The sequence below is a fragment of the Pristis pectinata genome, chromosome 7 (genome assembly GCF_009764475.1).
Source record: "Pristis pectinata isolate sPriPec2 chromosome 7, sPriPec2.1.pri, whole genome shotgun sequence".
Taxonomy (NCBI): Eukaryota; Metazoa; Chordata; class Chondrichthyes; order Rhinopristiformes; family Pristidae; genus Pristis; species Pristis pectinata.
The window spans coordinates 21965918-22110096 of NC_067411.1; the positions used below are offsets into that span (position 1 = coordinate 21965918).

General features: G+C 39.0%; 1 protein-coding gene across 3 annotated transcripts; it reads left to right on the forward strand.

The window, feature by feature from the left end:
* Positions 1–42588: 42588 nt before the first annotated feature.
* pik3r1 (phosphoinositide-3-kinase, regulatory subunit 1 (alpha)) lies at positions 42589–108648 on the forward strand. 3 transcript variants are annotated; one of them, XM_052019268.1, is made up of 16 exons: positions 42589–42890; positions 44875–45561; positions 81023–81115; positions 81671–81745; positions 83054–83185; positions 84334–84535; positions 84730–84824; positions 97456–97558; positions 98120–98218; positions 98317–98497; positions 99405–99530; positions 99766–99908; positions 102161–102337; positions 102846–102920; positions 103025–103195; positions 104370–108648. In XM_052019268.1, exons 2-16 carry the CDS (start codon positions 45231–45233, stop codon positions 104557–104559), a joined length of 2193 nt encoding a protein of 730 aa, XP_051875228.1. In that variant the 5' UTR covers positions 42589–42890; positions 44875–45230; the 3' UTR covers positions 104560–108648. The 3 variants fall into 3 exon arrangements, with proteins under 3 accessions (XP_051875228.1, XP_051875229.1, XP_051875230.1); XM_052019269.1 differs by having other exon boundaries at positions 42595–42890; positions 44875–45059; positions 104370–108647; XM_052019270.1 differs by lacking the exons at positions 42589–42890; positions 44875–45561; positions 81023–81115; ... (2 more) ...; positions 84334–84535; positions 84730–84824 and adding an exon at positions 94924–95088.
* The last annotated feature ends 35531 nt before the right edge of the window (positions 108649–144179 follow it).

Here is a 144179-nt window from a genome sequence, read left to right on the forward strand (position 1 = left end):
TGGGATATAAGAAATCAGCAGAACCAAATATACTTAACAAATAATCAATGACCCTAATAATACATTATGTTTCATTGCCTCTAACCCCCATTTGTGATTCACCAGTCATGTTCTAATCACGCTCAAACATGAGAAAGGTTAGTGCCATCACCTACCCATCTGCCTGAATAGAACCCAATGAAAACCGTACTGGACTGTCAAAAGATTTTATACAAAGTAATCCCTCACCACAGCCACATGTTGTGAGTCCTTCTTTAACTGTGTATCAGTTTGTTTCTTTATCTTGGTCCAGTTGTCTTTGCTAATACAGCGGTCCTTGAACAGCAATATTAGTCTGTGGGAAATTACAACTGGAGGGGGAAAAGAAAACCCAGTTAGCTAACTCGCTGGCAGATTCTTTATAGGGCAGTGAGTGAAACAGAATTACCATCCACATGCCACTGAAGCTTTCAGGGAGCAAAATCCTCCCATAATCATAAGATAACCACGAATGGGAAAAGCTATTCAGACTATCTTATCATCTATTCAGAGAAAAGAAAGTCCTATTATACTATACAGTCTCTGAAATATTTCTGTTTCCCTTCACTACTTTGCTCTAAATTTCACTCACCCTATTTGATAATGAATGTTATGAAATAAATGTTTGTACTGGTGGGATTTTAATGTCTCTCATGGCCTTAAAATATGATTATCAAGCTATTACTAACTTTACCTCTTATTGCAGTGTGGCTTTATATAAGCAACATTATCTGTGTTTGCAGTATGCTTTAGTCTGTTGTCTGCCTGACAAGCCAGGTGATAGGCAAGTGAGGGCATCATCTGCCCGCTGGCACTAACCACAGTAGAAAAAAAATCAGTTCCTTCTTTTGCACAAATATCTACCAAAGGGGACGGGATGAGGTAAACAAAGGACATATCTGTGACAGGGTGGTCTCCTGCTGCCTTCCCTGCAACATTAAACATGTTTAACTTCTGTTTTTTCTTGGTTCTGATGAAATGTCATTGACCTGAAATGTTAACTGTTTCTCTCCACGGGTGCTGCCTGTCTTGCTGAATATTTCTGATATTTTCTGCTTTTACATACGGCAGTATGTACAGACAAAACTTCAAGATACTACCCAAAGGAGATAGGTCTGTCTGTCAGTCTATCTTTTCTTTCTCCTTACCCACTTTCTCACCACTCCTTAAGTAGAGAAATCACTCTTCTATGCATTATTTAATTTTCTAGAGATAACTTATATCCTTGGTCCCCTAACTCTGAACTTACATACAAGTGAAAGCAGGTTCTCCACATCCACCACTTTTAAACATGTTCAAATTCTGAAATCAGTTTTTATTCATAATGTTCCTGTGCAACATCTGCTTTGTTTTCCCAGTGTTTGGAGTTGCAAATGACTGAGATCACAGTGTCAATTCTAATTAGCAAGGTTATCTTTCCTTCTGTTCACTTTGCTGCAAATCCTGTATCTGCCACTGTTCCTGGGTACAGTAATGCCTGTCCACCGATGGAAGACTTGCTGAAAATGGTAAACTGGTAAAATGGTAAATTGGGTTATTATTGTCACATGTACCGAGGTACAGTGAAAAACTTTGTTTTGCATACCATCCATACGGATCATTTCATTACAGCAGTACATTGAGATAGTATAAGAGAAAGCAGTAACGGAATACAGAATAAAATGTTACAGTTACAGAGAACGTGCACTGCAGGCAAACAATAAGGTGCAAGGCTATAACAAGGAATATTGTGAGGTGAAAAGTCCATCTTATCGTACTAGGGGACCGTTCAATAGTCTTATAGAAATTGGTGAGGGACAAAGGGGACATGCCAAATTTCTTTAACCTCCTGAGGAAGCAGTAGTGTTGGTGAGCTTTCTTGGCCATGGTGTCTACATGGTTGGACCAGCACAAGCTATTGGTGATGTTCACTCCTAGGAACTTGAAGCTTTCAACCCTCTTAACCTCAGCACTATTGATGTAAATATCCAAAACTTTCAGCATCAAAAAATAACTTTAAAATATATTTAAGGCTTTGAGAATTGAGTTGTTCATATTTCTCCTTTTATTCAAGCATTTGGTAGTTTTTAGTTTTCAGAAGTATATCTCGAATTGGAGGCTCCAAAGTCCTTAGAGTGAATTAGTTGTACAGTAGCATAGCCATGTTTTTTTAGAAAGACTTACATTTATAGAGCCTTTCAGCTTACACACAGCAGGCTCCCACAAACAGCAGAATGGTAATGACTCTGGCAATCTGTTTTAGTATGTTAATTGAGCATTAAAAATGGTCAGGTCAAAATTTATATCTAAATGATGTTAAATTTCAATCACTTGAATTGTCACATATTCAAAAGAAGTAAATATGATTCCTTACTTGGAATGTAAACACAGTCAGTGATTTGTTAGCTTAATTGGCCTGCTTCCACGTTATACTTTCTATGTTGCATCCTTAATTCAGCCAATACACATCTGAATTAATGTGCACATTAAAAATCCCACAATAAACCTGCACCATTAATACATTACAAGTCTATTTTTCAGTCAAAGTTCCAAATAATCTCTGATTTCACGTTCCTAGCAGTATTTTCGTTTAAAAATATTAACAATGAGAAAGGCCATTAGAACCACATGACATTACCTGCCTCAACTACATAAGTACTTCTAAGTAATTCAAGGGTTTTCATCTCCAACATTCTGCCTGGAAATTCATTTCAAGATGTTGGTGACTTTCTCTATGGAGAAAGGCAACATGGCATCAGTCTTAAAATTGTTGTTTAGCAGTTTGAAGTGGTGTCCTCTTGGCCTACACTGTAATTCATACAATTGTTGTTCAGCATCCTGAATACTATTTTGTATACCTTCATAAGCTCACTTCTGAAGAATTTTCTTCAACAACACGTTTTGGGATTTAATGCCATTTGTTGGTGACCACTGGTTGGACTGCAGTGCTTTTTAATTCTGCAGTGAAGTAACCCATGCAGCTGCCCCACACACACACCCTGCAAAAAATACTTATTTATTTAGACATTTACAGGGGCCCATGCAACGGTGAGTGGGAGCCATTTAATAGGTTGCTTCTCCCATCCAGGCTACTTAAAATTGATATAAAATCATCCACTTCATAGCCACATCCAGCTCCAAGGCAGAATTATTGCATGTGATATGTTGCCTTACTGATCAGAATGCTGTGGTCATGTCATGATGTGAAAACCTGAGAACTGAGGAGACTTCCCTCCAGAATATTGTAAAGCTGCAATTCTCCCTGGCCAGGTAAGTGCTAAAGGCAGAAGTGGTGTTCATGTTCAGGATTAGTTGGGAGTGGTCCATCAAAGAAAAAGAATTGAAGGGGTAGGGAACAGGGTGGGTAAGAATGATCAAAGCTATTTTCTTACACTGAGGGTAAACACAAACGTAGGTTGGGGTCAATTAGCCTGTTTCCATATTATGATTTCTATGTCACATTAAAAGTAAACTATTCCAGCATTCAGCACCAAACACCCCAAACAATTACTACCTTAGGAAGGGATTTGTGATTTACTTAGTGGTATTGTTTATCAAGAAATATATAAGAGAAAAGTACAATTACCAGAGAGAACAATTTAAATCCAAAAGTTGCTGAACCACATTCTAATCCTCACTCTACTTCAGAATAATGCCACCATGTTATTGTTTTTCTAGGCCATGAACAATCCATTAATTTTTAAAAAGTAGTTACTAATTTTTTCCCGGAATGAAGGATTTGGAGCAAGTAAGAAGAAAAAGAGTGTGAAGGTACAAGTGACATAGCACACTCACTCTCAACCACCCACCAGCTCCAGCTTCCCACCCCTCACAGATATCCTGCAGAGGAAGGGCAGGTACAAATCCAACCAACCAATGGGACAATCCTTGAAGATCATTTCATAGATATACAATAATTTAGGTGTGGTTTGTGAAGATGTTTTCTTTTTACTCTCACTGTGCGTGGTAAGTATCAAACCAGCCTCCAGCTTACACTTCGAGTTTTGATTGAAACAGGATACGGGTCTGGCCTAGTGGAGGAACAGCAAGGTAGTGGGTGTGAGATGGGGGAGGTGGTGGTACCAGGATAATGGGAGGCTTCTTGTTGTCCTGCACTCAGGAAGTAAATCAGCCCTTGAATCCTTACATATAGACTGTGAACCCCCATTTTAACATGTTTTATTTTTAATGAATTTTAACTGTTTCCAGGGCTGGGAAAACCTGGCTGGTAATAGAAATTAAAAAGGGTTTGATCTGTGGAGTAAATGTTTTCACTTTATTCGTGCGGATTGATTTTTCCAGGGCCAGCAAGTTTACCGCTTCTCACAGCCTGTGTTCCTCAGTCTCCACAACCCTCAATGTCTCCCTGCACCCTCCACAATCTACCTCTGAGTCTCTGTCCTCCACAATCCTCCAAGTGACCTCTACAGTCATCCCTGATCCTCACAATCACCCTTAATCTCCGTAAACACGTCCCATCCTCCATGCTTGTTCCCTGTCTCTAGACTCGCCACTGATCTCCATGATCTATGTCCGACTTCACCAGCCTACTTCAAACCTCCATAGTCTATTTTGAACCAAGATATACCTCTGACCTCACTGATCAACCGCTGATACAGTCTATTTCTGACCTCCACAGTTTATTTCTAACCTCCATGACTCTACAATCCACCTCCAACCTCAGCAATTTACCTCCAACATCCATGACCCATCTCTGACCTCACTGATCTACCTCCAGTCTTCATAGTCTACCTCTGATCTGACCAATCATCCTCCATCACCCACAGTCGACCTCGGTACTCCACTGTCTCCCTCCAAACTCACCAATTTACCTCCAACATCTATGACCTGCTCTCACATTCATGATCATTTCCTGACCATCATGACCTCCATAGCCTCTACAATCTATCCTACACCTGCATGATTATCTGATCATAATCTTCACTGGTGATCTCCCTCAGTGACTCCCCCACTGTACCCCTCCTTCCCTGCACAATTAGCCTGACCTGCCCGGAACTCCACTACCATGCTGCAACCTTTTGCCACAAGCTTTTCAATATCTTAGGCTACCAGTCTATCAATTAGCCAGGTTGTTGGATGGGAAACCTGCAGGAACAAGCAGTTAGTTTCAGCAGAACATCTACAGGACTCTGTGCACACACCTTTTCCAACACTGTCCCCTCTCCCTCCCTCCCACAATGAAATTCTTCTTTGGAGTGCAGTCACTGTAGGAAATATGCAGCCATTTTGTGCATAGCATGGTGCCAGAAACACCAATGTGATAACGACCAGAAGATCTGTTTATAGGTTTTATTTGAGAACTATGTATTGGCACATCACAGAGAACACAAGCGCTCTTCAAAGAAGTGCTTTGCATTCTTTTACTTCTGTCTGAGAGCAGAAGTTTAGCTGGAAAATCTCTAGGTGTAGGAAACTGTGCCTGATTTCCATCTCCTCTGTTGTCCCCATTCAGGTAAAATTTAGCAGCATTGCAGCAAATGAAGTCAATGAAAGAAACTGAAATCAAAAACAAGAATCAAATCCAAAGACTGTGCCCAAAGGGAAATGTTATCATGTACGATTGAACAGCATTGAAGCTAAAAGGAAATTCATCAGGCCTTGAAATCTGATGCAACAGCAAAAAATGGTGGAGAATAAAGGAAAATAAAACAGCCAAAGTTCCCATTCCTGATCCCATAATTCCTACCAGATAGAGCATGTTGGGTAATGTCTCATTTCTCCTGCTGAAATTATCCTTTAACAGAGGGGCACTGTACTGACTGTACTTCAGTTTAAGGCACAGAAGGAAGGGAGACTATTAAAGGGGCAATTCAGATAAAGGATTACCCTGAAAGTGTTAGCTTCTCCTACTCTTTCAAATGTTTATCAACATGCTGTGTATATCCAGCATTTATTACTATATTTTTTGATTAAAATGACAAAACCCCATTAAGATCTATGGGCTTATCAGGCACTTAGCTGTTGTTTGAAGTCCAATGATTCGTTCTTAGATAAGTTGCCAGGCAACCACATCAGATAGCAGTGTGATGCACCACATGAGTTGCCTTGAAAGAATGCTGGCTTTCAGCGGAACACAGCTGCTAAGATATCAATGGATCTGACGGAAGTTCTGAGAGATCAGGCTGTTCGATTTATCACCTTGCTTGGTGCACTTGGCTGTGGGCGTACTCTGCAAAGGTCAAATAATTCAGACTGGAGGGGGTCAGCTGTAACTGGTTGAGATTTCAGTCCACGATCACACTCAGCCACCCCATCGGCTCCAGCCTCCTGCCCTCTCGGATTTCCTGATGGGACAGTCCTTGAAATTCAACTGATACATGTGATATTTTTGATGTGTTCTTGGAACTGTTCTCTTCTTTGGCCCGAGGAGAGTAATGCACTACCACCCCCCCACCCCCACCCTCCATGCTATCTGTGCACATATAGAACTAAGTCTATTTTGGTTGTGATAAGGAACCTAACTCTGTACAAGAGCCTCCACATGTTTGAAATTGATAGCATTCAGAACCCTGAGAAATCCAGCAATGTCATTTTCCAGGCACTGTTCCCTGTTTCTGCCACTGTTGCAAATGACTTGTTGAGAAATAGATCTGTCTGTTTGCTATCTTTACTAGCGCAGCCATAACTTGCTGCATATTGCTTCACAATAAACCAGACATTGAGAAATCATTAGATGGTGCATGAAAATGAGACACGAATGCAAAAAATACAGGTCTGTACAGAAATCTAACTCAGACTCTAAATCTTCCCTCAGCTTCTCCCTCTGTGCAAACTTCACTTTCCAATGCAATGCTGGTTTGATCTTGTGCTAGGTAATTATTACAGTAAATTACCCAATGAGAATAGACTCGACTTTATCCTGTATAAGACTCTGGGGTAGTGGAGGGGGTGGGGATGGGTAGGAATTTTGTTTGCAGTCCCCATAACGAGATCACTCACCATTGATTCCATCCATCTCCCTGGTAACTGTCTGAAAATGAAACTGACTGTTCGTATCCTTGATAGCCTATTTGATTTACACACCATTGGCAATTTCCACCTCTAAAACACTGGTTAATTCTGCCCTGCTTCATCTCATCTGATGTTCTCTTCTATGCCTTTGTTACTCAACTACTCCAGTGCACTCCTGTCTGTCTTCCTCATTCCCCTCTCCGTAAGTCCTGCTCCAGTATCCTAATTCATACCAAATACCATTTGTGTCTCACCTCCAAGTTAGCTGATCTATACTTGTTCCCAGTTAAGCAAGACCTACATTTTAAAATTTGCACTGGAGTTTTCAAATCCCTCCATGCCCTCATACTTATCCATCTTGTTATTCTTCTCCAGCACAACAACCCTCCATGATACCTACGCACCTCCACTCCAATCTTATGCTGCTTCCTGGATTTATCCTTCTACAGCTGGAAACCAGGCCAACAACTATGCAAACATTGCAGAATTCCTTCCCTGAACATTTTTCCTTCTTTCCTACTCCTCCCTCCTCTTAGATGCTTTTTGAAATCTACCATTTTGACTAAGCTTTTGGAAATCTGTTCTCATATCTTCTTAGTCCCAATTACTACTTGATAACCCTCCTGCAAAATGCCTTCAGACATTTTGTAGTATTAAAAGTACTGTATAAATAGAAGTTGCTATGATTGATGTTTTTGTCTAAAGTGATTGCTGACATAATTCCCAGACATAGACTGTTTTATCTCTAGTGGTTTATTTAAAAATAGCTAGTGCCCTTGCTGTTCTGAAAGGTATGAAGTCAATACAGATCGGCTGCCTGCACGGGGAGACTCAGAAACCTCCCATCACTCTCCAGGTAGTGACTAAGTATAGGTTTCATCTGGACACCTCAGGAGGAAAATTATAATCTGCAGGTGGGCAGAGTGGGGAGTTTGGTAGTCCCTGTCTGCAAAGATTGTACAGTACAGCCTTTGTTAAGGGGTCTGCAAAACATTCCTGCTCTTCCTGACCAAAGAAAGGAAATTGTGAAGTCACCGAAGAGCCTCCTCATCATCTATTCAGCTATTTCACTCTGGCAGGAAAGCCAAACCAACTATTTCTCTCAAGTCCTGATTAAAATGTTATTGGGAAATGTCAAAGATCACCCCTCTGCATATGTTCACTGGACACCTGTAAGATGATGTTAACAACGAGCTGGTTGACTAGCAAATGAGGTTCAGGGTATCTTGTGCCTTCTGGTGAACATGAATGGTGGCAGTGAGCTACAAGGGTTCTTCTGCAAACTTAAAAGAGCTAAAGGCATTGAGGACTTAGCATGTGAAAAATCACTTGTAATTCATCAGTATCTGTCAGCTTACAGTGGCATGCAAAAGTTTGGGCACTCCTGGTCAAAATTTCTATTACTGTGAATAGCTAAGCGAGTAGAAGATGACCTGATTTCCAAAAGGCATAAAGTTAAAGATGACACATTTCTTTAATATTTTAAGCAAGATTACTTTTTTATTTCCATCTTTTACAGTTTCAAAATAACAAGACAGGAAAAGGGCCCGAAGCAAGAGTTTGGGCACCCTGCATGGTCAGTACTTAGTAACACCCCCTTTGACAGGTATCACAGCTTGTAAATGCTTACTGTAGCCAGCTAAGAGTCTTCCAATTCTTGTTTGGAGGATTTTCACCCATTCTTCCTTGCAAGAGGCTTCTAGTCTTGTATGCACTGCTCTTTTGAGGTCTACCCACAGATTTTCGATGATGTTTAGGTCGGGAGACTGTGAGGGCCATGGCAAAACCTTCAGCTTGTGCCTCTTGAGGTAGTCCATTGTGGATTTTGAGGTGTGTTTAGGATAGTTATCCTGTTGTAGAAGCCATCCTCTTTTCACCTTCAGCTTTTTTACAGACGGTGTGATATTTACTTCCAGAATTTGCTGGTATTTCATTGAATTCATTCTTCCCTCTACCAGTGAAATTTTTCCCATGCCACTGGCTGCAACATAAGCCCAAAGCATGATCGATCCATCCCCGTGCTTAACAGTTGGAGAGGTGTTCTTTTCATGAAATTCTGCACCCTTTTTTCTCCAAACTTTCCTGCGTCCTCACCACAAAATTCAGCGTCAGAAGTTTTCAGAAGAACATCTAAACAAGCCTGATGCATTTTGGAAACAAGTCCTGCGGACTGATTAAGTTAAAATAGAACTTTTTAGCTGCAATGAGCAAAGGTATGTTTGAAGAAAAAAGGGTGCAGAACTTCATGAAAAGAACACCTCTCCAACTGTTAAGCACGGGGATGGATTCTAAACTTTGGGAAACTCAGCAGATGAAATCAGGGAAGACGGGTTGACGTAGCTGCATGTACACTTTGTTTGTGAAGTATGATGATGTTTACTCTGGGCTCAACAACGTACTCAGTAAACCCACATCCTGCTCCCAGCAATTGATCTGTTCTTTGCCCTCCAACTAGCACTGGAACCCTTAAGTAAAACAGAGCACCTCTCCACTGACCACCACTGGATTACTGTCTACTATTGGATCCCTCCTGACCTCAATCTACTCCCTCTCTGAACACCAACAAGTTCTAATCACACCCTTCTAGCCACCTTCATCCCTATAAATGGGCTCATCCTGCAATTTGGATCCTTCTTACAAGCTGGATATCCACCGTCCTGACACCACCCCTCCCACTCCTCTGCCAATCCAAAACCTCCTATCCCTATCAAAAATCCCCTGTAATCTCTTTCAATCCATCCCCTTGCTCTCAGAAACTTTGGGCTGCCTGAACCAGAATTGCAGCAGAGAATTTCCCTTCCTGGGTTAAAATCTAAGCCAATGTAGTCTTATTCCTGAGATCCCTGTTAAAAGACCAGGCCATAGATGTTATGAAGAACCATTAATATATTTGTATCATATTGTTTTGAGCACGATTTAAATGGTAACCTCTTCAAAATAGTTTTACACCCTCTAATTTCTAGGCACATTTATAGCTAATAAAATCTCATCACTAACCTTGCCAATCCTCTTACCTCCTTCATATCAGCCAAACTCTTGAACTATTTTGTAGGGATTTGCAGAGATAACAGAGACAACAAAATTGGCCATCTGGATGTAAGATGCATGCTATCCTTCTCCTTTAGTCTTAACTGGTCCATGAAGCACCTATGTATTGTCACTGATGTGAGATTACTGAACTGGCTGAGTTAAAGTTCAGAAGAAACAATCCCACTCAAAGCAAAATATTCTTAACCAAGAAAATATAAGGCTATTTGTCAGTGAATTCAGTTTTCTATACCAATGAAAAAGAAATATATATAAGGATCACAAAATTTTAATAAAATTACTGAAATAAAGCATAATGTTCAATTTATCAAAGAAGTCCATATTTTGCATATCTGACTATGTAATTAATTCTATTAAAAACTCTGGAAGAAAGTTATGCTGAATAATTGTAATTTATGGCAATGTTGTATCCTTGAAATATTATTGAAATAAAAATTAAATTAGACCAGCTAGAATCTTGCAATGGTTGGACATCAATGTTCCATGACCTCTGATGTTCTCTCTAAATAATTAAAAATAACTGGGATCCTAGCAACTAAGGGGGATGATGAATTGCAATGAAAGGAAATTGGCATTATGAGAATCATCTATGATACTAATAAGAAAGAAAGTCTTGCATTTATATAGCACCTTTCATGACCTAAGAATCCTCACCAAAGCATTGTATAGCCAAATAAATTCCTTCTGTAAGTGCCATTCCTATATCAGAACAGTGGTTACCATTTTGCACTAACAAAGTCCCATAAATGGCATTGTGACTATAGGAAGACAATGTGTTTTGGTGATGTCAGTTAGGGATAAATATCGGCCAGGACACCAGAGAGAACTCTGCCTTTGTTCTGGCACTTCCATAGAATTGTATTGGTCAGCAACACCAACATTGTGCTCAATTCCCTGAAGCAGGACTTGAATCCTCGTGGGTCTCTTTCCTCACATGGTTATTTCCTGCCCTTCTTTCTTCTGAAAGGTTCATCAGTCTTATGACGCCAGAATTCTGGAAATCATTGAGCCACTCCACAGCAGCAAAGATTGTTGGTGCCAAGGTGCATCACCATCGGACTTCGCTGTGACTTCCACAGCAATTAAGTTGATAATCAGCATATTGATTGTAAACTTTGCACCTTCATGGAATGGCCAAGACATAGCAATTTTTTCATTTGCTAATCTTGGGATATTCATTAGCTTCTCTCGTGGCAACATCTTTGTGAAACACTCCACTCACACAGGCTATTCATTAGCTTCTCTTGTGGCAAAATCTTTGTGAAACACTCCACTCACACGTTCTCCAATCAATACTGCCTTATCAAGAACCCATCTTTCTATGTTAACCTCACTGTTCCCCTTTAAAGTAGTAGCATGAAGCCTTTTATGTCCACTTGAGAGAGGTAACAAGGACTTAGTTTAAGATTCTGCCTAAAAGTTTACACCTTGGGATAGTGCAGCTCTCCTTCTGTACCGCAATGGATTTTTATGCTGAAGTGCATGGATTGGAACTTACATCTACAACTCTTTGAATCCGGAACAAGAGTGCTAACAATGGCCACTTTTTCTAATGCTTGCCTTCTGCTGGATAGAATGGAACAAATATTTTTAAAATATAATATTAATACTTTAAAAATTTCCTGGAACAACCTATAAGCTGAAGGAATGAGATGTCACATTTATAGTTAATCATTTTCTGGGCAAGTAAGGTTGACTGACAATCATTAACAATTACACCTTGTTAAAAAGGCACTTACACAAATAATTATTTGACACTCTCAGTGGAGATTTTAATGGGCAATTAATATGCAAGCAAAGTTCATAAGTCTCTCAGCAAATTTATTGTTCCATACACTTAATGCAAAGGAACACATCAATTGAGACAATTCACCATTCAGTTCTGTGCTGCAGGTCAGTGGCTGAGACATGCATTAAAAGTAGTGATTCAGTGGAAGGCTGAGTTGCTACCAAAATGATCCAGGAATTTAGTGTGGGCCCATTCTTCCCCAATGATTAGGACAAAAATCATCATGGGAACCTCCACAAATCTGTGGGTAATGCAATGAAATAGATGAGTGATGGAACTTTAGAAACTGAAGATCAAGGTAAGATGAATGAATGGCTCTTGATCTGAAAAATTCATTTCAGCGTAAATATATGTGTGATATTATGCATGTGAATAAGGGTAATACTAAGCATATGTACACCATCAGGGTTGAGTTCTCATTGTACAAGATGTGCATGAGATAGAGCTCAATTTCCATTGCATGTGCCTACTACAGTCTATTATGAGCTCATTGAGGCTTTTGCAAATGTAAACAATGTTAGGGAAATTTGATATGGTGATTAACTGTAAACAAAAATATACTATACTGTCACTTTACAGGGTCTTGGTCGGGCCACTTTTAGTTTCCTTATACGTCAAGTGAATAGACACCTTAGAACAGGCTCTGGTGGGGAGCACTAATAGATTGATACATGGTTTACTAACTTGCAATAAATTAAAAGTGCTAGAGCTGATTAGTCCAGAGGAGCATAACTTTGGGGAAACTGGATATTGTCTTTGAAATATTCAAGTAAGGATTGGATTTGGGTAATGTATTGGTTGAAATTGTTAGACAGGACCGAGGAACAACAATATGAATTTCATAGGCTTAGAAGTCAGCTACATGTTAATGGACATTCCCTTTCATAAATTCCTTTCATAGTCCTGTAACAAAAACAAGTTATAGCGAGTACCAATCTGCAGCATTCAAAAGAAGCTGGACAAGTTCCTCAATGTACACAAACAACTATGTGCTGAAGGTAGGTGTTGTTTGTGGGAGAGTGACTCCAAGCCATCACATACTCCTGGAACTTGTTTGTCATGGCCCTACAAAAAACAAAGGCTTCCATTCCAAAACCCCCTGCAAATCATCCCAAAGTATTTTAGGGAATATCTTTTGAAGTCTGTCCCCATTGAAAAGTAGGAAATCCTGCAGCCAACACTCACAAAGCAGGCTCTCATTGATATCAATGTGAAAGTAATTGAATAATGCATTCTGGTGATGTTGGTTTGGTGATAAGTGTTGGCCCAGGCATCCATGTCCTTCTTCGAAATAGTGTCATCCAAACTTTCATAATCACCTGAAGAAGGTGACAGGGCCTCTGCTTACTGCCTCATCCAAAGCACAAAAATCTTCAACAGTACAGCTCTCTCTCAGTACTGAACCAAAGATTAGAACTAGATTTTAGTGTTCAGATCACTGGAATGGGAATTGAATTTAGAAATCTCTGACCAAAAATCAAGAGGGTATGGTCCCTTAGTGATTAAGTTATTGGATCAGCACATAAGGATCTGGACCATTGATCCAGAGATATGAGTTTCACCACAGTGGCTAAGAGTTTAAATTCAAGTTATTATATAAATCAGCAACTTAACAAAAATAAATTCCTAACTATGGTGAGCATGAAACTACTGCTTTGTAAAAATGCATCCGGTTAGCAAATATTCTTCAGGGATGAAAATCTGTCATCATTACCTAGTATGGCTTATGCGTAACTCCAGAGCCTCAATGTGGTTAACTCTTAATCACCTCCCCAATTCAGGGGAAATTAGGAATAGATGATAAACGTTATCATTGGCAATGATATCCACACACTGTAAACAAATAAATATTAAAAGTGCCACAAATGAGGTGGAGAGGAATTCCTGAGAGTTCTTCTTGTTTATTTCTGACATTGTTTCTGTGTTTACTTGTCACCCAGGAGATTGTGTAACTATTGTCTGGATGAACTGGGGCACAGAGAGAAATGATGTGGAGGTTCAGTGAACTAACTGGTGTTTTCCTGTGCTATCTTTTTGTATGTTTATAATTAAAATCTATGCATAGTCATGCTGCATTTTCTTGTGTTGGTTTAATTACTATATCAAATCAATTGAATGAATGATTACAAGAATCCAAGATAGTAACCGTAAAATGATGAACAACAAAGCACCATTGTACATTATACAGTTTAATTTTTTTTTAATTTTATTTACAACGTGGTAACAGGCCCTTCCGGCCCAACAAGTCCGTGCCACCCATTTTAAACCCAATTAACCTACCTGTACGTCTTTGTAATGTGGGAGGAAACCGGAGCACCCGGAGGAAACCCACGCAGACACAGGAGAACGTACAAGCTCCTTACAGACAGCGACGGGAATCGAACCCCGATCGCTGGTGCTGTAATAGCGTCATGCTAACCACTACGCTACCATATCAATATTTGATACGATCATGAAAACAAAAGTCAAAACCAATGTGCTTACAGTATGCAATTCATTAGTCAAGCAATTATCAGTGAGATGAATGGCCCAGAGAGAATCAAGAAAGAAGAAAAACTTGAAAATAAATCAATTGAGCTTTAAAAAAACATTTAAAAAAACATAGAAAAAAATGACAAATAGGAATCTTGTAAGAACACAGGCCAGGATGAGAATCAGGTTTATTATCACTGACATATGTTGTGAAATTTGTTGTTTTGCGGCAGCAGTACAGTGCAAGACATAAAGACATAAAAAAATTACTGTAAGTTCCAAAAATAAATAAATATTGCAAAAGAGGGACAACGAGGTAGTGTTCATGGGTTCATGGACTGTTCAGAAATCTGATGGCGGAGGGGAAGAAGCTGTTCCTGAAGCATTGAGTATGAGTCTTCAGGCTTCTGTACCTCCTCCCTGATGGGAGTAACGTGAAGAGGGCATGTCCCGAGTGGTGAGGATTCTTAATGATGGATGCTGCCTTCTTGAGGCACCACCTCTTGAAGATGTCCTCAATGGCGGGGAAGGTTGTGTCTGTGATGGAGCTGGCTGAGTCTACAACCCTCTGCAGCCTCTTTTGATCCTGCACATTGGAGCCTCCATACCAGGCCGTGATGCAACCTGTCAGAATGCTCTCTACTGTACATCTGTAGAAATTTTCAAGAGTCTTTGGTGACATGCCAAATCTCCTCAAACTCCTAATGAAGTAGAGCCACTGGTGTGCCTTCTTTGTGATTGCATCAATGTGTTGGGCCCAAGATAGATCCTCTGAGATGTTGATGCCCAGGAACTTGAATTTGCTCACCCTTTCCACCGCTGACCCCTCAATGAGGGCTGGTGTGTGTTCTCCTGACTTCCCCTTTCTAAAGTTCACAATCAGATCCTTGGTCTTGATTCCTTGGCCTACAGTGACTAAACAAAGTGCTTGTTATTACAGAAGATACAAGAGGAAACAAAAGGGTATTAAGGACAGGATTCACATAAGAATTAACCATGGATGAAAGAGAGGCAAATAATGACTTGGAATCTGGATTGTGGATGGCAGCAAAGCAGGAGACAAACTTTATTTGCTAGTGGTCCTCCTCTGTTATTGCTTATGATAAGTTAAAGGATTGCTGTTAAATAAAAGGGATATTACCAACAGAGTTGTTACAGGAAGGAATTGTGTCACTTAAAGGAAGTTTCTGAAATACACAAGACTTCAACTATACTCAGTCATCCTTATCTGTGAGGGATAGGGCACAGGCTTCCCATAGTAACAAAAGATGCAGATTCCAGCAAGGCCCTCTCTTACTTAAAAGTATTAACACAAGTGGCCTCCTGCTGTTCCTAAATTACAGTTTGGGAAGACTTGATCATACCTTAGTGTTGGTGGTGGGAGGGATGTGCCTTGTTGAGAGGGTCCTTCATCTCACCGCAACCTTCATCTTAATAATCTCTGTATATTGGAGACCTCTCAAATCCCTAAAGGCCCAATTTATACCATTGACAAATTGGCCCTGCTCTTTTACTTTTGGGGCCACACCTTTGCTTTGTCTGAAGTGGGACTGCGGAAGGGGGGGGGAGAAAAATTTTCAGGCATTGCATTTGTCAGTCAGCATTCAGTTCTCCTCCCACCCCCTGTAATTATGTCCTGTCCTAATTAGAGAGCGGCTGGATACATGGTCCAGTTTTCCGGGAAGTTTCAAATACATCCACCTAACAAATGGACATTACAGGTCACTGAAGGACCGCATGATTTTACCAGCACTCGCAATAAAACATAGCCAACCTCATGAGTGCATGGATCTGCAGTTAGCAAATTAATAGATAAAAGACTAAGTGTATATTAAAATATGTACAGAGAGAAAATAGTAGATGATATCACAGAAGATCAAGATAAGATTTTAAAAATATGTTGCACAAATCGTTGATGGTTACAGATGCTTCTGCAGATTGCTTCTATCGAAAAACAATTCATGACAGTAATCATTGCAAAGTTGCTGAGTAAGTGAATGGCTGTTGTGGTTTGAAATATCAATCATCTCTTCATTATTCTACAGCCAAGAACGTGACAATGAATGGTGGCTCGTCCTGTAAAGTCACTGCCTGAGTCCTGTTGGGCTTCAGTCGTATTTGCGGATCAAGCTGCTTCATGAGAATCTCCTGCAGTAATAAATGAATGCACATTTTGGCAGTGAAATGTTCCTAAATACCCATACAACAAACAGAGAGTGAAAGCTATCTGGGAGTTATTCCAAGTCAATAATCAAAAGATTCACATGAAGTCATAAACTGGAACATTAATTTTCCAACAATTTATAACATTTGTTCAAAAGAATAAATGATATCCTTGAAATTATTCCCAGATATCTGTAATACTTTCACGTTTAATGTATTTTTATTCAGGATTGTAATTGCTCCAGACTGCGAGTAATAGGTGCCACAGAGTCACGACGCCAAATATCACAGTTACTGATTTCTCATGCCCACAGCGCTTTATCTGTGCATTTGATTTCAAACTTTACAGCTAAACACGTGATCACAGACGAAATACACAACAACATCATTGGCTTCCTCAGCGCTAGACTATCAACATTCTGTATTTAATTCATTCTTTATATATTATGATGTTAATACTGTTTGGTGGTATCAAGATCAACATCTGCCAATCTTCATGTTGTAGATATTGACCCTGTATGATGTAATTTGTTATTACTTGTTTAATAAGAAGCAATGTGCATTTGACTAATAGGCTGCAGATTAATAGTTATTGGTATGTAAATTGCTATTGGTCATAATTCCAGCTAATTTGTAACATATTTATTGTATTCTTCTGCCCACTATTTTAATGCAGGCATTATTTTTTTGGTTAAATAACTTATTTGTCTGTGCAAATAAAAAAAGTTATACAAACTTAGAAACTGCATTGATATTGCCAACAATAATTTCAAGATTGAACCTGTAAGAAATTAAAATTGAGATACCTGTTGTCAACAATATCAGACCACCAATTAACAAAAACACAATATAGATGATTTTTGCAGTGATAACATCAACATTTATTAAAGTAATATCTGAAACAGCAATTTGAGCCAAAGTGTTTAAATCGTAATCTAATTCAACTAGTAGAACATAAGGGTCTGTAATGTGACATTTAATAAAGTGATATGTTGCAGATGATTAACTTTCCTTGTATTTTATGAGAGGTTTTGGGAAAACTGCTAAATATAGATAATCTTAACTTTATCGAGGATAAGCCTTGTCAAAGGGAAAAGTGTGAACATGAAATTGGAAACTTTATGTACTTACTTTTAAAATCAGTAAAGTCTTCAGGTGAGAAACGGAGGTTAAGAATGTTAATCAATGAAGAATAACAAAACCTGGGGGCCAACAAGACTGGAAGTTGATAATGGTTGGTTAGACTTGTCAAAATATAAGAAACATAAGGACACATAAGCTAATAGAGAATCTGAAAGCATGCCATTAAGGACAGTTCAGATGGAATGATTTGAGAATAATTAGACATCAATGAATGACAATTTGTTTTGGAATTATTTCAGACCCTAATTCCAGAACCTGTTTAAGACTTCAATTCTTGTCAAAGCCAGAGATACTTAATTCATCAAATATTAAACTAAATGACTAAATAAATAAATAAATAAATATTGGTGACAAAAATCAACGATGAAGTTATTGTTCCAAAAGTTTATCTGCAAAATAATCAGTTAAGCAGAAACTTTAAAGGTGGTGAATAATTTAGGAGTTATAAACAATTGTATTGACTCCAGGAAGGTTTGATGAAATAGAAAAGGATTATAATTTCAAGGATGGAAGGAATACAAAGTTAACTATCAGCAAATTTCCAAGGAGGAGGAAAGATCATTTTGGAGTAAGAGAAATTGAAAAGGCAATGTAGGACAGAGAAAAATACATTATATTTAATTATAACATGAGAGAATACCATCCAAATCAGAATTTTTTATTGGAGTAGTGTTTGTGTGGAAAGAACAGGAGGAATAGCATTGATTGGATGGCCCTACTAAATCCAACATAGATTTGACAGGGTAACTAGCTTTTGTGTGGTAACAATTCTATATTTCAAAAAGATTGGATAGAACTAGTTCATTAAAACATGATGTCAGAATTGTTGGAGACACAAGAGACTGCAGATGCTGGGACCTGAAGCAACAAACAATCTGCTGGAGGAACTCAACGGGTCGAGCAGCAGCTGTGAGGGGAAATCAGTGCCAATGCAGGGTTTCGACCCAAAACTTCCACAACTCCCCTCACATATGCTGCTCTACCCACTGAGTTTATCCAGCCGTTTGTCTGTAGAGGGTAGGTTTTTAATGAAAATCTGTGAGATTAGACATTAAGAATGAATCATTAATCCCAGTTTTCCTTTGGAGCAGCTAACAATTGACTGAAGAAGAATGTGAAAAGGAGGGTAAATGATATGTCACAGAGGCAGCTAAAGCTGACTCATTTCATTATTAACTAATGTGTATTATGTATACATACTTCTCAATGTGCAACAAGATATACATAACACTAAAAGTGAAAGCTTAATACATTGATCAAACTCTTGTCTTAAATAGATGCTTAACTGCATTACGATGTGGAAGTGACAATCTGTGACCAAAGAACTCCCAAATAGAGGAAATGAAAAACTGGGGTAAGAGACATATAGATTTTTCCCACTTGGTCTCCAAAAGCCACTTCAAAGAATATCTTACAGATGGTGCGCCATTCAGGAAAATAGGGATACTATCCAAAAAGCTAACGAAAGCAAATGATCTCAGACATGTGACAAATAAAGCCTTTTCATCTTGAGGTACTTAATATATAATTACGATCCAGAGACAAAATATTCTTAAATGTTGATGTTCTCTCACTCATCGTGTTATCATTCGAGAATAAATTATTGTCTGCATACTTTGTATATTTTCCAATTGTTGTCCTTCCTCTCTTAATCCATGCTAAAATACAATTTCATTGGTAATTCTTGACCAAATCCAATTAGTACTAGCAATTTTCTAACACGTTATTCAAGCAGGTGAACCATCACAGTAAATGTCAGCAACTTATTTGAAAGAGACATAAGAACACCTAAATCCCATCCTATCATCAACTGATGATTAATGGCAAGTACTTTCCAGCAGGGATCTTTGGACATTAGTCTAGAGGAGGAACCTTTACAAAACTTTCTCCTCCTTATCTTGGTACTCTAGGGCTAATATTACAAAAACCATTGTTCTGGACATTAGTATTCCAAGCAGTAACATAATCATGTACAGAATGGGGAGGGGGAGGAGGTCACAATTGGAGAGGCACTGTGGTTCAATCATTCAGTCTATAAAATCAGTTGGAACTAGATGAAGAAAAATCAGTCACAAGTCTGTCAAATTTTGTGGATAGGGTTACATATTTAAGTTAATAGACCAAATGGCATTCATCCAGTGTCTTTTTCTTTTTATAATAGTATTTTTAAGTGGTGCCCATGGACACTATTTTCAGAGCATCCACACAAACCTTATGACCCTCACTTCTCCTCCTTGCCCAATATTTACTGCAAACATTAAACAGGCATTCTATGTGGCTATCTCTTTTTGAACTATATGACTGGGACTTTGGGAAATAAACATTTTTAGTTTGTCCTATGTTTCTAATGCTTGTTGACACCACAGAACTTAATGAATAGTTGTCTTTTTCTTCACACTTCTGAACAACATGAGGTGACAGGAAGAGAAAAAAGTAGTGAGTTCTGCTGCCACTTCTTCCACCCTGTCCTGTTCCTGTAGTGTCTGCTGCTGGAGGTTAACCCTGTTTTAAATACCCAAGGATCTGGTCCATTAACTAAGAGCTCTGAACTAAATTGATGAATCCACTTCCATTTATTATATCAAATACTGAAGCAGGATGCCCAATGAAAGGTAACATAATCAGAACCAGGTTTATTATCACTGACTTACATGACGTGAAATTTGTTGTTTTGTGGTAGTAGTAAAGTGTAAAGACATAAAAATTGCTATAAATTATAAAATAAGTAAATAGTGGGAAAGAAAGGAATAATGAGGTGGTGTTCATAGGTTCATGGACCGTTCAGAAATCTGATGACAGACGGGAAGAAGCTGTTCCTAAATCATTGAGGGTGGATCTTCAGGCTCCTGTACCTCCTCCCCGATGGTAGTAACGAGAAGAGGGCATGTCCCAGATGGTGAGGATCCTTAGTGATGTTCTGTTTGTCTGTCTGTCTAAGCTACTGCAACTCAGCAAAAAAAGGCCACCATCAATTTTTCCTTCATAGGCAGTCCCTCAGACTCGAGGATGACTTGTTTCCACTCTTGTTTTGTGGGTTCTGGGCTGGCCGATGGGACTAATATGGGAATTGCCGGCTCTTCTACAGAGGGTCAGGAAGAGTTTGACGGTGGGTAGGGGAAGGATAGTTTGTGTTGTAGCGCTCTCCTTGTTATGCATGGCTTCTGTCAGCCCACGATGTATGGACTTGAGGTTCTCAATTGCAAATGCTTCTTTGCACTTTAAGCGATCACGGCCAGGGGTTCCCAAGACTCAGTTGGAATGCTGAATATTTATGAGGCTTTGAGCACATCTTCTGGCCACTTGGCAATCCCCAACAATGACAAAACTCAGAATGCTGGGCATGCCCAATGGAGATGACATAGTGGAACTAGGGCCTCAGTGCAGGGGATGATGGGCTGGGAGAGAACCCTTGCATTGATCTGCCTATCATGGTTAAATATTATCAATTTACCATTAAATATCCTACTTATACAGCTTAACATTTTGTTGCAGGGCACATCTATTTTACTTGTCCTTTGCTTCATTTTTCTTGAATGCAAAGATGAACTTGAAGGTAAATGAAGTTGACAGTAAATTAGTTGGTACTACATCAGAACACAGCCCAGAGTTGGCCATTGATTTGGTACGATCACGATAAAGAAGGGAAAGTCAAACTTATGAATGGAAAGTGGCCAAAACAGAAACATTGTAGCAGGAGCTTTTAATCACTGCTGGAAGAATTTTAAAAAGGGAACATAACGTTAACAGGAAGACTTGTTATCCAAGTTCATTTAAGGCATGGATCCAGAGAGAGGTTTTTTCATTCAGGACTAAAATGAAAAGAAATTTCTTCACTCAGGGGAATAGTCAATCTTTGGAATTCATTACCTCAGAGGGTTGTGGGTGCTCAGACAGTTTTAGATTGATAGATTTTTGGATACTAAGAGAATCAAGCATTAAAAACATAAGAAACAGGGAGTAGGAGTAAGCCACTTGGCCCTTGGAGCCTGATCTGCAATCCATCAAGATCATCATTGATCCACAGAGACCTTCTTTCTTGTGTGCATAGATTTGTGTGTGCCCCTTATTCCTATTTGGTCAAGGAGTCATAGAGACGTACAGCAATGGAAACAGGCCCTTCAGCCCACTGAATCTATGCCGACCACCCACTTACTCTAAACCTATATTAATCCCATTTTATTCTCCCCACATTCTCACAACGTCTCCTCAGTTTCAACCACTCGCCCACACACAAGGGACAATTTACAGTTAACCTACCAACCCGCATGTTTTTGGGATGTGGGAGGAAACAGGAGCACTCAGGGGAGAAACTCACACAGTCACAGGAAGAACATGCAAACCCCACACAGACAGCACCTGAGATTAGGATTGAACTCAGGTCTCTGGTGCTGTGAGGCAGAGGCTTGATCAGCTGTGCCACTATGTCACTTTACCAGCTTCCTGATCCCTGCCAGCTTCTTCACATTTTCTTCATGAGAGTTCAATAGTCTTTTGGATCATTCACATGTTTCATCTGGACTGACAATGAATAAGGTTTCACCCATGACTTAAAGATACACAGAGGGCTTCCATAGTCACTGCAAGATAATGAAGATTTTATTGCTCCAAATTTCCAAATAATATATATGTATAACATTTGCCAGAATTCATTTTCAGTTTTTCTTCCAGTAATCTCTGCCCAGCTGCCAGTCTCGGCTGCTATTGGTCTTAAACGTGTCTGATGCTAGCATATGGAATCAAATAAAGCCATGGTTGCTTAAAGAAGTGCTCTGAAATGAGAGGAAAAATATTAGAGGAAATCATAGAAAATGTACAGTGTAGATGGTGGCCACTCAACCATTCGTGGCTTTGCTAGTTGTAGAAGAGTTACCCAACACAATCCCACCTTCCAGCATCAAGTCTGTAGACCTGCAGTTAATAGCTCTTCAAATACACATCCGAGTTTTGTTTAAATGTGATGAGGGCTTCTGCCTCTACCATTCTTTCACACAGTAAGTCTCAGATGCCTACTGCTCTCAGGGATCAAACAGGCTTCCTTATTTCCTCTCTCATCCTTCCACTGGTTTCTTGTAATCCTAACCCCTTGGTTTTTGACCACTCTGCTAAGGGAACTATGTCGTTCCTATGTGCTCTGCCTAGGCCTCTCATAATTTTATACATCTCAATTAAATCTCCCCTCAGCCTCCTCTTTCCAAAGAAAACAACCCTCATTAATCTGATCTTTCCTCATAGCTACAAATGTCCAGTCCCAGCAACATGTTTAAATATTTTCTGTGCACCCTCTCCACTGGAATCACATATTTTCTGTAATGTGATATCCAAAACAGTGTGTGTTACTTAAACTGGAGCCTAGATAATATTGTATACTGCTTTGGCGTAACTTCACTACTCTTAAATTCTTCCCTAGCTAATAACTGAAGGCATCATGGATGTCTTTTTAACTATCTTATTGATCAATTCTGCTACCTTTAAAGATTTGTGGACATCAATATTCTTCTGTTCCCCTGCCTTTTTGCATCTCCCCAAAGGCACTGCCTCACATTTCTGTCTAGGAAATTCTAGGAACTTCTTGGGTTGGAGTTAAAAATAATTGAAAAATCATTTGCTCCAAAGTTGTATTTGATCCATGGCATCTATGGACCTTCAGATGAAACTGTTGCTGGATCTTGTCTGTTATATACCCAAAAGTTCTTTGTTTTACTTGGATTAGCCAGCTGGCAACCACTGTATTGGAAAGGTTTTTGAAGCCTAACTTTTCCACAATATAGATATTTATGTGTCAAGTAGTATTTTAATTGAACACTTCCCCCCCCCCCCCCCCATTTTTTGGCTGCAATTAAGCTTAGAGCAAGATTCTCTGTATGTTATTAATTATACAAAAATTAATTGCATATGACAGAAGTGATCAGTGCGTACCTATTGCTTCATAAGAGCCAAATGCAGTCTATTCAACAATCGCTTCAGCGAGCTTTGTGAGAGGTAAAAGCATATTGTTTAGAGACTAAAGGCCCCAATATTTACTGAGGAGGGAGGAGTAAAGTCAAAATGATTCAAGAACTTGGCAGAAGAACTATGAATTTTCCTATATTTAATGAACTTCCTCGTTATTTTTGGAACTGATCCCTGCCAGACCTATTAGACAGTCTGGCTTCCAGGCAGAAAGAAGATGAAGTGGTAAGAGGTCAGGACCTATGACACTGGGATAGACACTGGTAACCAGGGGATATTGCAGGTGGGAGAGAAAGGATATTGCAGGTGGAGAGTGGGGATGTTGAGGTAGTACAAAGGAAAACAATAACAGAATGCAGAATAAAGTGTTACAGTTACAGAGAAAGTGCAGTGTAGGCAGACAATAAGGTGCAAGGCCATAATGAGGTAGATTGTGAGATCATGAGTCCATCTCGTCGTACTAGGGGACCATTATAACGGTGGGATAGAAGCTGTTCTTGAGCCAGTTTCTTTCTCTGCCATGGGGAAATGAGGGTCAAGAATAATGGTTTGTGGGAGAGTGAAAGAATGGGGATGATGGACAAGGTTATTATTGTAGCGGCTAGCTGCACACCACGAAATGAAGACACAGAGTCGCTGGTTTGAAATCCGGAGGCGAATGAATGACAGGGGCGCAGTGCACCTTTAATATCTGAAAACTTCCCGCACTACAGTTCCCGCGCTGACGTCACGCGTGGGTCACCTGACCTTCCCGTGCGCGAGCTTTCCCAGCCCGACGATGGGGAAGAAGGAGGGCCCCGCGCCATCTTGGTTCGGGACCTCCGACGACATTCGCGATGTCGGTAGCCGGTTCGATGCCAGTGTGGTGAGTCACTACATAAACCCCCCCAGAACCAGCGATACCGTCGCGAAAACCAGAACCAAATAAACTATGACTTGGGTGGCCTGCCCCTGCGACACGCTTGCTGGACCACCACGGGTTGGTCCAAGTCTAAATGAGCCGGCTTCAGCCGGTCAATTGTAAAAACCTCTTCGCACCCCCCAATGTCCAGCACGAATGTAGACCAATTGTTCCTGATGACCCAGAATGGACCTTCGTATGGCTGCTGCAGGGTGTTCGGTGCGCGCCCCACCTGACAAAGACAAACTTACAGTCTTGGAGGGAAGTCGACATACGGGTTGGGTCCTGTCCGTGTCGCGAGGTGGGTATCGGGACCAGGTTTCCAAGCCGCTCAGGCAGCCGGTTGAGCGCCGCGGCAGGTTCTTCCTCTGGCCCCCGAGGGGCTGGTAGGAACTCACCCGGGACGATTAAGGGCGTTCCGTAGACCGTCTCCGCGGACAAGGCATGCAGGTCCTCTTTTGGCACGGTGCGTATCTCCAGCAGGACCCAGGGGAGCTCGTCTACCCAGTTGAGCCCCTTAAGGCGGGCCATGAGTGCCGACTTCAGGTGTTGATGGAACCTCTCCACCAGCCCGTTGGATTGCAGGTGATAGGCGGTGGTGAGGTGGATCCGGGAACCCCACAAGTTGGCAACAACAGACCACAGGCCAGAGGTGAATTGAGCTCCCCTGTCTGAGGTAATATGTGCCAGGACACTGAAACAGGCCACCCAAGTTGACAAAAGGGCCCCTGCGCAGGACTGGGTGGAGGTGTCTGCGAGGGGAATGGATTCAGGCCAGCGGGTAAAACGGTCGACAATCGTGAGGAGGTACCGCGCTCCTCGGGAAACTGGGAGGGGGCCGACCAGGTCGACATGGATATGGTCGAACCTCCGGTGGGTAGGTTGAAAATCTTGCAGGGGGGCCTTGACATGCTGCTGTACTTTCGAGGTTTGGCAGTGTGTGCAGGACCGGGCCCATTCAGAAACCTGTTTACACAGGCCGTGCCAGACAAACTTGTCGGACACCATCCAGACAGTAGTCCGGATGGATGGGTGTGCGAGGCCGTGGATGGAATCAAACACCCGTCGACGCCAAGCAGCTGGGACGATGGGGCGGGGTCTACCTGTGGAGATATCACAGAGCAGGGTGCACTCACCGGGGCCTACCAGTAGGTCTTGCAGTTGCAGGCCTGAGACTGCGGTGCGATAGCTGGGCATCTCCATGTCCGTTCGCTGTGCCTCCGCCAAGGCGCCAAAATCCACCCCCTGGGACAAAACTTGGATGGTGGGCCATGACAGTGCATCCGTGACCACGTTCTCTTTCCCAGACAGATGGCGGACATCAGTGGTGAACTCTGAGATGTATGACAAGTGCTGCTGCTGCCATGATGACCAGGGATCTGAGACCTTGTTGAAAGCGAAGGTCAACAGCTTGTGGTCGGTGAAAGCTGTAAACGGCCTGCCCTCCAAGAAGTATCGGAAGTGTCTGATGGCCAGGTATAACGCCAACAGCTCGCGGTCGAAGGCGCTATATTTGAGCTCTGGTGGTCGAAGGTGCCTGCTGAAGAACTCCAGCGGTTGCCAACACCCTTTGATAAGCTGCTCTAGAATGCCCCCAACCGCTGTGCTGGAGGCGTCGACCGTGAGGGCAGTCAGGACGTCCGTACGAGGATGCACCAACATGGCTGCATCCGCCAGGTCCTGCTTGGTTTCGACGAACGCGGTGTGAGCCTCTTCCGACCAAACAATATCCTTGCTTCCGCCCGACAGGAGAGCAAACAACGGGTGCATGATGCGGGCCGCGGATGGTATGAACCGGTGATAAAAGTTTACCATACCGTGGAATTCCTGCAGGCCCTTGATGGAGGTGGGTCTGGCGAAATGGTGGATGGCGTCGACCTTTGTAGGCAGGGGCATGGCACCCTGTTTGTCGATCCGATGGCCCAGGAAGTCGATTGACTCAAGCCCGAACTGGCATTTGGCTGGGTTGATGGTCAGGCCGAAAGTCTCCAGAAAGAGGGCTTTTAACTTATTGTACTTCTCCTCCTCCGGGGGCCCCTGAATGAAGTCCTCGACCTGGGCTGCGGTGTCTTGGTCGAGGGCGCTCACTACTTAGTAGTACTTGGTGTCGTCCCTGGTGATGTGGCGAATCTGGAACTGGGCCTTGGCCTGGTCGAACCAGACGCGAGGCCGGAGGGTCCAGAAGATGGGCAGTTTAAGGGCTACTGCCTGTACCTCTTGTTGTGCAGACATCATGGGTCCAAAAACGTTTGGGCCCGTCGGGGTCACCAATGTAGCGGCTAGCTGCACACTATGAAATGAAGACACAGAGTCGCTGGTTTGAAGTCTGGAGTCGAATGAACGACAGGGGCACGGTGTGCCTTTAATATCCGAAAACTTCCCGCACTACAGTTCCCACGCTGATGTCACGTGCGGGTCACCTGACCTTCCCGCGTGCGGGCTTTCCCACCCCGACGATGGGGAAGAAGGAGGCCCCCGCGCCATCTTGGATCAGGGCCTCCGGCAACATTCGTGATGTCGGTAGCCGGTTCGATGCCGGTGCGGTGAGTCACTACATTCCCAAGAATTTTTCTAACCTGATGTTTGCACTTCAATTTCTTTCTGTATCTAGTCTGCATTGTTCCATAGCACACAGCAAAACAGCATGCAGAGAAGTTTAAATCCTTACTTACTGTGTGACCCTCTATAGAACCTAATTGATGCAAGATTTTTTAATAAAATCATTTTTCATGAGAAATAATACTTGCACATGCAAAAATTATGACAAGCAGCCAACTTTGTTCCAATTAATTAATGTTTGGTTGTATACAGACCAAACTCCTTAAAAAAGATATAAAACATAAGTAATAGCTCTTGGGATACAACAGAAAGATTAGTAGCCTATCTCCTTCCACCTAAACAGAGAATGCATCTCACTTAAGAGCATCCTGCAGCACATAACTGAGGGACTAGATGTGCGTTAGATGACAACACTCAGTCAAGGACAAATCCTCAGCTGAAAGACCAGCAGATTTCAGGAGCACCATAGTGCTTCTTCCCCCAAGTTGTTGGTCTTCTAGCTGCAACCCAGTGAACAACTCACAGATTACAGAATTCTGTGTTATCGAGCTGCTGCGGATAAAGATATCTTTATTAGTCACATGTACATCGAAACACACAGTGAAATGCACCTTTTTGCATAGAGTGTTCTGGGCACAGCCTGCAAGTGTTGCCACGCTTCCGGCGCCAACATAGCCTGCCCACACCTTCCTAACCCATACGTCTTTGGAATGTGGGAAGAAACCGGAGCACCCGGAGGAAACCTATGCAGACACGGGGAGAACATACAAACTCCTTACAGACAGTGCCCAGAATTGAACCCGGGTCGCTGGCGCTGTAAAGCGTTATGCTAACCGCTACACCAGCCTGCCAATACATCTTTCCCCATGTACAACATGCAAAGTGCATTCCATTTGGGTGATTTGCCAAATGGCATGGCAGCCTTGGTTAGGGAAAAAGGTGTAAAAGGTCCACACTCTTCTATTCCCCAAGGGTTTCAAGAACATTTTGAATCACCCATTGCCTTACAGCTTTGTAAAGGTAGAGATTGATCAGCAACATAGGTTGTTGCAGCTTCAAATGGTGCCGTGAGGTTACTGAGTGCATTCCCTGCTCAACTAAAATTATGATCATTTGCAAATAATGAGCAATTATTCAATTTAATCCACATAAAATCAGTGAATGTTCTTACATCAGAACTAAATATGTGGTCAAATAGTCCTCTTTCCTGGCATTTTTGTACCTGAGGCAGGTGGGAGGTTACAGTTCAACTTTTAGGAATATCTTGGTCAGTGTGATCATTGCGTCTCATTAATTAACAATAAGATGGCAGGGAAAGGCTGTAGAGAGGTAACCTGGATAATAGTGATACAACAATCAGCTACAAAATAAGGGGCCAGTCATTTAAAACTGAGGTGTCTAGAAATATCTTCTCTCAGAGGGTAGTGAATCTCTGGAATTCTCTGACCCAGAGGGTGGTGGAGGCCAGATCATTAGATATGTTTAAGGTGGAAATGGATAAATATTTGAAAGATCCAGGAATTGAAGGTTATGGGGAACTGACACAGAAGAGGAATTGAGGCAAGCATAGATTAGCCATGAACATTTTGAATGGTGGGGCAGGCTTGAGTGAGCAAGTAGCCTACTTAACTTTCTTCTGTTCTTGTGCACAATATTACTAGGACAGTTCTGAGCTTTAGATACATATCGATCTCTGTATTCTCATGGGTTCGTTTCATAATAATTCATGTGCCAGATCCGTGTTTTCATTATTTGTCATTGGTTATTTAAAATGGTTCAAAATGAAGCTGGAAAACAAACTGTCATGAAATGCAGCATTTCACTGGTAATTGGATGTTATAATAAATTTAAATATTTTAGTGGCTCATTAGCAACAGATTCTCAACTCTTTCACTCAAGTATTTCACTTCATCACAAGTCTCAAGAGCCCATTCAAAAATTAACATTTCATAAATAAATACCTCAAAGTGTTATCATGAACTTGACAAAAAGGATGCAAAGAGAAATTGAAGGGAATGATGCGAGCTTTTTCTGGAGGAGGGTGACAGGATTAGAGGATCACAGATGAACTATCCAGCTGGGCTCACACCATGCTCTCTCCCCATGGACCAGCAAAATCTTTTCTTTCAGATGCGTATCCAACTCCTTTTTGAAGATGACAATTGAATCTAACTTGGGTAGTACCCCTGGCACCTCATTCCAGCCTCTACCCACTCCACGTGTGCAGAAAAACTTCCCTCATGTTGTTTTTAGTTCTTTTGGCAATCGCTTTCATTCAATTGTTATGTCCCTCACTCTTGACCCCATCCCCAATGTGAACAGTTCCTCTCTGCCTGCTCTCCCCAGACCTTTCATGATTTTAAATACCTCTATCAGATCTTCTCACAACCTCCTCTGATTCAAGGAATACAATTCCAGCCTCTCTGATCTATACACATAACTAAAATCCCACATCCCTGGACTCATTTTGGTAAATTTCTTCTGCACCTTCTCAAAAGCCTTTGAATTGGACACAACTGATTATAACCCCCAGCTGTGGACAAATCAATATTTAATAAACATGACTTCCTTGTTCCTGTACTCCGGAGAATGCTCATTAATGAATTACTGTTACACACTGTTTAACAGATTGGAGATCTTATCAGTGTAAATAAGCAGCAGTTCAACAATGATTTCCCAGGTGATTTTTTTTCTGTGGCTCAGAATAACTTATCAATGCCAAATGTCCTTGATACTACATGCCAATCAAACATAACAACCTTTGGAGCTTCCTCCACCATCTATTAAGATCATTGCTGATCTCTTACCTCAATACTATTTTCCTGCACTATCCCTATATCCCTTTATCCCTTTAATACCCAAAAATCTGTTGATCTGTTTTGGATGAACTCAATGACTGCTCCTCTGCAGTTCTTTTGGGAAGAGAATTCCAAAGATGTTTCATTCTCTCCTCCATATCAGTCCTAAATGGTGTACCCTATGTTCTGAAACTGTGACCCCTGGTTCCAGACTCCTCAACCAGGGGAAATATCCTCTCTGCATCAATCCTGTCAAGCTCTGTAAGGATTTTGTAAGTTTCGATGAGATCTCCTCTTATCTTTCTAAACTCTAAAGAATATAATCTCTCCACCATGGCAAACCTGCCATTCCTGGAATCAGTCTATTTAATTGTTGCTCTCCTCTTATCGTAAATGAATAGTTTTAGGTAAGGAGACCAAAACTATACCCAAAGTTCTAAGTTCTGTTTCATCAAGATCCTATATAATTACAGAAAGACAACTTTACTCCTGTAATCAAAGCCTCTTGTAATAAAGGCCACAGGTTTGCATTCCTAATCAATTGCTGCATCTGTTGCTGTACAAGAACACCTATGTCCCTTTGAACATCAACATTACCCAGTCTCTCACCATTTAAAAATCATTCCAGTTTTCTGTTTTATGCACCAAAGTAGATATCTTTACACTTTTCACATTATATTGCATCTACTCTCTTCTTGCCCTCTCACTTAGCTTGGCTAAGTCTCCTTGAAGTCGCTTCCATCTTCTCTCTAATCACAATCCCACCTAAATTTGTATCATCAGCAAACTTGGAAATATGATATTGATCATGAATAGCTGGGGACCAAACATCTCTCCCTGCAATACTTTACAGACTGCCAATATGAGAACAATCATTTTATTCCCACTCATTGTCTCCTGGCTCCTAATTCATGTCAGTATATTGCCCTCACCTCCATGTGCTCCAACTTTGTTGACCAATCTCCTGTGTGGGACATTATCAAAAGTTTCTAAATCACATCAACTGGTTCCTCATCTATTTTACTAGTCACATCTCCAAGAACTCCAGCAAATTGTTCAAACATAAATTTCCTTTAATGAATCAATATTGACTCTGCTCTATTTATTTTTAAGGTGTTCTGTTATACATCCCTTGTTATGGATTTCAGCATTTCCCCTACTACTGACATCAGGCTAACTAATCAGTGTTAATTTGTTTCCCTCTCCCTCTTTTCTTAAATAGTAGGGATATATTTGCAGCCCTCCAGTCCATAGGAACAATTCCAGAATCTAATTTGACATCCTTACTTACTGAGTGACTGTCTAAAGTAACTAATTGATGAAGGATTTTTAACAAAATTAGATACATTCCTTCACAAGAAATTATACTTGCACACACAAAAATTAAGTAAAGACAGCCAACTTGCTCTAATTAATTTCTGGTTGTACACAGTCCAAACTCCTTAAGTACATAGCAATAATTCTTAACATATCACAGAAGGATTAGCAACCTTTGTCTACCCATCCTATGCAGAGACTACATCTCACTTAAGAGCATCCTGCAGCATGCTACTGAAGACCTAGGTGTGCACTAGATGACAACACTTGGTAGGGGAAAGATCCTCAGCTGAAAGATCAGCAGATTTCAGGGGAACCACGTTGCCTCTTCCACCAAGTTGTTGGTCTTCTAGTTGCAACCCAGTGAACAGCTCATAGATCACAGATCTCAAGTTGCGGTGGATGAAACCAATACATCTTTCCCTGCATACAACATGCAAAGGGGAATCCTATTTGGATGATTTTCCAAATTGCATGACAGCCTGGTTAGGGGAAAGTCTAATGGGTCCATTCTTTTTTATTTCAGCAGACTTCAAGAACAGTCTGGACCACCCATTGCCTGACAGCTTTGTGATTAAAGGGTTCTCTCTTTCCTGGCACTTTTCTTCCTGAGAGTGGGATATCTTGATATGTGTGATCATCATGTCTAATTAATTAACAAAGATGTAGAGAGGCAACCTGGACAATAGTGACACAACAATCAGATACAAATTAAGGGCCTATCATTTAAAACTGAGATGCATAGAAATATCTTCTCTCAGAGTGTAGTGAATCTCTATAATTCTCCGTCACTAAGAGTGGTGGAGGCCAGATCATTAGATACATTTAAGGTGGAGGTAGATTTTGTGCCTTAATGAAGTATTTTTTTTCTTCAAATTACAAATGGTTTCTTTAAATACTTGTCCATTATCATACCTTTCAAGCTATTTTGCCAACCACAGCCAATTCTCCCCTCATACCTCCATAGCTTCCATTTCTTAGATTTAATTTCAGCTTTAACTGCATCACTATCAAATTTTGTGTAAAATTCTTTCATGTTATGGTCATTCTTTCCTAAAGGCCCATTTACTTCAAAATATTTAATTAACTTTTCCTCATTGCACAAAATAAGATCTAAAGTAGTCTACTCCCTATGTTGGTTCCTTAACATATTGATTAGAAAATCATCTTGTATGCATTCCACAAATTCATCCACCACCTTATCACTGCTGATTTGATTCGTTCAGAGTCATAGTGTCCTTCATCACAGAAATGGACACTACATCGGCCCACTACATCCACCTTTTTGCCATCTACACTAATTCCATTTGCCCACGTTAGGACCATACCCTTCAATGCTTTGCCTATTTAAGTGTCCGTCTAAATGCCTCTTAATCTTAGTAATTGTACCCACTTCCATCACCTCCTCTGATGGCACATTCCAAGTATCAACCACTCTCTGTGTGAAAAACTTACCCCTCAGATCTCCTTTAAAACTTTTTCCGTTCACCTTAAATCTGTACCCTCTTGTTTTTGATACCCCTACCATGGAAAAAAATTGACTGTCTACCCTCACATTATCTTATCATCCCTCAGCCTCCTTCACTCCAGGGAAAACAAGCCCAACCTATCCAATCACTTTCCAGAACTGAAGTCTTCCAAGCCAGGCAACATTCTGGTGAATCTCTTTGCGCTCTCTCTAACACAAACACATACATATCTAAATGAGGATTAAAGTTTCCTATGATTACTGTTTTACCCTTGGTGCATGTACCTCTCATTTCCTGATTTATGCCATCCCATTATTACAACTACTATCTGGTAGGCTCTAAATAACTCCAACTTTGTACTCTGCCCTTTTCTCTTTCTTAGCCCAACCCAAACTGATTCTAATTCTACATCATGATCTGCTGAGCCAGCATTGTTTCTACTGCTGCACTGATCTCATTCCTTATTAATAGCTCTAGTCACACTCCTTTCCTTTTAGTTCATCCTTCCTAAATGACAAATAGCCCTGAACATTCAGCTCCTAGCTTTGGTTTCCCTGCAGCCATGTTTCTATAATGGCAATTTGATTATACTCACTCACTTCTATTTGTGCTATTAATTCATCCACTTTGTTGGGAATGCTCTGAGCATTTAGATATAGCACACTTAATTTGTCATTTTAACATTTGTCCATACTTAGACACTATCTTTGTGCTGCCAATTTATTTTGCTTATAAGTTTCTAATCTCCACTTCGTGCTTTGATTCTCTCCTTCCTGAATTCTCTTGAGGTTCCCATCCCCCTGCGAAACTAGTTTAAACCATCCCCAACAGAACTAACAAATGCCCCTGCAAGGATATCTTGTCCTGCTCAGGTACAACCAGTCCATTTGTGCACACTCCATTCACCCTAGAATGGTCCCCAAACCTTAGAAATCTAAAGCCCTCCCTCTTGCACCATCCCTCCAGCCATATATTCATTTATTTTGTCCTCCCATCCTTGGACATGTCAATATTTGGTGGAAAGGGTTATCCTTTGAAGTCCTGTTTTGTAATCTCTTTCTCAGCTTACTAAAATCTGATCACAGGACGTCATCCCTTTCTCTACCTTTGATGGTGACACAAATGCATATTGCACATCCTAAGATGATGTCACAGGAATCCATGTATATTTGAAGACAGGAAGATTCTGTTTGTAATAGATGCCCTTCAGATTTTTCAAGCAGTCAGTGACTTAATTATGTCCCCGATACCTATTTCAGCGCAAAAGCTTTGCAAGTTAGCCAGGATCATTAAATGAATTACAGCAAGACCAGTCACCCCTACCTCCCTAACAATATCCACCACCAATCTCACCTCAGCTCATCTGCTGTTGAAGTCCTTTCACATGGTTTGGTGACCTTTAGAATGAACTATTCCAATGCTCTCTTGATCTGTCATTCAACCTACATTAGCCTTTAATTTCAGACTGTTCAAAACACTGCTGCTTGTATTCTAACTCACATTATGTCTCAACTACTTATCACTGTTGTACATGTTGATCTAGGTAGACTCCTCATTATGCAGTGTTTCAACTGCTAAAATTCTGGTACTTCCTCCCCAAGTCTCTCTGCTACTCTCCCTCTCCCTTCTTTTATGGTTCCTCTTGGGTCAAACTTTTGTCCAATTTCATTTGAATTATTGTGATGAAGCACCTTGTAATGTTTCACAATGTTAAAGGCACTACATAAGGAAAAGTTCTTTTTGTAGGAACTATATTGTTACTAAACCCATGGAGGCAAAAGAGTCTCCAATGGACTCTGAGCTCATTTGTTGAGCAGAGAACAATAGAAACTAAGAAGATTCCAAGTTTAAGGCACTGTGATAGAGATACAAGTTGTCTCAGTGCTTGGGTTAAAGAGGAAAAAGTTCCCCATCCTTCCTGTCCCTGATTGTTATTCAGTAGATATTCTGATGCAGAGTTATGCTGTAAGTAGCAAAACAGGTTGGTGACGCAATGATATTTAGGTAAGGTAGCTTAGAATAATTGGCTCTCTTGGAAGTGCCCCAGGAAAGAATTCAGCCAAACTCTTTGAAAATAAAACCTGGTATTATGGTAATATTTGGCAGATACACATTTTTGTTGCTGTGATCATGGAAATTCCTCCAGGAAAGAATTCCAAAGAACTGGGAAGGGGAGAAAATTCAGTGAAAAATACCAGAGAGGTAAAATGCTCTCTAAATACTGTCATTTACACACAACTTGTTAAATCCACTAAGAAACTAAAATGGTCCTGTGGTTTAAAATGTGATTTTTTGTTTTAATCATTGGCAAACTTTTCCTTGATTGCTTGCGGTGTTTACTTTGTGATCATAAATCACACAAAAATGCACCTGCCTTCAGACCAAAATAGGCACAAGAGATTACCAAGCTATGGAGTGGCACCAGACATTAACAACAACAACTGGTATGTCTTTTTTTAAATTTATGTCAAAGTTAGGGATACAATAAGCACAAAGAGAAATGATCCCAAACAGGATATTACTGATGACCAAATTGAAAATATGTTTCACAGTTCAAAACCAGAGGAAAAAATTTAGATGAGCATATCACAAAATCACAGAGTGGTTCCACTACTAGAGGCCATTTGGCCCATGAATTCCATACCAGCTCTATGTAAGAGCAATCCAGCTGGTCCCACTGCCTCATCCTCTCCTCATAGCCCTGAAAGCTCTTTCCTTTCAGATGCTTATCTAACTCCCCTTTCAATGTTTCAATTGAATCTACCGCTCCTACACTTCATTCTCAATACTAAGCACTCACTCTGTGAGACAAAAATTCCCAACATCACTTTTGGTTCCTTTGCCAATTACCTTCATTCTATTCCCCGAGTTGTTGACTGCTCTGTCAATTAGAACAGTTTCTACCTGCCTACTCCATGCATATCATTCATAATTTCAACTACCTCTATCAGATCTGCTCGCAACTTTCCCTCTTCCAAGGCGAACAACCCCAGGATGCATTTGATTAACCAGTTTATTATTATCCACATGACTAAAATCCTACATCCTTTGAATAATTTTGGTAAGACTCTCCCACACCCTTTCCAAAGCCTTCACGACTTTCCCAAAATGTTGTATCCACACAATACTTCAGGTGTGGGCACAATACTTCCAAATTGGCCAAACCAACTAGTGTTCATAATAACTCAAAATGACTTCTCTATTTATAAAATATGGGATTCGATTTTTTAACCAGTTTCGTAAACTACCTTGACACTTTCAGCAACTACACATACCACCAGATTTCTTTTAATAACCCTTTTAGAAATATTCTGTCTAATTTAAGTTGCTTCTTCTCATTCATCTCACCAAAATGTAATACATTCCATGTTCAGCATTAAACTTCATCTGCCAACTACCCATACATTCCATCAGCCTGTCAATACCTCTTTAAGTCTATGGCTATCCTCCTCACAGTTCACTACACCTTCAAGTTAGTGTCATCGGCCCATTTGGAAATTGTGTTCTATACACCAGGTCATTAACATATATTAAGCAAAGCAATGGTTCTAGAGTCATAGAGTTATATAACATGGAAACTGGCCCTATGGCCCAACTTGTCCACGTTGACTGAGTTGCCTACCTGAACTAGTCCCACTTGCCTGTGTTTAGCCCATATAACCCCTAAAGCTTTCCTACCCATGTATTTATCCAAATGTCTTTTGAACATTGTAATAGTACCCGCCTCTGCCAATTCCTCTGACAGCTTGTTCCATATTCCCATCACCCTCTGTGTTAAAATGTTGTCCCTCAGGTCCCATAGAACCATAGAACACTACAGCACAGAAAACAGGCCAATCAGCCCTTCTAGTCTGTGCTGAAACTTTATTCCGCTAGTCCCATTGACGTGCACTCGGTCCGTAACTCTCCAGACCTCTCCCCTCCATATATCTATGCCTTTTAAATCTTTTCCCTCTCACCTTTAACCTATACCCTCTAGCTTTAGATTCCCTTACCCTGGGGAAAAATTCTGGGAATCTCCACTGTGTACCTCAATTCCTTCCTGTTTCCTGTTACTAAGTCAACTTTCTATCCATGTTGCTTCATTCCATTTTTATTCTATTGTTTTCAATTTTGATGGCATCTTATCAAATGGAAGCCTATACATATCTCATTTCCCTCAAGAACCTTTCCGTTACTTTGCCAAAAGGTTTTCTACCAAGTTAGTTAGACATGATTTGCTTTTAACAAGTGCATGCTGGCTCTCTGTAATCAATGCACACTTGTCCAAGTGACTGCTAGTTCTATCCATGATATTGTTTTTAGAATTTTCCCTATCACTCAAGTTAAACTGTGTAGTTACTAGGTTTATCCCTACACTCTTTTTTGAATATTTGCAATATTTCATTTCCCAGGCACTGTTCCCGAATCTATAAATATTTGGAAAATTATGAATGGGGTTCCTCAGCAAACTGGAAGCATTCCATCTTGACCAGGTGACACCCATTTTAAGTGCAGCTAACCTTTATAGTACCTCTTCTTTATCAATATTTTATAGGTGTTCCCCATTAATACTTACTCCATTTGACATGCATCATTTCCCAGATCCAAACCCAGCAATATGCTTTAGAAAGTCTTCCTGCTCTTCTCTTCTTTTGTATTGCTATCACAAAGTGATGAAGAGGCATGATGACTTAACAATTTTGAAGTCCGAGAAACACTTATACAAGAAATTTGATAAAGAAACTTTCTTCCTGAAGTAGGTTGGGTAGTGAAAAAAAAACAGATGACAAAATAAGGTGTTATTTGACCAAACAATCTTATCAATTGAATTTATACATCTGGAGCTTATGTTTTCTCTTCACAATAATATAGAAATCACTGTGTACAATATGTACCTGTTACCACCAGCTTGCAACAGAAATAATGTAAGACAACGTGATACTGAAACAGAAATATGGCCTGTTAATTCAGACCTACAGTTTTTTGCGCATATGTCACTCAGGCTATGGTCAGATCCAATTTCGATATTAAACCTTGAATCTTGTTTCTATGGAATTTATGAGACACACTGCCTCTTGTGAAGTGCTGCTGAAGATTTAGCTGCTACTAAGACTGTAGTGAATCTCAAGTATGTGAGAAAGGTGGTAAGTTAGATTTTGGTCCAGGAATGGCGGAGCATTTATAGTTAAATGGGAAGGGGAAGGCAGATAACGACAGGGATTGAGAGAGGAGGTGTTGTTTGTGGCAATGAATTATGTCTAAATGGATAATTGCTGATTGGATTTAGGGAATCAGTATCAGGGTCTGAGTGAAGAGAGAGGAGAGATAGGTGAAGTGATTGGTAGCTGGGCCCAAGCACCTATCCCTTTTCACAGCCTGCCTACCTGAAAATGACCCACTTATTCCTACATTTTGTTTTCTATTTTCAATCTGCATTGGCATATTACCCACAATTCCATGCGCTCTAACTCTGAGTGGAATCTTATCAAATGCACCACCATAACACCATAAGACACAGGAGCAGAATTAGGCCATTCGGCCCTTCAAATCTGCTCTGCCATTCAATCGTTGCTGATTTATTTTTCCCTCTCAATCCCATTCTCCTGCCTTCTCCTCATAACCTTTGATGCCCTTACTAAACAAGAACCTGTCAACCTCCGCTTTAAATACACCCAGTGACTTGACCTCCACTGCCGGATGTGGCAATGAATTCCACAGATTCACCAATTCACCACACTCTGGCTAAAGAAACTCCTCCTCATCTAAAGGGACGTCCTTCTATTCTGAGGCTGTGCTCTCTGGTCCTTGACTCTCCCACTACTGGAAACATCCTGTCCGCATCCACTCTAACCAGGCCTTTCAATAGTCAGTAGGTTTCAATAAGATCCCCCCTCATCCTTCTAAACTCCAGCGAATACAGGCCCAGAGCCAACCAACGCTTCTCATACATTAACCCTTTCATTCCTGGGATCATTCTTGTAAACCCTCCTCTGGAACCTCTCCAATGCCAACACATCCTTCCCTAGATATGGGGCCCAAAACTGCTCACAATACTCCAAATGTAGTCTGACCAATGCCTTATAAAGCCTCAGCGTTACATCCTTGCTTTTATGTTCTGGTTCTCTCGAAGTGAATGTTAACATTGCATTTGCCTTCCTTACTACCAACTCAACCTGCAAGTTAACCGTTAGGGAATCCTGCACTAGGACTCCCAGGTCCTTTTGCACTTCTGATTTCTGAATTCACTCCCCGTTTAGAAAATAGGCTATGCCTTTATTCCTTCTACCAAAGTGCATGACCATACACTTCCCTACGCTGTATTCCATCTGCCACTTCTTTGCCCATTCTTCCAACCTGTCCAAGTCCTTCCGCAAACTCCCTGCTTCCTCAACACTACCTGCCCCTCCACCTATCTCTGTATCATCTGTAAACTTGGCCACAAAGCCATCAATTCTGTCATCCAGATCATTAACATATAACGTGAAAAGTAACGGACCCAACACTGACTCCTGGGGAACACCATTAGTCACCGGCAGCCAACAAGAAAAGGCCCCCTTTATTCCCAAGCTTGGCATTCTGCCAGTCAGCCAATCTTCCATCATGCTAGTACCTTTCCTGTAATACCATGGGCTCCTATCTTGTTTAGCAGCCTCATGTACGGCACCTTGTCAAAAGCCCTCTGAAAGTAAGCAACATCCACTGACTCTCCTTTGTCTATCCTGCCTGTTACTTCCTCAAAGAATTCCAACAGATTTGTCAGGCAAGCTCTCCCCTTAGGGAAACCATGCTGACTTCGGCCTGTTTTATCATGAGCTTCTAAGTACCCCAAAACCTCATCCTTAATAATGGACTCTAACATCTTATCAACCACTGAAGTCAGGCTAACTGGCCCACCTTCTAAAAGAGTGAAGTGACATTTGTGATATTCCAGTCCTTCAGAACCATTCCTGAATCTAGTGATTCTTGAAAGATCACTACTAATGCCTCCACAATCTCTTCAGCTACCTCTTTCAGAACCATGGGGTGCAGTCCATTCGGTCCAGGTGACTTATCTACCTTCAGATCGTTCAGTTTCCCAAGCACCTTCTCCTTAGTAATAGCAACTACACTCACTTCTGCCCCCTGACTCTCTCAAATTTCTGGCATGTTGCTGATGTTTTCCACAGTGAAGACTGATGCAGGATACTTATTCAGTTCGTCTGCCATTTCTTTGTTCCCCATTACTACCTCTCTAGCATCATTTTCCAGCGGTCCAATGTCCATTCTTGCCTCTCCTTTACTCTTTATATATCTGAAAAAACTTTTGGTATCCTCTTTTATATTATAGGCTAGTTTGCCTTCATTTTTCATCTTTTCTCCCCTTATTGCTTTTTTAGTTGCCTTCTGTTGGTTTTTAAAAGCTTCCCAATCCTCTAGCTTCCTACTAATTTTTTCAATATTTTATGCCCTCTCTTTTGCTTTTATGCTGTCTTTGACTTCCCTTGTCAGCCACGGTTGCCTTATCCTCCCTTTAGAATGCTTCTTCTTCTTTGGGATGAACTGATCCTGCATCTTCCGAATTACTCCCAGTAACTCCTGCCATTGCTGCTCTACTGTCGTCCCTGCTAGGGTCCCCTTCCGATCAGCTTTGGCCAGCTCCTCTCTCATGCCTCTGTAGTTACCTTTACTCAACTGTAATACTGATACATCCAATTTTAGCTTCTCCGGCTCAAACTGCAGGGTAAATGCTATCATCATATGATCACTGCCTCCTAAGGGTTCCTTTACCTTAAGCTTCCTGATCAAATCTGATTCGTTGCACAACACCAAATCCAGAATTGCCTTTTCGCTAGTGGGCTCGACCACAAGCTGTTCTAAAAAGCAATTTTGTAGGCATTCTACAAATTCCTTCTCTTGGGATCCAGTACCAAAGTGATTTTCCCAATCCACCTGCATATTGAAGTCCCTCATACCACTGTAATATTGTCATTTTTACATGCCTTTTCTATCTCCTGTTGTAATTTGTAACCCACATCCTGGCTACTATTCGGAGGCCTGTATATAATTCCATTCAGGGTCTTTTCACCCATGCAGTTTCTTAACTCTACCCGCAAGGATTCTACATCTTCTGATCCTATGTCACTTCTTGCTAATGATTTGATTTCATTTTTTACCAACACACACAGGTTCCCCTCATCTATTTTATATCAAAGAACTCCAATAAAATCATAAACATGATTTCCCTTTCTTAAATCAAGTTGACTCAGATCAATCATATTATTGTTTTCTAAACAGCTTGATATCACATCCTTCATTATAGATTGCAGCATTTTCCCAACTACTGGTCAGGCAAACAGATCTGTAGTTCCCTGTTTTCTCTCTCCCTCCTTTCTTAATTCCACCTAGATTAGGAGAGATAAGTACGAGAGGACATGGCTTTAGGGTGAAAGGGGAAAGGTTTAGGGGGAACATTAGGGGGAACTTCTTCACTCAGAGAGTGGTGGGAGTGTGGAACGAGCTACCATCTAACATGGTATATGTGGGCTCAATCTTAAGTTTTAAGAATAAATTGGATAGATACATGGATGGGAGAGGTCTGGAGGGTTATGGACTGGGTGCAGGTCAATGGGACTAGCGGAATAAAGTTTCAGCACAGACTAGAGGGGCGAATGACCTGTTTTCTGTGCTGTAGTGTTTTATGGTTCTATGGTTCTAAGTAGAAATTTCCTATTTACTATTATAAATTCTCATATTTCTGTAAGAGACCCACATTTAACCTCACTAGACTTTTCCTTTTTACTTAACGAAACACTTTAAATAACAGACCCTGAACCTATTTATTATGTTCTAAGGTTAGGAAGAATCTGTGGACAGAAATACACAGAGTTCACATCACATTTTGAAGACCATTCATCAGAGCTGACCAGCTGATGCAAAGTTGAAAGGCTGTATATTTGAAATATTGAATGGTGCTGAGGTGGAAGATTAGCTATGATTTTGTTGAATGGTGGAGCAGTCTTGACAGGATGAATGGCCTACTTCTGCTCTTATTTTGTATGTTCTAATTCAATGTTAAATCCTTAAGGGTTTATCATGATTAGTCAGAGGCTGTTCCTCAAGCTTACATTGAGCTTCTTTGGTAAGAGGTCAGAGTGGTAATGGGATGGATAATTAAAGTGACAAGCCATTGCAAGATTAGGGCCACCCCTGTGAAAGGAAGTGTTCTGCAAAGCAGTCACCCTCTCTGCACTGGTCTCTCCAACATTGCAAACACATACACTTAATTGAAAGAAGTGCCATCCAATGGTTGCTTCACCTGGAAGGAGTGCTGGGGAGTGGGTGGTGGAGTGGGGTGGAGGGTGTAGGAGGGGGAAGTGAGTGGAGGGGGGAGGGGGGGGAGAGACGGAGTCAATGGTTTAGACTGACCCTTCATCAGAATGGTTTTATTCCTGAAATGTTAATTAGTTTCTTTCTCCACAATTGCTGCCTGACAATTGGGTATTGGCAAATTGGTTCATTATTGTCATATGTACCAAAGATACAGTGAAAAACTTTGTTTTGCATACCATCCATACAGGTCATTTCAAAACATAATTACATCGAGGTACTACAAAGGGAAAAGCTTAAAGTCTCGAAATTTAGACTTAAAAGAGTAGAACGATTATAATAGATGTAATGAATAGATCTGCTGAGAAGAGCTTGCAATGAGTCGCCAAGTGATTCCGATACTTCCAGTTTTCATTTCAGATATTCAATACATGCAGGGTTTTTTTTAATTTTTAAGAAAGGCTTGTGTTCCTGGATGGGAAGGGGTGAAAGGCTATTGCATCTCCTGCAGTTGAACGGGAAGATGGCGTTAGGCGAGTGGGTGTTGCTAGATACGGTACGATAAAGACGTTATATGCCTTGAGCGTGTTTGATAAAGGAGCAGCACCATCGGGTTGGGAGCTCTCCACCACGAGTGCCATAATTGCAAGGAGGCGCCTCCAGCAGTAAGAAGCGATTTGGCGTGAGCAACTAAAGTTAAGGAATGCAATACAATAAGCATAGGTTCATACTGTCGGCTTCCTTGAAAGCCAGCAATGCTAAGGCGGGGTTTAGGGCACTGACGGAGATTGGCACCTGTCATGACTGAAGCGGACCAATGGACGAGGGGCGGAAGGGGCGCGTTGCTGGGAACAATACTCGCGCCTTTTGGAGGAGGAGCAGCGCGGATTGGTGATCGAGGGGAGTTGAGTGGCCGATCGGTGGCAAACCGCTGGTCCGTCAGCGGGTGATCGGTGGTAACCCGTCGGTCCGTTAGCGAGTGATCGGTAGTGACCCGCCGGTCCGTCAGCGGCCTTGTTCACCAGGTAAACCCGCCGGTTACTCCGCGTCTACGGAGGGGGCGGTTGGTCGAGGCCCCGCCAGCGGTGGCTGCCCGCCCGCCGTTCCCGGGAGGTTTCTCGTTGCGGAGGGTTTCTCGGCTCCCGGGTTGTCCCTCCGGCTGGAGGGGAAACTGGGCTCCGGGGGTTGGGGGCCCGGTTTTAATGGGCGGTGGAGGGGTGAGGGCGGGAAGACACCGCAGGAAGAGATTAACGACCTGTTTCTGCGGAGGCGAGGGGGGCAACTTCGGGGGGGAAACCGCCCACGTTCCCTATATCGGGAATACAAGGCGTGCTGAGTATTTTAATCGTGTCCGCTAAGCAATCCAATTATTCATCTAGTTATCCCGTTCTTAAACTTAATGTTTTATTTAACTTTTCTCCGAGATTCCGGTGTTAAAACCTTGCTTATCAGCAGTCTTTTCATTTGTATTACGTTGTAATAGTCGTCCTTAATTTAAGTTTTTTTTTGGAAAAAACTAAAATCTCATTTGCAAGCTTACGCCGACCACGTATCGACATTAATACGGTCCATATGGATTGTTATGCGGAGCCTCGAGTTACTGTACGCTGTCGACCGTAAGGCCGCTTATACTTTTTTATTTAAACAACTTATTTGTCCATAAGATGCAGTAAATTGTAGACCAATTGCTTTTAGTTTTGTAATATTGCTGTGTTTGGGATATAAAGATGCGAATTGGAAGTTTTTAAAAACTTAATACCTCTCACAGTTCTGGTTACAGTTATAATTGATCTCCTGGTTAGATGAAACTCCATTGCTGCTATGCTTGTACTGTATATCAATCTGACAAAAAAGCCAAATTGTTTTAAAATTAGATTTGAACAAGCAAGTCGTTCCTGACTGCTCTTGATCCCCTCCCACACCTATAAAAAGACCTTTTTGCCCCCAAAATGTACAGTGCATTGAATGTTTGAGCTTCATTTGAGTAATCAAATCCACATGCTATAATGCCCAGGGAAACTTCCATTTCCAGTTTTCAGCTCTTTCCTCAAAGTAAAAGACGCAAACTGCAGATGCTAGAAATCTGAAATAAACCAGGAGTACTGGAAATAGTCAGATGGCAAGTCACCAACCTAAAATGTTAATTCTGTTTCTCTCTCCACGGATACTGCCTTATCTGCTGAGTATTTCTTATATTTTCTGTTTTTTAAAAATTGTGGTTTTCCTCTATTCTTTTAAGGACTTGATATTGGAAAATATTGTTACTGTGCGATTTAAAATGCTTGTTTATACAATAATTGCCCATGTTTACTCAGCGATGAATTAATTGTAAACAAAGTCAGTAGTTTGGTAAATGATTGAGGCATTAGTAGTCTTAAAGCTTTTCATATTTTTAGAGTTTGTGATAATTATGTACAGAACTGTATTGGATTACCTTTGTCTTCAGTTTAACTAATGGATTGTAATGATTGAGTTGTTTTTCACTCTGATCTTATTCTTTGTTCCTTGTCTGCATGGATGATCAAATGCAATGACACTGGCTTTCAGTTTTTAGTTTTTTATAGGAAGCATCAAATTTCTGTCTAGCATGTCAAGTGAATTTGCAGTTGGAATAATACCCCATGTTAAACTTGACCTTGGGGATGGGTATTATACACAAAATATCTAAAAAATTAACATTATTTCAAACTTGGTAATGATCTAAAGCCACTGTCATGTAATTTTGCTTGGCTTTCAGCTGGTTCCTATTGCAGTGCCCATATTGCTCTGCCAATTTGTTCCCTTTTTAATAACTGACCAACCTCGAAAGCTGTGAGTATAATGTTTATTATGTTGTAAATTATAACTTCTGCATTTTCTGGAACATATTCAAATGCATAATATATAAAGTTTTTCATTTGGATGAGCTATCTTTATATGAATCATGAGTGGGTTGTTGTCATTTGACCATTGTATAAGAAATGAGGTTATATTAACTTCTATTAACAAAACATTCCTCTTCCCTTTTAGGTCATTGCCAGTCCTAAAGTGGATGCAGCTTGATGTTCACTGGATACAGTGGATGGAGCATTTAAAAAAAAAGATACTTCAAATAATTCACCTTGGGAATCTTTCAAGAATCTGCCAATGCCATTGAGAAGAACAAGTAGTGGTATTTTCTTTTTGAAGAGCAGCATTGCTAATTTTCTGAAATGGTACATAGTAGTTTAAGAGACTTTTGATTAAGCAAGCAACTGTTGGCAAGTACTTCATTGGGAGAATCCATTTTCACTTGAAAAACATCTATAATTTTTGAATTTTATCACCTGGTGTCTACATAAAGAGCAAAACGTCTTGCATGTTTTGCATTAATAACAATAAAGAAAATGAGTGCAGATGGATATCAATACAGAGCTTTGTATGAATACAAAAAAGAACGAGAAGAAGACATTGATTTGCATACTGGTGATGTACTGATTGTCACTAAAAGTACTCTGTTAGCCCTGGGTTTCAGCGAGGGAGATGAGACGAGACCGGAGGAGATTGGCTGGCTCACGGGTGTAAATGAAAACACACAAGAAAGGGGAGATTTTCCAGGAACCTACGTAGAGTTTTATGGTCGCAGGAAAATTTCTCCACCAACACCCAAGCCTCGTCCTCCCAGGCCATTGCCTGTGGCTCCAAATCCATCAAGACCTGAAGATGCTGACCAGCAAGGTCAGTTCTTTCAGTAATACTTGGGATACAAGGCTGGGAAGGATTGGTGTGGGTAGAGGGGTTGGTGCTTGTAATCAAATTGTAGTGACAATTAAGCACATAGCAGGTAAGGAGCTGGGTTTTAGAAGAAGAACAATTCCACATTAATTTATTGTACCTAATGTAATAGAAAGTTGAAGGAACAATGTAGGTTAGAAATTCTATTGGCTAAATCAAAAATAAAATCTCTGGCTTGTGTTTCTGCTTTTTAACAGGATATTTACACATTGATCTGCAGGTTCATGAAAAATGACCTTTTGAGTCAGTGAACTGATTGGAAAATTGCTTGTGTAAATTTACTTTGCTCCTCATCTGAAGGCTATGAATTCTGCTGGAGCAGAATTAGGTTGTTACCAGTGGATGTTAGTTCATAGAAACTAAACATTCTTGTAACATTTGACAAGCTAAATACAAAGAGGATGTTTCCTCTGGTTGAGAGTCTGGAAACCAGGAGTCACAGTCTCAATAAGAGCTAGGCCATTGGGATTGTAGTGAAGAGAACTCAAAGGGTGGTGAATGCTTGGAATTTTCTACCTCTGGGGTTTGTGGAGGCTCAGTCTCATTCAAAACAGATCAGTAGATAAGGATGAAAAACATGATGATGCTGGAGGAACTCAGTAGGCCAGGCAGCATCCGTGGAGAAAAGCAGGCAGTCAACGTTTTGAGTCAGTCCTGAAGAAGACACCTGACTCGAAACATTGACCGCCTGCTTTTCTCCATGGATGCTGCCTGGCCTGCTGAGTTCCTCCAGCATCAGTGCTTTTCATCCATATTTCAGCATCTGCGGTCCTTTTGTTTCTCAATAGTTAAGGAATCAAGGGATATGGGGTTTCAGGAAAATGGCATTGAGGTGGAAGGTCAGCATGATCATGATGAATGGTGGACCATGGTCAAAAGAGTCAAATGACTAACTCTTATTTATATTTACAGTGTCAGGTCTTCTTTTTAAACCTGTTAAATTTCTTGAAATCATGAATGTATGAGTTGTTAAAGCAGAATTCATTGAAAATTAGAGCAGGTATATTGTTTTGGTCTCACTACATGGAGGTATAAGGAAGACAGTCATTTGCACTCCATGGCTCATAAGGTATCTTTATTAGCAACATGTACATCGAAACACAGTGAAATGCATTTTTTTTGGCATTGTGTGCACCCGGAGGAAACTCACACAGACAAGGGGAGAATGTACACACTCCTTACAAACAGTGGCTGGAATTGAACCGGGTCACTGGCACTCTAATAGCGTTACACTAAACGCTACACTACTGTGCCCTATCTACCCCCCTCATAATTTTGTATACCTCTTTATCAGGACATCCCTCAGCCTCCTCTGCTCCAAGGAAAACAAATCCAGCCTATCTATTGTCTCCGTATAACTCAAATGCTCCAATCTAGACAATATCCCAGTGAATGTCCCCTGCACCCTCAAGTGTGATCACATCTTTCCTATAGTGTGTCAACCAGAACTGCATGTAATACTCCAGGTATGGCCTGACCAATGTTTCGTGAAGTTGTGCCACCTTCACCACCTGTGAGCCACTTTCAGGGATCTATGGACTTGTACCCAGGTCCATCTTCATCAATACTCTCGTGGACCCAATTATTCCTACCCTTATTTGACCAAATTGCATTGCACTTGTCAGGGTTAAACTCCATCTGTTCTTGGTCCACCCAACTTTCCAGCCTATCAATATAATGCTGTAGCCTAGCATAATCCTCTTCATTATCTACAACACCATAAATTGTCAAGTCACAACAGACTTACTAATCAAGTTCCAACACATGAGATGTTGAAAACTCAGCAGGTCAGGCAGCATCTATGGAGGAAAACAGACAGTTGGCGTTTCAGGTTGAGACCCTTCATCTAGACAGAAAAGTAGATGGGCGATAGTCCAGATGAAGAGTTGACCTAGAACATTGACTGTCCATTTTCCTCCATAGATGCTGCCTGACCCACTGAGTTCCTCCGGCATTTCGTGTTGCTCTCTATTCCAGTATCTGCAGTCTCTTGTGTCTCTAATCAAGATTAGTTTATTGTTGTTGTCATAGACATACATACATGCATATATTCTAGTCTGTGCTATAAGGAGAGGTTGGGCAAACTTGGGTAGCTTTCTCTGGAGCAATGGAGGGTGAGGGGAAACCTGATAGAAATTTCTAAGATTATGAGAAGCATGGATAGTTAGCTGCTATTTTTCCCAGGGTCGAAGTGTCTAATACTTGAGGGTATAAATGCCATGAAAGTTATCTTTTTGCAACAGCGGTGCATTACAAGACCAGGACAAACATAAGTTGACATAAAACTTAATTATACATACACATACAATTATACATACACATACAAAATAAACATAACTATAGTGCAAGATTGAGAGAGACAAAAATCATACCTCCTACATTCACACGCAAGTAATTAATATATCACATATGTCAAGTGTCCTAGCATAGAGACTTCCAATCAGAAAAATAACCTTCCATTACTACCCTCTGCCTCCTATTACCAAGTCAACCTTGAGAAATTTTGTGGTCTTTACCATCCCAAATTACCTGAGTGAAGATAGTGGTGAGCCACTTACATGAACCACTGCAGTCCTTCTGCTGAAGGTGCTCAATGGTGTTGGGTAGGGGGTTCTGGGGTCTGGGCCTAGTGATGAAGGAAAGACAGCATATTTCCAAGTTGAGATGGTGTATAACTTAGTGTGTGGAAACATTTCCCCTTAAAGATCTTTGCTCTTCATGGTGGGGGAATGGTGGTGGTGGCTGTAGGCTTGGGAGGTGTAGTTTAGACAAGTAGCTGCAGGGGATTTTTGTAGATGATAGGCACTGCAGCCACAGTGCAATGGAGGGAATGATGGATTGAGTACTAATCAAGTGGGCTGCTTTGATCTGGATGGTGACAAACTTCATAGGGGTTGTTGAAGCTACACACATCTAGACTTAAGCCTTCTAGATGGTGGAAAGGCTTTTCCATATCTTGAGGTTAGTCAATTACTGCAGGATATCTAGCTTCTTACTTGCCCACCTAGCCACAGAATTTTTGTGCCTGGTCTGTTTGAGCTCCTGGTCACTTGTGACCCACATGATGTTGATGGTGGGGGATGTGGTGATGGTAATGCCATTGAATAACAAAGATAATTGTTGGAGATGGTCATTGTCTGCTATTCTTGTGGCATGATTGTTGCTCGCCAGCCCATGCTTGAATGTTGTCCAAGTCTTGCTGCATGCAGGCATAGACTGCTTCATTTATTGAGGGATTGCAAATAGAATTAACTGTGCAATCATCAGTGAACATCCCCACTAATTGTGAAGGAAGGTCATTGAAGCAGCTGAAGATAATTAGATCAGATGTACTGTCATGAAGAACTTGTGCAGCAGTATGCTGGGGTCAGGCTCCAACCACAATCATCTTTTGCGTGAGATGATCATTGGACTGTTTCCCCCATGATGTCCACTGACAATGTTACCAAGACACCTTAATGCCACATTTGGTCAAATGGTGTCTTGATGTTAAGGATAGTCACTCAGTTTGCCTCTGGAATTCAGTTCTTTTGTCCATGTTTGATCTGAGATTGTGATGATGTTTAATGCCAAATAGTTCTGGCAAAACCCAAACTGGGCAGCAGTGAGTGGATATTGGGGAAGTTTTTTGTAAAAGAAAAGTGAAGTCCTAACCCCCTCATGTATGTAAAAAAAAAACTTGATGATATTCTTGATGTATATTCGTTCATCTGGAACACAGATCTCTATCAATTGCAATTTCTTTGGTCTTGTAACTGTGGAAGAAAGAGGACTAAGTTGCAAAATATTTTTCTACAGTCTCGAGGAAGGTGAGAAGTTGTGTTTCCTGGTTTGTAAAGAACATTTTTCCATTCAAATTACACACCTTTAGCAGAAAAGACTGGCATTATTTGTTAAAGTTGGAATTATAACAAAGAACTGAACAATGCTTGAGAGTTGTGTAATTGGGGCTGGTTTTAACCACAGCATTGGATCTTGACTGGAATACTAACTTTTTCCAAAAATGCTCTTTGGCAAGTCATAGCCAGACTATAAGTGAATGCATGCATAATACTTAAGGCATACCTTGCTGCAACCTTGATTGTTGTATTGAAAAGAATGAATCCACTTAATTGCATAAGCAACATCTTAAAGATGTCTGTGGGTTGGGCTGGATTGAGTTTTCTGTGATGTGTTGCAAGTTATGCTGAGATGCAATAATTCCGTAGGTTTGAATACTTTATGGGGACTGACTGCTAACTTTTGCTACTCAGAATATCGTGGCCTGAATTTACATAACTATATCAATAGAAATGTTATTTCTGCATCTGTACCATGATACCCTTTCCTAATTATAATAAGTTATTTGGTATGCTTGCCTACATAGGCTGAGGCATTGAGTATAAGAGTTGGGATGTCATGTTGCAGCTGTATTTCTTTCTTTGTCAATCTTTTTATTAATTTTCAGATTAATACATATAACATCAGTAATTATACGCAATACAAAGAGATTGGGAGGACAATCATGACATATGTAATGATAAAGAATAAAAAAACATTCTAGGCCCCTTGGTTTCTTGGTAAATGAATATATTACAAAAAGAAAGTCAAAAGGAGAAAGAAAGATTTATTATATAAAAAAAACCAAATTGGGGGAAAAAAAATTGTAAGCAATAAAACGAAACAAACTAAAACAAAAATTTCAAAAGAGAAAAAACCGGACTGATATTTCTCGATGAACAAAGAGCATTATTGTGTTGTCAACTCCGCTCCTCTAAATTCAAAGGTTATTGAAAAGGGATCTATATCATGTGAAAATATTGAATAAATGGACTCTATACTTCCTCAAATTTAAGCGAAGAATCAACGGTGCCACTCCTAATTACTCCTATTAAACATTGGTTTAAACTGCCCTTGGAGTATTGTGTATAGTTCTGGTTGCCGCACTACAGGAAGGATTTAACAATTGAGAGAGTGCAAACTAGATTTACCAGGATGTTGCCTGAAATGGAGGGTTTATAGTTATAAGGCAGAGGCTGAGTTTCTCTCTGGAACGTAGGAGGCTGAGAGGTGATCTTGTTGAGGTTTATAAAATTGAGAGGTACAGATAGAATAGATGGTAAGTCTTTTTCCAAGGGCATAGGAGTTTAGAACTAAAGGGGACAGGTTTATGGTGAGAGGGAAGAAATTTAAAGGAGATCAGAGGAGTATGTTTTTCTCACAGGGTTGTGAATATCTGAAATGAGCTGCCGGAGGAGGTAAGTAGCAGCACATACAAGGTTTAAAAGGCATTTGGACAGTTAGTGAGGGATATGGGCAAATGGGATTAGCATAGATGAGCATCATGGATAACCAGCATGTTATTAAAAATGTTATTTCATGTTGCATGAGGTGCATATTTAATGACTTAGAGATGGAATATTGGATTTTGGTATCTTGGCTGCAAGTTATTGCTCAAGGATGTGAACCTTACAAATTTTAGAGTTCCAACCTTCCAGATAGCTTTCTGACTTCCAAGCTTATCTTAATGATCATGGAGCGAAACCTCCACGATGCAGAATGGTACTGTCTGGCCCACCACCGTTTGTTATCCCCACAGGGTCTGTATCTATCCTGTCTGGTTGCTTATTCAAGCTGCCCTAGTCAGAGACTTGACAGTGCTTCCCAGGACACTCCAATTCCATCAAAACAGTGACCTATGGCTTCATCTAGCAGAGGCACAAAACACTGGGAGGAGTGTTGTGGAGGCTGTGTTTGCAGATCTAAAATAGAACTACTTATCCCCCTGTCTGTATCCCTGGGGCCTACCTAATGCCATCCAAAGGACTTGTTGACTAGAGACTATAGGTTCAGCCTGACCTTCTGGACCCAAATCCACATACAGGTCAGCTCCTAGCTTTATATGCAGGCATATGGTACTGGTAGGTACAGGTCTTTCACTTGCACCAACTATTTTCAGAGCACTTTTTAAAAAGCTGGTACAGGCATAATGAGTAGTAAGATTCTTTTGAATTACCATCCTGCCACCACCTCCCTCCTAGATGTTACTTTTGATAGAAATGGGCATACGTATATGGTTTGTTAGCACAATGGTTATTAAGGATGCACAGGGAGGAAACGCATTCAGTTTCCTGACTTAGACCAGTGGGAATTGTTGGCTTTCTGAAAGGAAGGTGTGAACGGTTAGCTGCTTTTTTAAAAAGGAAACTTAGCTTTAATGTATTTTTCTGAATGACTTGAACAAAATAAAATGTGGTTTTCATAAGTGGTCTTTGGAAGTGGTTTGGATTGTAAATCTGGCTCTTCCCACATTAAACAATGTTGTGTACTGCTGCATCAGAACAATGTCAAAGTCTCCATCCTTGGGCAGGCCCTCTCCAGCCTGCCACTTTGCAGTTCTCATCACAAATTTTCAGACACTCATCCAAGACACTCACTCCACACAAGAGGAAAATTGTCAATTCTTTTACATTAGAAATCATTGTATAATTGTCAAATGCTGGCAAAATTTCAACCTATGCCATATTGATTTAGAACAAAATGAAAGCATTTGTTAAAATCAAAAGTGAAGTTGCTATCAATACTGCAACACTTTGAGTAGCATTTCTTGAATTCCAAGTCTCTTGGTCTGTTGTATTTTTGTTGAAAGAATGCCCATTTCAGTTTTGCACTCCAGCCTTTTCCCCAAAAATCTTTTCTTTAGAATACATAAAACTTACGTACAATCATTTTAAAAACATCATTTTTTAAAAAAAGGTTAAGACAAGCCATGTAGCTTCATTTTCTTTCTACCACTCCTTTGGGTAGTGTTGATATTTTAACCCACTGGGAACAGGTTTCTTCCAATTTCCCCTATTTTTTCTACCAGTTATTTTAAATTTGCAGCCTCTGCTTATTGATCATCACTGGTGGAAACAATTTCTCTCCTGCTTTATGAATACTCACATTTTTGAATGCCTTCTCTTAACCAGTACTCTGACTTCCTGTATCTCCACATACAGTATTAGCAACAAGGAGCTTCTGGTCAATATGTTCTGTATTTTCCAAGATTTTGATACTCTGGTGTTTGCTGTGAATTATATATGTATCACTAGTTCTTCAGTAACAAAGCAGACTATCTAATACAATAATAGTATTGTGGCAAAATGTTCCATTTTCTTTTAACTTTGTGTAAAGGCACTTGTCTTTGTTTCTCCTCCCTTCTGTAGTGACTGCACTGATTTCCCCAACTAACAAAATGAATCTTATTTGCCCTTTAAAAGCATTTAGATGTGTGGGATGTTGATTTTAAGATTTGGGGTCATGCATGGGGTGGAGGGAGTACTTTCATCAAATCTCCTCTTGATCTTCTACTGTCTTCAGTTAGTTTCTTTCTGGTGATCTGATGTTTTAAGTGTCAGTGACATAAAGGTTCTATGTATAGTGAAGTGTGTTTAGTTTTACCCGGACATTATGATGACATTGTAAAATTTAATCTTTGTACTCTAATGCCCTGTTTGTAAGATGCACAGCCTGTAAACCATAACTTTATCAAATTGCAGTTGTCAAAAAAGGGTGGTTCCTGATTTCTATAGAGTCAAGGAGCTGGAAACTGCACCAGCCATTGCTGGCTTATTTAGTGCAGCCACATTCATTTAAGCTGTTGTCAAATGAGATGGGAAAGATAAATGGTTTGTCTTTATCACTCTTTATTTTGATTAATATTAATTGTCTAATTGATATATGCAAGTTAAATGTAATCTTAAATTTGGTTTTTGTGTTTAAACTTCTAGATTTATTTAACTGCATATCGAGTGGTTCTCAATTTGATTATCAAAAGTCTTCCATCAGCACACGCTGCCATCACAAGATTCATGGGGTGGTCTGGGGCTTCAGGCTCCAAAGCGCCCTATTATTTGTAATGTGTAGGCTCTCGTCACCTCAACCATCTGAGGAGCAACAAACTCTAGGGCATTGTGACTATGTGACCTCAAGATGATGTAACATCTGGACAGGGAATGGGAGGGCAGTGGAGGGCTTGACTTGGGCTAGAGCCAATGTGTTTGCATGCTTGTTTCCCTCTTCCTGAACATGTTGTACTTTCACTGAGTTTATACTCTCTCTTCAAAATACATGATCCCTCACTCCTTCTATTATCAGTCTGCCCATTCCCCTAGTCCTGAAGTTACAGAAGGAAAAAAAAGTTGACATTACCTTGCCTTGGTCCATCTGAATCTCTGTTACCTCTAGACTTAACAATTCCATTCTTGGCTGGCTTCCATCAGTTAACCCTTTATTATATTGAGGCTTTCTGAAACACTTTTGCCTGCATCTTAACACTCACCAAATCCTATTTATCCATCACCTTGGTGGTTGCAGAATTACATTGAAAATGGACTCTTATTTAAATAATGCCCCAAAGTTCTCAAACTTGTTTTCAAATCCCAGCATGATCTCTCCCCAAATAGATAATCCCCTGCAGGTTCCTGGAAGGAAAAAAAAATCAGAAATGTTGAAAATACTCAACAGGCCAGGCATACTCGTGGAGAGAGAGAGATGACATTCTGAGAGAGCTGTGGTCCAGTTTCATCCTCTTAGTCATTCTTGAGCATATTCACTTCTTTTATGGACATGTTTGGCTGTCAGGGCACAACAGTCAGGAATGGCCTCCCTAAGTATTTCCACTTTTTCCCCTAGGTTTTATTTTTTTAAGAAAAACTTTATTTTCTAACATTTAGATCATATGTTCTAGTATCTTTCATGACTTACTAATATATTTTGTCTACAAGGAATGTCACAAAAGCATTATCAATGCTTTCTTACTTTTGAAGCATTCTGTAAATCTTATTTATTAATGCTTATCGTCTTTGCTGTTTGTTGGACCTCCAACTTCTGTTTTATCTGAAGATTACACTGCAGTCCTGAATCTCACGATATTTTCATTCCAGAAGCCATCAACTTGTATGGCAGATGCCAGATACTCATGGAGTTGTTTTGGAAACAATTGGATGTTGCAATGGGGAAATTACAAGGTGCTGCCTAATAGACTAATTTAAGACTTATTAAATAATACCTATCTTGTGCCTTTATCAAAAGTGAGTCCAGTACTGACTTGTTTGTTTCTTACTTGCTTCATACTTTCGTGATTGATGTCATTCTTGTTATTCTTTTAGAAACTAATTAATATTCTCATTAATGAAATACATTCTGATGAAAGGCAATGATTGAATATCGATTGAATATCAATTGAATGACCAAAACCATTTGAATTTTACTCTTGTAACATATTATTTTGGCTTCTTGAATGCATTTTTAGTATAGATGCCTTGAGTGATTATTATGGAATCTTTTTTTAAAAAGCTGTGATCACTTGTTAATAGTTTTCTCAGTTTAAAACAAACATGACAGGGAATGTTGACGTTACAATGGGGCAGGAAGTTGAACTTGTTTTCCATATTACACATCCAATGCAGCTGTATGCAAAAGTAAAGGTTCCCTGTGGCAAACTGTCCTTGGCATTGGTTTCTGTGCTGAGACAGCAAATCTGCTGTTAACTGAAAACTACCTGCCCTTTTATCAAAGTAGTGGGGATGGGTTATGATGGTAGGAGGGGAACCCTTACTAATCTCCAGCTTCTTGCAGTGGAATTACACCATGGAATTTCTTTTTATTTGCATATAAGCTCTTCAAAGTGACATCCTTAATATATAATGTAACACTGGTCTTGTAGAGTGACTACTAGAAGTCCTTTTTAATACTTAAACCTCATAAGCACATACATTGTGTACAAAAACAAGCTTGTACTGTGAAATTCCAGTGTTCCAATAGGTAATTGGGCTCTCAATTTGTGGGTGTTAAGCAGTAAATTTTACTCTTGTAATTCTGAGTATGTACCAAGCTTAGTTGTTGCTAATTGCTAATATTTTATTAGTACAAGTATGTTCTTTTCTTTCTGACCCATCCCTACCATTCTCCCTAATTGCTCAAGTAACACAATTCCTTGCTAATTTAATCATTTTACTGTATCTGTCTTTCTCTGCTTGCCACCACTAAATTTTTATAATAGTATTTTGCATACTTGCTATCCTGATCTCTTTTTAAAAAAAAAGCAAAGTTCTTATGCAGCCCTCTGTCAAGGATAACTTGCTTCTACTCGAGTTATTTGGATTCTAAGGTGTGAACTGCAGGGTCTTGCACAGATGAACCAGGCAGTGGGATGGATAGGTGGGTAGTTTGTGAGGTGGTGTGCTGTTTTTACTGCTTACACAGGACATCCATTTGCTGCCACTTGGCATCAAGGTTTTCGATGCTAAACTGAATGCTCCTGTTCTACTGCCCAAAGGTTCCCAGGAGTGGGTGGGGGTGTTCCACTTCAATGACTTGAATTTTTTTTTCTTTGTCTGCCCTGTAATCTCCTGCCACAGCAGAATTTGGAGAACCATTTGCTGAAATCTGGCTGTTGGGAGTCCTTCTAGAAAGTAGCTTCTCTCTAAAAGTAGAATTCTTCAGATGTTGGAAATATGCAGCACATCAGGCATCATCTGGAGAGAGGGAGAAATGGAATCTACGTTACAAGCTGATGACCTTTTATCATGACTTTTTTACAAATGTTTTCATTTAAGTTTAATTTTGAAGTGAAGGGTGAGGGATGGAGGGAATAAAGGGACTATCTGTAATAGGGTGGAGACCAGTAAAAGATGGATGATACAGATTGGTGTTCATTTGGGGAAAGTACTGAACATTTTTCTTCAATCAGGATTTACAAGTTCTGCCTCAGTTTTCACCATTTTCAAATGAGATGCCATCCGCCAGACACCTCTTTCCCCTCTCCTTTCAGCGTTTTGAAGGTACTCTGAATTCTCATGACAGATTTAACATTCCAGGTTGATCATCAGATAAAAGATTGACCTGTTTCTCCCTCCACAGATTGCACCTGCTCTGCTGAGTACTTCTGGCATTTTTCTGTTATTCTTCTCATTCATTTATTCTGAATTATGGTGTAATAACATACATGACTTTATCGTTGAATAAACCAGTTATATCATTGTGATTTCCTCTGCAGTTCCATTTGATTCACCAACCCAGTGTATCATTTCAGCAGTCTATATTTAGTAAAACTAGTGGATTTCCTGTGATGTTCATATGTTCTGTTCTGTATTCCACCTTAATTTATTTAACATGGGTAAGTTTATTTTAATGCAAAATAATTGACATTATTTTCATGCACTGAAATGTCAATTGTTATTGACATAATAATTGTCACTAATTTTGGCCTGTTCATGTAGCCCATTTAGGATTTATTTTCTGAAAAACTTTCCTAAGGCTTTAGTAGGACATTGGTAAGTTGAAGCAATTAATAAATTTAAATACTGGAAAATAGAAACTTGTAGTTTAAGAAAATTTGCCATTCTACCTTTGATCTACAAATACCCAATCGTAAAATAATAGGTGCTCATAAAGGCCGGGGAGCTTAAAAAAAATACTAGTTCTCTCAAGTTAATAATTTAAAAACTGATTTGTTTTTTCCCTTAAATGTTATCATTTTGCAGTACCACTTCTGTAATTGTGAGAGAGTTAAGTGAAAATTCTGATCTGCTTTTATCTACACTCATTTCAAGAATGTAGACTTGTTTCAATTAGCATTGCCTATGAAAAATTCAAGGTCTGATTCGTGATAATCATCCACTGAGCTGATAGATGAATTTAATTTAACTATCAAGGCCATTGTGCTTTTCACAAGGCGATGTAGCCTGAATAGGCACATTCTGAAGTCAATTAAAGCTTATAAATTGCTAACTCCTCCAGGAAGGGGCTAGGGGTTGGCTTTTTTCAAAAATGAATACCAAGGCCATCTCCCTTTTAACATATTGTACTTTAATTGTTTCAGATGTACAAATGTTAAAACTCTATTTGTAAATTGCTAGCCTGCTTGGGCATGGAATTGTTAAGATTTGGGACTTAAAAAGCTGAGGATTGCCAGCTCAAATTTGATTGCTGCAAATTGTGGACCTGAATTCAATGAACTCCATAATATACAGGCTAGCACCCCCCCCCCCCCCACACCACCAATCAAAATCAGACAGAAACATCCCTGTTTGACCTGAGTGTAAATCTCATTTGTAACCACAGTACACCCGTTTTCTCAATATTACAATATTGACAAGATCCAGAGAGAAGGCTGTGTGATAATAGTAGCTATTTGCAGTTTCTTAGTATTGTGTTTTACTGTTGTATTGTCTGAGATTGACTTTAAGTATAATCCTGATTTACATTTGTTGAGATTTCCTACTGCCAGCAGCCAAACGTGTAATACTCCCTGTGAACACTTGTCATTTAATATGGGCTAGTATTTGTAAATCAAAGAATGGTAGTGAGTGCTGAAAGTAAACACCAGTGCTTCATATAATGAGATTGCTAGGATAATTAATGCACTGATTTGGCATCTTGATACAAGCAAAACCTGATTTTTAAAGTTGAGGAAAATTAGAGCATATTTTCCAGATTCCTCAAAACTGGATTGTTTTTGATCACATTTGCTACTGGGATGTTACCATAGATTGGTGAATGGAAATTTGCCCTTGTGGGATTGACAAAATTTTGAAGAGGAATTTTTAAAAAATCACTCCTATGGAATTTGTGGGGTGGGGGTGAATACATTGTATACAGAAAACGCAACTAGTTTACCAAAGGGAAGGATCACAGGCTGCTGATTCACAGTGGGAGGATACCTAAGGGGTTTGCTTTGGACTAGGCAGCTTCTATTACTACTTGTACAATGATACTTTATCAAACAATGAAAAGTCAATTCCTAGATATTAAAATAATAACCCTTTTTCTCTTTTGCCTGCCATACAATCAGAATTCCCTTGCCCATAGACTGTGCACCCATGGGAATATTACTATTGGAAGAAAGACTTCCCATAGGAACATATTTCCACTTGGGATTCAGTGGTGATGGTTTTGTAGGGGGGGAGGGTGGGGTGCGCAGTGTTCACATTACAGAAAGTTACAATACGGGCTTTTTTTAAGGGATGCAAGAATGGGGGTGGGGGTACACTGTACATAGAAGGAAACTTCAACATCGTGATCTAAAATCTGTTTCCTGGACTTCTATTCTCATCCTCTCTCCTCAAACAAATCAAGGATAGAGTTTCCTAGTCCTCACTTTCCATCTCACCAGCCTCACATTTAACAAATCATCCTTCTTAATTTTGCCTGCAACAAGATTTCACCAGAAAATGCGTCAACCCTTGCCTTTTCAGTATTCCAAAGGGATCATTCACTATGCAACTCCCTGGTCTGCTCTTCCATCTGCACCAGTCACTTCCCATCAAGGTACTTTGCTCTACATACAACTGCAGGAGATGCCACATCTGTCCTTTATCCTCTTCCTAGCATACAGGGACAGTCTTCTAGATGCAGCAGTGAATCACATCAAATCTAGTCTACTGCATGCAATGTTCACAATGTGGTCTTTTAATTGGAGAAACCAGATGCAGATTGTGTGACTATTTTGCAGAGCACTTGCATTCAGTCTGCTGGGGCAACCCTTTGCTTTGATTCTGTCACATTCTCACTCTGACATTCTGCCGATGGTCTCTGTACTGTGAAATTGAGATTCAGTGCAAGGCTGTGGAGCATTACCTCATCCATCTGGTCACATTGCGACCTTGCGGTCTCTATATCAAATACAATTTTCGGGAAGAGTCTGTTTGTAGCAGAATGAGTCATCTGATATTGGCTCAGTTTCTTCCCTAGCAGACCTGCTAGGCACTTCCTACATCTCTGCATTTCACAATTTTTGCATATTTCTTTGTGTTTTCACTGTTTATCGTCCCTCATTAACCTATCAACCAGATAGGTGCTTCAGTAGTTCATTGCCATGGCAACCCTGACCTTGCCTTGTCAGAGAGATTCCCTCTGTCCTTACCCTATCCTCTGAAAATAAAAACTAGCATTTTCTCCTTCCCAGTTCTCAGAAAGGGTCTTCGACTTGAAACATTAACTGTTTCTCTTTCCACAGGTACTGCCTCAGTGGACAAATGCTTCTTGCATTTTCTGTTTGTATTTCAAGTATTCCAATTTGTATTTTGATTTTCATCAAAATAATTAGCGCAGAATTGCAATCATACTAAGGTGTGAATGGTTTAGTATGATTGCAAGTTCTTGCTACATGCTTATTTTGGAATTCACTTCAATGTAGCGTTGGGGAACTAGTCTCGGGTGTGTTTGTATACAGTATTTTGTCGTCATTTGTTACTACTTGCTGCTTAGTAATGGCGACTGACCTCTAGGTAATTTTTGCTATAATGCATAATTTATAGATCAATAATTCTGACACTTCTGCAATATAAATTCTTTCATGTTGTGTTTGTGTAAAATATACTTTGCACATGTTTTTCTATGCTTTAAAATGGGAAAATTAGTTCATTGGTTACAATACTACACCCAAAAGGAAACTATTGCAGAGAAATACTTATTGCATTTGATATGCTTTGGTAACGATTTGAATTTGACTGAATAATGAAGGGCTGTTAGAGGTTCAACTGCCTTTGTTTTGAAAAGTGGCTTTGTTGATCTCTTTCAAGAGATGTGATCAGTTATGAAGACTTTTAATAGTTTGCTGCATTAGTGAAATATTCTGATGCTCTCTTGTCTAGATCTCTGAAATGAGTAGAAATGGGAGCTGCAGATTATTTGTGTTAGAATTTGACAGTGCATCTGTTGGGAATTGAAATCTTTTGGGCTTGCCAAAATACTAGTCTCAATAAACAGCCTAAATACTTTCTCTCTGCTTTGAGCGGAAAATGACTTCAGCTTGAGATGTAACATAGTAGAGGACATGGTTTGCAATTATGTGGCCCTGTGTTCAATCCTCATCTTTTTACCTGAGGTGCAAATAGTTTTTAACATTACTGATGGCATGAAAAAGAACTTGTGCAACAGATTGTCATGATCTGGAATGTAATCCCTTAAAAGGTGGTGAAAGTTGAAGTATTTATCCAATTAACTTTCAAAGGTTGATCAAGGTAGACATGTATTTTTTTTAAAAAAACCCTTTCGTGATCTGGATATCAGTGGCAGGCAGCATTTATTGCCTATCTCTGTGCTAATAGACTTTATCCTGGGATCTTAAAAAGTAGATTGCTGTGTTGGTTTTAATCTTAGATATGTTGAAGACTCCATTTAATTAGAAATATAACTCCTTTTTTCAAAAAGTGGGAAACTGCAGATCAATTAGTTCAACATCTGTCTTGGGGGGAAAATGCTGGAAGCAACTGCTAAAAATGTAGCAGGGCATTTGGGGGGAGAAATGGGGTAATTGGGCAAAGTTGTTAAGGTTCAGTGAAAAAGGCATGAGAATTAAGAGCCGGAGTGGGCTACTTAGGGCCCCTTAAGCCACCTTCCCCCATTTAATAAGATATGGCTAAAACCTCAGTTCCACATTCCTATCTACATTTTCATCCTTTATCTACCCCTGCATGAATTTTTTGTTTAAAGAAAAGGCACAAACCTGCGCTTTGGCCCACCAGGTGCCAACTATCAACCACTCATTGCACTAATCTTGCATTTATCACATTTTCTTTTATTCTCCCCACATTCTCATCGACTTTCTCCAGACTCTTCCTCTCACCTACACAATAAGGGTACTTTATAGCTTCCAGTTAACCTACCAAAGCCCACATCTTTGGGATGTGAGAGGAAACTGGAGTACACAGTCACAAGAAGTGTGCAAACTCCATGTAGACAGCACCCAAGGTAGGATTGAACCCAGGTCTTTGACACTGAGGCTGCAGCTTTACTACCTGTACCACTGTTTTCTCTTCTCCTTCCTTCCCCCCCCCCCACCAACGAGCTGAGTTCCAAAGTGCCCAACCCTCAATGCCCTACTTCATTCATTTGTAATTGATGTGTGATTCTATGTTTACAGTGACCGATCATGTAATATGGCCAAGGGCAGAAAAGAATCCCCTTGTTGCTATGAAGTCTTTTCACTGAAGTAATGGCTTTGTGTTTGTGTCTTTAGGAAAAAGATGACTAATCATCTTGCATGTGTGAGGCATGGATTGTATTCAAAAATTGGATGTAAAAAAGATTGCAGATTGGTTTGATTCTCCTAGTTTACCAATAGATGAATTGTCACCTTTAGACTTCCAGTCTTAACTGTTGGGTTTTATTTTCTTGTCAGAAATTGCTTATGGGAGGTTTTGGATTGCATTATAGTAAATTGTATATAAACAAAACCTCTCAATAGTTTGAGTTTAGACCCATTGCATGCCTATTCATGAGAGTAATTCCAGCCTACAAACATGTATTTGCGTAAGCTTCACTACAATGGTATAGGAAGAACTACTTTGCTAAAATGTGGTATGTATTTTTCTCTGCTGAGGAAGAAGCATCAAACTCTATCAAGAGGTTGGCAAACAACTGCACACCTACAAATAGATGAGTTAATCCTGTTTTTGTTCAATGCCAAGAATATGTTTACTGTTTGCAGTTGTTTAAGATATTGCTGTGACGTGGTTTGCATTTGAGACCTTATTTTCAATCCCCATCTTCTCCTGGTACTGAGTATTTATTGAGAACCTTGGGTTTTGACCATTCAGCACTCTACACTTGAAACATCTGACTTACCAAGTTTTTGTCTTGGTTGCCCACTTGCCTGTTGGATTTTGTAAACTGAGGTTTTGGAAGAACTATCATGCCATTGACTTAATTGAAATACAAATCCTGGAGCAACTTGGTCTGAAAATTAACGGATTTAAACTTTGGGGGGATAAATCTAATTCCATAATGCGCATTTATACTGTGACATGCATACCCTTATCTGAAGGTTAGAAAATCTAGTTTTATATACAAAATTAGAGATGTTTGCAGCAGTTATGTAAGATATTTTCTTTTACATTGCAGCTCTTTACATTGCATGATAAATAATGCAAGCTAGTTGAGTAAAACAAGCAAATTCAATTGCTTTATAATAGATCAACTTTTACCTTTTTAAACTACCAACGTTAACTGGCTTTGTAGTACCTTGTCAAAATTTGCTTTTGTAAACTTTTGAATACTTCGGGGTTGTCTAGAAACTCAATTTATTTGTTTAGGACATTTTATTTATTATTGTCTTGCGGAAGGATTCATCTCTCCAATGATGATTACTGATTCTCCACAGAACACAGTAGGTAGTGCCCTGCACCAAGTAGTAAAGAGCATTCTTTGTGTTGTCCTGAAATTAATGTAAATGGAAAACCTCTTCATTGATGTTTTACGTGTATGGACAACTAAAATTGTAGTGGATTAATGCTGAGGTCCAAATTAAGTAATTCAGTTGATTTTGTTTGCTCAATATGAAGTTTTGTTAGTTGGAAAAGTTGCATGTCTTGGGCTCCACTTCACTAAAATGATGTTTGTTGCTTTGTATGTTTTGCATCTGTGACAGATTGGGCCCTTTGGCAAAGGGTGTTTTTTTTGCAATGTTTTCATATGTGTAAAATATTGTGTAATGGAGATGGGGTATTTAACAATAATTTATCAGCCAGTGTTTCTTAACGATAATCCCAAATTATTTCTCGATTTCTCCTCAATTTCCTTTTGATTTTATTTTAGAATATTCAGCTTGAAAGACTGCAGCAATTCGAGCAAAGTGGCCTAGGTGGGCAGTACATCCTGGCCTAGTTGGCAATGACCCTAATGTTTAAAAACATGAAATAAAAATCTAGTGACCTATTCCTGTTTGTCGTTGTGTTCTTATTCTTCAGAATGCTCCACTACATCAATATTCTTTGAAGCTGAGATTTCCAAAAAGCAAGCTGTAGAGATCATTTCAAAATCTTTGGGCAGATCAGTGATTTTTTAGAAATTCACAATGTTGTATTCCGAAAGGGATTAAGTATATTGCTTCTGCTGGAATTGAGGAAATGGAAATTTTCGCTTGCAAATTGGCTCACTATGCCACATGGTTTCCATGGTGAACATATTTTGGATCTCTCCAATGATATGCTGCATTATCAGTTTTCATTTTGCTGTGTTAAATTTCTACTAAACTTGTGTTCACATTGAGCTGTTGCTCAAAATAAAACTGAATAAAGAATCTGAATTTGTCTTCACTAAATCAGGTCAAGCTATCATCTTAAGGCAAAATTCAAACTGCATGTCTCATTCTGAACTGTCTTTTCTCAGGGTGTGACAGACAAAGTCCAAGAAAAGGTTGGGTGGGGGGGCGGGTGGGGAAGTAATACTTGATGTTCTTCCAGACTGGATTATATTTCTTGAGCACAGCTGAAAAATTCAGTGAATTCTGTTGCTAATGCAGACTTGACAAACTACTGCCAAACTGATATAAAACCTAGTTCTGCTGCAGTATTAATCCAGTTCTCAGCATGAAACTTTTGGGTGAAGCATCGAAGAATGTGTGGAAATGACTTGCTGGAATGTTTCTGGAGATGAGGGATAACTTTTGTGTCTAATCTCTATCCAGAAGAGAATTGGTGGAAAACATTTTTTTGCAACAATCCAGTAGTTCTCTTGTCACTTTTTACTGCTGATTTATTTAGTTACTTGACTTCAAATTTCCCAACCGTTGTGGTTGGGCCTTTAGATTATAGTCCAGTAACTTGATCATTTAAGCTACTATACCATACTGTAAAAATTTATTGTGGGAGGTGCATGGAGAGCAGGCACCTGTGTTCAATTCTGTATGCAGCATCTCAAAAAAAAATCATGAAGCCTTAATCTTGCAGTAAATGACCAGTGGAATTCTACTAGAAATGAAACTTCATAATATTGAGTTATGCATAATATTGAGTTGTGGCTTTTTCTATGAAAGTGTAGAGAGCAAAAAATGTATTCAACATTGTTTTGAGAAAGAAAATGAGTTTATACTGATTTAATGAATTGGTAGGCAGGAGATCTTGACTTTATCTGTGGAACAGAAAAAATTGAAATATGTTAACACATAATGTTGAAGCATAAGAACTATGAGCCTCCTTAAGCAGAAACTTCCCACTTAAAAGGGCCTCCTGTAATTATTTTCTAGCAAACGTAGAAATGTTTTGGGCAGTGAATGATCAATGATTGGCAAAATGGCTACTATCTGTGTTGTAAATCCATTGCATATTAAACTCTTTAACTGACAACTAGATTAAGAATGTATTTTTTTTTAAAACTAACATTACAATGGACTCAATGGCTTTTCAAATATTTGAAGCAATGGAGGAGATTGATCAGATAGTTTCATATTTGCACTATCTTTACAGAATTGAATGGCAGCCATTTTGCCCATCTTGTCAGTCTTAATGGGGCGGGATAATTTCCAGAGTGCCTACCAGTTCTTGATTTCTTTACGGAATCTAATATTGGCACCAATAAGTATAGGGCTGCCTCTCATCCCCTGCTTGCATAGCAAGAAATTTATGAAATGTGTGTTTCAGTTGTATTTTAAAAATGGGAAGTTTTGTTATTCAGTCTGCATTTGGGGTGCTATACTGATTTTTGCCTAGTATATATGTAAATCCTTCCCATTATTAGTCTTCAAAGTACTTTCATACACTAATGAAAATCCAGCTAACCAAAATGGATTTGACCTCCATATTTGCTGTATGCATGGTATAAAAGGTTATGGGCTTTTGCCAGTTTTTGGAATGTGGCCTTTGACCTTTTGTACCATACTTGTAGAAGCAGATGGAATGCAAAAGGGCTGAATTTGTTCCAATTTTTGTGTAACTGCACTTTGTGTAAACATTTATCCTAGTGTTGACACTGGTTTGCTAGGGTGGGTTAACTTTAAATGATTGTTCCCTATCACTTTGAAGAAAACCACAATGATTTTCTTTAAATGTAGTGAGATAATATTAATAACAGTCTAATGTAACTAAGGATGTTTAAAAGAAAAGCCTTTCATCTCACCTCTCTTGTCTTTAGATTTCACAGAATAGAGATGTGTTGTGTATGTCCCATATTGAAATCTAATCAAAATCAGTATGGCTTGATTTGCCTGACAAGATTAAGATGTGTTGTCTTCTCATTCTGGTGATAGTTATTCAACTTTAGCTGTTATTTTCTCTTTGCTGATGCTGAATGGTTGATATCACCAGCAGATTAGTAATTTTTCCTTACCTGAAGTTTTAACTTTATTGATCTGATTTCTGAATACCATGGAAGTTGTAAATAGGTTTTTGCAAAACATTCTAGTATCTTTTTGAAGAAAGGCTATTTAAGCCAAGAATTGTTGAAGTAGCCCAGGTGTGTAGCAGCAGTGTATTTTTAGTTGTAATATACTTTCTTGCCACAATGTGATGGTCAAAGTATTCTCCATCATTTTGTTTTAAACAATGTACTAGAAATAGTTCAGACAGCATATGTATTTCATCAGAAGCTTCATCAGGCTCTGGAGGTCATTGATCTGAAACATTTTCTTTCTCTCCATGGGTAATGCATGATCTCCTGAGTATTTCCAGCACCTTGTTTTCAATTTATGTAAAACTCTGGTTCAAACTTTTTCTGAGCATGCACAATTAAAATGTTAAAATATGCATTAATTTGCAGTTGCATTAATTGTTAATGTAATGATGATTAACTGAAGGTCCTAATTAAGAATGCTTTTGGAAGCAAGATATTGTGGAGTGTCTGGCAGCTGTATTCTTTGGTTGAAGGGCTGTGTAGTGCTACCAAATTTCATCTGTTGATTTTACATTACCATAGTGTTGTTTTAACTGAGTATTTGGTTAATTTATTTTGTGCTATGGTTTTCATGAATCCTAGATTACTGTTGTCCGATACTACCATTTCTATATTCAAATGGTGCTTTGAACAAATAAATGAATTGTATTTTTGAAGTTTTAACTATAGTTTAAGCAGCTTCAGGGAATGCAGACTTGATTTCCACAACCCCCCCCCCCCCCCTTAATTATACCATTAGGATTTCTAATTAATTTGGGAACTTTAGGCCTGCTTTTCCCTAGTATGTGCGTGCAAGTGTGTACATGTGTGTTTCATTACTTGATTGCTCAAGGAGCCTTTTGTTTAAATTGGCAAAGCTAGTTGTGGAAGCATAGTTTGTCTGCTGGCAGATTAACTGCATGGCAGGCAAAAAGGGCCATGTGAACCAGAGAAAATTCTAGTTATTTTTGCTAGAGAAAACTGTGCATAACATGGGTAGGGTAACACAGGATATTGCTGGAACTTTCCCTACTACCATATTCAGAGTGACTTCAAATATGTAGACTTTAGTGCGTGATGTACAGTATTTTTGAACACTGGGTAATATGCATTTGTTCCCCTTTTGGAAAATTTTATGGATAAAACTTATTTTAATTTGACAGTTAACATAAATTTGGTAACTTGTACTCCATTCAGCCCATAGATTTTGTCTGCGGTTTAATAAAATCCTAGCTGATCTACTTTAACACTACCTTGCTGTACTGTCCTTGTATATCCCTTGATTTTCTTTATATGCACAGTTGCTTTAGAAATTAGTTTTTGCTGTTACTCGTCAGGGATCAAAGCTTGTATGGTAAATTGAGTAACAACTTCATCTACTTACACTGAATAGTATTAATAAACTATTATTTTCCTACTCTTTTGGGACATCTGGATAGATCTTTTCACCAGTATATGAATAGTTGCTTATGTCCTGCACTCAAAATACTTTAAGCAAGTATATGGAAAATTACTTATTTCATTCCTGAAAATTGGTGTAGAAACAAGTCATCCTTGATCCTAGAGACTACCGAAGAAAATGATTTCTATTTATGTGAAGATTTGTTATTTATGGATGGCTTATTAGCTATTTTGTGTTCAGTGGATTGATTTTAAAGAAATTAACTGCTTATCAGCTCCTGGAAGCTACTCAATACTCCTAGCTATATCTGTGTCTTCACATGCTGCCCATTTTACTATATCTTGTTAAAAGGTATACTTAAAAGTTAATAAGGCATACTTATTAAAAGACAGCATGCAAATGTTTCAGAAGAAATTGAACTTCCTTGGTACCAAATGATTTTTTTGGTTGAAAGATGCATATTTATCTGCTTCATTTATTTGCTATTGGTTTATCATCAACACTCTCTCCTTCATTAGGTAAAGTTTGATCTTTCTGTGAGATCCCCAAGGGTTGGTACTCTTGCACCATTGTGAGTTAAGTTCCTTCAAAGGAGTTCCACTTTTTTAATTGATCACAGCTGGTTATTGACTATTTAAGAGATCACAGTCCCAAAGTTTAAAGTGAAATACAAACATATCATCAGCTCCCTTCTATTTTTTTTGGCTAATAGAATGCCACACAAACTAAAACTTTTTACCTCAAACTAACCAGATCCTTTGTCAATTCTAGAAATTTTTTTTTATTAAATCCAGCAATATCTTTATGATCCCCAAGAGATAAATGGGGATTGGGACTTGTAGAAGAAGCAGATAAACTTAACAATGGTGTCCTTTATTTTCTCCTCTTGCTGCTTATACTCTTAGCCAGGAAATTTTCTTCAACTTGAAGTAAAGAATAAAACAAAACATGAAATCATTAAGAGAGTTCTTTGAATCTTGATTTTTTTCAGTTGTTTACCATCCTTAGTGTGGCAATATAAGCAGTGGTAAAACAAAATATAATTTTGATTGCTTACATTGTCCTAAACTGCTCTAAAACTAAATTAAATCTCTGCCTTAGTGTAGTCTAAATGGACTTGCTTTTACATAATTATCTTCGAATACCTTCCATCCATACACACCAGGTAATGTCTACACTGCAACAACACAGATATTTATAAAGCAAACATTAATTTTTTTTGCACCATAAACTCTATATAGCTTGGTACATGATTCTTTTGGTTTTCTATTGCAAACCGTTGATTGTAAGATGCCTCAAAACTATATATGCATAGGTTTATGTTTCATTTCAATATCTCTGGCACTATAATGTGAAGTTCCTTCTGTTCATACCCCAGGTGTTCATAAGTCCAATCAGGCTATTTTTAGCACTTCTATCCAGGATTTCACAGATGCTGCTTCCTATTATATATTTATATCTGTATATTTAGTCTAACTCATTCTATAATTTGTTGCCTCTTCCAGTTTCATTGACCTTCGTTTATAATACAATGTTGATTTTTGAGTCCAAGTCACTGATATGAATTGGAAACCACAATCATTGTGATACCAAACATTGTGTCACCCTACTCGGTAATTGTACCATCAGCTCCCCTCTGTACATAGGAGTAACTCGTCTGATAACTACCACTTCATATCCAAGTTTTATTTTGGATGTGCATTGAGTTGACGTCAAATACCCACCTTCTGAAAGGAATACGGCAAAGTTATGTCATGGAGTTTACTGTGGACTGAGTCAAGCTGGCTATGCATAGTGTTTTGGTCCTACTTGCCAACCTGGAGATTAGGAAGACAAAGATAAACTCAGTTATTTCATTTACTTTATTTTAATGCTTTTAATTTTAAACCAATTAAAATTTCAGTTTTCACATATTTCAGTACGAGAATTCATAAATTATTGTTAAGTCTTAACACTTTTGGCAGAAAATAATGCTGTTCTCCAGCCTTAACACTTGTCAAAGGCATCTTTAGGCAGGGCCTCAGTGGTTCACTGGCTGAGGCATCATTGTCTGACTCTGCATTTGGGGGAGACAGAACAATTGGATCTGTACATCTGGGTTAGCACAGTTATGGGGAGGGATTGGTTTTGGCATGGGCCTGGCCAGCAGCTTGTCCCAAAGAAGTGAAGAAGCTCAGTCAAGCAGACTCTTTCCCCTCTGAATTAGTGTTGTTCAGATAATAATTTTCACCTGAGAATTATTTCTATTTTGACCTTTTAAAACTGGTGTCAGCATTTTGAATATGATCACACTGGTTACTTCCAAGCTTCCCAATATCTGTTGATTCCCTCATCATTGTTAATGCCTCACTAGTTTAAATATTTCTCCAATGCAATTAGAATTACCAACATATTTAGAAAAAGCAATATTGTAATAAAAATTAATGAAGACATTAATGTTTCTTGTGCCTACAGAAATTGTTTTGGGTAAAGCATACTTGGATGCATCTGATGGAATAAATGTTTTCTGGAGGACCTGAATGCAGATTCTGAGGTTGTTCAGAAGCTTAAAAGGTTTATGTGTTATAGCCTTGTACAAGTTGATACTTTCTTTGTGGGAGTAGATGAGAAAGTGGTTGTAATTGTTTTCATTGAAAACTTGGTTGAAATTTTGATGCTAAAATGTAAATAGATGTGATTCTTCACCTCTTTGATTTGCTATTATCCCCATTTCTAAGTTGTACCATAAGAACACAAAAGTATAAGAAATTGCAAGAGTAGACATTTGGGCCATCAAACTTGTTCTGCCATTCATCAAGGTCATGGTTGATCTTCTACCTCAGTCTCATTTTCCTGCACATTCTCTGCTTTCCATGATTTCCTTAATATCCAGAAATCTATTGCTCTCTGCTTTGACTGAACTCTATCACTGAGCCTCCACAGACTGAAATTGTGTATATTTGAACTTTATTGTTTTATCCACAGTCTATTATATCATTTTAATTTTTGCTTTTTGTTTTGGTGCATTATATCAACTGTCCATTTCCTAGTCTGACATCTGATTGTTGTGAGCTGTCAGAATCAAAAATATTGTGAGCAGTCTGGAGAGAAGAATGGGTTGATGTTGTCGATGTAGGCCAGTTTTCTTTTTGATTGCTCACAGACATCTTGTGTATTTCAAGTGTTTTTAATATGTGTGACACTTGCTAATTTTTCCCCCACATGCAAGCTGTTGCTATGGGAAGTCAACTGCTCTGTATTGTAGGTTTGATTGTGTATGCTGGCTCCTAGTGGTAAGATTATATTTTCATCAAAGGAAGCTTTCTAACCCAGTGTTATCATTTCCAAGGCAAGTTTTTTTTTGCTAGTTTAGTTCAGTATAGCTAGAATTGTTTTTAATTTTCATTGTCTTTGTTACTTTGAAAGCAGAAGTGGCATGATAGTTACTTAAAATATTCAACATTCAAAGTTTAAGATTTGGATGAGCAAAAAGCACACTAGGCTCGTTTGCTTCTCTCCTGAGGGACCCTGTCTCCAATCTTTAGTTATCCAGTCCTTCTCAACCAGCAGAAAGATGGCCATAACACCATACACTTTGATAAGGTCACCCTTTGGTTTGGAACTCAGCATAAAATGAATAGGGTCTCATTGATTTATCAATTTGTTTATCTCCATGAAGTGGTTGTTTCATTAAAGATCATAGCTTGGTTCTCGTTCTGAAGGGATTTTGCACACTATGGGTAAACTTGGTGTTGTCTGCATACATGCTGTAACATTGTAAGAGATAAAACTTGGGGTGGAGGGGGGAGGAGAGAAAAACCTTGAGTATTGGCCCAAATGTGATCTGCTAAGGCTGCATGCATCAATTTTGCAGTTATTAATTGTTTAAATACTTTGCAGTACAATAAAATGGCAACAATCCTTTATCCAACTATTCTGAAATCCTGATGGTTTGGTATGTAGCTCACCAGGTGATATTTCCCATGCTCTTCCCAACTTGCTGGGACCACTGGAAAAATTATTATTCTGTGGTGTAATATCTAAAGAAAAATTGAGGAGTTTGTGCACTGGAGAAAGTCTAGAAAATCTGTTAGTTCAGCATCCATCAGAGTTCCAAATGTGCCTGATTGATGGAGTTTTACTATATCTTTGTGTTCTGTTTCCAGAGTGATCAGTCGGCTTACTCTTTGTACATTTGTCGAACAAATTGGTTTTATTTTTCTAGAGTGAATGGAATGGGCATCCTATGTGTTCTTTAGAAATTTCTTGTTTGGTAAGTAAGGGGAAGCTTCGTGTATATAGAGGGTATGTTGAAGAAATCCAGTAGAATAAGTTGGGAGGAAGATTGGAGAGAAAACACTGGTGTATATACCTGTTGGGCAATGCCTGTTTCTTTGCTGTTAGTTTCATGTAATTTTATACAATCTAAATTTTAAAATGGTTAAAGCCTCTGAACTGCGCACAGTGCATGCAATGAGTTGGGTTTCATTATGTTTGCAGAAACTTTCTTACCCAGGAATAGAAAGTTGGCAATAGGAACCCCAAGCTTTGAGTTATCACACAAAATAATGAAAACTGTTCACAATCTTTTTGTTTTCCCTTTCTTGTGATGTGACGGTTATGTCTACTCATGGGCAATCGTTATAAGAGAAAAATAAAGATACTGATTCTGTAATCAGATTTGGGTGAATGTGTCAAAGTGCAACGATTGAATAGTTGTTATATTAATCGATATTTGTCCTGATCTTGGCAAAATGGTCTGTGGCTAGGTTGTGTGGAAACTTTAATGCTTAAGAAGCTACAAAGTGACCTGGTTATGGAGGACAACCTAATTTATCATGCTGGTGAATCTTTGGTCTGTGATATGGAGTTGCAGTAATTATCAATAGGCCTTACAAAAACCATCTGTCATTATTTATAGCATACTTTTCTTAGAATTTTTACTGCAGGAATGGGATGGATTACTGGGAGCTCAAAATACATTTAGTAAGCTGCTTATTAACCCATGAAGTTCCATGAAGTCTTGTGTTTTAACATTGAGAGGGGGGTGTAGAAATGAGATTTTGTTTTCTATACTTATTTCATTAAGAAATAGACCAAATGGAGGAAGTACCTGGTGAGGTGAGCTGCTTATTATAATTTGGACTTGTGCTATTTTTCACTGTCACTCACTGAAGTTGGGTCTACATTGCAATCCCATTTCCTGCTGATTCCAGTGTTATTGGAAAATATACACAATGGATTTTTAAAGTTTGTTCCATTGAAATAAGTGGTCATGTCAAGTAGAAAATTAGCAAGTAGATTTGATAACAGTATTTGCTATTTCTTAATTGCACTGCACCATGACATGACAATTTGAAATGAGCAGAGGTGAAGATGAATAAAGGGATAAAATCAGAAGTAGAGTTGAATAACAGTATTCATATATTAAGATCACAAAGGGTTTGAAAGCTTTCTTCGTGCATGGGATCAGCCCTGAAATGCACATCCTTGCCATGTATTTGAAAATTCTGTGCTTTGACTTATGGAGTACGATATACACCATACATAATGATTGAGCAGTTTTCTATCTTTCATGTCCATTTTACCTTTACAGCCGTTGTCATTTAAGAACATAAATATGAAGTGTCTCAAGCAAATTGTAAACTGCTGGTCCATTAATTCGAGCAGTTCTTTGTTATTCTGATTTTTGATAGAAAGTATTAAGAGTAGAATAGGCTTCATTATCATAATGTAACTTGCATTAAAAAATTCTTGGAAATCCTGCCCTCTGTTTTGCAAAGCAATGCCTTCACCTACTGTTAGTTTGTTCTAAGAGAAAACTTTTAGAACAAGGTACAAATATAGAGTTGCATGACCAGAGGAATTTTATACCAATATCTTCCCCCACCTGTGGAAAACAGCTATTTTCTGAGAGAATTTATTTTCAAATTTGTATAGTCAATGATCTTCCCTTCCTCCCCTTCCTTTTCTCTATCTTCCCACCCCCCCCCCCCCCCCCCCCCCCAAGACCTTGGCTTAACTTTCAGTACAGGGATAAGTCCACAACTGAAATATGATTTGTGCATTTTAATTGGCTTTCATGCCACTGCCCATGTTTGTTTTGAACCTTGCCCTCCTGAGAAGTCTGGGAAAGACTTTGTTCTGTTTAATAGGATTTACCAGTTGCCTAGAATAGTTCATATTGGGTACCATTTCCAATTCTACCTCAAGTGTGAGAACAGAGGATTAATTTCTCTCGGTCTCTTTGCATTGTTCAATTTGTTCTTTGCTGTCAAATAAAGAGCTGCAGTATGTGAACATTTTTTTTAAAAAGACCTTGGAGTGCTGTGTGGAAGCTTGCCTTAAAGGACTGACTTGAGTTCTAGCACCACTAAGGAATATGAAATTGTAGTTACAGGGCTAATTTTATGTACAATATTCATGTTGATTTCTCAGGGTCTGTCAGATGACTGTGTTGATTAACCTATCCCTTTTCCAATTTAATAGAATGCTGATTACAAAAGAATCATCCAAGCTTGCAGTGGAATAACATTTTAAGAAAGTAATGAACCTAGAAATGAATATTCTGCTTGTACTTGATTCATTTGAATAATATTTTTTCCTGGTGCTATCTGGCTGCAAGAGAAATCAATTTGGATAAATTATTTGGCATTTATTGAGGGTTTAGAATATAGCATAGGAACAGGTCCTTTGGCTCACTCTGTCTGTGCTGACCATGATGTTGTAGGCACCTTCCCCTCTGTTTAAACAAAAACTTGCATGTCTCCTTTAAACATCCCCCCTCTCACCTTAAAGCTATGCCTGCTAGTATTTGACATTTCCAACCTGGGAGAGAGACTATCTATCCTATTTATGCCTCTCATAATTTTATAGACTTCTATCATGGTACCTCTTAGCTTCTGATACACTAGATAAAACAATCAAAATTTGTCCAACCTCTCTCTGGCTAATACTCTAATCCAGGCAATGTTCTGGTGAACCTCTTTTGCACCCCCTCCAAATATGGCCTAACCAAAGTTTTGTACAACTGCAACATGTGGAGAGGAGAAAACATGTTTTGCCTCCTAACTGGTTACTGTCACCATTTTTTTTCGCGTTCATTTTTATCACAAATGAGTTAATAAAGTTTGAAATATGGCCAACCTGGTTAAAATGGATTTGACAACTAATTTTGATAGTTTTTCCAAGTAGCAGGGAAAGAAGAAAGTTAGAAAAACATGTGAAATCACACACCATGAGAATTAATTTGCTTTGGCTGCAAGCTGCAGAAATTTCTTAGTGGTTTTGTGGCAACAAAATCTTGACTAATTAACCACTAGTGTGTTATTAGTAAAAAATTGGGAAGATAATGTAATTTGAGATCAAGGGAATTGTATGAATACAAATCAGGATGCATCAATTGTAATGTAAATAGCATTCACAGATTAACTATGTTGTATATATTTTTTAAAGTTTCTAAAAGCTGCCATCTGAGCATGTCCTTTTGAAATGTTAGATGATTTGGAGTCCATTGCTATACTGAGTACGTTGTCACGCAAGGCAGTATTGCCTGTTTCTGCTTAGAGTTTGTTGCCAAGAACTGTAGCGTGGATGGGAAGGTTTTCTTGGGTGGATTTATATGATTGGTTGTTGCTTAGCCTAGTTAAAATATAGAACCTGTGGAATCTGACAGTTGTGATGTGTCATCAGAAGTCTGACTTTACTGGCATCAAATTCATTGCAAACTTTGAAAGTGCGGATAGTTGGATGGTTCTGTATACGTGTAGCCTAGCTAGAAGGAGCGCACCAATTTGAGCACAGCTGTTTTAACATCTAATTGATGACCTGCTCTGTCTGAATTCGATGAAGATGATTACTTTAAGTGAGAAGTTGATTAAAAACAGCAGCAAAGGAGTCTACAAAGTTACACGAATACTAAAGTGCAAACTTGCTTCTCGTTATTCTTGTGCTCCATTGCTGATTCTACGAAAGGAACCTTCTCATTGTAAGCACATTTTTATGTAGTTGTATTCTAATTTGACAGTTTAAATTGTGCATAATACATAAAAATAACATAACTGAGGTTCTTGGTGGTTTTGATAATTTTAAATGGTCAGTAATAAAAATATGTGGTGTACTTTCCCACCAGGCCTGAAACAGTGTCATGTTGGCATAATAGATTTACATAGCCTTCAAGCTTTGGTTAAATCATTTACTACTTCCAATAATGAGCTATTACAAAGGAAAAAGTCTGTAGATTTGGGTTGGAGGAGGGCAGGGGGAATTGGAAGTTTGCCTCTTGAAACCGTAAATGGCTGACATTAGTTATGAATCACTTCCATGTACTGAACCATCATTACACATACTTTTAAGTACAAGCTTTTCATTAAAAAAATAATGAATTGCCATGGCTATATAGGCTTTCATTACTTGTTGATTTTGATATGGCTAGTTGACCTTCCATGGTGGTGCTGGTGAACAAAATTTCTGTAGATCTTCATCTATTCTCACGTGCTCTCTGTATTTCCCATTTATGTCCATTTTACATTTATCATACTGTTTACTTACATGTGCAGAATGTTTCAGGTTATATGACTGTGCCACAACATTCTGCTATCCATAAAGGAGCAAAAAGGGAAGGTTTTTCTAAATCACAAGAAGTTAACTAGGACATCAGACTAAAGTTGGTGGTTGGAATTTGTAGAGGTAAACTAACATGAGAATGTTATTTCATTAAAGCTTCTTACAGTGGTGCAAGAAAGAGAAGGTCTTTTCAATCAGTTGCAACTTTAGAAAATACATACCCATTGGATGTTGTCTGATTTGAATGTAGTCATATCTGTCATCTAGACTGTATACTACTGGGCTTTATTTTCAAGCACTGGTTGAGAATGTTCTAATCAGTATGTTTTGTAATGAATTGGATATGAGGCATAGTAAAAATTAGAATCAGTTCATTTGCTGTTGATATCAAGAAGCACCTCTTCACAGTGGGTTATTAAGATCTCGAACTCTTTCCCTGAGCCAGTTAATCCTACATTTAAATGATCAAGGCTATGATGCACTTGTATTGAGTAAGGATAATTACCAAAACCCTGTACAAACCCTTCAGAAGGGCAAGGCTAGCAGATGAAGGGGGATGACTACACCTGCAGGTTTCCCTCCAAGTTGCGCACCATCCTGGTTTGGAAATGTACCATTCCTTCATTACTGAGTTTAAATTTTGGAACTCGCTACTCAATAAGTCAGTCATGGAGATGAGTAGAATTGAGACACAGATGAAAAAAAAAACGCAATTTAATTGAATGTTGGAGCAGTTGAATAGCTTGTTAATAGAATATCATTATCAGTGAGAGCTAATAGTATAAAAAGTTAAAAGGGATGGTTGAGAAGACTGGGTGCTTCAGTGGGCTATAACTTAGTTAAATAAATTTTTCACCCAGATATTAATAATGTGCTGAAGTTCCTTTTGACCTGATAGAAACGAGAATCCCTCAATCGGACAGCTGCCTGTGTTAACTTGCATGGTGAACATTAGTGTTTTGCTTTGAGCAACAAAGTAACTGCTTTGGGTGGGGGAATAGAATGACAGACTTGGTCATTTGGGTTCGGTGTTGAATGTAGCCAGAAGACCTGGACGCTGTCCTTTGGTATATTAGAACCTTTTGCACTAATCTGAATTTGTATGTTTAATCCAAGCGATGCCATTTAAAAGTATTAGATTTAACTACTACACAATATAACAATTATAAAGAAGTGAAATAATTCACACACCTACCTGCACTTGTCTTTATTGCCAAGGTTGGCAACCCCATTCAAATGCTCCAAGGCCCTCATGGTTGATGGCTGACAATTTTCTTTCCCTCCCCTGGCCCATCATCACAGATTGTAATACATACATTTTTTGTGATGGACTTTTTTTTGCAAGTTGACTTTAATGGAGCTTGCTGTGAGCAATAGCCCCACCCCATTTAATCTCTTTCCAGCAGCTTTATAATTTTGATTGCATGAGATTAAACTAGATTTTGGATGTTTCCTTGGTTCCTATAGTAACAGGTTTATCCAATATGAGCTCAAGTAGTCTGTTTACATTAGTTAGGCATTAAATTTGTTTGCTTAATCCTAGAAATTAAAATTTTCAGGTGTATAGGAACTGTCCTTTCATCTTTCTGTACTTGAGGAATTGAATGCATTGAACAAACAAGTCTAGTGCTTTTCCATTTGCAAAGAGTTAAATGTTCAAAAAGTATTGCATATAGCAAAACATTTGAATTAACTGCAATATCCTTGTGTTATGGTAGTTAAATTGATTAGAAGCACCATCTGCTAAGCAATTTGACTCTTGTAAGCAGATGTATATTGATGCATGGAAAAGTTTTGACATGGTTGCAATTGTTGGCATTAGTTCTAAATTGGCTGCCAGAAGACGAGGAAAAGTCAATTGCCTTTGGTCTGCTATTGGAGAGCAGTTGTATATAGGGGGAAAAATTGTTATTTTCTGCTCAATGATATAAAAGAACCTATAAGTAAATAATACCATCAGATGGAAAATTAGCCATGTTTTACAAGGTTTGGTTTGGTGACCTATAGTTGCATTGAGTACTAGCAACATACTGGCACATACTAGCTCATCACCATAATTATAGCAGTATGTAAAGTATTGGTTTCTTTTAAATTGTAGCTATTTATTTTTCCTAAGCAACAAAACAAATGAGAAATATTCCTAAATCTTTAGGATTACACTGACCATATATTTCTGTTTCAGACATGGGCAGTTGTGAACCTGATAAGAGGTCATTTGTTTCCTGTTAATCAGTTACAGGTCTAAAACAATTTACAGTTGTGTAATATCTTTAATGTAGTAAAACATTCAAGAGGGACAACTTGAATCTCTCCAGTTCTCTCTCCTTTTAAGCAAGAAATTCCAGAGCTTGGGCAAAGACATCTGAAAGCACTACTGTCAATAATATGGCAAAGCAAGTGAGCAATATCCAAGAGGCCACACAACCTTCTGAGTACCTTTTTAATTCAAAAATGTTTGTCTTTAAAGCAGTGCTCCCCTTGCTTTGTGTTGTATTGACATTATAATTAGTGTTGAGATGAGGCAAAATCATATGGCACCAATGTGCAGCTATACTTTAAATGCAGCATCTATCACAATAGATCAGTGTTTGTGTTAAATGCAGAAAATTGTTAATTGACTGGGTCGTGGTGTTGAAAGATTGGGAATATCTGATTTATTTCTATGATTTTATGGGATGATAGAGCAGGCACAAGGAGCCAAATGACCCACTGCTACTTTTTATGTTGATTTTAAAAAAAAAAGCATTTATTAGTAACAATATTATTGTTTGTTAAAACAACCCGCTAAACTGAGGACCCCAGTTTAATATTATAACCAATGGATACCAATAGTGGTGTTAGAGGACATACTTGGTACTGCACAGAAATGGAATACCCACTGAAGGGGAAGATAGAACGTCTAGAAATCAAAAATACTGAATAGTCGGCAAGTCAAAGCCTTCCTGACCGACCTCCTTTAATTCCTTGAGGTGGCAGAGTGGGCAAAGATAATATAATGTGTCCAATTTATTTTAATTTGTCCAAGACCTTTTACAAGGTGTCACACAGTACATTAATTAATGCAATTGGGATGTGGAACAAATAGCACAATGAATAGCTAGCAGATTTCAAGATAGGTTTAAAGGTTAGATATTTAGCAACAAAGTGAAAAATGGGGTCCCATAGATATTAGTGGTACCACTGTTCCTTGCAGTTTGTATCACTAATTTAGATTTTGGAATCTCATAAATTAATTCCTAATAAATTTGTTAAGAGTAATCAAGAGTATTGCAACATTAATAATCTAATCCTGTAGATTATTCCTAATTGGCCAATGAATTTTAACACTTATTGTGAGATTGCATTTTGCTAAAAGAAAGTCTTGTATCACTTGAAAAATAATCAAAGGGAATAAAGTACAAATGTATATCATGAAAAGGAGTGGTGATAAGAGTAAGACCACCTTACAAAAAGCAACCCAAGCACTTGTACTCTTTCTAATTCATCCCTCTAAATCTGAATTTGTCAAATCCGTTAGACACATCTTGGAGTACAATGTATAATTCTACCCTTCCTATTTAAAAGTATATAGTAGCACTGTGAAGGATAGAAAATAGATTTATCAGGACAATGCCAGAAATTTTGGGGTTATAAATTTAAGTTTTGTTTCTTTGGAAAAATTATTGCAAGGTTTAACTAAGTGCTCTGATAATTATGACAAGTTCTGGTGGATAGTACTTCCACCTGTGGGGAGTAGCAAAACGATAAGTGATCAATATAGGTTTGTCACAAAAAAGCAAATAAGGAATTTAAAAAAAACCTGTTTATTGTTATAACGTATTTATATCCAGAGAATGAAATGAATATGGAAGTTGCTGCAAATGCAGTAGTTAGAGCAAATGTAAAGATGCATATAGAGGAAGGTGAGATAAACGAGGGAGATGGTAATAAGTTTGATTATTCTGTAAAATGTGTAATTTTATACATCCAAAGCATTTCCTGGGGTGGGGGGGGGGGGGGGGAGAAGAAAGCTTGAAGTCTCTATCTTCTGCAACATATCTTGCATGTGGAGCAAATGGCAGCTTTCTTGACCATGTAGAGCTACTGCTGTATGTAAAAATAAAAGCTCTGTTTTGTCGAATTTGTAAAGCACCAAACCATGTATTTCTCAGAACTTAGTAGAAGTTTCATTCAACTGTAACATTCAGAGCATTTCTACCATATAAAACGCACAATTCAACTCTCATGCCTTTTCCTCCATCTCATAGAAAGCTCAGTGGTTCATATAATCAATATTTTCCTTTTTCTCTTATTATTGACACTTTTGTAATTTAGGTTTCTTGCAAGGATTTTGTTTCATCTATGAGCATGCTTTTAATTTAACTTTGGTTAATTAAACATAGCTGATGTGCAAAACTAAATTATATGAAATATGGACAATCTTCATTTTTATTTCTTTTGGAGAGAAACTTTATGCACATTTTTGAATTGAACAAGGCATCACATTTCCATCCTTCAATAATGGAGGCCTACTTGAGATGCATTAATTTATGTAATTGAAGGCTCAATATTATAATTAACAGAATATATCCAGTCCAACACATCACTTGTTTACAAATCTAAAGGAATTAGTTCGTTGAAGCCCAACAACGTAGGCTACATTCCTAAATCCTTAAATGAAAAGGGGGGTAGAATTCTGCTCTTAGTACTGATTTAATGACATTTGCTTTTCTAATTCTGATTCTAAAACTGAAATAACAACACAATTACAGACCATCTTTTCCACTTTAATGCCATGCAAAGGATCACTCTGGGAGCAGAAGTACAACAGCAGTGCCCTCATCTGGTGATGACAGTGCTGGACTGTTTTTTTTAACATACACGGAATTTTTACCAACCACATTGAATTTCATACCCAATCCAAGTTTCTCTAGTTAGTAATTTTAAACATGTATGTAACTTGGAGCTGGACCAGGACTAGATACACGTTGCACAAATCTGATGTTGGTGGAGCAGTAAAGAGGTTGCTACCTTCTAGTAATATTTTGAACTCGACTTTGTCAGGAGCTTTTTTTTCATAACCTGTTAAATTACAACCTGGGAATTGTTTAAACAGAACAGAGCAGCTCTTTGCTCTTTGAGATAGTGTAATAAATTACTTCAAGCCATGTAAAGTCAAACATTAAGCTAAAAAGCTTCTCGTGATGTTTGGGGAATCGCAATGAAGGTATGATCTGTATGAGTGCCAGAGTGATAGGGGGAATGTGTCTGCAATATTGACACTGTCAATAATTTATGTAGCGTTTAAACAGTTATGCAATTATTTTCTGTCTATTAAAAGATTACATTCATTTTTAAATTCTTCAGGTCCTGTTCTACCAGATTTAACAGAGCAGTTCTCGCCTCCGAGTCTTGCTCCAGCAATCCTTGTGAAGTTAATAGAGGCTATTGAAAGAACGGGTAAGATGAACAAACCATGTTCATGATTTGAGTTTCTGAAATAAAATTTTGAATTAAAGCAAATAGAAATGTTTTTTTTAAAAGATGACCAAAATGAACATTATAATCATAGTGTGGACAAATGGCTTGTAACTATACTACTTGTAAGAAAAAAGTTACAAACAAAAGTAACAATTTGATAGTCAACTAGAATATTTCAATCTTTAATTGTATATGAATTTTAGTCAGAAGTATTTTTAGTTAAGAATATTATTAGTAGTGCTACAACTTCCAACTGATCTCCAAATTATTCTGTCAAATGGAAAATTTAATGAAATGCTTCTAGTAACTAATGTCTGTATTTTGAATGCATGATATACTGCATTAATAAGAGCCATAGTTTAAGGATAGTGTGGCTTGTGGAAATGAAGGAGCTACTCTACATTAGTACTTTGACTATTTCTAGCCTTCTAAACTGATGGTTAAACTTGTCACTTAGCCTTACAGTTCCCAAATTTTCCAGTACAATTTGAGCTTGTAGCTCACTTAATGCAAGAATTTGATTTGTGTTCCTAGGTCTTGAGAGTGCCAACTTATACCGGACTTCTGGTTCATGTGGTGGTGCTGAATTAAAGCAGTTGTTGGATTATGGTAAATACACACTACATTTGGATCCTTTTCAAGTTGTAACACTTAAAGCCTGATATAAATGTGTACACAGCATTTCTTTATATCAATGGTTAAGTGCATTGCCACTTAAGTGAACTGTTGTGTTTGTTCTCACTCACTCGCACAACACCCCCCCCCCCCCAAAAAAAACACAACAAAAAGATTGGTGTAGTGGTTGAACTTTTTCCATTTTGCAGAAAGGAGTGTGGAAAAGTGCTGGGGAATGTTGTTTGTTCTGACTTTTTCTTAAATTTCACAGCCTTTGCTTACTCCCACTGAAGTTTTCAAAAAAAATCATGTTGATTTGGGTAGTCTTCGTATAAACCTTGGCATGAAGCTCCTGAGAGAAACAGTTAATCTGGGTAGTCTTGGGTTTGTTTCCAGTGCAGAAGTACTTTTTTTTAAAAGTCTGTACCTTTGGTTACCACTAGGGGGCTGCTTAATACAGTGTTTCAAGTTGATCATATTGCAGAAATCATTTACCAAGGGACCAAATGATACCAGCTGATTTTTTTTTCCAAAATGAATTTATCCCATTAATCATTGAGATCACAATTGTTGCTGCCAATTCCACCCTTTGCTTCACATATTTTGGTTATATTCACTGCTTTGCTTTATGTAGACTGGCACAATTCATTAGAAATAAAAGGTCAAACTTGTAAAGCAGCAATGTTTTTAATAACATGTATTCCTAGGCTGATGGAAAGAATTCCTATACAACTTTTATCTTCCATTATAATATTTCTCCATTCAAATAAAATCTTGATGTCATGAATGCCAGTTTGAGACCAGTTTTATCTAGATATTGAACAAAGCAGACTAGCTGACCATTTGATTTTTTTTCCCTCCATTATGTGACCCAGCACTCCAAGGTACACTTCAGTGTAATGGGCCCCATGGCTGTTTTTCTTTCTCCTGTCTGGGGGGGGAAAAAGGCAATATTTATGTGTCCATCGGTAGTGCTCTGGTTGTGAATGAGAATGGGCTACAGACTGAACTTTGACTGCTACTGATTAGTAAAACACACCACCATTCCATCTAATCCTACCACTGGGGAGTCCTAATATGGTTACTTGTTGAAGTTTGTATGTTTTTGTGCTGAAAATCTGCCTAGCACTTGGGCTTATCTGAAGACATATCCCATAACAATGCCACTGCTTTTTGTAAACAGATTTCTGCTTGCTTATAACTCTGTGCTTTCTCTACAAAGTTAAGAGTTCAGTAAAACTAACAACAACCAATTTGTTTTGAAAATAGTTCTGTGTAGTTATGTGTATTTCACTATGCTAGATGCAGCTTCAGTGGATGTTGAACAGTTTGATCTGCAGTCACTAACTGAGGCATTAAGGCAATATCTTCAGGAACTACCAAATCCTGTCATTCCTACATCCATCTACAGTGATATGGTTTATATAGCTCAAGGTAAGAAAGAAATAACCTGAATCTACAATGAAGTTTTTAGTTTTGGAACATAAAGATCTTCATAGCTTCTGAAATACTTCAGAAGAAAAATTATTTTCAGCAGTTAACAAATATGCAAATGCTAAATCGAATTCCAGAATCGAGAAGGTTGCCATGTTGGGAAAAATGATGATCAATTTATGTATTGCAAAATTCTATATAAATTGCTATGACAAACTGGCAGATTAAGTTGTTTTGCTAATGTTGAGTAGTAAATATTGCACTTAATTTAAAAAAAAGTGATTTTTAACAAATTTTCAAGTAATAGGGCAAAACAGAAGATCAAGTTAGCTAGAGGATAGATTGGGCTTTTTGAAAATTTCAGGGAAAACTGCTTTTTATAAATTTACCTCATCCCCAACCTCACCCTTTTATCCAGCTCTCACTCTTTCATGGTTTATATCTATATATGCTTTGATTAAAAACTTCACATATTTTTGTGATTGTTGGCAAAATGTGTCCAGTCAATATCACAAAATTTTGTCAAAATATGACTTTGCTTTATTCATTGAAAACTAGAATAAATAATAATCCTTCAACTGTAGTTTGTCCATGGATTTCAGTAATTGTATTTATTGAGAAATAACTGCATAAATGTGTGAACCTCTAACGTGATCTTGATCTGGCACACAAACTACTGAGACACTTAACCACCACTTGTGCTATGTGGTATATAAAGTTTAGGTGTGGTTATGTAACAAAAAATTTTAAAATTGCAGAAGACTTTAAGCTTCTCCGTCTGTGGCGCTGGTTAGTTTGCAGTGTGTAGACCTATTAACATCAGTGCATAATGCAATGAAAGGATGTGGTTTATCCTATCTACTCTATCTATAAATTGTCCAATCATTTGCATTAGAGAAAAAGCAGACCTATAGTACAGCACATACTAAGTGTTTGTGGTCTGTATCACAATGCATGCAGTTTTCCATTAGCTGCCCACAGTACCTTAAAGGTTTTCTTTTAAACCAGACGTGGATTATTAACTGTCATTATTAATCTGAATGTTTCCTTAAATTTTGGATGCAGTGAATTTTGATCATGAATGACTACGTTAGTAGATCTTTTGTCTAGTTATTGACAGCCATGATATTTAACTTTTTTAACTGCAGAGGTACTCAATACAGAGGAGTGTGCACAGTTGCTGAGGAGAGCTATCCGGTCCCATAATGTGCCTCAGCAGTATTGGCTTACTCTTCATTATTTGATCAAGCATTTCTGCAAACTTTGTCAAAGCTCTGGGAAGAACAACCTGAGTGCAAGAACCTTGGCGGAACTTTTCAGCCCTTTGCTTTTCAGACAACAGGCAGCAAGGTATGTTTGCTACCGGGAAGTCTGTTCCTGAAGTATTTGAGAAACATCACAAAACATTAACTTTTTCCTGTTTAAGATTTTTTAATGGTTTATAGCCAATCATTTAAAATTGAATTTACTGTTGTAATATTTTTAAAAGCAGATGTTGTGCTCTTCATGGTTTGAGATTTTGAATTAATTTTTATCTTGTCTAGTTCGGATACAAATCCTGAATATCTCACAAAAATTATAGAAGTACTTATAGCCAGTGAATGCCACGAAACCCAGACTGCACAAGCACCAGCACCGGGTAAGATTCGACATGATCATTTGTTGCTTGAGATTCAATATGACTCGCCTAAATGTTTAAAATGTATAGCTTATGTGAGGCGGAATGGTGTTCTGATTCCAGCTGGATCACCTTTTTGTGTTTTGTATAAAGAACTAATCCAGTTTTACACTTTTCATTTTAGTTTGCTCTCATTTAATAAGTTTTATATTTGAAATTTATACTACAAGATGATTGACTTGGCACTGGATAGTTTTGTTTTGTTGTACAACTCTTAGTTTATTTAACAGAACCCTTCAAAATCTACACATAGCTTATTTATTCTGCTACCTAACATTATGTTGCTAACTTTGGTGAAGAACTAACTTTGAGCTTTTTTAGTAGTTCTCATTTTTAATATGTTCTTAAATAATGATTTGAATGTGAAGCTGGTCAGCAAGAATGCCAAGATCAATTATCTACATGAAGAATTGTTTTCCTTGCATATAGTTTATCTTTTCCCATAATCATCTGAGCTTTCATATTAATCTTTAAAAAAAATACAATATTCCATGCAGCTTTTTCAATAAATTAAATCAGTTATGTGGAAAATATGGGGTACTCTTGGGTGCCCATTTCAATTCTTGACGCACAACTGCTCTAATATCATGCACTATGTTCTCTTGTACACTTCATTTATTATCAATGTAATTTCAATCAAAACTGGCCATCTGAGTAAGATGGGGAAATGATTTAATGTCCTTTCACTGATTAAGAGGGGTGTCATAAGTGACCAGTTGCTCAACTAGATCTTCTTCAGATATGTGGCATGGACTGTCCTTGCAGGCTGAATATTTTGTTTTCCTCCTGCCTGTAAGGGGTGACAGAGAAGCCCCTTGACCTCTGTTCAGTTTTTTAATGAAGTGTAAAAAATTTTGAATCTTAATTTAGAATGCTACACATTGTAGCATGATTGAGATGTTAAAATTTAGCCTTTTTTTAATGACTTTTCACTGGTGGTGAAGGATGGTGGCAGCAATGAATGTAGTTTTGCTGCCTTGTCAGGGCAAGCATCTCAGATATAGGAGTGGTGGAAAGCAGCCCACATGGCTGAGTCTTAAAGATCCACTTGCATTCTCAATAGTGACCAGTGCATTGAAATTAATTTGTAAAACTCTGAAATTATTTGGGAGTCAGTTGCTGGATACATCAATAACCACACTAAAAATATTTCTGAATGAATATTTGCACAGCTTCCATCTATGTTATGTAACTATCCTGTCTTTAAATCAGCAGTTAAATATAAAATCAAACCATTGAATCATCTGTTGGGACTATTATTATTGGTGGTATAAGAAAAGTTTGAGACCTTTTGCTACATTTCTGCTTTCCCTTAACCATTATAGAAGTCTCTCAAATGGGAGTGTCATTTTTTTTTATATAGCATTCGAAGAAGACTGGAAAGCAAATTTGTAACATTCTTGGGATGCCTGATAAGTTATCCATAGTCTGTTTAAAATGTGGCTTACCATTGAGTGGGTTTCAAAGTCCAATAGATGTGAAATTACCTTCTCAAGATGCTTTATTTATTAGTCATATACTTTGTGCTATCAGTGATGTTTTCATAAATATTTGAAATCAAAATATTGTATTCTTTGTCTCGCTCTTCTAATAAACCTTGATGCAAGAGGAACAAAACCTCGTCTAAGTACATTGTGTTCTTGTGGACTTGATAATGAGTTCAAATTTCAGATAATTCCTGTTTTCTGAACCGATTCCAATTTCCAACATTCCTTTGGTCATCTTGGATAATTATGCATTTGCACCTCCTCTGGACTTCGTTACCTGACACTCATCCCTTTTAGATATTTATTTTCTCTTGCTTTGCATTTTATCTTGCACCTTTTTTGCTGTGTCTCAGTACTTTATTTCTCATTTTCTTATGAATGCCCATCAATCGGAAATATTGCCTCCATTTCTCTTTGTACAGATGCTGCCTGACTTATACTTCCAGCATTTTGTGTTTGTATTTCAAACTAATTTAATGCCACGAATCTGAAATGAAAGCAGAAAATGCAGATCAGGTAGCATTTTTTTTAAGAAATGCAAACTCTTACAGCTCTATAAACCCTGTAAGATGTCTGCAGTCCTCTAATCCTGGTCATCTATGAATTTAATCACTCCTCCTTTGGCAGCCATGCCAAAAACGATCAGCTTTGGAAATCTTCCCTCAACTTCTCCTTGTTTCTTTCTGTCCTTCTCAAACTATTCTTCATCTGAGCTTTGGTCATCAACACCATTGTAGTCTTATGTAGTTCATTATCAACTTTTGTCTGAAAACCCTCTTGTGAGGGGCCTTCTGATTGTTTGTTCTTTAAAGGCACCTTGTAAATAGAGGTGGTTGTTTCTCATATCATCTGAGGTCAGTTTCTTGTCTGAACCTAGCATTGCAGGAGTCCAAAGTTTGACATTTGTTCTATACCGAGTTAACTAATTTCTATTGGATCGCCAATGGACTACAGAGCTGCCATTTAGGGAAAGAAAAAATTTTAGATCCAGATTGCCTTGGTGACTAATTCCCTGGGGAGGTAGGAAATTAGCATATTTGAAATTTATTCATCACTTTGAACATAATTGTCTCTTTGGGCATTTGTTTGATTCCATTCTTCTACCTTTTTAACCCCACATTATATTTATCTTCCTACTCTTTGCTTTGGACTTCATACTTGTTCTTGGGCTACCAAGAAAATGAATTTGCCTTTTAGTCTAAGGAAAATTAAGGTGATAATACATTTAAAAAATCTTTTTTTGGTAGCACGCTCCTCTCAAAACTCGTGTCCTCGCCACAAATTTTTCATAGGCACTCAATTTGGGGGTTATATGTATGAATGAAATGTAGTTCCATTATTTAGAATTCATTGTGTAATGGTGGTGTGTGAAATAAATGATAGGCATGTGAATGAAATTGGACTTGGCAGTCTTAGTGTCTAAAAGTGAGCCTAGAGGTCCACAGTGGTATATATGACGCAGGAGTCGCTGCTGGACACCACATTGTTTGAGGCATCCACAGGAAGTATGCTGAATAGGCAGATTATATCCATTAGTGTCCAATGCTGATTTGTTGCCAAAGCTGCCATTTTGAAGCTCGGTGCTACAATGAGTATGCACTAATGCACTTTATTGAATATCCACTCAGAGCCAAAAGGATTCCAGTCTACATCACCCCCACTCCAAACAGTGTTATTTAAAAGTTCATGAATTATTTACAGCTTAGTTGATTTACTTCTCCATTGCTACATATCTGCAAGTGTTTTGTGGTTTAAATTGCTGTTGTATGCAACCAGTAATGTAGCTTGCACTGAAGGACTTGGCTGTTTTTGGGCATCTGTACAAAGTGTTCCCAGACTTGAGTCCATTGGTTAGCTTCTTTCCAACATAGCATGATTGGAAGAATAGGATTATCTGTATCGGGTGTTCAGGGAGCAATTCTAATGAATCTCTGAAGAAAAGTATGAAATATTTATACTTCAATAAGGATGTCCTTGAATAAGGTAGGGCAGGGATATTATTGCCACTAGCTGACTAATATGAACTTTTTGTATCTGTCATCTTCCAGACTGGAGTGAGAAATATTTGTAATATCTCTGATTTCATCCACTTCTACATAGGGAATATCACTGGTTCTCTATTCAAAAAAAAAGCCAACTCTAATATTCTGTCTTGTCAGAGACCAGCAGGGGGGTTAGAGAAAAAATAGGTGGCTTTGCAAGAATAGGTCTTCCCCATGTGACAGTGTGCAGTTGACTGCCAATCATATTTGTGGGCACCAAGTGAAAACTTTGCTGTATGCTAAAACCAAAAGAGATTACACTCCCTTAGTGTCCAGCTGGTATAGGATCATAGACAATGAATCATGCAACATGGGCTGCAAACCACCTTCCTGGCTTTACTCGTAATGTCTTCATTTCGTGGGCACCGTAACAAACTAAGTGATTCCTGAGCAACAAATGCCATACAGTGATAGCATAACAAAAGTTTCTAGTGTCCAGTACAGATGTTGCTGGGCAACTTGCATGTAGTGAAAGCCCTGCTGCTTCACAAAATGTGATGGAACACTGCTCTGAAGGGGTGCCTCCTTTGTTAAAGTGTTTATCAAGATTTGTCTACCGTTTGCTACACAACCTTTTTGCTGTGAGAAAACTAGGTATGTGGTGAACCAGATGAGAAGTAGGAGGAGGAAGTGCAACCTAGACAACTCCTTCCTGTCTGTGAAGTGCAATTCCACTATTTGGGATCTCAATTCTCCATTCACAATCACATGCCTTCCTTTCTGTCGCTGCCCATAATGCTGCCTGCTCAGCCACGTTGCAAAGCCACAAATCAAATGATGCAAAGCAGTTTGTAAGTTCATTAATACTGTTCAATGCAAAGAGTCTCAAGTTTCTTTGCTTGCTCTAGTGTAACCTCACTGGGTGGAGCTTAGCTAGTGAAAGACTACCTATTGACTTTTCTGGGGAAAACTGGTGGCTTTGCTGTTTGTCCTCCAAGCAGGTCTGGAGGCCTGGCTGTGGACTCCTCCAGCTCAGCATGGGTAGCAGCAATCCAGGCGGACTAGCTGACCAGCAACAGCGGAGGTATCGATGGAGTAGCAAGGGTGGGAGGACAAATGCTGTCCTGACAGAATATGACTGGTTCATATCCCATGTAAACAGTACAGCCTCAAATTCAAATGATCTCTTTTGAAGGCTGGATTGCTTTGACACATTGCAAGGTATTTGGCATTCTGATCTTCCATCTGTGATGGCAGAAACCAGAATTTGGATGTTTGTTCTCAGGTGTTTGCTTGCTGTATTCTTTGGAAGCTGCAACTTAAAGGCAGTGCATCAAACTTGGTTCACAAGTTATGAAGCTGTTAGCTGCCACAAGTTAGGCTCCAAGCTCTGTGCAAAACCCTGTACCAAATTTGTGCTGGACTTCTCTGTACTCCTTGATCTTGCACACGAGATTTCTTGTAGCCATCCCACTGTAACAAGTGTTTAATTTTGTACTTTGAGCCTCTTTACACTTGGCATCTTATTGAAGTCCTCATCAGAGCCTACTATATCACAGCACTGTAATCTTTGATATTTCTAGCTCTTTTGGTAGCCATGGTCCAATGATGGCCAATGGTCTCCCTTGCATGCAGTTTGTCCTGAAGGGGAATTGAATTGGTGAGTGGCGTGCGGTATTTGAGTCATGTGGATGTCCTGGATGAACAGCTGACTCAGTAAATGCAGTGAAATGTGGCAGGATTGCTAAGTTTTTGAGTATGCATGAATGTTTGGGATGAGTACTGAGAGGAAAATTTGGTAGTGAGTGATATGGTGCTGTGCCTGGGGGAGTGCAGGTAAGCTTGTGGCAATACAAGCCACTCAAAATGTTGACCACCTCCCCCCCACCCCCCCCCCCCAAACTGATTAAAGAATCTGTCAAGAATATTTTTTTAAAAGAAAGCTAATGTCTAGGATTGTTACTAATACCAAGCCTTTCTAAAATTGCAAGCTTATAGTCAGATGACCTGAAAAGTCCAAATCTAGTTCAGAGTTCATGTACATCCTCATTCTCTAACCACAATTTTAGTTGGAATTTTAAGTTATGGGGGTAGTATTTTGAAGGACTCTTGATCTGGAGAGGAGTTCAAAGTCCATGGCAGCTGGGAAATTTAAGTTTGAGTAATTAAATTTGGAATAATAAAAACTAGTATTAGTAATGTTGACCATGAAACTATTGTGTTGCTCTAAAAACCCCATTTAGTTCACTACTGCCTATCAGATAAGGAAGTCTGCCATCCTTATCCAGTCTGACTGATATTTGACTTCCAAATGTTATTGTGGTTGACTCTTAACCATCTCAAGGGGAACTAGGGAGGCACAATAAATTCCAACTTTGCCAGCATCCTGTCAATGACTAAAGTAATTAAATCATTGATTTGAATCTGATTGTTGGATGACAAATGATCAGGCACTTTTCATGCATGGATTTTGGTAGTTATTGGTAAGCAATCGTTTATGGTCTATTTTTAATTCTTCTTGAGAAGGTAGTGGTCTTGAACTCTGTGCCAAAAGCAAATGCCTCAGTTCATTGGGAGGCATTTTCAAGGATTTGACCTAGCAGTTGGGTTAGGATGTGGTGGTCATGGTTTCCACGTGTCTGCTATCCTCCTCTTCCTAGGTGATAGAGGTCATGAGTTGGGGAGATGCTATTGAGGACACCTTTTGAGTTGCATTATATCTTGTAAGTGGTACAGACTGCAGACATGGTGAGCTGGAGTAGAAAGAGTGAATATTTAAAATTGGGTGTCAGTCAGGTAAACTGTAATATCTTGGGTGGTGATGATCTTTTTGCATTATTAGGAGCTGGACTTGTCCAGATAAGTGTAGAGTACTCCAACTCTTTATGCCTTGTAGATGAAAAAAATCATTGGATTAGTGGCTTGTACACCCAGCCTTTGACCAGCTCTTACAACACCAATATTGGTTGTTCATTTAAAAGTTTCATCTTTAATGGTCCCAGGATGTTGGTGATTCATAAGTAATGTTGAGGATGTGGTTTGATACTCTTTATGTGGATTGACCAGTACTTTTGTGACTTGGATGTCACTTGCCACTTGTCAGAGCAATCTTAAATCTTGGGTCCTGATGTGTGGGAGCATGAACTTTCATTATCTAAGGATCTGTGCATGTAATAGAACAAAGTGCACTAAACACCAAACATGACATTTCTGATGCTATGAAAGAATGGTACTGAAACATCTGAAAATGTTTGGATTTAGGAACTCTGGCAGCTTATGCTGGAACTGTGATTTCCCTACGATAACTATCTTTCTTCCTTGCAAAGGAAGACGGCAGCTAATGGAGAGTTTACCCCAACTTCTCATCAACTTCAGTTTTAAGAGCTCTTTAATGTCACAGTTGGGGAAATGATGATTTGATGTTAAAGCCAGATGCCCTTAACTTGCCCTTGGATGAAATTAGTTTTTTTTCTGGTTTTGGACCAAAGCTGGTTTGAGGCCTCAAGCTGAGAACCTGGTGAAAAACAAATTAAGCATCAATTAGCATTTTCTTGGAAAGTGATTTGTGTCAGTGCTGTTTACACCCCATTCCAATGTTTTGCAGATGGTAAAAAGGAGGGCAATAAATGGCCAGATTTGGTTTGGAGTGTGGACAAGACATGACCTGTCATTTTCTGTGTCGTGCTTAAACAAAGTCATTAGGACACCAGTGTTGTTGGAACCCCTAACTTGAGCTCTATCTGCTCAGATGTTTATTAATATCATGGAAATCAAATTGAGTGAAGACTAGTTACTGTGACAGAGACCTGAGAAAAGCCTATAAATAGGACAATCACTCAGTACTTTTGGTTAAAGATGGTTGTCTTGTTTTTGGCTGTTATGATGGACCTCAGCACTGTTAAGGATACAAATGTTTTTAGAATGGCTGCTTCTGATATGTCCACCCCCAATCATATTAGGAAGTGGCAGGACTAATAATTTGTTTTTAGCTGTAAAGCAAATTGAGAAGTTATTTTTGGAGCATAATGTTTCATTTTAAGATAAATTTTCACTGATGTGGAAGGTTAAATTCCTTTAGAACAGTTCAGTTTCTTTATTGGGAGTATTCTTAAAATCTATGTGCTGAGTTGCCTGCCACGTGGGCATTTCTATTGAAATACACTGAGGACTGAAATATGAGCTGTCTAAAGTAGTGCAGTAATTTTTGTTCTGCACCTGTAGTCTGGCTTGAGGGGATTGATAGTCAGATTCCAAGTTGGATTGCTTGTGAAAGAAAGAAGCTTGAGGAAGGCTTTGATTGTATTTTTGCTGAACCAGCTTGGCTGCTTCCTGCATGTAGCTGCTAGAGGTAGTTTGCTTTCCTGCAGAGACTATTTTATGAAAGTTTTTGTAGTGTTTCTGAAATGGGCTTTGGTATTTTCTGTATTGGAAATACCACTTGAAGAATAACTTGGATTTTTGCTAATAAGAACTGATTCAAATTTCTAACTTGCAGCCTTCTCTTTCTCCTTCCCATCATCTAACCTTCCTTCTCAACCCCCCCCCCCCCCCCCCCCCCCCAAGCATGCGCAAAAAATAGAAATCCCAAACTCAGCAAATATTTGAGCTTGCCTAGGTTAATGTTTAATGAGAGATCTTTATCATTAGTTAAATGCAGACCACTAGCTGTGCTGGAAGTACAGAACTTGGGTTCATTTTTTAATTATTAACTTAGTGCTCTGTAGAGGTACCTGCACCCTCATTGCAAAGAGTTCATACATAAGTTGCATGCATTTCTGGGGTGACTAATTACAAGAAACTAATGTTCGAATAGGTTGCTTGGTGTTTTAACTGCAAGATGCTTCAAAGCACACCTTGAAATCACTTGGGGAAAGGCAGAAGCTGGTTGGCTTTAAGTTATTCTGCATTCATTTGTCTGGAATGTTATAGAGGAAGCTGTCTGAAAATAGTTCATCAAAAAAACCAGAAAACCACATTGGTGGTGATGCACTATAAAATGTAAGCTTATCTACGAATGCATTCTTCTTAATTAGCTGGGTTTTTTTAGTATTTTTTTCCTTACAAATTGCAGTATGACTTTTATTTCTTTGTTTACCTTCCCCAGCCCAACCACATCGTCCCTGTCTTAGCATATAACTGGCATTAAACTAAACCATGTAGAGGCAGTGGAAAATAACCTGTCTGTCAGTTCTTCTACCTATGCTGGCTTCGCATATGGTGGTGCAGTAACATTGGTTTGAGCTGAGCATTAACCTGATAGTAGTACAAGTGTCTGCATCAAGGGCTTGGCTCTTTTGGTAAAGCCCTGAAGGTTTAAAATGTTCCTGTCCTGGTTTCATAACTACAGATTAAAGTTTTTTTTTCACTACTGCTGTAAAAGTAATAACTTTGTGTTGCAGTTCATCAATGTGTATTTCTGCAGTGTTATGGTTTATCTTAAATATGCTTTTTTTTAATGTTAATTGTTTCAATAAAAGTGTAACTTTTAAAAACAATCTATGCAAGTAATCAGGAACACAGCAGGTGCTTCCATGACAGGTTTAATGAAAACACTTGTTCTGTGTTGGATTTTGTGCTTTTTAAAAGAATAACTTCCTGTTTCAATCTTTCTCCACCTGACAGATGAATAACAGTAGAAAATTCAAAGTTGTATATCTGTACTGTTCATAAATGGTTTATCTAAAAACTTGTATAGTTGGTTTTGCTTGGAGTTTGAATAGGTTCTTAATTGTATTTGGTTGAGTTTTTTGGCTGTTATTCCCATTGTGATTTTGATTACCAAGTGGCAATGCTGCAGTGGTCAGCTTTTGAGTGGTGTTAAATGAAGGAATGTCTTGTTGTGCTTCGCTTTGACTTGGACCTACTTTGATCTTGAAAACTTACTAGGCGAAAGTGAATGCTTCAACCAAACGCCAAGGTATTTCAAGAGCAAAGCTTTATATGTGTAAGCAAGCTTGTGCAGAGCTTTGCCCGCTTGAGTATGTGTGTATTCTTCCTGTTGGACTTTGCACTATTACCACCCTTGCCTATATGGTTGCTTTTTAAGGTCAGTTGATGCATATTTTAAAATAACTTTGTTAGATAGTTTAACTGGGATTTGTATTTTGTCAATTTTTAATGAATTATAGGTATTTTGAAATGTGCTGTATTTTAGTTCACCTTAGACTTGGTGTTCCAGGATTGAGATAGATTTAAAATAGTGTAAATCCTTCTAAATATTAACACTTCTTGGAATGAACTAGCTGGGTCTGCTGCCAAATGCATTGAGGAGCCTACGTGCTGCAGTTAAGGTTTTGTCAGCCTGCCAAAAGTGGGATGTACCAAACTGGAACCCTTAAATGTGAAATAGAGAATTTTTGGTGTTAATATATTCTGCAGGATTTTGATCTGTTTACTATTTCTGTTTAAATGTAATTTTTCCATTTACTGAATTTTGGAATTGAAATATAAGATGATACTGAAATGCACTGCATATAGGAAATGAGCAGGAGTGGTCTGGTGACATTATCTTGATTGGATTGGCTGTGGTGTATGATGTAAGAGGTTACAGTGCAGCCCTTCATAGGTTTTAAAATGAATTCCAAGACACCATTATAAAAAGACTGCATTTGTTCTTATGATTAACCCTGAACAGCAGTGCTTGAATCTTATTGTGCAATACTGTTTGGAATATGGAAGAGCTAGAATTAGACTACCGTAGAACAGAACTTCACTGTGCCACAGATTTGATGTTTTACATAGAAATGGATCCACCAGGTAAAGCTGCAATGAAACCAAGCCAGCATTGGTTTTAATGTATATGTGTAGTTGTTCCATGTTAGAAACTTGTATGTTATCCTTTTTAAAAGTGAGCAATGTAGGTTATAGAATATTTTTAATCTGTTGGAAGAGGTATGTCATGTTTATTGTAAATGAGGAAGATTTCCCACAACCCACATTCTTTCTCCCCCACCCCCCCCCCCCCCCACCTCTTTGTACCAGACCCATTAACTTCAGAGCTGTATGGGAATACTTTAGTTATTGCTTGTAATTCTATTTAACAACAGATAAAACTAGCTATATTTATCCTTGCAAGAATGTTGAATGACCAAAAGAAATTTTCCAAAAATGTTTTCTTGCTGTAAGGTTGATAAGCTGATATTTAGCAAGATACATCACAGTAAATATTCCTTAGAGCTAACTGCTAATGTAAAAAGAGTGCATTTAGGAAAAAAAATTACATCAAGGTAAGTGATTACCTAATAATGATTTTAAAGAAGTCTCTGAATCTGCACCAAAAAATTGAACTTGTATTTAATAAGCATCCTAGCGATGTTTTATTGAAACCAGTGCAGGATTCGTTTGACATTAAAATGATGTGCAATGTTAAATTCTAGTTTCATGATACAAGGACTGAATTTTAAGAGGAAAGTTGCGCATTCCAGGATTGCTTGTGCAGTAGGAACTGAAGAATGTCTGTACTTCAGCAGCCAAATTGATGAAATGCTGCTTCACTTTAAACTCTAACGTTGACCTAATATTACAATGCTGATTTTTCTGCTTTTAATTTTAACCCTATTTTGATTTTATATAGTTCCAATTAACCACACTGCAGAATATTTACTCCGATTTGTAACACTAAATTAGGAATAATATGCAGCTTTTAATCAGTAATTTGTTGTATGTTAAATTGTGTTGAAATATATGGGGAAAATACAGTGGGTCTCAACAAATGCAAGCAAGAATACTTTGTAAATTCATTTGAACTAGCTAACGTAGTCATGGGTTTTTTAATTTGCATTTTTAGATACCAATATTATATAATAGAGCCTGGTTCATTTTCTTTTCTGTGACATACTTAATGTGCAACTCAAAACCTATAAAGAGCTTGACTGTGTTTAGTGTCTGTATATTAATGACTAATCTTTGACGGTTTAATGTCCACTGGAGCTGAAGAAAATTCTGCAGTATTGTTTTTATTGGCTGTAGAATTTTATTTCTGTATGGTTCATTTAAAGAGCTTTTGAGCAGGGTTTCAGTGCAGTATCTTAACTCTTGCTTAGCCATTTTCTTTTTTGCCGCCTTCCCCACTCTCCCCAACCCTAACCCCCCCCCCCCCCCCCCAAATCAAACAATTGAAGGACTTGAGTGGATCTGGAATACATTTTGAAATTTTTTTTTGTAAACCAAAGATTGGTAGGAGAATACTTGAACATTGAAGTAGAAACTGCTTTAATGTCAGATTTAATCTGACAGGTGTGCAAGGGTTTGGTGTATTGAATACCTCATTTATATATTAAAAAATTTCAATGACTTTATTTCCTGATGCTATATAGTCCTTGTTATGGTGATTATTTGAACATACTTTTGCTTGGCGAGCTTCTTAAATCCAGGTGTGCGTACTTTTTTTCATATTTATTTGTTTTAAAAAGTGCTCTGCAATATTTTTGACCTAATTTGGTGCATGCTTTGACAATTGCTTTAGAATTTATTAATGTAAGTACTGTGTGAGAATTGTCCTACAGAAAATAAGCCAAGGTATTTCAGTACAGAGCTAGACCAGCAATTGAGTTGCAATTGAGTGCACTGCCCATTATCAGTTAAAAGCATTTTGGAGCATCTTTTGGTTTGCACTTACCCACATATAGAATTTTTAGAGAAAAACCAGATTCTCCAAAGCTGAATTGGAGAGAGATGTTCATTCTTATTGCAGTTTGTAACTTCTCCATATTGTGGAGGTATATTTCCCTGGGATGGAATAGTGTATTCAACCCCTGCATTTCAGTCGTATTTAAATAAACCCCCTTAAGTAATACTTAATTTCTAATTTGTTTCCAAAGTATGCTGTTAACACAAAATGATATATTCTTGTGAAGCTAAGCAGCAACCATCTTAACCATAACCAACTGCAATGCTCTAAAAATACATTGTTATATTTAACTACTGTGTATGTAATTAAACATTTGAGAATAGCAAATCTAAAATGTATTCACTTTGATATTTGACGAAACTTCTGAAACCCTCACTATTATTCATATGGGTGGCATGTTATCATAAAATGGATTTGTTATATTAGATATAGTAAAAGAAGCATTTTAGTATTTTAAAATTGTTCTTAGGTTTCTTTATTTTCAATTCATGCAGCTTTGCCTCCGAAGCCACCAAAATCCACACCGGTAACTAATAACGGGATAAGTAGTAACATGTCTCTACAAGATGCTGAATGGTACTGGGGAGACATTTCGAGGTGAGTCTGTAAGCTTAAAAGTTCTTTGTGTTTTTAAAAAATATAGTAAGCGCTTTAGTTCAGCCCTAAGATGGAGTTAAAATTGCTAGCCTGGTATAGATACGAGTACAAAGCAGGAAATATGACTAAACGTAAACACCAAACCAGAAACTATCTTAATTATTTGAATAGCTAAAGTGGAGTCATTGTGTACGCGTCAATGGAGACAATTTGAAGATATTAATTAAATTGGAGAAGAAATGTTCACCAAGTCAAAGTTAGCATTGTTAAAAGGACATTTTTCCTGCAACAGGCGGGTTAAAACAACAAGACCATGCAGACCTGGCAAAACATTTGGCTGTGGTGGTTTGCTGCTGTATGTACATATACACTTTTTTGGAATGTAAATTGGATCTGCTGAAACAAAATTAACTGATTCCCAAAGTGGTATCTCTGCACTTCATAGCAGTATTTACTTGAACGACAAAATGTTAAGTTTAAATTTTTCCTCTGCTTAATTCCTAACCTACATCCTGCTATTTGCAGAAGGATAATAGTGTAATGGAACGTACTTTATTTCAGAGAGGAGGTCAATGAAAAGCTGCGCGATACTGCTGACGGTACCTTCTTAGTCCGTGATGCATCTACGAAAATGCATGGGGACTACACTCTTACCTTGAGGTGAATTTTCTGAATATTTACAAACTTTTTTCACATTTTGCCGAGTCACAATGTCGTGTTTTGCCAAACTTAAACTAGAAAATGTGATTGCTTTGCAGGAAAGGGGGCAACAATAAATTAATCAAAATTTTTCATCGAGATGGCAAATATGGCTTCTCTGACCCATTGACTTTCAATTCTGTAGTGGAGCTTATAAATCACTATCGTCATGAATCGTTGGCACAATACAACCCAAAATTAGATGTTAAACTGTTGTACCCTGTGTCCAAATTCCAACAGGTATGCTTTGTTTGCTTTTGTTCTAAATGATGGTGGTATCGATTTAAGATGTATGTGTTTTGTTGGGCTTGTGTAGAGTTAGTCTGATTTCTTACCTTCACAATACAAAAGCTGTCCTTCTGAATTATAACAAGCTTTCTTTGTATTTAATGTAAGTATAAAGGAAAGTTAATGATATTGGGCCAAATCTTGCTGACAAGTGCCACTGCCTATGATCACCATCCATGGCCACCACGTACCCATACGTACAGCATACAGATGTGCAAGACCCAGCTTTCTTGGCCCATCGGTATCCTGACTCCAGCAGTGTAGACTCCCTGGCAGCACAATCTCCAATGGTGACTGATAGGCCTAGCATCTGAAATGCTCCGTAAAAAGCTTTGACACTGACAAAGTTCCACTGTCAGCTTTGCTGGCTTTACCATCTGTGGTTAAATGTCCCTGATTATCCTTGATGTTCTGAAACTACATTCATTTATAATACAAGGAAGGCTTATCTTAAAACAAATAATTTAAGACATTTTACTAATTATTTTAGTCTAGGTTAAAGAAAGAAGGAACTTGCCTTCCCCTTAGAATCCTCATTAAAATCTACTGACGTTGCAAATTCTGTGCCAGGTCCAACCTGGGGAATCTCAGCAGGATTGAGTTTGCCATTGGACTCGCAGTGGGAAGTGAAAGATTTGACATTCTGAATCCGTCATTGAGCTTTAGGACTTGTATAGAAGTCTTGGATTTCCATTTTAAATGGCTAAAAGCCAGTTCTCTTTTGTTTGAAACTGCTAATATCTACCAGCAAGATCTGATTTATAAATGAATTTTTTGCATTATGCCACGGGTTAACCCAATGTTAGGTGTTGGATGGTGCTAGTTATTTAATGTCATGTTATTTTTCTGTTTTCTTCAGGATCAGGTGGTAAAAGAGGATAACATTGAAGCAGTGGGCAAGAAACTGCATGAGTATCACACTCAGTACCAAGAGAAAAGCAGGGAATACGACAGGCTCTACGAAGAATGTACAAGAACATCTCAAGTGAGTTTTGCCACCAACCTAATGATGTCTATAAAAATTTGTATTTTTTCATGCAAGAAAATTTCTTCAGGCATTTCATCAGTGAAAATGCGTTTGTGGGAGTGACTAGGTTTTCTTTTAAGTTGAATTGCTAATCATTCTCATTTAATAAAACTTTGTTTTTTTTTTAAACTAACAAAATTTGGTTACCAAACATGTTGAATTTGTTCAAGTTACTTTTTTTATATTCAATTAGGAAATTCAAATGAAAAGGACGGCTATTGAAGCATTTAATGAAACAATCAAAATATTTGAGGAACAGTGTCAAACACAGGAAAGGTACAGCAAGGAGTATATTGAAAAATTCAGGCGAGAAGGAAATGAAAAAGAGATTCAGAGGTTTGTATCTGCTCAACTTACTAGGTTTTGAGCAAAAACAAAGTTGGTATTTCATTTCCAGGCAATTGTAAATGTTGTATAAAATCTCACTGTTTTATTTGAGATGTAGTTTGTAAGTATTTACACTAAGCTTGAAAGTAACTTCCATGTCAGCTGTTGTGACGGTATGGAAGTCAGTACCACACGGAATGGTTTAGGCATAGTTAATGGAAGGCTACATAAATGTATGAGAGAGAAGGAAATATAAAGTCATGGGAGAAGGTTCAAATGGAGCATGAATGACGTAGACTGGTGTAGGACTTTTCAATAATATTTATTTCATATAAAAATACAGCACAGAAACCAATTGCTTGGTCCAACTGGTCTATACCCATATTTATATTTCTAATGAGCCTTATTGTTTGTTTTTCATAGACTCCGTTCCCCTTTTCTCATCGTCTATCCATATGCATCGAGCCTAATTACATCAATCATAGCTGTTTCAACTGCTGTGTGTAACAGCAGGTTCTGCATTCTTACTAAGCATTGTAAACTTCAGCTAGATTCTCTGTGCTGGCTATCTTTTCTTGTCTCACTGTGTTAGACTTGGCCACAATTGGAAACCAGTTTTTCTGTGCCTGTCCTATTAAACCTCTTATTTTGAAGAACCTTCCTGTCTCTCATTCTTTTTCTTCTCTCCAAGAGACGAATAGAATCAATTGCCAATCTACTTGATCTTTTCTGATTGTTCTATCCTCAAGTTGTTAAACTTTTCTGTATTCATTGCAGTGCTTCATTGTATTTTATGAAGTTCAGAAATGCACACACTACTCCAAATGTTGTGTAGCCATATTCTATATAAATTTGCCATATAGCTGTTGGATTCTATTCCTCTGGAATTGAATCTTAGTATTTACTTTGCACTCCTTTATCTGTTTTGTAAATTATGCATCTGCATTCCTATACCTCTTTACTCAGTACCCCATTTCATTTCATATTTCCCAAGAAATAATTAGATTCTTTATTCCTACAAAAAGAAGCTATCTTGCACTCTGAAGTAAAAAGAAAATGCTGGGAATACTCAGCAGGTAAAGTAGCACTTCTGGGGGGGTGGGGGGGGGGGGAGAACTGAGTTAACATTTCAGGTCAAAGAAACTTCTTTAATTGGGAAAGAGAAAAAACTGTTAACTTGCTGAGAGGGAAGGGGTGGAGGATAAGAGAAAGATAAGGTGTGCAGCCAAGTTGCCTGGGATAAGTTGTAGAGGTCCTCTGGTTAGTAGTTTAGTGGGGGCAGTTAGAGGGTAATAGTACAAACAAGCACAACATATTATGAAATGAAGGGCTGTGGGACATGCCCAACAGATCAGGCTATGCTAAAGAGAAAAACCAGAACCAAATATACAGATGGATTACTTACAACGTGAAGTTGTCAAATTTGATATGTAGTCCAGGAGGCTGTAACATCCCCAGAAGGAGGATGAAGTATTGTTCCACAAGCTTGTCTTGTTATAACAGTGCTGGAGGACATGGGCAGATTGGTGTGGGATGGCAAAGTGTCAGGCAAAAGGAAACTCGTCGTCACCTCTGCGGATTAACCCAGCTCTTCCACAAAGCACTCATCCAATGTTTGGTTTTCTAATCCATTGAGTAGCCTTCATCTACTTTTTCTGATGGTTCTTAAAATTAATTAAGGTTGCGTTTTAAAAAAAAAAATTACATTCCTGTCTATCATTCAATTTTCCACATTGAATTATTGTATGTAAATATTATTAGGTTGTATATTCCATCTGGTAGTGCAATCCTTTTGAACCTGGGATCTTTTTCCCCCAACTGTTTTTTTTTAAACTTACTATTGTAACATTCTTTCTTTGTTAACTGGTGAAAGCTCAGATAAAATATTTCCATTTTCTTGATGCAGTTTCAATTTGACTGTGGGGTTATCTAGTTTGACTCTTGGCTTGCTACATATCTTTTATTTTTGCTTATTTTATAGTAGAATATTTTTGCTTAATAGTCTGCAATATTTTCATTTTCCTCTATGCTTAACTGTCGGTCATCAGTTCTCTAAGTCATCTGTATGGTTTCCTATTTTCCCAGCTACATCAGATTTTTAGTGTAATGTATTTCAGAAGGTATAGTTTTGAACCATTTCAGAAGACTAGATTTCTTTGGTGAGATGGCATATGTGAAACAACCCTTTAAAATGGGTCTTTCCAATTTGGTTTAAGTATCATGTTCAAATTCAGTATTCATAGTGTATTATTTTTCCTTAGGATTATGGTAAACTATGAAAAGCTGAAATCTCGCATCAGTGAAATTGTTGACAGCAAACGGAGATTAGAAGAAGATTTGAAGAAACAAGCTGCTGATTACAGGGAAATTGACAAAAGGATGAATAGCATCAAACCTGACCTAATTCAGCTAAGAAAAACTAGAGACCAGTACCTAACGTAAGTGAAATACCTAATGGTCATTTAAACCTCATAGTGCTGGAAATACTTGGGAGGTGAGGCAGAATGTCTCCATAGATGCTGCCTGACTTGCTGGGTACTTCCAGCATTTTGTTTCAATTTCACATTTCCAATATCCACATTATTTCAGGCTTTGAAACTTCCTTTTTCATTATCAGAAAACAAATGTGTAGTAGCTATATGAATATAACTTAAGCATAATTTGCTTCATAACACTAAAGATTACAATCCAGTATTATCTTTTAGAACAGAATACATATTGTATTTTGTTTCACTGGGGAGAAATAAAATTAACACCTTTTGATATGACATTTGACTACCAATGCAGAGTTTGTGATTGTAATATCAAAAACATCAGCAGCCATAACTAGATTGTTTCTTTACCCAATGTAGTAATGTAAGGAGATTATAAGCAATGACTTAAGTACTCACACCTACTTGCTCAATAATATTCACTTTCGTCAATTTTACTTTTCTGGCCTTAAAGGTGGTTGACGCAAAAGGGAGTTCGACAAAAGAAGATTAATGAGTGGCTTGGCATTAAGAATGAGAATGCTGAAGAGTAAGTGACTTTAATTTTTAACTACTTTTACAAAGGATACGCATAATTTTTCCATGGTGCTTTTTTCCATTTTGATGCTTTAACAGTAAATGTTTTTGTTTTAGTCAATACTCTATGGTGGAGGATGATGAAGATCTACCTCATCACGATGAACGAACTTGGAATGTAGGGAGTATTAACAGGACTCGAGCAGAGAGCCTTCTAAGAGGAAAACGGGATGGAACATTCTTGGTCCGAGAAAGTAGCAAGCCTGGCTGTTACGCATGCTCAGTCGTGTACGTAATCTCATCCTTTGCAGTAAATTTCCTGATTTTGTTTGTTTATGTGTGTATGTAAAAACTTGCCTCTTATGAAACAATTTAACCCAACTGTCTGGGTACTACAGAGATTTGTCCATACAATGGATTACCTTTTGAAGTACAACCCGTCTCCGGGTAACAAACGGGTTCCTTTTTTTTTACAGATGTCCATAAGTCAATTTTGTCTGTAAATCTGAAAATCACTCTGTGATAACCATACCTCCACAGTATTGTAATGAATGGCATCAAAAGCAGGCAAAACTGTTAAGAAAGGGCCATTACTAAAAGTGGAGAGAGGGAAAACTAGTTCTACCGTTCACAGGAATGAACATGTGTCTGACTTTTAAATTTAATATTAGGGAGCTCATTCATATGTGGGGAAGTCCATAGGACGGGCATTTGTAACCAGGGGTAAGCCTGTATTGTCGCCTTGAATGTGAACACAGTAACCATCTTACAGGATTACACGAGTTTTTTATTGGTTTAAGGAATATCCTAGGCTAGGACATGAACTCCCCATTCCTCAAATACTAGCATTGACTCTTTATCTTGCACTGAGCAACTGGATATGGCATTGGTTTAATATTTCATCAGAGGTACTTCACCTTCAGCAGTGAAGCATTAACCTCAGTACTATCCCGAAGTGTTGACCTGGGTTAGGATGTGGAGTAGGGCTTAATCCCATAATTTTTATACATTTTGGGAATGAGGTCTAAAGAGGCAATTTTTGGCCAATGATTTGGGCCAATCCCTTGTAACAATTTGTATCAGTGTTTTATTCCCTTTTTGTTTCTGACCCCTTCTGTTCAGCACCTCCATTAAAGTGCTCGTTCCTTCACTGTGAACCCAACAACTGCACTTCAGGCAAGCTTTTCAACTGTAGTCAAATGTGAGGTCTAAAATTGCAGTTAGACTTCTCATTGGATTATTATTGTTGCTTCTGTTGCAACATATTTATCATCCCTTACTGTGACAAGCATTAAGGCAAAATACTTAATGATAGGTAATGCTATCCAAGCTTAAAATACAGGTTGATATTTTCCACCTGAAAGAAGAATGAAGATTTTTTTTGTCTCTTTAAAAACTTAGTTGATGTACTATTCTTTCCAATGCACTTTAATTATAACAATGTTTCTTTCCCTCCTTGTAGGGTGGACGGTGATGTGAAACACTGTGTCATAAATAAAACTCCCACAGGATATGGATTTGCAGAGCCATACAACTTGTACAGCTCACTTAGGGAACTGGTGCTACATTATCAGCATACATCACTTGTACAGCACAATGACTCCCTTAATGTTACACTAGCCTATCCAGTATATGGTAATCAGAGAAGATGAAAGCGAAAGGCTTGGCTTTTGACTGCTGGACTTAGTCATTGAAATGGCTCCTCCTACTTTGCTCTGATTCAGTTTGATTCCCGTTCAGGAAACGGTGTGCAAAGTTAACTTGAGCTTTCCAGAGACGCGAGAGAAGCAACAATGTTAGAGCTCTGAATATAAATTCCTGAAGTGCTTTTTTTAAGAAAGCACATATTAATTGAGGACTGCTGAGCTATCTCCTTTTTGGGGATGTTGGGGCCTATTTTATTGGTGCTTGTTTACATTCTTCAAAAGGATTTACCAGTTGGAATGTTGGATACTGCAAATCCATGGAGAAAAAAAACTGAAGCAAGAACATCAATGTTTATAAAAACCCAGTGACCTGTTTCTCTTTGATCCAGATCAAGAAAAAATGTCAAAATGGAATAACTGAGAAACAGAAGCGAACTTCATATGTAGCAAGCTGGCACTTTGAAAATTTGTACCAGGTTTATGATGATAGGGGGAATGTTCTGTTTGAAGTGGGGGTGCGCACATGAATGGGGCACTCTCAGAAAGTGCCAGATTTCTAGAGTTGAGGCTATGTAAGCCTGTTTTATAAACTGTTTAAAATCTGAAGGAAAAGACTTCTACAAAAGTGGCACACAGTATATTAAATCACTGTATATAATGTATATGGATCATCCCACTCTGGGATAGTTGGATCAAGTAAAAAATGCTATCATCCTAATCATAGCAGATTTTACATTGTTTCTCCTATTTTAAAGCTATTTTTTTTCAGATATTGCTATGCAAGCCTGCATATTGCATATCATATTTTCAAAAGAGTACCCACAATATAAGCTTTTGTTTTGTTGCCTAAAAGTGTTGTCAGTTTTTGCAATGTTCTGTTGGGTGTTTCCAAAACACAAAGGGTGCCTGTGAATAGAGCTTTGAAAATTAGAGGTGAGGAAGTGGGGGAGAAACTGATGCATTCTAAATCACTGGTTAATTCTGTCTGAATAGCAATTTGACTATTTAAGACACAAATTTAGAAGACAAAAGATTTCAAACATATTTCAAAAATTTATTATATAGCAGTGGTTTATAGCTGGTTTAACCATGTTTTAACCACGTTGTTTTCTCCTAACAAGCAACCATATTTCATCTATCTAGAAAACACTAAATAACTTTCCTTTTCAAAAGGAAAACATCAAAGTCCCAAGTCTAATGTTAACAATAGTTTCTTACTCCAGTCTGAAAACTGGAAGTCCTAGAGTTCCTCAGTTTTCCGTCCCTTCTACAATCGTCAGGCTTTTAATATCCAAGTTTGATATACTCGAATTGTTTAATGATTTGCTTCTTCTTTATTTTCATTTTTGCCATGGTCCTGCACTTATGGGCCTGGGCCCTTTAACTTATTACCTCAGTTGTATTTAAAACAAAGTTAGCCATTTAATGGGCATAATTATAACCCTGTACCTGAACTTTTAGTGGTCGTGTTAGTGGAAAACAACATGTTTGATACCAAGATCCTTTATTTTGCTCAGTGCATTGCTGTAATTCAGTTTATTGTTTCACACAACACAAAAGCAGAAGTGTTCTGGAACTTCAGCATAATGGTTCACAGTTTGAGGCTCTTGGAAAAATGCGGTACCATTGTGGTGTGTTAACTTTTCAGCTGTATAGTGTGATCCTTCGGCATTAGGTAGTAGAGTGCCAACCTTCTGAACTAAATTGTCAGTACCACAGTTCTTCTATTTTCTTGTAGGTTTTTATTCTCATCTGAAGTTTTTTTTTCATGTTTCAACCCCAAATTTTAAAGCCCACTTTGGATCATCCAGCTACAGGGTCATTGTAACCTTACTATTGGCCACTGATGGAAACTTTGGAACCTGGTAACTATTTTTGTGGTAGAAATTAAGGGAAATCAGTGGCAAGGGAAGGGTGGGAGAAAAATTGAAACACATTTCTTAAAGTCGAACTTTGTCTAAACTAAAATAGTGATCTATTGTACAAGTTTATAAATTTAGATGAATTCTGCACATTACATAGCCAAGTATCCATGACTATGCAACTTGAGTCGTCACAGAGAACAAAGTTCAAACCTGCCAAAAGACAATCGTAAAATAAATAAAATTAATGTTAATTTAATTCTACAGATAAGCCAGTTTTGGTCTTCTAACTTTTTTTTAAACAAAAGATAACTTGTTGGTAAATGAAAACTAGGAAGGGCTTGCTTTCCATTTATGCACATTTTATAATCCAATTTGCAAGTCATTTTGTTCATTGTCAGCTTGCGAGGAGAAATGGCATTGTTTACTTTTCCTAATGTGTAATGAAGATATCCTAAGATATTAGACTATAATGATGTACTAGGCTTTAGTATTATTCACATTATTACCCTTCTGTGTGCACCACTGCACTTTTTGAATATTTTCCAACTTCAGAATACTTAAGCATTTGGTAGTGTGAAACAATATAGACACATGTCTGCAACAAAATAATTATGGTTCCATGAGCATGCTTTAAGCTCTTCCAAAGGTACCATGCGTGATGAGCTTTACAAATTTAACTCAACTGTTAAATGTTTGGGTGTTGAACTGGGTATGCGCACAGAATTTTCTTTCTGTATTGAAATTCATTTGTTTCTGTGTCTCTACAGTGTATGTTCTCTGTATTTTGCTGTAGCTGTGTTTTTTGAAGAAGCTTTGCTCCTTTTAAATATGTGTAATGCTTCTTTGTTTTAATGGTACTACTGCTGACAAGCTTTTTTAAAAAGAATTGCATTGTGTGCCATTTTGTTCAGTGTTGCATTTCTGTGAAACTTCCTTCATTGTGGAATTTTGTGTTTTCACATGGTGATGCATATCTTAACAAAACTGATCTGAAAGGATATTAATCTTGTAATTATTCATGAGCCATTTTATTTCTTGAAGTAATAAATGTAGTTGCAGAATTTGTCCTGACGTTGGGCGTTTTAAAAAAAAAATAAGTCCATCATCCCATCCCAAATCTATTCTACATTCCGTTGAGTGATCACTTTGAGTAAATTCAAAGTGGGGAAAGGGTGTTCAGGCTGAATCATTCAGCTGATCTTGAGGCATTAGTTTTATTTTTCAATTTTTTTTCATTTTGACCAGCTATTTTCCAAAAGAGATCAGATACAGCTGTACTTCTGCTATGCCTTATGGCAGGTTCATCACCATGAGACTGCAGTTGATGCCCAATGTGCTGCTATACCTTACAGTCTTTTTTTTAAGAAAACTTAAACTCCATTAGTTGAAATAATGTTTGTACATTAGTTAAGATTGCTTTGTTTTAAAAAGCCTATTCTTTTTTTTAAAAAAAGTACAGAAGTTAGCAGGATAGGTTGTTTCGTCTGAAAAGACAATACTATCACTGTAAAGTAAAAACTCTTAAAGCTATGCTTATTCTAGGTTTAATAGTTTTCATTTTTAATTTGCTATAATTCATGTATATGGCTATCATAAGGAATAAAGTTTTGTTTGGAATAAAGACTTTGTGTGGAGCTGAGGAAGGTATATATAAAAACATAGTGTAGAATTCCATGGCCTGATACTGCTGGTTTTCATGTAATTACAAAATGCAATTCTTAGAGATTTTTGTTACGAGGAGCTGTTTTAAATAGCCATGAAGACAGGAAGTATGTAGTTGCCATGGATAGTGACATAGAGAATGTGTTAAATGCAAAAAATCCTTACTAAGTGCACACCTATGAATTTGTTAATGGCATTAGAGCTAAAAATACCCTTTAAGAAGGCCCTATTGTTCAGGGACTACATAACCATGAAATTACCATTTCTTTCAGTATGGGTCATATTTGGATTATGCCTGACAGGTGCCTTTCCAAGCATTGCTTAAAACTACACAATTTATTTTAATAAAAGTACTATTTGTAACCATTTAACCAATGTTACAAGAAATGGATTTAAAATGTGCACTTAAGCAAGTGGGAAGTTTATACAACTTAAGACATGGTTAAAAACCAAACTAATGTTACTTGTGAATGAAAAAAATTTCTTCAACCTGCTCAATGATTTTTACAACAATGATATATCTTCACAAAAGTCTACCTTTAGCTGATTTTGCATATTTACAAAATGTATTGATCATCAGTGCTTGATTTACTATTGGAAGCTATGGTTATCGAATTGATTTGAACTACTTTTACACTAAATTTCTATTTAGTGAAAGATTTCTAATGTGTATTGGTTGGCCTTGTTAGGAATAATACTATGGGAAACTGGGATTGTTAGTTACCGATTTATTGGGTGGCATAAGTACCTTAGAGTAACCAAATGGTATCAACAATGCTTACATTGGGTGCAGGCCATTGGATACAGTGGATATCCTTTTGAAATAGAGCACATAATGTATCACCTCAGTGCATTGGTGATGGGATGTTGGTGCTGCTATTTTGGAGCTCAAAATTCCAACCAGTATCCATTGTTAATCTTGCATGATTGAATACCTATTCAGTTATTAAGGAAGTGGTAACAAGGCACTTGGAAAATTATAGGAATGGGCAGAGTCAAAATGGATTAATGAATGGGAAACTGTGTTTGGCAAATCTATTAAATTGTTTAAGTAAATAGCAGAATGGATGAGGGGGAACCTTAAATTTGGATTCTAAGGCTTTCAATAAGAGCTGTGTAAGATGTAATTAAGATTTATAGATCATGGATTGTGGGCTTGTATATTGGCATGATTTGAGAATTGGCAGAAGAGGCAGAAAACAGTAGGAATAAAGAGAATATTTTCAAGTTGGAAGGCTGTAGCTAATACACTGCTGTATAGATGGCTGCTGTGTATTATGTCCAAGATTGTTGATGACACAACCTGGGTGGCAGTGAGTTGTGCAAGGGAATGGACACTGGAAGGTGAATGAGGAAATAACAGAATACAATATGCAAGGTGCAAAGTCAAGAGATATGTGGCTGTCCCATCTCCCAGCACTTGGTCCATAGCCTTCTATACCTAGCTGATTTCAAGTGCTAGTTTCAGTATTTCTTGAATGCTGTTAGTGACCCAGCATCAACCACTCCTACTATAGGAAGGATATAATTAAGCTAGAGAGGCTGCAGAAAAAATTCAATGTTCCTGGGAAAGGAGGGCTTGAGTTTTAAGGAATTGGAATTGGCTTATTATTGTTACATGTACTGAGGTACAGTGGAGAAACTTGTCTTGCATACTGTTCATACAGATCAATTCATTACACAGTGCATTGAGGTAGTACAAAGTAAAATAACAATGCAGAGTAAAGTGTAACAGCTACAGAGAAAGTGCAGTGCATGTAGACAATAAGGTGCAAGGTCATAACAAGATAGATTGAGGTCAAGAGTCCATTTTATCGTACTAGGGAACTGTTCAGTAGTCTTAACAACAGGATAGAAGCTGTCCTTGAGCCTGCTTTCAGGCTTTTGCATCTTCTGCCTGATGGGAGAAGAGAGAACGTCTTGGCTGGGTGGGGTCTTTAATTATGCCAGCTGCTTTACTGAGGCAGCGAAGTACAGACATTGTCCATGGAGGGGAGGCTGGTTTCCATGATGTGCTGAGCTGCGTCCACAACTTCATAGTTTCTCGTGGTTGTGGGCACAGCAGTTGCCATACCAAGCTGTGATGCATCCAGATAGGATGCATTCTATGGTGCATCGATTTAAAAATGGGTGAGGGTCAACACTGTGGATGTAGATAGGAGCATATGCACCACACCACACCATCCACCACCACCCCCCCCCTTCTTGAAGCCAATGACCAGCTCTTTTGCTGACATTGAGGGAAAGATTGTCATTTTACTAAACTCTCCAACTCTCCATATCCTTCCTGTATTCCAACTCGTTATTTGAGATACGGCCCACTACGGTGGTATCATCTGCAAACATGTAGATGGAATTAGAGCCGAATTTGGCCATGCAGTCATGAGTCTATAGGGAGTAGAGTGCTGAGAACACAGCCTTGTGGGGCACTGGTGTTGAGAATAATCATGGTAGAGGTATTGCTGCCTATCCTTCATTATGTTTAAAAGACATTTGTACAAGTACAAGGTTAGGAAAGGTTGAAAGGGATATGGGCTAAACATAGGTAAATGTGACTAGCTTGAAGGCACCTTGATTGGCATGGATGAGTTGTCTGAAGGGCTTGTTTCCATGCTGTGCTTTCCAGTTACTTGCCATTCTGTTTGAAGAAGGCCCCATTCATATCCCCTCTATATCTCTTGCCCCTTGCCCTAAATCTGTGTCCTTGCCAAAACACCCCTCTACTGTCATCCTCCATATCCAAATGCCAAACTGATTTTTGACCCAGGTTCCTAATTTGGCCTGGATCCCATGTGGGATCTTGTCAAAGGTCTTATGAAAGTCCATGTAAATTACATCTACTGCCCTGCTTTCATTGATACCATTTGCTACTAAAAAGAATTCAATCAAATTGGTCAAACAGGATCTGCCCTTGACAAAGCCATATTGGCTATCTCCAAGTGACCATTAATCCTCCCCCTCAGAATTTTTTCCAGCATCTTCCCTACCATTGATGTTAGGTTTGCAGGTCTATAGTTACCAGGTTTTTCCCTACTATATTTCTTGTTTGCCATCCTCCAGTCATCTAGTACCTCACTTATGTCCAGCTGATTTAAAAATCTCAGCCAGGACCCCAGCAATTTCTTCCTTTGCCTTGCTTTAGCAGCCTTGGATGAGCCCCATCTGGTCCTGGGGATTTATCTACCATTTTTAAAGCCCTCTAACTCGTCTAGTACCTCTGCTACTTATGGAGATCTGCTCTAGACTTTCACCTACACCTTCACTGAATTCTCCAACTCTGTTTGTGAATACAGATGAAAAATATTCACTCGGACCTTGCCTATACCTTCTGGCTCCACATACAGATTGCCAATGTTGTCCCTAATGGGGCCTACTTTAACCAAAATTATTCTTTTACCCTTAATATACTACCTAATCCTGTCTGCCAGTGATTTTCTTTTATTTGCGACCCTCTCAGCCTTCCTAATTTTCATAATTTCCTTTTTTAAGCACCTCCCTATGTTTTTTATACTCTTGACAAGCTTCCTCTGTTATTGGTTCCCTATAGATGTCATGTGCTTCCTTTTGTTTCTCCTTCTTCAACCCTCAAAATCCTTCCACAGCCAGGGTTCCCTACACGTGTTACCCCTGGCTTTTACCCTGACAGGAACATTGTCGGTCTTGAACTCTTGCTATTTCTCCTTTTGAGTGCTTCCCACTATGCAGATGCAGATTTGTAATATCTGTGATGTATCCTGGAACACTTCTGCATACTTTCCATTAAGTATGATGTTAAAGCATTTATGCTGAGCACCCCTTTCCAGTCTAGTTTTAATTTTCTGAGCCAGTCTTCGTCCAACAATATTGGTTGATTAGTATAGTCACACAGCATCAAAGCAGGCCTTTCGGCCTGCTGAATCCACGCTGACCAAGCATCCATTTACTTTAATCCTACACCAATCTCAATTTATTCTCCATGCATTCCTGTCAATTCGCTTGGATTCCATCCCTCACCTGTGCACTAATGGCAATTTACAGTAGTCAATTAACCTACCAGCTTGCAAGTCTTTTGGATGTAGGAGGAAACTCCACACACCACCCATGGTTCGGATTGCCTGAATGTTTTCAAGTTCAAGTGGCTCTCTCAGTGGTACTTGTCTGAACTGACATGGATGTGTATCCTTACCCATAAATGAGCAATCTGGTACCATGTTGATACTCTGGATGTCTTAACCATTCTTTTACCTTGACATCATTCTGCTTTCTGTCATCGTAGCTGGTGGCATAAAAGATCAGCTGTAATTCCACTAAATGGCAGTTTGCCTTTGTTCTTACTGGCTTCAATACTACATAGACTTGAGCTCTGTGGTTTCCTGATGCAAAACGTTTCTTTCAGTAAAGAAACATTTGCTTTGACTACTCTGGCCTTCAACTTGCATGCTAAGGGTATGCGCCCTTTTTTTTCCTGACAATTAAAGCATTTTGAATTGACATTTAATTTGGAAGGATGACTTTCACTTCTGTATTTTGTACAGGGCTGCACTTGCTGTCACTATCATTTTCTACTGTTAATTAGTCTAAACGTAGTTTCTATGTATTCCATTTATCAACTGCAAGGATCACAAGGCCAATTGTATATACCAAGGGTTCCTATGTAACCAACTTGAGTTTGAGCAGTCACTTTGTCTTTTGCCATTCTTAGTGATCTTCTATCCTTGTTGCCAATTTGTAATATATAGGCATATGCACACATTCTTTGCTTTGCACTTGGATAATGCAGAGTGTATAGGGACACATGGAGAGCTGTTAGAACATGCCTAACAGGTTTATTCAACCAACTTGCTTCAAAGCACATGCACATATATGCACACCAGTCATTTACCTGTATCGAAGGCAGATAATTGGAGTTGAGATAAAAGCAGAAAGTGTTGGAAATAATCTGCAGGTCAGGTAGCATTGCTGTAGAGAGGAACAGGGTCAATGTTTTAGATCATCAACCTTTCATCAAAACTAGAAAATGTCAGCAATCAAACACGTTTTAAGTTTAGAGCAATGAAAGTGGTGTAGAGAATATAGAAGAGAGTTTGACCATGGAGAAGGTCACAAAAGCTAGGGAGTTCAGGGAAGAAAACAGGTATGTCCTGAAACATCGATATTACAAGAGCAGCATTGGCAGTCTTGAGGTGCATAAAGGTAGATAAATCCTCGAGGCCTGACCAAAGGTATCCTAAAGTGTGTGGGAAGAAAGTGCTGGGGTCCTGGCAGAAATCTTTGTATCTTTTGCCACAGCTGGGGTACTGAAAGGTGGCTAATGTGTTTTTATTTAAGGCCTGCAGGGAAAAGCCAGGAAACTATGGGCTAATGGTGCTGGGTTGGCTGAGAGCATGGTGAACATTTGTTAATTGTGGCTGAACTGCCTGGAGAAGGTATCAATAAGAAATGAATGAGAACAGAAGAGGAAAGAAGACAATGCTAGAACTGTGCATTGCCAGAAATTTGTAATAAAAGGCTGTTCTGGAAATGCCCAGCTGTGGAGAGCTTAATGTTACAGATAGATCATCTTCCCTCAGATAGATCATCTTTCCTCAGAACTGGTCAGTTCTGATACAAACTGAAATTGTACAAAATTGTTGAACTCCATGCAAGTCCTGGGGACTGTATCATGTCTAGTTCGAAGATGAGATCCTGTTCCTCAGGCACACATTGTTCCAACGTAAGAGTCCAAAGACAGGTCAGAGTGGGAATGGGATAGAATTAAATTGACGAGTAAACTTGAGGCTCAAGATCACTCCTGCAAACTGGATGGAGATGTCCTGCAAAGCAGTCAATGGGTCTGTATTTCCTGACACACAACATTTATTGTGCTCATAAATGTTGGAAACTCAATGTAATAAAGCAACTAACACTTGCTTAACCCATTAGACTTGATTTAGTTCAGTACATTCTGGTTAGCTGCCCTTTGATGTCTATTTCTGAACTTAAAATGTTCTCCTGTCACATGATATAGTTATACATCCTATTAGAATTTGCTTTGATTGAAGTTAATGAAACTGAGCATTCAACAGGTTACATAGTGGGTATTTAGGATTCCAACCATTTTACATTAACGTTTTTGTCTTGGTTGTTTTCTGTAGTAGTGCAACTTTTCAGAAAATTAAAATAAGCTTCAGTTAAGTAGGTCCTAAGTAACTCACTCATTCACCTACTACCAAGTCAGTACATTTTCTGTTTCATTTCTAAACCCCATCCCAGGATCTGCTGAGTGTCCCCAAAGCAATACAAGGTAATTAAACACAAGCAGCAATTACTGCCTGAAGCACTCCAAAAAGAAGGCTGCAATGTATCACCCAACAGTATTCCTTGCATACCAGTTGATGTTTGTGGGAGCACGCACAGAGTCCTCTTTAACCACCTGAGATTTTACCCACCCTTTTATTTAGCAGCTGGTTAACAATACCTGGCACCAGCTCCAACACGGCTGCTAAACTGTTCAGTTTTGACAAATTTTGGAGCACTTTTTATCCTGATCATCAGGATCTCAAGTTGCACTCCCCTGCTAATCCAGATCACCATCAACACCCATTCTCTTTCTTTTTCAATCTTTTTATTAGTTTTCAAATTAATACAGATTAACATATCAATGTTTATACATGTAATACAAAGAGATCAGGAGAACAATCATGACATGGATCATCATAAAGAACAATAAAGTAACACTCATTCTCTGTAGGAAGAGACAGCATTGGGTAGGAGTTGCCCTAAATAATTATGTTTGCCAAGGAAGCATAAGGTTAAATTGATAATGGATAGAATGCTTTTTTAATTTTCTAACTGTTCCTTTGTTACTGAGCTTGTCCAGGAATGGCTGTCATGTATTGTTAATATTCTGGAAACTTCTGATCTAGATTTCTGTATTTAACCCATACTTTATATCAATGCATAGTTTTTTTTTCAATTGCATCTTCATGAAAGGAAACCATCACAGAGTGGAAAGCAGCATTCCTGCTTTTGGCTGAGGGAATTCTTAGGATCAGCCAATTCACAAGTTAACTAAACTGAAGGATTTCTGCAGGCAAAGATGAAAGATCTTCCAAGCCTCGGAGAGCCGTAGTTGAGCATTACCTTTCTGTGCACCGTACTGGGGAATCGGTGCAGGTGGATTTATTTGAAAGCTGTCAGTTAAAATCCAAATCACTTTGCAAAAAATCACATTCAACCTAGCAAGGAAAAAAATCAAAGTTTCGATAGGATATTGCTCATACAGTTAAAGACTTGTGAGTGTCTCAGTGAAGAGTTTTCTAGTGGTGGTTAGTGTAGGCTGTCCATTTTACCAGGGTGGAGAGCATTGCAGATGAGCAGATCATTCACTCAGTGTTTGAGGTCTTGGGTCTTCAAAGACTTTTTTTTTCCCCCACAGACAGCTGAAGGCTATGACAGCACATTGGAGGTAGCAATGGCTTTCCTCATCTGAAGAAGCAACAACCCTGCACAATTCTCCAAATCCACTAGCCAGATAGGTGAACTAATGACAGCATCCTTTCTTGGGCCTAGATCCCCGGCACTGAGACTCTGATTACATTCAATCAGTTTCAAAGGGTGGCCCACTTAGTCTAAAGGCTTGAAACCAAGTTCCCAAAGCAAGCACTCCACTCAGCGTTTTGGCATCATCTATTTCCTTACAACATAGGAGGAGGCCATTCAGCACGTCAAGTCTATGCATTCCCATCAGTGCCATTCACCCACATATTTCCCTGTAACCTATTCCCCGCCATGGGAAAAAGATTCCGACTATCTATGCCTTGCATAATTTTATACACCTCTATCAGGTCACCCCTCAGCCTCCTTTGCTCCATGGAACTATAATATAGTTCTCCTGCCATCCATCTACATTAGGGGCAATTTACAGTAACCAATCAACCAAAGCATTTTTGCGATGTGGGAGGAAAGAGTGATGATGGCAGGTAGTATAGAGGAGGTTCACCATGCTGTTGCCTTGACTGGAGGACTTTAATTATGGGGAGAGATTAAATAGGCTAGGTTTGTTTTCCATGGAGCAAAGGAGGCTGAGGGGTGACCTGATAGAGGTGTATAAAATTATGCAAGGCATAGATAGTCGGAATCTTTTTCCCATGGCGGGGTATCAAAAAACGAGAGGGCATGGGTTTAAGGTAAGAGGAAGGAGTTTTAAAGGGGATTTGGAGGAATTTTTTTTACACCTAGAGTGGTTGATATCTGGAACTCACTACCAGAGGGGGTGGTGGAGTCAGACGCAATTACTACGTTTAAGAGGCATTTAGATGGGCACTTAAATAAGCAAGGCATAGAAGGATTAATATTGATGAGCAAAAAGATTGACATAGACCTGGTACGCTGAAGGGCCTGTTTCTGTGCTGTGTTTCTATGACTATGAAACTGGAGCAACAGAGAAAAACCACCTGGGGGTGAGGAGAACGTGCAAACTCCACACACCTACGATGGTGAGTGATTTTAGGAGGACAGGGTAAATGCTTCAAGGCCCCCAGAGCTGTCTTAAAATAAAATGTAACATCCTCACCAGCTCATGGAAATCCCTGACCCGTGACTGCTCAGTGGAGAAGTACCTAGGAAAATATGGAACACTCCAAGTCTCTCTGTCGGGAGCATGCAAAGGCCAAGCAAGAGTAGTGGATGGGTGACGGAATAACCCAATTAATCCCCCCACTCACTCCAGTTCCACCTGTGGCAGAGTCTGCAGGTCCCAGATTAACCTCATCAACCACCCCAAAGTGCACAGAACCAGAGTGAAAGCAAGTCAGCCTCAGTCCCAAGGGACAGCCTAAAAGAAAGCAGGGAAAGTTTGCTGAAAGGTTCAATTATTGAAATCAGCAGTAACAAATCCCTTTTTTAAAACTGTGCATGATGCCTTAAATCCTATTATTTTTCAGAAATTCAAAACTCTATTTTAATAAAAGTCATGCTATACAGGTGGGTGATACAGTTATGACACTTCATTACCCCCAACTGAATTTTGCAAAATTTCTATCAGTGGTCACAAGATTTTCAGGATTGGCACATTACATTTTCTAGTAATGTTTCATTTTTGGAAATTGGCAGGGTTTGACACCCGAGCAATGCAGATAGAAATTGGCCTGCATTCCTCTACACAAAAACATATGGCAGGAGAATGCCATCGTGTCATCTGCCCAATTAGCAAGACCAATAGTCTCCAGATAATGCAAAAAGATTACAAAAGCTATAGGATTGAGTGAATGACACAAATGGTAGCAACATAACTTGTGTGCTCCATCTTTCATCTTATAGCTCTTAAACTGTATCATCATTGATAGTGGACGATTTAGATGGATTTCTGCAGGGTTTGGTTTATTGCTGTATGACATCAATGGTTCTTAAGCTTGCAGAATTTTGATTGATTGATATACTCTATAGAAATTATTTCAAGGCATAGATTTACTATTATGTTTAAAAAAATTAGCCAAAAACAAAGAAAGCTGTTAACTTTTGGTGTGATGCGATCATTTTAGAATGCAAGATCAAAAATTAGTTATAAAACTAAAGCAACATATAACGAAAATCAACAAACTACAGATGCCGGAAATCTGAAGTAAAAACAGAAAATGTTGGAAGCATTCAGACATTTTCAGGTAATATCTGTGGAAAAAGAAACAGAAATAATGTTTCAGGTGGATGACATAAAATGTCAACACAAAGAATTTTGGATTGCATTTTTCATTAGTTTTTTTTCAGATTCCTAAGGCCATAAGGGGTTTCAAAGAATATTTCTAAAATAATACACCTGGTGTGGTATATAGAGAACTTCTGAAGTCAGCCAATGCCTGTTAGCATCCTGAAAATTAAAATTAAAGTGAAAATAGTGCAGATAGTGGAAATCTGAAATAAAATAGGAAAGGATGGAGATACTCACCAGGTCATTCAGCATCTCTGGAGAGAGAAGCAGAGTTAATATTTCATGTCATTGACCTGTCATACAAAAGGAAAATCAAACCCTCTATGGCAAGGAAACAGTCACAGAGCCAATAAGATGAGCTCACCAAGAGTATACCTCCACTAAACTATTTATTCCTCTGAAACATCTGATGCCTCATTCATTTATTGACCATCCTCTGTTCTATTTACTTGTTAATTCGCTGGCACTTGCTGCATTATCATCATTGATTTATAGGTGCCCACCTGGCACTTTTAGTTTGAACCTTCAGCAAAGGCATTCAGCTCAATTCATTTATTGATGATTTTGGTACAAGTGCTGTTCAATTGATATATTAATATTCCTTTGCTCATGACTCTTTTAATCCATTAATTTTTCTTTATTTATTCGCTGATCATTAATTTATTGATTTCTTTCGGTCATTGATTTGTGGCCATTCCTCTTATTTCATTAATTCACTGGTGGTTCCTGTCTGTTTCTGTTTCAGTAGTTTATTGATTTATTGGTGTGCTGATTGCAGTGTAAGTGTACTGATTTGTTGGTTGCCTGCTACTGCTGTATCATAGAGGCAGACAGCACAGAAACAGACTTCTCTGCTCACCACATCCATGCCCATCAACATTAATCCCATCTGCCTGCATTAGGACCGTATCCTTTCATGCCTTGCCCAGTCAAGTGTCTGTCAAAATGCCTCCTAAATGTAGTGATTCTATGTGACTCCACCACCTCCCCTGTCAATGTATTCCAGATATCAAGCACTCTCTGTGTAAAAATCTTTTCCCTCGGATCCCCTTTAAAGCTCCTTCCTCTCACAAACCTATGCCCTCTTTGTGATAACCCTGCCATGGGAAGAAAGAGGTTGACTATCTACCCTATCTATGCCTCTCATAATTTTATATACCTCTATAAGGTTATCCCCCAGCCTCCTTCACTCCAGAGAAAACAAGCCCAGCCTATCCAATCTCTCTGCATAAGTCCTTCAATCCAAGCAACATCCTGGTGAATCTCCTCTGCACTCTCTCTAGCGCAGTCACATACCTGCTATGCTGTGGTGACCAGAACTGCACATAATACTCCAAGTGTGGCCTAATCACTGTTGTGCAAAGTTGCAACATAATGTCCTAACTTTTATCTTCTATGCCCCAATGTATAAAGGCAGGCATGCCATATGCTTTTATTGGAATTGATTTATTATTGTCACTTGTACCGAGGTACAGTGAAAAACTTGTCTTGCATACCATTCATACAGATCAATTCATTACACAGTGCATTGAGGCAGCACAAGGTAAAATAATACAGAATGCAGAGTAAAGTGTGACAGCTACAGAGAAAGTGCAGTGCAGGTAGACAGTAAGGTGCAAGGTGTTAATGAGGTAGATTGTGAGGTCGAGAACCCATCTTATCATACTAGGGAGCTGTTCAATAGTCTTATAACAGTGGGATAGAAGCTATCCTTGAGCCTGGTGGTATGTGCTTTCAAGCTTTTGTATCTTCTGCCCAATGGGAGGGAGGAGAAGAGGGAATGTCCAGGGTGGGTGGGGTCTTTGATTATGCTGGCTGCTTTTCTGAGATTGCGAGAAGTATAGAGTATATAAAATAAAATATTTATTTATTAGTCAAATGTACATCAAAACACACAGTGAAATGCGTCTTTTTGTGTTACTGAGAATGTGCTGGGGGCAGCCCATAAGTGTCGCTACTCTTCCAGCGCCAACATAGCATGCCCACAACTCCTAACCCGTACATCTTTGGAATGTGGGAGGAAACCGGAGCACCCGGAGGAAACCCACGCAGACACGGGGAGAACGTACAAGCTCCTTACAGACAACGGTGGAATTGAACCTGGGTCGCTGGCGCTGTAATAGTGTTATGCTAACCTGAGTTGCTGGCGCTGTAATACCATGCCGCCAACAAGTATAATATCTTTACCACCCTATTGACCTATGTTGCCACTTTCAGGGAATTATGGACTTGGACCCCCTAGGTCTCTGTGTTTACCAACTTTCCCTAGTGCCCTATCATTTACTGTAAAGTCCTACCCCTATTTAACTTCCTAAAATGCATCATCTCACACTTGTCAGGATTAAGTTCCATCTACCAATGCTCTGCCCACTTTCAGTCTGATATAAATCCTGCTGTACCATTAGACTAGCTTCCTCACTAGCCACAATATCATCTGCAAACTTACGAATTGCACCTCCGATATTCACATTCAAGTCATTAATATATATCACAAACAGCAAAAGTCCCAGCACTGATCCCTGGGGTTTACCATTGATAAGACATTTCCAGTCAGAGAAACATACTTCCACCATTACCCTTTGCCTCCTATCACCAAACTAATTTTGGATCCAATTAACTAGTTCTCCTTGGATCCCATGTTCTTGATTAGTCTACTTATGTGGGACCTTGTCAAATGTCTTATTGAAGTCCAAATGGACAACATCTACCATTCTGCCTTATCAATCTCCTTTGTTACCGCCTCAAAAAAAAACTCAGTCAAGTTAGTGAGACAGTATTTCCCCTGCACAAAGCTATGCTGACTATCTAATTAGTCCCTGCCTTTTCAAGTGTATATAGATCCTATCCCTTAGAGTTTTCTCCAATAACTTCCCTAACACTGATTTCCAGCATCTACAGTTTTGTTTTTGATTTTCATTGATTGTACAATCAGCCAATATTGTTTCTAAACATATGGGTGATTCTGGTCTACAGGTAGGTTGTTATGGATTAAATTTACCAGTAATCAATGATTACACGGCAGCAGGAGATCACATATGCTGTTTACCATTCAGCATTTATCAATCCTTTTTTAAAATGTCATTATAACCATATATAGATGACCAAACCCAAAGACCATTTGGCCTGGCAACATTTGTATAAATCTTCCCTGCACTCTCTCCAATGCTTACTTTCTTTCCATTTCATCTTTTCCCCTCCTTTCCTTTCTACTTCTCTGTTGTTTTCATTCCTTATACATTCCACGTGGAACTTAAATAAGCCTGCTCTCAGCCATCTATTTTCAACGTAGAAAAGCGTTAGAGTAAACAGGATTCCTACTGATCTTCTGTTGAAGATTCAGTGATCAAGCAACAAGGTCACCACTGAAATTCAACTTCTTGAACTTGTCCATGAACACTACCTCATTATCCCTTTTTTGTTTGCACTATTTATTTACTTTTGTCATTTGTAGTAATTTTTATGTCTTTTCACTGTACTGCTGCCGCAAAACTACAAATTTCACATCATATAAGTCGACGATAATAAACCTGATTCTGATCGAGTTTTCCCAATTTCCTTCTCACACTATCATAGACACTTCGTACCTCATTACCCTTAACTCTATCTACTTCAGTGGTCTAATTGAGTACAGTAGTATTATGATTAAGTTAACTGACCAGCGGTCAATCTTTTGGACTCCTGATCTAGAGACAAGATATCAAATCCCATCATGGCAGCTGGGAATCTTTAATTTCAGACTAATTTAATACCTTGAATTTAAGAGTCCAGCTGTCATTGTAGGTTTTTGTGATAATTCAGTAGTTACCATTCCCAAGAGTGATTTTAATTCCAGATTAATTTAATTACTTGAATTTCAGTTCATCTTGGCAATGGTAACAGCTGAATTGTCATTAAAAAAAATCTTATTAATTAATGTCCTTCAGGGCAGGAATTCTGTCATCCTTACCTGGTGTGGCCCATACATGACTCCAGGCACATTCCTGACTTCTAATTTTATTGTCCAAAGAGATAAACAATAAAAATGTTGGCATCGCCAGTGATGTCATGTCCCATGAATAAATTAAAACAAAATGTAAAATGTTAAGCATGCTCAGTAAGAGTGAAACATTCACTCTGATTATCCTTCCGCAGATGCTTATTGACTGCGGCAAATTTTCAGCATCTTCTGGGTTTATTTCAAATTTTCAGCACCTGCGGTATTTTGTTAAAATTGTCTTATTTTACTTCTCTCCAATTTTTTAAAGAGATTATTTTTAAAATATTTTGCACACTTTGATCCACAATTAGTAACTATTTTGAAAATAGATTTCTCATCAAAACCTAATCTTCAAATAACATACTTTGTTGTACTTTGTAAAACCTAGCTCCTAGTTATTAGATTTTGGATTTTTTTTCAGATTCATTTTTTTAATCCATTTTCAGCACCAGGGTGTTGTGGTAATAGCGGCATTTATTGCCCCACCTCTAATTGCCCTTGAGAAGGTGCAGGTGAGTCAGCTTCTTGAACTCCTGCAGGCCTTCTGGTGGAGGGGGCTCCACAGTGATATTGGGCAATGAGTTCCAGGAATCAAATCCAGCGATGGTGAAACAAGTGTGATATGTTTCCAAACTGCAATGACGTGAAACTTGGAGGGGAATCCATAGGTGCTGGTGTTTCTTCTTCATGGCGGAGGCTACAGGTTGTAGATGTGCTGTCAGAGTAACCTGGGTGAGTGACTGCAGTTCATTTTGTAAACAGCACACGTGACAGACACTGCACCAGTGGTGTAGGGAATGAGTATGTAGGGTGGTTGAGGTGAGCCAATCAAGAATATGGCTTTGTCTTGTATTCCATTGCGGTCCAGACTTGTAGTTGGTGTAAGGTCTTGTTCAGGATGCCCACTTGTAGCTGTGATATTTGTGTGGCTGGTCCAGCTGGTCAGTGATGACCATTTCCACTCCCCCCACCCCACCCACCCCACCCCTGCTGGTGAGACTCTTTTTTTGTTGCAGACATCCATTGCCTGGCACTTCTGTGATGTGATTGTAACATGCCTGAACATTGTCTAGGTGTTGCTGCATGCAGGCATGTGCTGCTTCATTCGCTGAAATGCTGCAAATGAAATGGAACATCGTGCAGTCATCAGTGACCATCCTCACCACTGACTTTATGATGCAAAGGAAGTCATTGGTGAAGCACCTGAAGACTGGGCCTAGGACACTGCTCTGAGGAACTGCTACAGTGGTGTCCTGGGGCTCCATGGATGACCTCTACAGACTGCAATCATCTTCCTTTTCTTGAAATATATGACTCCAACCATTAGAATGTTTCCCCTTTGATTCCATTATTTTTTGCCAGGACTCTTTGATGCCAAACTTTGTGAAATACTGTCTTGAGGTCAAAGGCCGACACTCTCACCTCACCGCTAGAAACTTTGACCCATATTTGGACAAAGTCTCTGATGAGGTCTGGAATGGAGTGGTTCTGGCACAACCCAAGCTGAGAATTGGTGAAGAGATTATTGATGAGTAAGTGTCTCTTGATAGCACTGTCACCAACAGCTTCCACCACTCTGCTGATGATTGAGAGTAGACAGATTGTGTGGTAATTAATCAGATTGGATTTGTTCTGCTTTTTTTATGAATAGGGCATATCTGGGCAATTTTCCACATTATTAGTCAGATGCCAGTGTTGTAACTAGAAGATCTTGGCTAGATGTGCAATCAATTTCGGAACACAGGTCTTCAGTACTCTGGCTGGGATGGTTTCTGGTCTCACACCTTTTGCCACGTCCAGTGTTCGCAGCACGATTTGGCTGGAGACTGGTTTCTGGTGGGGATCTCAGGAGGATGACTAGTCATCCAGTATTGCTGGCCAAACATGGTTGTGAATGCTTCAGCTTTTTCTTTAGCATTCACATGCTGGGCTCAAAGAGTTCAGACTGGAGTGTGCAGGAACTATATATTTAGATTAATATATCCATTTGTGCTTAGCTCTTTCTTTCAACTAATTCCAACATTAAACAACAAACCACCTTCTTCTCAACCATCACCTCATCCCCTTCACGTCCCAACCCCCTGCCTCACCAACTCTGCCAACTCCCATGATGCACAAAATAAAATAGAGGCAGCACTATGATATAGCTGGTAGAGTTGCCACCTCACAACTCCAGTGCCTCAGGTTCAATCCTAACCTCTGGAGCTATCTGTGTGAAATATGTACATTCTCCCTGCATGTGACTGCATGGGTTTCCTCCAGGAGCTCCAGTTTCCTTCTGTATCCAAAAGACATGAGGGTTAGTAGTTTAATTAACCACCGTAAATTGGTCCTAGTGTGTCGGTGAGTGGTAGAGTCAGGCGGGAACAGTAAAATATAAGATAAGAGTGTAGCGGTTAGCATAATGCTATTACAGCGCCAGCAACCCGGGTTCAATTCTGGCCAATGTCTGTAAGGAGTTTTTATGTTCTCCTTGAGTCTGCATGGATTTCCTCAGGGTTCTCTGGTTTCCTCCCACATTCTAAAGACGTACGGGATAGGAAGTTGTGATCATGCTATGTTGGCACTGGAAGCATGGCGACACTTGCGGGCTGCCCCCAGAACACTCTCCGCAAAAGATGAAATAAAATATGATTAGTGTAAGATTAGTGTACATTGATGCTTGATGGGTCAGCAGAGCCAAGGTGGCCAAAGGGTCTGTTTCTATGCAATATGATTCTATAACTCTATGATCACCAGACATTTTCTATCAGAAGTCCAAAGCAAAAATTCTTCTCTAAGTCCCCAGAAGTAACTGAGTAGGATCCACTTGGCCAAAGATCCACCAGTATTGTTTTAAATCATCTTCTCTTGTTTTCCATATGCCTTGAGCAGATTATTCCCCAAGAATTTATCGAATATCTTATTGAAAGTCTATAATCTCCATTATCCTCTCTGGAATCCTGTTCCACTGGTCAATCGTACTTTGAGAAACGTAAAACATTTGGACTTCAGCATCGGACAGAAGGACCTATAGGAAGCTGTGTGAACTCCAGTCTCTCAGCCATACATGGACCTCCAAATGAAAGCATTATGAGAGACAGCTTAAGAATGAATAGCATTAATGCATGGATTAAAAATTAATTGTTTTCTGGTAACCTTTCTCAGTTCTATGCTATCATTATTTTACAAAACTAGTAACATAATGGCAACTCATTCTAAACTTTCAGTTATCGAGCATTAAATCCACGGTCAACATGATTTTTGGAGCAGTTACATTGATGTTCCATATTGGTATCTCTGGCTGACTGCTCATTTTTGACCTGTTCTCTTCATATTCCTACAGTGCTAACTCACGGGGAGCACCTTACTCATTGCTTTCCCTCCTAAATGATCTCCACCCCGTTAGTCCCAAGTCATTGTTGTTTGGTGAACAAAGTATATTATCCTAATATTGGGCGTCCATAAACACAAGACCTGTGCTATGCCAACCAACCTGTGACAAGAAGATCAAAATGAATCTGGCAAACTATGTTTCTGTTATTGTGCTGTGGAGGAACTGGACCATAAAAGTGACTTAAAAACAAGAACAATATTGTTAAAATTTTCCTAACATAGTTCAGCAAGCAAGGACAATATTTTCAAGAAGTTTGGGAGGAGTTTGTTTCAATCTTATTTATTTTATCTTTTCCTATTCCATTCATAAGGCTATACGATGAGTGTTTGTCGGCTCTTGGACTGTACTCACTGGAGTACAGAAGAATGAGAGGGGACCTCATAGAAACATTTCAAGTGTTGAAAGGACTGGCCAGAGTAGATGTGGCTAAGCTGTTTCCCTTGGTGTTTGGGTCCAGGACTAGAGGGCACAGTCTTAGAATTAGACGGTACCCATTTAGAACAGAAATGAGAAGAAATTTCTTTAGCCAGAGGGTTGTGGATTTGTGGAATTTGTTGCCACATACAGCTGTGGAGGACTGATCATTGGGGGTGTTTAAGGAGGAGATTGATAGGTATCTAATTAGTCAAGGTATCAAGGGATATGGGGAAAAGGCCGGGAATTGCGGCGCGGGGGGGTGCGCGCGGCGGATCTCCTAGTGGGTCTCCTGCTGGGCCTGGCCAAGCTGGCCATCCATGGGACGCGGTGGCAGGCGGCTGAGGGTTCCGGCCGGTCAGCCTGCCTGCCTGTCTTCTGCGCTTACGTGCGCGCGTGGGTGTCTTTGGAACGGGAGCGTGCAGTCTCCTCGGGCGCCCTAGCCGAGTTCCGCGCTCGGCGGGCCCCTCAGGGGATCGCGCGCGTCGTGGACGAGACCGATGTGATTTTGGTACGAAGCATTGTGTGGTGCGGTAGCGGGCGTAGTGTTGCGCAGGTATTGGTTTTGGCTGGGTTGTTTCTTTCTGTACTAGGTGTAGTGTATTTGCTGTTGCTTGTTTTTGTAGTGTTTTTACCGAATAAATGTTTTGTACAAAAAAAAGGCCGGGAATTGGGGCTAGGTGGGAATAGTTTAGCTCATGGTGAGGTAGTGGAGCAGGCCCGATGGGCCGAATGGCATACTTCTTCTCCTTTATCTTGTGATCTTGTGAAGGCTAATTTAGATGGGCTGATAGAGGCTTACAAAGTCATGTGGGGCATAGATAGGGTGAACGCATGACGTCTTTTTCCCAGGCAAATGGAATCAAGAAACTAGAGGGCTTAGGTTTAAGGTAGAAGGGAGAGATTTGATAGGGTCCTAAGGGGCAACTACTTCACGTGGAGGATGGTGTGTATCTGGAACAAGCTGCCAGCGGAAATGTTCAGGCAGGTATAATAACAACATTTAACAGACACTTGGTCAGGTACACAGATAGGACAGGGTTAGAGGGATATGGGCCAAATATGGGCAAATGGGACTAACTTAGATGGGCATCTTGGTTGGCATGGAAGAGTTGGGCCAAGGGGCCTGTTTCCATGCTGTATTAGGCTATGACTCTGTGTTTCACAGTCCAGGGTCCCCATATACCCACACTCACCTGGGCCTAATGTGGAGTGCCGATGGAGCTGAACCCTTCAACAGGGGTGGTGGGATTGGGTGGGGGTGGGGAGTGGTGGCTGTGGATAGGGTTGCCTCTAGCAAGGTACATCAAAGCTTTAGTAGTGAGTAAGTGTCAGGTGGCATACTACTGAGGTCCCACCCTTGGAACACCCGGTTTGCCTTTGTCAGGAGGTCAATCTTATTCTCCTGTCAAAGCTCCCAAACTATTGTCACAACTTGGAATTGTCTCCGCTGTTCAGAAACACTTGAAAACTATTAAGATTGTTTTAAATAATTAAAGCCACTAATATTATTCAAACATTTAATAAATAAAATAGAATTAAAGCACATTAAAATACTAAGCACTAATTAAAAGATTAAAATAGAATAAATAAAAAATAAGTAGCTTAACCTATCTTTCTTTTCCTGAGCTCCAGGTGAGAAATCCTCACGTAAATGAATAGGAATTCCCATCCTACGCCAGGTCTGACTGCTATAGAATCAGAGGTTACCCACATTATGCTGGGGAATCCCAACATGATTGATCACCACCATCTGTCACTCAATATGTCTCAGACATACAGTAAGTCTGCATCAATCCAGAACTGACTTACTTGGGAGCAGTAGTTCGATTTGGTGTTATATTTTCATGTGTTCTGAGTAGACTTGCTTTGGAAGTTTACTCCATTTTCCTACTGATGCTGTTATTTACTTTCTGAATGTGAAACATGACATTTTCTGAAGATGAAAGCGACCTGTAACTCTGCATCTGACCCGCATATATCTTGTGTTTTAGGTAACAACATCACCTGGCAGCTTCACAAATGAGGTGAAAAATGATGTCTGGAACGTTGCTAATGGCATTTTAAATCAGCTTTCTGCTCTAGATTCAAATAAGACCCAACTACATCTGTTGTTATGTTACATTCATAGTGTTGGACAGACTTCTTCACATCAACCACAAGAGGATGAGATGTTTTTCAAATTGACAAAACTTTATTATCAAATGTATTTATTTCAAAATACTGACTAGGGTGAGAATTGCCATGGTTTTCACCCATTCTTTTACCACCTTTTCCAGTTAACTTTGCCACTTGTATACCACAACACAATATAACTTAGATACGACTACCAGGCTGAAAGGGAATGTGAATGATTGGAGGGACTTGGGTGGGAAACATCACAACCCAGCATTATTGACCAAATTATTGACTTTCCTCTCTCAAAACTGAAGATAACAGACAATTTGTCATTGCTATTCTATTTATAGCTACCAGCTGTGATCTGGTTGGCGTTTATCTTTCACTAGTGGAATTAAACTAGTGTGCAGAAGGACATGCCATTAGGAAAAACTTTAGTATTGATGACAACAATCAGGACGTTGATAAAGCAGTGGAACCAAGTGGAACCCAATGCAATTTTGTGTGGGTGTCAAGATAAGAAAGTAAATATCAATTTATCGCTGCTTAGTGTTTATTTCCTGGGAGGAAGTCACAAATCCAATTTGGTAGCTTACCAGATATGCCACAACGGGTGACCTTCAGAATCAAGCCAAGGTCCAACACACCAACATTAACTAATGTAGAATATTTACAATTTCCTGCTGGGCATCCACATATTCAGGAAAATGAAATGTTCCCAAATTATTTGGCAAATAGGATATTTCTAATGGGTTTGAATCAGGGCATCTGCTGATCTTATGAGCCTTTACACTCTCCATGAAGGTTGCCAGGATTCCATTGTGATACCTTTTGAATCATGATGCTGGTTGCTTTCCCCTGAGATTGGACAATGAGAGCACTGGTTAGGATATGTTCACCATGTGCAGGTTTGAGAACAAGTTATAAAGTCATAGAGTCATACAGCATGGAAACAGGCCCTTCGGCCCAATTGGTCCATGCTGACCAAGATGCCTCATCCAAGCTAATCCAATTTGCCAACTGTTGGCCCATAACCTTCTAAACTTATTCAATCTATGTACTGTTCAACTGTCTTTTAAAAGTTGTTATTGTACCTGCCTCAACCACTTCCTCTTGCAGCTCATTCCACATACAGTACATACCACCCTTTGTATAAAAAGATGTCCCTCAAGTTCCTATTAAATTTTTCCCCTCTCACCTTAAACCTAAGCCCTCTAGTTTTTGATTTCCCAACCCTGGGAAAAAGACCGTTATGCCAATATATTTTTTCTGTGATCTACATTTGAAAGTTATCTTCATTTTCTGGTTCCTGATCCAGATATTGGATTTAGTTGATCTTCAGTGGAACTACTGGCATTAAGTTTTGGATTTCAAGGTACCTTTCATGTCCTGTCATGACCCACACTCAGCGATTTAGGAACAGCTTCTTTCCCTGAGCCATCAGATTTCTGAACAGTCCATGCACCCATGAACACTACCTCGTTATTCCTTTTTTTGCACTATTTATTTATTTTGTAATTTATAGTAATTTTATATCTTTGCACTGTACTGCTGCCACAAAAGAACAAATTTCACAACATATTAATCAGAGATAATAAACCTGATTCTGATTCTGTATTTCTACCATATCACAGAAAGGTGACTTACAACTGCTTTTTACAAGGAAAGATCTTTATTTCTTTGTTGGATACAATTTTAATCATCTACTACAACTGGTCTGAGAATTGATTCCTTGATTTGCCTGTTGATGGCCTGTTGATCTGTTAATACAATTATTTTGCATCACCTTTAGACAAAATTTACAGCACAGAAACAGGTAATTTGGCCCACATATCTCCTACCCTATCCTGATTTTATTCATCTAACCCTATCAACAGTACTTACCTTTGTCTCTCAGAATCTTATTTAGCTTTGTTTTAAATGGATGTGTGCTATTTGCCTCAAGAGGGTGAGTTCCACATTCTGACCTTTCTCTAGATAAAGAAGTGTCTCTTGAAATCCTTATTGAATTCATAGTGACCATCTTTCACTCTGATCACCAGCCATGAAGTTCTAACTATTCTCTTCATCAAACCCATTGGACCCCTTTTCAACTTTAAAGGCCTCTACAATATCACCATTCAGCCTCAAGGCTATTGAAGCTTTTCTGATAATTGTAATGTCAAAGTTATGGTATCATTCTTATAAGCCGTTTTGAACATCTTGCCCACTGCCTCTATATCCTTCTGATAAAATGGAGTCCAGAATTGTACATATTATTTTTGTGGTGTCACTAAAAAATTCAACAAAGCTCTGTTTCCGCTCTATTTTTCTAGAAATGATCCCTGGTTCTTAGTATGTTGTGATGATCTTGTTAACCTTTCTCCTTAGTCATGCTACTAAAATGCACAATTGTTCACTTATCTATATTAGCTTAATCCTGCAATTCTCCATGGGAATGTTCCTGGTTGGAGATGTCACTATGTAGGAACAACATGTGAGCCATGGGAATTTCGTCATGAGATTACAGATGAAATACTTCAAGAACAACAGCAACAGAATTCTGGCAGTAGATTGACCTCTCATTGAAACACTAATGCATAAAAATGCTGAATTATTGAAGAGGCCACACAGAAAATGGCTAATTCATTCAACAATATCAACTACATCTGTACAGCACCTTTCAGATAATAATACTGGCCAAGGCATAGTTGGATACATAAAATGGGAAACCATGGAGAGGTTAAGGGAGGTCATCAAAAGTAGAGTTTGAGCGATATGTCTCGAGGAGGTGTCTAAATAGTTGAGAAAGAGGTCACAAAATATGAAGGTACAGAAAAAGAAAATCTGGATAGTAGGGATATAGAAGCCAAAATCTGTCACTCAAACAACCCCTCAAACAACACCTTGTACTCTGTATCCTTCATAGCGTGTAATTTCTAAACAATAAAACAATCCACAAAAGATTGCTATTTTTGTTACCTCTTGTAACTGATGCAGAGATAATGTACCAGGATGATAAATGACCAAAGATTTTCCCATCATTATGTGCTCCTTGTGCAAGATTTCCAATGCTGAGGTTGAATCATGTGACCTACCTGTTAAATGACCTTGTCTTTTTGGATCTCTCTCTCCAATATTTTTACAACCAAGAAACAAGAAGGAAGAACACATTGTAACTTAAATATTGAAGCTCAGAGTTATGCCCAAATATAAAGGCTAGTGCATTCAGAAATGAGTCTGAAGCACAGGATTGGTTTCATCCTTTCAGCATGAACTTTCTTAATGATTTCTGCTTCAAGTTTCCGTAACTGCTGTGCTGCATTTTTGTTTTAACTCCGGTGGCATTGGAGTTGTCCAGTGGAAGTATGATGCTGGATGGAACCCTGGGAATAAATTAAGACAGAATAGAGACATAGAGTCATAGAGAAATATAGCTCTTCAGCCCACCAAGTCCATGCTGACTATCAACTACCTATTTTTACATTGACCCATTTAATTCTATACATTTTCCCCCAGTTCTACCACCCACCCACACTTGTGGGACGTGGGAGGAAACCGGAGCTTCCAGAGGTAACCCATGCAGTTACAGGCAATACTGGAGATCAGGACTGAACCCAGGTTGTTGGAGCTGTGAGATAGCGACTCTACATGCTGCGCCACTGTGCTGCCCTGAACATTATGCTTTCTCTGGAAATGCTTGCCACAAGATAGATCAGACTGATTATTGAACAGCAGCCCAGTAGCCACAACCAGACAAATAACAACAACTGGCATTCACATAGCATCTTCCAAAACATCCCAGTCTGCCTCAGCAATATTAACTATGAAACTGCTGGACCATCTGGTTCACTAATGTCATGCAAGGAAAAAAATCTGTATCCTTAACCAGTCTGGCCTTTGTGACTCCAGACTCGCCAATGTGCTTAAGTCTTAACTATCTCCTCAGTTCAGGTGCAATAAATGTTGGCAAATTCAGTGATGCCTATTCCTCATGAACTAATTCAAAATTACATGTAAATTAATCAAAACTATCTGTCAACTGACAGCATTCACAAACTCTCGTTGATCAGACTGTGTAAACAACTTAAGTCCTGAAAACTCAGTATTCTCCCACCATACAGAAGCATCACAGCTTTGTATGACAACTGCTTTGCCTGAGACCACAGGAAACTGCAGAAAGTTGTGGACACAGCTCAGCACTTCACAGAAACCAACAATCCCTCCATGGACTCTGTCTACACTTCTCGCTGCCTCAGTGAAGCAGTCAACATAATCTAAGACCCCACCCACCCCGGATATTCTCTCTTCTCCCCCCTCCCATTGGGCAGAATATACAAAAGCCTGAAAGCACGTACCACCAGGCTCAAGGACAGCTTCTATCCCATTGTTATAAGACTACTGAACGGTCGTCTAGGATGATAAGATTGACTCTTGACCTCACAATCTACCTTGTTATGGCCTTGCACGTTATTGTCTACCTGCACTGCACTTTCTCTGTAACTGTAACACCTTATTCTGTATTCTGTCATTGTTTTTCCTTGTACTACCTCAATGCACATTGTAATGAAATGATCTGTATGGATGGCATGCAAAACAAAGTTTTTCACTGTACCTCGGTACATATGACAATAATAAACCAATTTACCATACTTACTGGAAACTGAGCTTAGAATTAAATATACTAATGCCCTGAGTACCCCATGGAGTTTTCTGTTTGGGTTACTGAGTGATGATACCTTGTGGTGGAAGTTCCCATACACCAGACTGTCAATAGACTAGCCAAAATAATGACCTCGAGCTTGGTAAGTTTGTTCCAGCTGTAATGTGGAGAAGACCATATGGGCATGTAAAATTTATTTCTGGAAAGTATCCTCCTAGATAGTCTGACTTCTTTGAGAGGCATGAGTGCTTACTACTGCCATAGAAATGGTAGAACATACCTTTGGCGCCAGAAGGGCTTCCAGAGTCATGGCAGACATTCCATGAGGGCACTGCTTGGGTATCCGTCCATTGCAGGAATGACAGAACCATTGCACAATCACAGGGAAACTAAGTGCCTTCTCTTCAGGAAGAGGATTCACCATCATATTGTGTGGCACCACCACTGGATTAAGTAAGATACTTTAAGAGCAGATCTAACAGTGGACAACATGAGCTGTCAACCTCATGGCCTGGCACTATCTCAAATGTAACTATCATACCAGGGAACCTACTTGGCTCTGTGGAGTGCAATAGAATGTAAAAGTGCAGCATCATGCACAGTTAAAACACCGGTGCCAACACAGGACTGTGTGCCTGCTAAACCAGGGAACCAGCATGCTATTTAAGATTTAAGCAAACCCACATCCAAAGGATCAGGTAAAAGATCTGCAGTCATGCCTTATTCAACCATGAATAGTAGTGGACAGTTCTACAACTAATGAAAGGAGAAGGCTCATCTTCATCCTTATTGACAGTCAAACCCTATTTATGTACAATAGACGAGGCTGAAGCATTCATTATTGGCTTCAGCAGTCCAGCCTCTCTATAAATTTAATTGTCTTGAATTATCTTGCCTTCCTCCATTATGAGCTGGATGAAATTGTTTTTTCTGGTAGCAAACAAATAGTTACATCACACAGACTGAACCATATGTAAAGTCTCTGTACACTCTCCAAATCTGACCTCTGCTGTCTTCTCTCTGTTTATAGCAAGCTCAGGTGCCTCTTGAACCAGTGACACCACAAACTGTTACAAATACAACAGAACACGTGGGGAAGAATATCCAACCAATTTCTGGCATCAGCTTCTTCTAATAATTGGAAATGATGACTGATATACTGAGATGAGTGTATCTGCTTTATGTTCCATGCGGTCTGATTTACATGATTACAGTAAATGGCTGGGAATGGACTAATTCTTTACTCATTAATGTACCTATTTCACGGATAATTTCTTGCTGAATCTTACTTCCTTTGTACCTAACCATAACCCTAACCTTTCACTCTAAAAATAAGCCAAACACCATTGACCTGCATGAAATGATTGTTCAATATGTATCACAAATCACTACACTTGCTATAAAGGTCTTAAGAAATTTACCACACTTTATCCCAGAGTACAATGATGTCAGCTTTAATTTTATTGGGAAACTCCAGGAGATGAAGAGGTAATTATAGAAGATATCGAAGATTGCCCATGTGATCTCAAGTACACAATAAAATATGAAAATCTAATTGTTTGTCTATTTTCTACTGAACCCATTATTGGTTAAAGTGACTCAAACCTCTCAAGGGAGATGCATTTTGCCTGTATAAATGAAATAGTATTGTGCAGAAAAGGCTACACTTTTACATTTTATCTGTTCTAGGGATGTTAACTTCCACTGGAACAACACTGTTATCATTATCCCTAGAATAACTTAGCCAATCAGAGAAAAACTCAGCCAGTGTTTTTGTTGCTAAATACTGTCCTGTGGCCTTCACTTGAAATTAGAGGAAGGAATGGTTGTGTTAGGTTCCCCCAATGTTAAATACAATGCCCACAATTCACTGCCAAAGATCAGACACATGCAATGGCCAGTATACGGCAGGGTCATCCATCTATCTGGACCCCCCAAGTGTCATAGCTGAGAATTTTTCCCCATTTTTATTAAAATAACACCTCATGCCTTCGGAAACACAGAAGTACAGATTATGGGACAGACATATAATAAAGATAAGATGATAAAACTAAGAGGGCATTGTACAAAATGGCTTTTCAAACAATCACTATGCTTGTTATAAAGGTCTTGAGAAACTTACCACACTTTGTCTCACAACACAGTGATGTCAGTTCAAATGTTATTGGGAAATGCCAGGTGCAGATTACAAGTGCATGGTGCAAATGGACACAATTTGATTAGTGGTTTCACAATAACTGGTTAATGATTAATAGTTGGCACGCAACACAGAGACAGAGTAGAGTGAATATTTCTCTCAAAGACTCTCTACGTTACCAGTACAACTGCAATTCAAATCTCTGTTCCCGTACTAGATTGTAACACTTCCATGGAAAACAAAACATCAACAACTATGCTGAGGTCAGACTAGATAGGAGTTTATAGTTATAGTTGTTCAGGGCGACACCAGCTAATAGAGCTGCTGCCTCGCAGTGCCAGAGAACCAGGATCAGTCCTAACCTCCGGTGCTACCTATGTGCAGTTTGCACGTTCTCCCTGTGACCACATGGGTTTCCTCTGGGTACTCCAGTTTCTTCCCACATCTCCAAGAAATATGAGTTGGTAGGTTAATTGGCCTCTGTAAATTACCTGAGTATGCAGGTGAGTGGTAGAATCTGGGTTGGAGTTGATGAGAATGTGGAGAGAATAAAAGCAGGGATTAATATAGGATTGGAGTAAATGTGGTTGATGGTCAGCACAGACTCGATGGGCTGAAGGGCCTTTTTCTGTGCTGTATAAGTTTCTCTTTCTAGGAGGGCAGGAAAAATCATCAGGCAGCATGGGGTTGTTTCTTGAGAGGCCAAGATGAGGATTAATGCTCTACCTTAAACTCTGGAGTAACTTGAAGCTGATCTCTGAGCAACTGACAAGAGTGTCTTAATGACCTCTGGATGAACGACCCATCAAAACTTTTAATGGGGGTCCCACAACCAACATAGGATCCCCACATGTAAAACCAGCCACACTACATTCTGTGTCAGGTTGCAGGACTGGATTCTCATTTTAAGGACAGTCTGAATTTCATGTCACATGGTTAATTAATTGCTCCAGTTTTCGACAGGGGGCTCCCCTTTTACAATGGTCTACCGGCAAAAGAGCTGAAGATCACCCCTCTTCAGTTTCTGCAGCTCAACATCATCCCTGAACCTGACCAAGTTCAGCAGAAGATTTAGAATGTCACCTCTCTTTATCTCACCTCCACTGGCTGGCTTCATGAGGGAGCTGAATGATTCTCACCCCTTTCAAACCAGTCAGCTGCTCGGGATGAACAAGTAATTCATCAATGAGATGGAAGTGACCTGTTCATGAATGTAGGCCAGGCTTCTTGCTATCTCACTGGGCGAAGTGTCACTGGTGACTTCCCATATGCCTCACAGCCATTTTATGCCAAACATCAAAATCACCAAAACCAGCAGCATATTTTGTTGCCTTTTCTTTCACTGTCACACTCCACTGTTTAAATGTTTGGTATCTTTTCCAGCAAGTTTACAACATATAACAGCTGTGGCAAACCATAGCATACAGGTGATGTTCCACTTATTTTCTGAAGCCTTGAAGTTGTAACCTAGAATGGTTTCCCTTGGATTTCCCTCCTTCCCCACAAGGTATTTATCCTCAACTTGACACTTCTTCCCCAGGGCACTACTGGAATCGAGATTTACGAAGATGTTACCAGCACCCAAGGGACTGAGTTGTGGAGAGAAGTTGAGCAGGTTGGGACTTTTATCATTGGAGTGTAGGAGAATGAGGGGTGTATAGAGGTGTATAAAATCATGAGGGGCATAGATAGGGTCGATATGCACAGTTTTTTCCCTGGGTTGGGGAGTCAAGAACTAGACGACATAGGTTTAAGATGAGAGGGGAGGGATTTAATAGGAACCTGTGGGGCAACTTTTCCACCCAGAGGGTGGTCAGTAGATGGAATGAGCTGTGAGTGGAAGTGGTTGAGGCAGGTACATTAACAACATTTCAAAGGTACTTGGACAGTCACATGGATAGGAAAGGTTTAGAGGGATATTGGGCCAAATGCAGGCAAACGGGTCCAGCTTAGATGGGAATCTTGGTCATCTTGGACCAGTTGGGCTGAAGGGCCTGTTTCCGTGCTGTATGACTTTTAGTGCCCTGCATCTGTGAATTGTCACTGACCTACCTTCCAGCTGTCCATAATGTAGGGCACTGGGCTCTGCCTGGTGAAGTCTCTGATTAGTTTTATCCCTTGTGTTTCAATTTGAAATTTAAACATTTATTAGGCTTGGATATAATGGGTGATTTGATGAGGCTGTTGCAGCACTAAGAATGTAGTTGATTGCAAACTGCTAACCCACCTTGCTGGAAATCAAACAACATTAATCCTTTAGCAGGGTATTAAACAGAAATATGCACAAAACCTGTCAGCTCTGGTGAATGATTGACTAAAAATAATACAACGCAGCCTGTGCTGCCAAGCTCACCGGAGAAGGCAAAATGAAATGATTTCAAATCTAGAGGAAAAATATGTAGGGGAAAAATTGCCAGGGCATAAAACCACGTGTAAACATACATTGGAGATATTCAGACAGCAAATGCAGTGTTTATTACAAAAGTATTTGGCTTTATATTGACAGCAATGGAGTGGAAATGTGTAATCAATAGTCTTTCCCAATGTAGTCAATACAAGTTCAAGATCATAAAGATCTCAGCTGGTTAAATGGAACACAGAGAATCTTTTTAAACCATTTATAACCATTCAAATGCTGGAACACTCAGCAAGTAAGGGAGCATCTGTAGAGAGAGAAGCAATTAACATTTTGGGTCTGGGATCCTTCATCAGGACCAGGGAAAAGAGAAACAACAAGCAATCTGCTGGAGGAACTCAGTGGGTTGAGCAGTATCTGGTGGGGGGGGCGAGGAATTGTCAAGTGCTGGGTTTCGACCTAAAATGTTGACAATTCCTTTTCCCCCCCACAGATGCTGCTTGACCTGCTGAGTTCCTCCAGCGGATTGTTTGTTTCTCCAGATTCTAGCTTCTCTCTGCCTCCAAAGAGAGAAGCAAGTAATCTAGTCTACTGCATTCAGTGCTCACTAATGGTCTTCTCTACATCGGAGAAACCAAATGCGGATTGGGTGATCACTTTACAGAGCACCTGCATTCAGTCCGTAGGAGTTGCCCTGAGCTTTTTATTGCTTGTCGTTTTAATCCCCTTTCCCACTCCTTGTCTGACACATCTGCCTTTGGTCTCCTGCACTGTTACAATGTGGCCCAGTGCAAGCTCCTCGATTCAATGTAAGATTCTCCAACTTTAGGTAGCTTACTCTTCCTGTCTGTATCAGAACTAGTCATCTCTGCCCATCATTTTGGCTCAGGTTTTTCTATTTCTACTAGCCCCACACCACGCTATTAGCAACACATAACACAGAAAAGGAAGCACAACTGACTTCCAGCTGCCTCATTAAGTCATTTGATCTCACCTATCAGTGATATTCCCCTTGTTGTAGATAAGATAAGATATCTTTATTAGTCACATGTACATCGAAACACACAGTGAAATACATTTTTTGCGTAGAGTGTTCTGGGGGCAGCCCGCAAGTGTCACCACGCTTCCAGCGCCAGCACCATCCCCCTACCAATCCCTCCTGCCCCCCACCTCCACCACTTTCTCTGCTACTGAAAACTAAATTGTTTTATCTCTTTTCTAGTTCTGACAAAGGTTCTTCGACCTGAAACATTAACTGCTTCTCTTTCCTCAGATGCTACCTGACCTGATGAGTGTTTCCAGCATGTTCTGCTTTTATTTCAGATTTCCAGTACCTGCACTTCCAATGACTTTCATAATCACCTCAGTGTCTGACAGCTGACCACCCTGTCAGCTCCGTCCTACCAGAAACAATGACACACACAATTGAACACTAAGCAATTTCAAGATGTGTACAAAATCCAAAAGTTGCATGGTATGACATTACCATTAATTGCTTCATGTGCTTGAATTAAATTCCTTTGTTTGCTATTTTAATAAAGTTGTTGCCTGGGAAACATACTTGGTAATATTAGGTATAGTAAAAACATGAAACAGAAGCAGGCACAGGTCATACAGCCTATCGAGGCTGCTCTGATGTTCAATAAGATCAGAGTTAATCCTCTATTCCCCCCTATCCTCAGATCCCAAGCTTCCCATAGAAACCAAAATCCACTAATCCCAGTCATGAATAATGTTCAACCACTGAGCACCCCTACCCCTCTGAGATAAAGAGTTCCAGAGATGTACAATTTTCTGAGTGAAGACGTTTCTCCTTATCTCAGTCCTAAAAGGCATCAAAGACTGCAAACCACTGCAGAGCACAAATCTTTGAGCTTGTCTCTGTTTAATTCCCTGCTAAGGGATTAATGTTGACTGACATCCAATGAGGCATGTTAGTAGCTTCATGAGACTGAATTACAGTTCCAGGTACCTCTTGGAAGAAACCAACACCACAGCATCTACCCTGTTCTGCTCTCTGACAATCTTATACAATGTGATTATCTCTTATTCTTCTATTCTCCCTGGAATATAACTTTTTTTTTCCTTTTGGATCCCTCCTGTAAGACTGTCACCTGCTCCCAGGAATCATACCAGTATGTCTTTACTGTAGGAAACCTCTATCCTTAGATAAGGAAACCAAAATTTAAACACTGTTCCAGGACTGGTCTCACAAAAATCTTATTTAACTGCATCAAAGCTTCATTATTCCAATAAAAGCCAATGTATTATCTCCCTTCTTAATTACTTACATGTTTATTTTCTTCACCTCATGAACTTGCACACCAAGATTCCCCTGTACACCAAAATTTACTAGTCTCACACCTTTTAACAATTATTCTGCTTTTCCATTCTTCCACGTTTCTCAGAATACTGCTTGGCACTATTTTCAGGTTTACATTATGAACCTTGAAACCTGTGATCCAAGAAATATAATTTACCTTGCAGTAAGCAGGGACATAAAATGCACTTGGATATCCAGTGAAACACTTGTATTTGCATTTTTAGTAATTATCACACTAGAGTATCTCATTGTATAAGAAACAGTTGGGTTTTTAATTTGCATGTGTTAATATTTTTTATCCTGCTACAATGACAGCCTTTCCAGTCTCAATCAGTGGTGCCATTGATTATTCAGCACCTAGAATGTAAAATAGTCAAAAACTGTTACAGTGGCAGCGGTAGGCAGTTAATAGTGTAAACAACATAAGTGACCAAGCATCTGAGCTACAGTTATACAAACAATATTTACTCAGTATATCCTTACCACAAACCTCAGATCAGTTAAAGTGCCTGCATCTTATTCCTTTTACTTAGGGTGGGGCACATATTTACTGAACTAAACCTATATATTGCTGTGTAATGAGCATCATTATCAGTATCACATTATCATCTTAGAACAACTGCAGCAGAATCAGATCTCAAAAAGGAAAAATCCATTAAACACAGAAAAAGCTGGGGGAACACTCCACTGGCCAGGCAGCATCTGTGGAAAGAGAAACAGAATTAACGTTTCGAGTTGGAGCATTTTCTGTTTTTATTTCAGATTTATATCAATTTGCTTTATATCAATTTGCTGCTGTTAACACAAAACAATCACCTTAATGTTGTTTGTGAAATTCATATAAAGAGCAGGAACTTCAATTATGAGGTGCACTGAATAGATAGTTAGGTTTGCATGTGAGGTATTCCCTATTGAAGTGTTACAATTTCTCATAGTTGTGGAGAAGTGTGATTTGTGAAGCCAGTTCATAAAGGAACATACGACATCATGGGTAATAATCTTCCAGCTACAGAGTGCTTTGCCAATGAATGAATGTTTCAGTGATAGGAAAGATGGTGGGACAGGGCTCTCAGAGGTTAGAGAAACCTGGACAGGCTCATGAAGAAGTGTGAACAGGAGGATATTTGTTTGTGCACAGATTCACAGAGATGCTCCAGTCCCACAGCTAGATGCTCCCAGTCGGAAGATGCCAGGGAGGAGTCTGTAAGGCACGAGTGCAGTCTCTGAATGCCTGAACTATGGGCATGGATTGTTGGAATCCCATGGGCTGATGGAAAAGTAGATGACTTCTCTCCTTGAGTACGGATTTTGGGTGACGACCCTGGTGCAGCAAAGAGCAGCAAGCTGTGAGAAGTGGCGGAGGTCAAAGCTGCAGCTTGGAATAATCCTGAAGTCAAGAAGCTGAGAGTAATTCTGATCTCCATCTCTAAAGGTAAAGCAGTCAAGGCACACATCTGAAGTTGTATTTGAGATTGCAGGAAGTTGAAATGTTAGGAAGAATAAAGAATGCAATTTGAAATGTTAGCCTTTTAAATAGTTTTTATTTGGAGAAGCACTGTTAGAAAAACCTAGTTGTTTTCAGGCCTGTGGGATCAAAGATCTCTTGCAGGTGAATTTTGCAATTACACTACTGTTGACCTCATTTAAAAGAGTTTTATTCTGGAAGAACTCACTAGGGAGATTGAACATCCAGCTGAAAAAGGAGGCAACTAGTTTCCCAGCTGGCACTATGGTACCCAGAAATATCTGCAACTTCCCTGAGTGATTCAGTTGCACAGCACTACTATTTTCTGGTGTTGTGTCAACTAATATCTAGCCCAAGGTCACAGAGTCCTAGTGGTGGGGAGCTGGAGAGCCGTAGGTCCAAAGTAATGTGGTTTTTCTCCTCAGCAAACTGTATTCACCACATATCATGTATGAAATTATTCAAAATGATATTCCAGTTTCTCTTCAACAAATATGGAGTGGTGCGTTAGGTTTCTAAAAGATGACTTCCCCTGAAGTTCCATATACTTACAAAGATGTAAATTTCATTTCTGATGCTAAGAATTAGGAACTTAAATATGATAGATTTTCAAAGACATGTATTTCTGTGCAAATGCATAAACTCTATTTGAGTTATAGCTTCTAAAGATCATAGAACCATACAGCACAGAAACAGGCCCTTCAGCCCACCGTGTGCATGCTGACCATCGAATATCTATCTATAGTAATTCCATTTACCAGCTTTTGGTCCATAGACTTCTATGTACTGGCAATTCAAGTGCTTGTGCAGATACTTCTTAGACTCTAGAGATTCTACAAATGCTGGAATCTGGAGCAACACACACAAAATGCTGGAGGAACCCAGCAGGTCAGGCAGCATCTATGGAGGGAAATAAACAGCTGACGGTTCGGGTCGAGACCCTACATCAGGACCGAAAAGGAAAAGGGAAGAAGTCAGACCTGCCCGTCACCTCCCTCTGGTTCCCCACCTCCTTCCCTTTATTCCATGGTCTACTGTCCTCTCCTATCCGATTCTTTCTTCTCTAGCCCCTTGTCTTTTCCACCTATCACCCCCCCCCCCAGCTTCTCACATCATTCCCTTTCACCCCACTCTCCACCCACCTACCTTCCCCCTCTCACCTGGACTCAGCTATCACCTGCCAGCTCATTCTCCTCCCCGTCTCCTGCTCCTGCCCTCTTCTTTTCTAGTCCTGATGAAGGTTCTCGACCCGAAACATCGACTATTTATTTCCCTCCACAGATACTTCTTAAATGTTTTTAGAGTACCTGCCTCCACCACGCACTCAGAAAGTTCATTCCAGATTCCAACAACCCTCTGGGTGAAAAAGTTCTTTCTCAGACCCCTACTAAACCTCTTAGCCCTTTTTCTGAACCTATGCCCTCTAGATACCTCTGCTGTGGGAAAAAGTTTCTACCATCTATCCTATTTATGCCTCTCATAATTTGGTACACCTCTATCAGGTCCCCCCTCAACTTCCTACAATCCATGGAAAACAAACCCAACTTATCCAGTTTCTGCCCATAACTGAACCACTCCAACCCACGTAACATCCTGGTGAATTGCCTCTGCACCTTCTCCAGTACAATAATGTCCCTCCTATAATGCGACAACCAGAACTGTACACATTACGCCAGTAATGGCTTATCCAATTTCTTATTAAGTTGTACCATGACCTCCCTGCATTTAATTCATATGCGCTAGCTAATGAAGACAAATGTGCCGTATGCCTATTTTACTACCTTAACTATCTATACTGTCACTTTTAGGGATCCATAGGACTTTTACATTGAGGTCTCTTTGTTCCTCTGCACTTCCTAAGGTGCAGTCATTGCTCTACCTAACCTATCAACTGATTAATATCAGCCTTTACCCGAAGATTACCCTCTTCACTATCCTCATCACCACTTTTCATGTAATGTGTGAACTTTGTGTGTGTTTCTATGTGGTGGAGACAGATAAAAGATAAAATGCAGGATATTCTAGAGAAGTAGAGATATTTTTACCTGAAGTAATAGGGTTTTGAATTGCAAACAAAAGCAAAACACCATGGATGTATGAAATTGGAAGTAACTGCTGGCAGCACTTTGCTATCAGGCATTGTCTATGGAGAAAGAGTGCTCCAGGACAATGAACTTTCATTAGAAATGGAAGATCTGCAGTCTCTCTTTAGGCTGATGTCCATCGTGTTGAGCAATCCTTCTCCAGCCACATTAAAAGAGGGCATCATGTCCTTTAGGGGAACCTCCAAAATACCATTTTGCCTATCCTCCAAAAACCTGCCCAGTATCCAAATCTGCTTCAACATATAAGAAGTTTGCAGACATCGCCCATAGCTCCCTGGTCTTCTGGTGTCCAAATAATGATGAAGTCATAGAGTCATACAGCACAGAAATAGGTCTTATGGGCCGACATATCCAGACATCAAGTACTTATCCATTCTCAGAATCAGAATCAGATTTATTATCGCTGACTTAAATGACGTGAAGCCCAAAGAGCTCTACCATGGCATTACAAATGCTCATCTAAATACTCCTTAAAAATTGTGGGAATACCTGCATCCACCCACATCCTCAGGCACAGCATTCCAGATTTCAACCACCCTCTCCTTAAATCCCCTCTAAATCTTCTATCACTTACCTTAAACCTATGCCCTCTAGTTATAGGTATTATAGTAGTGATGGTTTCCAATTAGGCATAATGGGGGGTTAACTTTAGGTATGGTTTTATCAAACTGTTCAGAAACAATATGTTTTTCAAGGTCAGAATATCCATGGTGGTGAATAGAGCATATTTTATATTTTGTGTCTTGGCTTTGATTTTGTCGATTCCCAGTGTACAGAATAGGGCCAAATGTAGGAGGACACTGTACCTTGAGGGATAGAGTTTCACCACAGACTCTGTCTCTTACTGGGACGATAAGAGTTCTTTTTCCTCACATATTGTGCACCTTGTGAGTTAGGTTTGCTAACTTTGTTAACATGCCCATTTGGATTAGTTGTGGAACCATGAGTTTTTGGGTTAAATCTATTTCATGTGATCAACAGAAGCTGTCATACCAGAAGTCTGTATTGCATTTAAATCCAGAAGTGAAAGAATCCTATGGTAACCCACTGAGTTCCCATTCAGCCCAACTGCACGAAATAGCGTGGTATCCTAGGATGCCGTTCTCCTTTGAGAACTTCTGTTTTTGATCCTCAGACACGGTCGTATTTTATTGGCAGATGTGAGATTGTTTTGCTATCCTTTTGTTGAATGTTGAATCATTAAGTACTGTTTTACCCCTGAATGAAATGTAGAACAATATTTGGCACACTTATTAACAAAGGTCAAACTGTTCATTACTAGTAGTTAAGCAACCAAATTAATATCACTTCAGCTTGTTTTACTTTTGTTTAGCTTGCCACAAGCAATAAATTACCTAGCAGGCCTGAATGCTGCACAATGAAAATCACATACCAGATTACACATTCTGTAAACCCAGCTGCAGCTGATCTTATCTTGTATTTCCAATAAGTACACTAACCAATTAAGCCATGATCTTAAGTAGGTGATATAGTGCTGAGGTCTGATGCCAATATTGCACATG

Bases quoted from the DNA above. Each gene is read 5' to 3' on its own strand.
- pik3r1 (XM_052019268.1), top strand. From the start codon at position 45,231: ATGAGTGCAGATGGATATCAATACAGAGCTTTGTATGAATACAAAAAA. The intron at 83,186-84,333 runs GTAAGAAAGAAA...TTTTAACTGCAG, and splicing joins TATGGTTTATATAGCTCAAG to AGGTACTCAATACAGAGGAG. The intron at 102,338-102,845 runs GTAAGTGAAATA...CTGGCCTTAAAG, and splicing joins ACTAGAGACCAGTACCTAAC to GTGGTTGACGCAAAAGGGAG.